The sequence below is a fragment of the Sciurus vulgaris genome (assembly GCF_902686455.1).
Source record: "Sciurus vulgaris genome assembly, chromosome: 7".
In the NCBI taxonomy this organism is placed as follows: Eukaryota; Metazoa; Chordata; class Mammalia; order Rodentia; family Sciuridae; genus Sciurus; species Sciurus vulgaris.
Window position 1 is genome coordinate 42,875,633 of NC_136467.1, and position 144,179 is coordinate 43,019,811.

Here is a 144,179-nt window from a genome sequence, read left to right on the forward strand (position 1 = left end):
TATCTCAGCGGTCCACTAATACCTGAACAATATGAGAAAACAAGGAAAGAAAATGCTGCAAACAAATCTAGATGTTACATCAATAAAACCCAATGACAGCATGGCAGAAAAAATGACAGAAAAGGAGTTCAGAATGTACATAATTAAAACGATCAGGGAAGCAAACGATGAGATGAAAGAGCAAATGCAGGCATTGAATGATCGCACCAATCGACAGTTAAAAGAGCAAATACAGGAAGCAAAATATCATTTCAATAAAGAGTTAGAGATATTGAAAAAAAACCAAACAGAAATTCTTGACATGAAGGAAACAATAAACCAAATTAAGAACTCCATAGAAAGTATATCCAGTAGGATAGAACACCTGGAAGACAGAACCTCAGACATTGAAGACAAAATATTTTACCTTGAAAACAAAGTTGAAGAAACAGAGAAGATGGTATGAAATCATGAACAGAATCTCCAAGAACTATGGGATATCATGAAAAGGCCAAATTTAAGAATTATTGGGATTGAGGAAGGCTTAGAGAAACAAACCAAAGGAATGAACAATCTATTCAATGAAATAATATCAGAAAATTTCCCAAATCTGATGAATGAAATGGAAAATCAAGTTCAAGAGGCTTATAGGACTCCAAATACACAAAATTACAACAGACCCACCCCAAGACACATTATAATGAAAATGCCTAACATACAAAATAAAGACAGAATTTTAAAGGCTGTGAGAGAAAAGAACCAAATTACATTCAGGGGGAAACCAATATGGATATCAGCAGATTTTTCAATCCAGACCCTAAAAGCTAGAAGGGCCTGGAACAACATTTTTCAAGCCCTGAAAGAAAATGGATGCCAACCAAGAATTTTATACCCAGCAAAACTTACCTTCAAATTTGACAATGAAATAAAATCCTTCCATGATAAACAAAAGCTAAAAGAATTTACAAAAAGGAAGCCAGCATTACAAAACATTCTCAGCACAATATTCCATGAGGAAGAGATGAAAAACAAAGAAGCAAATCAGCAAAGGGAGGAATTATCCTAAAGGAATTGTCAAATAAAGGAGGAGCCAAGTTGTGTCAAACAAATAAATAAACAAAATTTAAAAAATGAACCAAATGACTGGGAAACCAAATCATATCTCAATAATAACCCTGAATGTTAATGGCCTGAATTCATCAATCAAAAGACATAGACTGGCAGATTGGATTAAAAAGAAAGATCCAACAATATATTGCCTGCAAGAGACTCACCTCATAGAAAAAGATACCCATAGACTAAAAGTGAAAGGATGGGGAAAAACATACCATGCACATGGACTCAGCAAAAAAGCTGGAGTGTCCATCCTCATTTCCGATAATGTGGACTTCAAGCCAAAGTTAGTCAGAAGGGATAAAGAAGGTCATTTCATACTGCTTAAGGGAAGCATAAATCAGCAAGATATAACAATCATAAACATCTATGCCCCAAACAGTGGCTCATCCATGTATATCAAACAAACCTTTCTCAATTTCAGAAACCAATTAGACTATAACACAATAATACTAGGTGATTTTAACACGCCTCTCTCACCACTGGACAGATCTTCCAGACAAAAATTGAACAAAGAAACCATAGATCTCAATAACACAATCAATAATTTAGACTTAACGGACATTTATAGAATATACCATCCAACCAAGAGCGAATACACTTTCTTCTCAGCAGCACATGAATCCTTCTCTAAAATAGACCATATATTATGCCACAAAGCTAATGTTAGCAAATACAAGAAGATAGAGATACTACCATGTATTCTATCTGATCATAATGGATTGAAGTTAGAAATAAATGAAAGAGTAAAACACAGAAACTATTCCAACATCTGGAGATTAAACAATATGCTATTATATGATGAATGGATAACAGAAGATATTAGGAAGGAAATTAAAAAATTCTTAGAGGTAAATGAGAACAAAGAAACATCATATCAAAATCTCTGGGACACTATGAAAGCAGTACTTAGAGGGAAATTTATTTCATGGAGTGCATTTAATAAAAGAAGTAAAACTCAACAAATAAACGACCTAACACTACAGCTCAAAGCCCTAGAAAAAGAAGAACAGACCAGCACCAAAAGCAGTAGAAGACAGGAAATAGTTAAACTCAGAGCTGAAATCAATGAAATTGAAACAAAAGAAACAATACAAAAAATTGACAAAATAAATAGCTGGTTGTTTGAAAAAATACACAAAATTGATAAACCCTTAGCCACACTAACAAAGAGAAGACGAGAAAAAACCCAAATCACTAAAATTCGGAATGAACAAGGAAATATCACAACAGACACGAGTGAAATACAAAACATAATTAGAAGCTATTTTGAAAATCTATACTCCATCAAAACAGAAAACCTCGAAGACATCAACAGGTTTCTAGAGACATATGAATTGCCTAAACTAAATGAGGAGGACATACACAATTTAAATAGACCAATTTCAAGTACTGAAATAGAAGAAGTCATCAAAAGCCTACCAACAAAGAAAAGTCCGGGACCAGATGGGTTCTCAACCGAGTTCTACAAAACCTTTAAAGAAGAGCTCATTCCAATACTTCTCAAAGTATTCCATAAAATAGAAGAGGAGGGAACCCTCCCAAACTCATTCTATGAAGCCAATATCACCCTGATACCTAAACCAGACAGAGACTCATCAAGGAAAGAAAATTTCAGACCAATATCCTTAATGAACATTGATGCAAAAATTCTCAACAAAATTTTAGCAAATCGCATACAAAAACATATTAAAACGATAGTGCACCATGATCAAGTGGGTTTCATCCCAGGCATGCAAGGTTGGTTCAACATCAGGAAATCAATAAATGTCATTCACCATATCAATAGACTTAAAGTCAAGAATCACATGATTATTTCAATAGATGCAGAAAAAGCATTTGATAAAATTCAGCACCCCTTCATGCTCAAAACACTAGAAAAAATAGGGATAGTGGGAACATTCCTTAACATTATAAAGGCCATTTATGCTAAGCCCATGGCTAATATCATTCTAAATGGTGAAAAACTGAAAGCATTCCCCCTAAAAACTGGAACAAGACAGGGATGCTCTCTTTCACCACTTCTATTCAACATCGTTCTTGAGACTCTAGCCAGAGCAATTAGACAAACCAAAGGAATTAAAGGGATACGAATTGGAAAAGAAGAACTCAAACTATCCCTGTTCGCTGATGACATGATTATATATTTAGAGGAACCTGGACATTCCACCAGAAAACTCTTAGAACTCATAAGTGAATTCAGTAAAGTAGCAGGTTACAAGATCAATGCTCATAAATCCAACGCATTTTTATACATGTGATGAATCTTCAGAAGGAGAAATTAGGAAAACTACCCCATTCACAATAGCATCGAAAAAAATAAAATACTTGGGAATCAATCTCACAAAAGAGGTGAAAGACCTCTACAATGAGAACTATACAACACTAAAGAAAAAAATTAAAGAACACCATAGAAGATGGAAAGATCTTCCATGTTCTTGGATAGGAAGAATTAATATTGTCAAAATGGCCATACTACCTAAAGTGCTATACAAATTCAATGCAATTCCAATTAATATCCCAATGACGTACCTTACAGAAATAGAGCAAGCAATTCTGAAATTCATCTGGAAGAATAAGAAACCCAGAATAGCTAAAGCAATCCTTAGCAGGAAGAGTGAAACAGGGGGTATTGCAATACCAGATCTTCAACTCTACTACAAAGCAATAGTAACAAAAACGGCATGGTATTGGTACCAAAATAGAAAGGTAGATCAATGGTACAGAATAGAGGACACAGACACAAACCCAAATAAATACAATTTTCTCATACTAGACCAAGGGGCCAAAAATATGCAATGGAGAAAAGATAGCCTCTTCAACAAATGGTGCTGGGAGAATTGGAAATCCATATGCAATAGAATGAAACTAAACCCATATCTCTCACCATGCACGAAACTAAACTCAAAATGGATTAAGGACCTCAGAATCAGATCAGAGACCCTGCAGATTATAGAAGAAAAAGTAGGTCCAAATCTTCACCTTGTTGGTCTAGGATCAGACTTCCTTAACAGGACTCCCATAGCACAAGAAATAAAAGCTAGAATCAACCACTGGGATAGATTCAAACTAAAAAACTTTCTCTCGGCAAAGGAAACTATCAGCAATGCGAAGAAAGAGCCTACAGAGTGGGAGAATATCTTTACCATCATACTTCAGATAGAGCACTAATCTCCAGAATCTATAAAGAACTCAAAAAACTCTACTCCAAGAATTCAAATAATCCAGTCGACAAATGGGCTAAGGAAATGAATAGACACTTCACAGAAGATCTACAAGCAATCAACAAACATATGGAAAAATGTTCAACATCTCTAGTAATCAGAGAAATGCAAATCAAAACCACCCTAAGATTCCATCTCACCCCAATTAGAATGGCGATTATCAAGAATACGAGCAACAACAGGTGTTGGCGAGGATGTGGGGAGAAAGGTACACTCATACATTGCTGGTGGGGCTGCAAATTAGTGCAGCCACTCTGGAAAGCAGTGTGGAGATTCCTTAGAAAACTTGGAATGGACCCTCCATTTGACCCAGCTATCCCACTCCTTGGCCTATACCCAAAGGACTTAAAATCAGTATACTACAGAGATACAGCCACATCAATGTTCATAGCTGCTCAGTTCACAATAGCAGACTGTGGAACCAACCCAGATGCCCTTCAATTGATGAGTGAATAAATAAACTGTGGTATATATATACAATGGAATATTCCTCAGCCATAAAGAATGATAAAATTATGGCATTTGCAGGCAAATGGATGAAATTGGAGAATATCATGCTAAGTGAGATAAGCCAATCTCAAAAAGCCAAAGGAAGAATGATATCGCTATTAAGTGGATGATGACACATAATGGGGGGAGGGAAGGGTTAGTGTTAAGGTTAGAGTTAGGGTTAGGGAGGGGGGCAAGTATGAAGGAAAGAAGCTCTGTATAGAAGGAAAAGAGGGGTGGGAGGGGTGGGGGGAAGGAAAAAAATAACAGAATGAATCAAACAACATTACTCTATGTAAATTTATGATTACACAAATGGTATGCCTTTACGCCATGTACAAACAGAGAAACAACATGTATCCCATTTGTTTACAATAAAAAAAAAAGATATGATGGCAATCACAAATGATATGTGTAATGCTCACAGTGTTTGGTGCTTAAAATGTACTTTCTAAATGTTATCTATCATTAAGATAATCATGCTAAAATACTCTGTATTAAAGGAATTACACATTTATAGAAAAAATAAAAATTAAAAAAAAATAAAATACAGCATCCCTTCATGATCAAAACACTAGAGAAAATTGGGGTAGTGGGAACATTCCTTAACATTGTAAAGGCCATCTACGTTAAGCCCATGGCCAATATCATTCTAAATGGTGAAAAACTGAAAGCATTCCCCCTAAGAACTGGAACAAGGAGGGATGCCCTCTTTCACCACTTCTAGTCAACATCATCCTTGAGACTCTAGCCAGAGCTATTAGACAAACCAAAGAAATTATAGGGATACGAATTGGAAAAGAAGAACTCACACTATCCCTGTTAGCTGATGACATGATTATACATTTAGTGGAACCTGGAAATTCCACCAGAAAACTCTTAGTACTCATAAGTGAATTCAGTGAAGTAGCATGTTCCAAGATCAATGGTCATAAATCCAATGCATAAGTGGATTTTTTATACATAAGTGATGAATCTTCAGAAAGAGAAATTAGGAGAACTACCCCATTCACAACAGCCTCGAAAAAAATAAAATACTTGGGAATCAATCTCACAAAAGAGGTAAAAGACCTCTACAATGAGAACTACAGAACACTAAAGAAAGAAATTAAAGAAAACCTTAGAAGATGGAAAGATCTCCCATGTTCTTAGATAGGCAGAATTAATATTGTCAAAATGGCCATACTGCCAAAAGTGCTATACAGATTCAATGCAATTCCAATTAAAATCCCAATGATGTACCTTACAGAAATAGAGCAAGCAATTATAAAATTCATCTGGAAGAATAAGAAACCCAGAATAGCTCAAGCAATCCTCAGTAGAAACAGCGAAGCAGGGGGTATCACAATACCAGATCTTCAACTCTATTACAATGCAATAGTAACAAAAACGGCATGGTATTGGTACCAAAATAGACAGGTAGATCAATGGTACAGAATAGAGGACATGGACACAAACCCAAATAAATACAATTTTCTCATACTAGACAAAGGGGCCAAAAATATGCAATGGAGAAAAGATAGCCTCTTCAACAAATGGTGTTGGGAAAACTGGAAAACCATATGCAACAGAATGAAATTAAACCCCTATCTCTCACCCTGCACAAAACTCAACTCAAAATGGATCAAGGACCTTGAAATCAGACCAGAGACCCTGCAGATTATAGAAGAAAATGTAGGTCCAAACCTTCAACTTGTTGGCTTAGGATCAGACTTCCTTAACAGGATTCCTATAGCCCAAGAAATAAAAGCAAGAATCAACAACTGGGATAGATTCAAACTAAAAAGCTTTCTCTCAGCAAAGGAAACTATGAGTAATGTGAAGAGAGAGCCTACAGATTGGGAGAATATCTTTGCCACTCATACTTCAGATAGAGCGCTAATTTCCAGAATCTATAAAGAACTCAAAAAACTCTACATCAAGAATACAAATAATCCAATCAACAAATGGGCTAAGGAAATGAACAGACACTTCACAGAAGAAGATCTACAAGCAATCAACAGATATATGAAAAATGTTCAACATCTCTAGTAATAAGAGAAATGAAAATCAAAACTACCCTAAGATTTAATCTCACCCCAATTAGAATGGCGATTATCAAGAACACAAGCAACAATAGGGGTTGGCGAGGATGTGGGGAAAAAGGTACACTCATACATTGCTGGTGGGGTTGAAAGTTAGTGTAGCCACTCTGGAAAGCAGTGTGGAGATTCCTCAGAAAGCTTGGAATGGAACTATCATTTGACCCAGCTATCCCACTCTTTGGCCTATACCCAAAGGACTGAAAATCAGCATAGTACAGAGATACAGCCACATCAATGTTCATAGCTGCTCAATTCACCATAGCCAGATTGTGGAACCAACCTAGATGCCCTTCAGTTGATGAATGGATAAAGAAACTGTGGCATATATATACAATGGAATAGATAAAGAAACTGTGGCATATGTATACAATGGAATATTACTCCGCCATGAAGAATGATAAAATTATGGCATTTGCAGGCAAATGGATGAAATTGGAGAATATCATGCTAAGTGAGATAAGCCAATCTCAAAAAACTAAAGGACGAATGATCTCACTAATAAGCGGATGAGGACATATAATGGGGTGTGGGAGAGGGTAGCGTTAGGGTTAGGGTTAGGTTTAGGGTTAGGGATAAGGAGGGTGGTAGGAATGGAGGAAGGAAGGACTGTGTAAAAGGAAAAGAGGGGTTGGAGAGGTGGGGGAAGGGAAAAAAAACAGAATGAATCAAACAACATTGCCCTATGTAAATTTATGATTTTAATTTTAAAAAAATTTAAAAAAATAAAATACATAAATGAATAAACAATAGGTCATTAGTCTAGAAGTGGTGGAATGGGGGATAGAGTAGGGAAGGGAAGGGAGGGAAACTGCAAACTGACATGTAGAAAGTTAGATTCCATGTATATGTAATTACATCAAATTGAGCCCAACTTTTACGTACAAGTATAACACACAAATAAAAGAAAAAAAATGCACGTAAGATAGGTAAGTCTGACATGTGACTATGGAATCGCTGGTTTCCTTATTTTAGAGAAGCAATGAAGGGAAAGAGTGAGGACAATTTCAGAAAGGCACTCAGTAGAGATATATCAAGTTAAACTGAGTAAGTTAAAATGTCATGTGGGGATTCTGATAACATTTCCAGTCAATGCTGAGAAATGGTATTACTCATTTCTGGAGTGTACAATTGTGGAGACTGCACACAACTTGCCTTGTCTTTCTCCTCTCAGCTAGAAAACTAAAATAATAACAGAAAAAAATATGTTTTATATATGTATATGTACATATATAAATTTTTTGCAAGAGTACATATGCCACTATTGCTAATAATCAGTTTTATTCCTTCAAACTTTTAAAATGAACCCCCAAATCAGAGACTAAACTTGGATTTAGATTATTTTTCAATAATTTCAATCCACATATAAGGCAACTAAAGCTCTGAGGAATGAAAGAACACTATATTATAAAGAACCTGTGAATGGAAAGAACTGTTCTTCCTCTTTTGGATTTTCTCTTACACATGGTGACAGAACCACCCAGTCATTGGACCTCATTTTCTGCTACAGGCAAAGTGACTGATAAGGTATATCACTCAGTCCGTGCCCTGTGATGAAACAACCGCCACCTTACTATCTCTTGATGAATCGCCTGAACTTTCATTGCTATGGGAAGCAGATGCTCTCACTAGAAGAGTAAGACTGTTCATTTGTTAAGTTCCATCAGTGAGGACCAAGGAGCAGATCCAGGGCCATCTTGCAGGGAAAACTGGTAGGGGGATGATACCCAAGGAAGGCAGGCTGATGTCCAGAAGTGAGTAGGCATCTGTGAAGTGGACTCAGAACCTTGTAGAGGAGCATTCTTCTCAGAGTGCAGACCTCAGGACAAAGGGAGTCAAGCGTGTATTATTCTCCGCATACATTTTGTGTTATAATTTTGGAAAATCCCATTATGACAATAGTCATCAAAAACAAGCTCATTTCCATGCTTAGAGCAACCCCTAAAAAGACAGTGCAGTTCAGGGACGCCTGAAAAGGGAGGCATTCATAGAAGAGAAACAGGAGTGAAAGAGTGGAGAAAATCAGAGCTGAAGTCTGCCCCTGCTCCATAGCCTTCAAAGGGACTTTAATAGGAAACAACTCTGTCTCTAATTAAGCACACTCTCAGCTTCTTAACTTTTTAAGTGACCCATGCCACAGTTCCTTTGAGTGTAAAATGGGGACAATAATAATATCCACATCATGGGATTGTTATGAGAATTAAGAGTCAACATAGATAAAATTCTCAGAATAGTTTCTAGCACAGTAACCATTGTGGCATATAGTGACCACTTTTGCTGTCGCTATATGTGAGGGGATAATAGAGCTTAGTGGGGTTGAAAGCACAGATTTTGAAGCTAAGCCGCCTCACTTTGAAACTTGGCTTTGCCATTTACTAGAGTAACCTTGGGCAGGTACTTCTCTGGGCGTGTTTTGTAATGTATGAGGCTATTGTGAGAATTAAATAGACTAATAAACATAAAACACTGGGGGTAGTTTTTGATGTATATTAAGTGCTAGCTGTTATCATCTGTCCCTTCCCCTCACTACCTACACATTTGTGGCCTGTGACTAAGCAGGGAACTTCTTGTGCATGGAAAAGACCCCAGAGATACCAGAAGCCATGTCCAGAGTCTCCTACCAGCAGCGGTCCCTTGCCAAGACTACTTGGCAGTGACCCCTTGTGCATCAACTTTCCCACACAACATACAGTGAGATTTGTGGGAAAAAAATGTTCCTGATTTCCCTTCCTGACCTTGGAAGACTGGGAATAATAACTTAATTAACCTCCATTCTGTTTTTATGAGACCCATCCTTCTCCAAAGTGGAAGGGGAAACTGTAATGTAATAGAAGATCTTCTAAATTAAATCAAGAATAAAGCCACACATTCACATACCATTTACTTGGCTTAAGCTCTCAGGGACTTTTCAAAGCTTAAAAGTCACGAATGAAAATAACACTTTTAACTTGAAAGACATCAAAGGCCTATTTTGAATTGTTGGGATTTTGGAGAATTCAGAATTATTTGTAATTTGGCTTTAATGAATAAAACATTTGTACGTAGCTATCTTTTTTTTTTTTTTTTTTTTTTTTTTAAGGATCCAGTTGGCTCTGTTATATAGAAAAAGAAACACTTTGTTAAATAGAAGAAAAAGTTGTACCTCTTAGAGTCCTAATAAGATGTATTACAACACCCTCTTCTGGTACCTAAGAATATAGGGTATCCAAAAACAAAACAAACAAACAAAAAAACAATACCCAGGAACTAGAACACTTGCTATTTTAATTTCTTTTCTAGACTGTCTCTCAGAAAGACTGCAGTTGGTGGGGGGGGCTATTGTTTTGTTTTTGCAATAATCTTGCAAGCAGAGTTGGTAAAACACTCAAGCTAGAAACCTCGGGCCCTTGACTTAAATTGGTCTTTTGTGAATAAGAGATGTGGTGAGGGCACCACCTAGTGTTAGTTCAGGAATTCTCACACAGGAGCGTTGTCGACTATCTAGGAGGAAAATAACTTACCCAAAGGTACAGTCAATTTAGGTCAAATTTAAGTCAAAATCCTAGAACCCACATTTACATGAAAAAGCTCAATACTTTTTCTCCTATCGTTCTCACAATATAAGAGTATCAAAGAAAGGAAATATTTAAAAATCAAATGCCTTCCACTATTGAAAATCCAATTTAGTTGAAAATTTTATTATAAAACAGGATTATTTGAATGCCTACTATGTCTAAAGCACTGTGAGAGGTTTCATGGAGCTGCAAAATTCAATTCCATAGACACTCAAGTGCAGTAAGACTTTTGTTTCTTAATTTCTCGCTTCCTGAAGAATATCTAAGGTCAAAGTAGCCTACACTCCCCACCCCCCAGTTCAGTTGGCACTGCAGAAACGTCTCTGTCCCCGTCAGTACTGCCAAATAGTACTTCTCCCTAAAATATACCAACAGAGAACCAATGAGATTATCTTGTTTGTCTATAAGGCCCCATTTTCAAAATATTAAGAGTTAGTTCATGACATTACTTTTGTGGTTTTCTCTCCTGTAATTTGTATCTTGAATGTCCCCCAAAGGGCAACGATTGGAAGGAGACAGAACCTTTAAGAGATAGGGCCTAGTGGAGGGAAGCTAGGTCACTGGGGACATGCCCTTGAAGAAGGCAGTGGAACTCCAGCCCCTTCCTCTTTTTCGCTTCCCAGCTGCCATGACGTCCACTCTCCCATGTGCTCCACCATGATGTACTGTCACACCACAGACCCAAGGCAACAGGGCTAAGTACCCATGAACTGAAACCTCTGAAAGTGTGAGCCCAAATAAACCTTTCCTCCTTTTAAGTATATTTTCTCAGGTATTTTGTCTCAGTAACGAAAAACTGATGAACACACTCTCAAAATGTCAGTGTGCTCTTTTCATGATCACGGGCAGCTTCAGACCACAGGTGGAAGGAGTCAAGTTTAAATATAGCACTTATCTTTTTTTCTATCCAGACTTTCTTCCCTTACCTCTTCCAGATGCTGCCTCACACCCAAAATAGCCAATTTTCTATGCCTTCATGATCCTAAAAGTTAATGGCAAATTAAATGGTAATTGTCTTTGTTGTATAAAATCTTCTCTGGAATATATGAAATAGTGGATGAAAAAAATAAGCCCAAATAAATTCACTTGTGCTAAGATGTGGGCGCCTCTTGATGGCTCATGTGTTATTCTTCTCATATACAGTCTTTCAATTCTTAGGAACTCTAAGTAGAATTCAGACAAATTTAGTAAAACTAAACTGGTGAACTAGTGTTGGCAGGGACCACCAGTTGGTGCACTGAGAAGCAGTGCACATCTTGGCTACCAGATGTTCTGGATCATTGTTGCTATTTTCTCTGAGTTCTCAAGGCCACCCCCAGAATTCATTTTTCTATATAGATCAAATGAGAAACATGAATGAATTCTATATGATTATTTTTATGAAGCTTCAAAGGGATCTACTTGGTGCTTAGTAGTCAGTAATTACTCAAAGTTGGCTATAATAATTATTCCTGTTGATACGTGCTTAACAAGAAAGCCAGTAAGAATTTTTAACAGGTAATATCAATTCCTGCTTCAACCTTTGGTTGAGCCAATGTTTCTGTCTTCAAATAACTGCAGATTTTTGATGTTCCAAGAGTTGTCATTAATAACTCAAAAAAAAAAAAAGAAAAATAGAATCCACCGATAACCAGCCCGTTTTAGCCAAAGCCATGCTACTAATAGAAAGGAGAGTAGAGGAAGAGGAGCAAAATATGTCTGGGCGACAATGTGGTGAGCAGTGAACAGATCTAAGTTAATCTCCTAAAGTATCTATAATCCAATGTGTTCTGACAAATAATAATAGTTTTTTACTGTGTGTCAGACATTATTCATTATTATTTACCAGTATTCATTCATTTAATCCTTATAATAATTCACTGTTTTACACATTGAATAAATGGAAGTACAGAATAAAATAAAAACAGGGTCATGAGAGCAAATGGCAGAGCTAATACTTTGAAGTTGTCAGGTTCCATAGACAGGATAACAGATTAGAAAGCTTTGGAAGCATCTTTCTCTTACTCTATTCTCTCTCTCTCGCTCACTTACACCATCTGTTCAAGATGTCCAAGATGTCCAAGTGACTTGCACTAGCAAAAGGAAAGCTAATGCATTATTCTCTTTTCCAAGTTAGACACCTACCTCTATAGTCACTCACATTCATGAGGGTTCAAACCTTTCCTGCCCAGAGTACAAAAACATCTCAGGATTCACAATACAAAATGGGTTCCTTGTGTGTTCTTTTTCTTCCCTTGAACAGAGTTGTCAGATAGGCTCTTTATAGTTTTATTGTTCCTTTTTAGCCTGGTTATCTGACAGTATTATTATGACTTTCTACCTATTGGCTAAAGTGAGTGGCTTGTACAAAGATAATAGCAAAAATGGGCACAGAGACATTCTTTAATAAGTTCCAAGAATGTAGCTTTGTGTCTGCTTGCTACAGTAAACCACCCTAGTTTCCCCACAAATGGCTTGATTTTTTAATAATAAAATTATTGGTAGGTAAATTCAATTTCACTGTAAAGTACTCCTGGCATATTATTCTGCTTTGTCTGGACTCCTGAGGGTGGGGACAGAATCCTTCTGTTGGCAAATATTCCTTGTCAATAAATTGGTACCTTGGATAATGTGTATATATTATATTTAATTGCATATATATTATATATACACACACATGCACACATTGGATAAATATTACATATATGTATATAATTATTTTGTGAGAATTGTGTTGAATATGTGATTTTGGATATATCACCATTCAGAATATAGATCACTACCAGTAATAATGAGGAAGAACATCATCACTTCATTGTTGATCTTCTAAATGATAGAAAATACCATGTAACTCAAGAGCTATGTTCCTTTTTCTCCTTCTGCATAGCATGGAAAAATTTACTCATTTAATTACTGACTCAAAATTCTGTTTTGTCTCTTGAACCGTTATAAAACCCTAGGCAGGTGACTCATTGTTAGAGGGTAATGCTTGTCACCTGTCAACCGTTTCATAACCATGATCAAATTGGCATTAATGTGGCAATTACCATGAATTACCCATTTCCACCAGAATGTCTTCTCCCAGCACCAGGAATTGGGGAAGTTTGTGAAATCACAGAGGAAGACAGAAGACAGTCACATTAAGAAGCTCAACTGCCCATTACTGTCACTATCAGAGAGTAATGGCAAGATAACTGGAAAGCAAGAACGAGGATGATGGTGGTGATAGCCAGTGTTTACTGAATAATTTCTCTTTGCCAGTCATTATTCAATTGTTTTGCCATTTCATTTACTGCTTCCACCCACCACATAAAGTACACACTATTATTAATACCATTCCACAGAGGATACAACTGAGACTTAGAAAAATGATGGCAATTGCCCAAGATCACACAGCTAGTATATAGCAGAACTAGAATTCAAACGCGAGTGATCTGATTCCAAAATCTATGTGCTTCAAGTTTAACTCTACTCCAGGGTTTCTGAACCTCAGCACTACTGGCCCACGGCCAGGTAACTCCTCGCTGTGGGCTGCCCTGTAAGCTGTTGTATGCTTTGCTGCTCAGCAGAGTACCTGACCTCTCCCCACTAGGTGCCAGTAGCGCCTTCTCCCCTGCCTCCCTCCTCTAGCATAGCCAAGTCTCCAGATGTTGCCAAATGTCTGTCCTAGAGGGGACGTAACTCTCCCTACCCAAATTGAAAGCCATCGTTCTTCTCTCATCCTTTTTCCTACTGGAACTCAATCTCATGTCATTAACCTTCAGAAATACAACTTTAGTGGTTAAAATACATTTTAATGAATACTAAATGAGTGCAACACCTAAAATATTATATTTAAAAAATTTATATTAGAGAAGTTAAAACAATCAAATTCTTTGAAACTTATCCCTATGGAAAATATAACACATCAAGGTAAGATTTGTCATTCAAATAATAATCGAGAGGTGATTTATGCCATAAAGACTATTAACTTCATCCTTTAGAATGCATCACCATTTTCCACCCGGCTTGCTTCAGAGAATGTAAAATGAAGGAGACTTTTACTGGCAACAAATTTCTTTAATGAAAGAGTTTATTTTCTTAACATATACAGATTAAGTCCACAAACTATAATTGCATGCATTGTATCTGAAAATGAAAATAAATTAAGATCAAAATTTTTAAAAATCAGAGTTCTATTATTTTCATAAAATACTTAATAAATCAAAATTTACTAATGCTTTGGTTTGTTTTTCTTTTTTTTAAATATGTGCTTAAATATATGTTAAAAGCATGTGTTTTGCTATATCCACCTAGATTATTGACCAAATACTTAAGTGTTTACTGTTATTTTAAGCTACTTTAGAAAGATATCAAAAGTAAGATCTGCATTCCTGAGGAAATTTAGAAACAAAACATACACTAAAGCCCTAAGAATAAGAAAAGACAGTGTTAAGAGACTAGTAAAGGATTTAGTGTAATTCACATTAAAATAAAATACACACAGGTACATATACCACAGTTAAGGAAGATAGTGAAATTCATTTAATAGGCCTGTTCCATACAAACAATTTGTCACAAATTTTACATTCTAAGGATTCACATGAAAAATCACAGTGTGCACAGAATAGAAGCAAAATATCAGACAAAAACATTCTAGAAATGCTTATGATGTTAAACTTTTACAATATTTTCAAATCATTTTTTAAAGACTGGGGAAAATCTGGTATAATTTGATTAAAAATAAACATACTCTATCCATGTGATTTGTGACTATTATTCCTTCTCATTTCCAAAATATAATTTCCTACAAAGGCTACAAAATTTTAAAATAATAGTGTTTGGTTTGTACTTGTCAAGAAACCTTTCCTCTATCACCATAAAAATGGTATTAAACATATATCTGGCTAAATAAAAGAGGATGGTGAATTTTGTTGGGTTTATAGACAATGATATGTATTTAAGTGCTCATATATTCTTAACCTTTTCCTTGGGTGCAAATGTAAGTAACCTACCATTTAATAATCTACATTGGACATCATGGTTGCAATCCAAATGAATAATGCCACAACAAAATTACCTAATGACACATGTTACCACAGTTACCACCAGATCAAACACCTCAGGAAAACATAGTCACTAAGTCTTTCAACGTGCATAAATTCAGCACTCTTAGGAAATTATCGGCCTTCATTTTTCTTCATTTGGGGGATTTTCCAATTGGTCTTTGGTTGTTTCTTCATCTTTCTTTTTTTCATCTGGAAAAAAAAAGGTGATATATATATGTATACAATAAAATATATATAAAATATATATATTGAGTAATATAATACATATAAAATATTAAAGGTAATATATATATACATATATATATATATATCATTGGAATAAAACAGTTGGTTTTTCCTTTATCCAACCTAATAATTTTATACTTGATCAGCCCATATTTTGTTTCATATGAAACTGTATGAGAGAAGAGCAGTTTGGGGGATCTACTTTCTCCTAGTCAATTTTCTCTCCTAGTCTACAGTTATTAAGTGTCAGAAAGCCTTCTAAGGTATCATTACAATCTCTATTTACAAACAGTAAGCTCAAGTACAAACAGGTTAAATGACTGCCCGAAGTCACAGAGTTAGTAAGGGACAGAGTCACAACTTGGACCCAGGCCAAAGGGCTCCATGAGCCGTACCTTAACCACCTCCCCATATGGCATTTTACTTTCTCTAGGTTCTTCACATTTCTTACTCCCTTTGCATTTAGATGAGTCTACTTTCTACTTCTCGAGAAAATCAAAATGAAAGGCATCAGATAGGAGCTCCTGCAACCTACTGCCATTAAATGTCTAAAACCCTCTGTGATTTGGGCTTATTCTTCATGCTCTTCCCCTATTACAAGGAAAGATGTGCTTCTCAGCACTGGTTTTGTACTTTATCAGCACCCGGTGAAAACAGAAAATGCAGCAAACGTTCATGAAAAATTTCAACAGTGAGAGTAGAGGCTTGAACTACGATGGTAAGAGCAGTGCAGGTCTCTCAGGAGCCCAGGGTGGGGTATAACTGCCCAGCTACACACCTTTGAAGCTGGACCCCTGCTGCTCCTATCCAGGTCTAATGCCTTCATGATCCCAAACCCTGTCCACTTTTGCCTTATCCAGAAGTGGACTAGTGATCATCCCCTGCTTCCACCCACCACACCACCGCATGTCATCTGGCTTGCCCCTTCTCTGGCCCCTTTGTTTCCTCAAGTCACTACCATCTCAAACTAACAAAGAAAGTTGCCTTTTCAATTTCACTTCTTGCACATACTGTGTTCTCTTTCATCCTTTGAAATGTACAATCTTTTGCTGTTCCATCTGAAAATAAAAATAAGTCTCTACTAGTCTCTGCAAATTGGTTCTGCCAATGTTATCAGTGGCATCTTTGAAGATAAATTTGATGGACTCTATTCAGAACTTTGACTTCATGCATCAGATATTTACATATCATATGCGAAACATAAATTCTGCTCTCAGGGAACTTTTGGTGAATGATATGGACAATAAGCAAAATCGGTAAAATGTATATTATATGAGAAGTGAAAAGTGTTAATAAGCATATTAAAGCAGAGGTAGGAAATAGGAGCTTTCAAGAAGTCTTGGAGCCTGGAGGTTGCAGTTTTACATAGAATTAGCTGGGAGTGCTTCGCTGGGAAGGGAGATTTGAGTAAAAACTTGAGAAGGTGTGGCAGTGTACATATGGATAGCAGGGAGAAGAACATTCCAAGAGGAGAGAACGGTAATATCCAGCAGCAATATGCAGAAAGGAACTGCAAGTGGGACATTGTGAAGAATAAAAGATCAGCCCCCTGTTCCTGCTGATGGCCAGAATCACAGCCTGTAGGACAGAAGTCCTCTGTGTTTCTCCTTTGCTAGCAAAACAATAAACCTTCTTTTTCATTTTTATTAAAAAAAAAAAAAAGATCAGAAAATAGAGTCCAAGTGGTACCAGGAAGCTATATCTTGTAGGTGAAAAATGGCAGCTTTCTGGACCAATTTTGACAGTATTTGTAGAATATGAGAAAGAATGGAGAGAAAGATGATTCCAGTATTTTTTTTTTATTTTAGTAACTGGAATTATGAAATTACCACTAACTAAAAAGAGGAAGAACATCTTTCAGAAAGAATATCTGAAGTTTGCTCTTATACCCATTAAGTCTGAGATTTCTATTAGATATCTAAGCCCTGATGCCAACTAGACAGTTAGATAAATGAGAGTGTGAAGTTCAGAGGAGCTCCAGGCTAGAGATACAAATCTGAGTTATTGGAAAGATGACCATTATTCTCAAGAAACTGGATATTACAAGTGATAGAGCACTGATAGAAAAAAATGTCCAAAGACTGATTCTGGTAACTTCCAATCCATTAAGAGATAGAAGTGATGAAGAAAAAGAAGCCAAGGAGAGGCAGCCAGTGAGGCAGAAAGAAAAACAGGAGGGCAGAGTGTTCTCAAAGCCAAGGGAAAAAATGCAGTTCAGGGATGAAGCAATTATCAATCCTGATACACCTGCTAAAAGATTATGAAAGATGAAAACTAAGACTGGACCACTGATTTTAGCAGAGATGATGCCAATTATGAGCTTGAAATAGCAGTGGGGTGATGTAATCATTGTTAGGTCGGAAATTAGGCGATTGTAGGGGGCAAAGCTGAGCAGCTGGAACAAAGCGCAGCCCACCAAAAGGTGACCAGAAAGTTCGCAGCAAGGTGGATATAAAGTTCCACCATCCCTTCACACCCACCTGTCACTCAACAGGACCCCCTCCCATCCCAGTCTATAAAAACCCTGGGCATCCAGGGCCACGTGTGATTTTCTCCGGGTCCCTATACACCTGGGGGTCTGGGAATTTCACCCTAGAGCCAAATTCCAATAAAGCTTGCTTTGGCCACTTTCTGTCCCATTTTATTTGGCCGCTAACTGTGCCCGCCTGAGCTTACATTTGGTCCTGCTGCCCAGACCCGCCAAGCTTACAATCATATTAGGGTTAGAGAAAGGATGGGGCAAAGAAAATGTGGAGGCACAAAAGCAAACAGTCTTTCAAAGAATTTTGCTATAGACAAGGCCAAAAACAGGATAATAACTGCAAGAAGAATCAGGATTAAGAGAGAGTCTGAGTCTTGGCAGTCACGCTCACTTGCCTTCTGAATAAAATGTCAGGTGCTTAATAAGTATTCATTGAAAGAACTCAGGAAAACAGACATGTTAGGAAATGGCACTCTATGACAGTATGAAATACAAGTCATCAGATTATTTCTAGAATGATTTAAGGGACATTTGCCATCACTGGTTCTGAGCAAACTACTCACAAAGCATTACGGCTTTCTGAGAAAAACTGTCTGCTCTGTTAATATTCTTGTTCTAGAGAATATTGACTCTTCTCTACATCAAATAAGGAAACTATTATAGAAGTGATATTCTTGGTCATAGAGAACACAATTTTTCTCTAATTTGGTCCACTGAGTTGATGGTGATAGGAAGTCCCCTTAAGAAGTTCTCCTTCCATGAAATGAACTAGAAACTCAACACTGGTTAGATGCAGACTAGCAGGATATCTTCTGTTGACAATCTAGTATCTTGGTCAGATTATCAGCTAAAAATATGGAACATGGTTCCAAATGCCTCCTTTACCAGTCTCACTTTTTGCATCAAAATATGAAAGCAAATGCTTAGAAATATATTCAAAGATGATTGGAGATAAAAGGAAATACCAAACTACTCAAAGAGGCTATAATTGCTCTTAACTGTGTATTGTGATGTTAATGAAAGAAAAACCAGTAGTCAAACAAAACAGTTATTTTCCATGTAATATTATGCACTTTCAAGAATAGTTATTGTTACTTCTTTTCTTTCTGTAATTGTGAAATGCTTTTAACATATTCCTTCAACATAATTTCTCTGAGTGCTCAACATCAAACTCTCCATTTAAATCTGTTCCTGTCATTTCAAATGTGAATAAGCTTATTGAACCCTTGTTTCTCATTTTCTTGCTTATAATGAATAAGAACTTTTGGAAGAGTATGAAAATCTTGCTTCCTAAATTTTCTGCGTTGATTCTGTTCTCCAGAAGCCTGGCTTTGAAAAAATTTTTTCTTTTATATTTATGTAAGTGGTAATCTGTGTAATTTTATATGAAAATTATGTGCTGAATCCAATGTTGTAACTTTTAGGCATTTGAACTATTTACTGAGTTATGCTTTTAATTAAAATCGGTTAAGATAAATCAGAATTGTCCATTTTTTTCTATTTTTCTATTTTTATCCCTGTGTTCTACTCTTGTGTCAATTGCTTTTACCACTCCTTGTTAGATCATGAGTTACAGCACAATGCTTTTAGAGTACCTCACAGAACAATAATTCTGTAAGAAGCTTCTTCAAAGATGATCAAGGAAATGAGGTAAAGAAGGCTGCTTGTCCCATCCTTACAGCGTTAGAGGCACAAGAGCATGTTAAAATCTCTGCAATGAAGATTCACAGAAATACTTGTTTATATTTATTCTGAGAAGGATAAAAAGTCAATCATGTCTAAACCAGCAATTCTAAACTTACTTGATCACAGCATATGTTCTGCATGTGACATGTTAACATCCAGGAAAATTTCCATGAGAAAAGTTGATATAATGGGAAAGGTGAAGGCCTTAGAAACAGAGATTCTACCATCACGTAATTTTGTGAGCTTGGGTGAGACACCAAACGTGCTTAAAGTGTTAATCAACAGAGAAATGGATAAATAAAGTGTGGTGTGTTTATACAATGGAGTTCTATTCAATCAGAAAGAAGAATAAAATCATCTCATTTGCTAGTAAATGGATGGAACTGAGAACAAGCATCATGCTGAGTAAAATCAGACAGACTCAGAAAATCAAGGGTTGAATAATTTCTTTCATATGTAGAAACTAGAGAGAGAAAAAAAAGAAATTTAAAAAGGGGGAGGAAAGATCTCATGAAAATACAAGAGAGATCAGTAGAGTTGAGGTAGTGATCAAGATGAAGGAAGAAGGGAGGGAAAGGGGAAGAACAGGAAAAAAATTGACCAAATTGTACTATGCATGCATATACACATATATCACAATGAATTCCACTTTTTTGTGTAATTGAAATGCACCAATAATATATATATAATATATGTAATATATTATACTTATGAATATATGAGTAGAAGAATACAGAAAAGGGAACAGGAGCAAGGTGAGGAAAAGGGAAGCACTTGGGAATGAATTGGAACAAATTATGTCATGGACATATATGAATATGTATAATTATAATGCACTAATAAAAGCATAAAAGGGCAGACTTTCTAGGTTTCCTTCTTTTTACATTATTTTTCCACATGTACTGAAAGATAATCTACTCCTGTGAAAGATAATTTACTCCTGTGGGTAATTTCATTTGCACTTTCTCATCTATTATATAAAATATATTTTCACAATACATGGTGAAGTACTCAAGAATGTACATGAAATGGTTTTCTCTGGCCTACATATTGAATTTCTTACTCAATATGCCCATTTAGACTTGTCATAGGCATCTCTACCACATCTAGTTCATTAGCAAGTCTGCCTATAAACCTATTCCTTAACCCACCCACCTCTCTCCATTCTTTCTACCTATTTGAAGCCATCATCTCTCATTGGACTATGCAACAGTCTCTCCTGGAGTAAATGTTAACGAAATGCTTTCTACTACTCTAAGGATAAATTTAACCTGGGATTAATTTTCTAGCTCTGTTGCCCTGGAAACCATACTAAGGTATAATGTCAGCCTGGTTCTAAGCTTATGGTAAATATGACCCAAATGGTAAAATATGTCTGTACTAAGAAAATCTAGATATGAACTGTAAGTGCCTTGTAGGAAACCATAGTGCTGGGCTTCCCTGTGGACAATGACTCTTGTAAATGAGTGTGTCTAGCAGGGAAGCAGAGTGGTGTCCAAGGACTGGTAAAGAGTATTAGCTCAGAGGAGACACAGAGCTTCTAGTCCATTACCCCTCATCCACCTTGTCTCTTTGCAGCTGAGTTTTCACTTCATGAGGGGGAGACACAGAGAAGAATTCCCAGGTCTGCCATATGAATTGCTGTATGGGCTTCTGAATTAGAAGATTATGTGATACTTCACTGCTTCCCTGGTGAGTTTCTTTACCTGGACACCTCTGAGTGAAGCGTGCCAAATGTGTTCTTGCAAGTCTAAATGTTTAATTTGGCCTAAAATGATTTCCTAATGAGAATTGCTCCACTAATCCCACTATTTCAATTATTGCTTCCCTACAATCCATTTTCTACACAACGGAGTAAATATTTTAAAACACAAATGAGATTTCACTTCCCTGCTGGAAATCCTCCTACTCAAAATGAAAGTTTATTTCTTGACCCAGGTTTCTAAAATCCCACAAGATCTAGCCTTTGCTCATCTTTCCGAAGTCATCTTGTAGCACCTTCCCCTTCATGTGCTGCCCTCAAATCATGGTGTCTAGCCTCTCTTTCTTTCTTTCTTTCTTTCTTTCTTTCTTTCTTTCTTTCTTTCTTTCCATCCATCTTTTTAATATTTTTGAGTTGTCAATGGACCTTTATTTATTTAATTTATATGTAGTTCTAAGAATCAAACCCAGTGCCTCACACGTGTTAGACAAGCACTCTTCCACTTAGCTACAACCCCAGCCCAAGTCTTTATTTCTTCACAACATTCATTTTGTTCCATTCTAAGAACTTTTTACCAGAGGCTCCTTCTGCAGAGTGTCCTCTTACCTCCTGTCTTCTGGTGGCAGGATTATTCAGTTATTTGAAGTACAGAGTTGTTCTTCAGATTTCAGAGACAGTTTCCCTAATTTCTCCATCTCAAATGGTTACCTAGTAACTCTACCACACCCCCCTATTTTAGTTCTTTGACTCTTAACTTATATGTTTTTGATCATCATCTAAGTCTCCTGTTGGAATATAAGATGCAGGACAGCAGGACAGCCTAACTCACTTCTACACCTCCAGCTCTTAGAATGCCTAGCATGTAGTGGGCACTAAGCTGCATGATGGAGCAAATAAACAGTAAGGGTGGAGGTAAGAAAAGGCATTTTGAGACTTTCTAGTTTTCTGAGATGCCACCCTTTGTCACCTTGTGCTGATGTGTTATAAGGCAATATTTTCCTCCTATGAGGTTTATCAAATTTTAAGAGGTAGGTCACAATAGATAATGAAGTAGCCAAATTTCATGTTAATTTTATGCAGGATGCAAAAATATTTGACAGCCTAAATGTCCTTCTCCCTAAGCATATTTACTAAAAAACAAAAAAAAGAAGAAAAACAAAGAAAAGAAATAGGAACAAAAGAACATAGAACTGAGGGAAGCCTGAAGATCTTTCCTAGAATTCGTATTTTAAAAAGACTAAAATATTAATACCATAATATCTGAGGCAGACCCCAGCTTTCAGTTTTCATTAGCAATCCAAAACTGTTCACTTAAAAAATCCTTAACGATATTTGTGCTTAGTAAGAAAGAAGGTAGACCTTAAAAATACTTAATTTTATTTTCAGAAGACTAAACTCAGGAAGCAATATGAACTATATGTAAATGATAGTGAAAAAGACCCAAGATTTTCCTTTGCTTTGACAGCTCACTTTATTCTTAACTTGTTCTACTAGCTGAAAAATGATCACTTCTTATCCAAAGATTCACTTTAAAAAGTTTCAATCCTAACTGATAATAAACTTCTTCAGTACAAGGAGGACTGTAGAATACTATGGTGAAGCAGAAGCTTCCAGAATGACTGGCCAAAGAATGGGAGAAGGCAAATTATTTCATTTCTGAGTGCTTCTCAATCAATTTTGTGTGCTCCTTGAAGGTAGGATCATTTTTGTTCACCCTTATATTTCTGTTAGCTCTGTTTATGACCACACATATTCAATAAAGGAATAGCATATTATTTTCCCATAAATAGCTTTAGATAAAAAGATGAAATTGTCTGCTTAGAGAAAGCCTGAAAAATCTACTTAGCTTTAAACAAGACCTGAGAGGTTTTAGTAAACAAAAACAAAACAAAACAAGAAAGGGTACTTTTAACTAGTTGAAACAGAAAATGTTCCAGAAAAAAATGTTGATCAAATAGAAGTGCTGCTGATTTTATGAGGATTAAGAGCATTACCTTCTTTCACGGAGAGGGCCTCCAGTTTGAGGGGCAAATCGGAGGTTTCTCCAGTGGCAGCTGAACTCTGAATGTCTGGTAAGGCATTGCGGCGGCCTGTCCTTGCTGAAGATGCAAAATTGGTGACCACAGACTCCACATCAGTCATTTTTGATGAATCTGTTCTCATAGCAACATCTACAAATAAAATGAGTACATGAAGAAGATGATGAACCTGTTCAGAGAGCAATGTTCACCACAGTGGTCAAAAGGCATGGCTAGATCAAAAACACAATGGGCTGGAAGACCTAAGCGCTGCTTATGCTCTCAGCTATGTCTGCCACTTTGGCCCTGGAGCTTCCATTTGCTGAACAGAGCAGGAAGTCCTCTGCAGGAGCCAGATTACTATAAATAACTCCCAAACTGAATGAGCCACTTGGAGCATTAGGGTGCAGTAGAGCCTGCCTTTTGTTCTGCTTTTCTATGGATGGATCAGCCAAACCAGGGCTTGGAAGGAAATGAAACTGATTTGTTTGGCTGCTCTCAGAGAGACTCTGCCTGCCAGTATTTGCTTGTGGAGCTTGTTTAGGCTGAAACCAAATCACTATAATTGTGGGAATAAACAAAACAGGCTCTTTTCTTACTCTTTAGAAATAAGAAATTCTACTTTCTCTCAAAGGCTTTTTCCCACAGAGACCCATGTATTTCCATCTGTTCTGGTCTTGAAGCCAGTTTTCAATAGACTCATGTTTATGTTAGGGAGAGTTAGAGCCTATTTTACTTTGTCTTGCTTCAAGTGGACATGGTAATTGCTAGTACTTTTTTCAGCATCCATTATCTTCCTGGGAATTGTCTCTAAGAAAGAATTCTCAAGAGATCACTGAGAGTACAAGGAAGGAGGGAGCAGTCATGGCCCATTCTAAACTGACCCTCTTTCATAGAATGTTTTTCTAAAAAAAAAAGAAAAATTTCCTAAGAAGTTACTTTGAAATAGCACTTCAAAACAAAAAAGGATTTCTTATGAAATTATCACAAGTCACATTCTTAGCCAGGCACTGAGAGGATAGAGGTATGATAGAAGTTCCATCTTTAGGTTCAGTTGCAGAAGGTATGTGTAGAAAAGATTACATCAGCTCATAAAATGGCCTCGGGAGTTCAGCATTTGTGGAATTTAGGAATATGTGATTCCTAGCCTACACAGAGTAAGCCAATCTTTTTACAGTAGTTGGAAGGGAGTACTTCCCAAAGATCTATCTTCAGAAAATGCTGAAAACAAAGTGAAATAGTCATAAAACTTGATGCATTTTGTCCACAGCATGTAAGAAATGCATACTGAGCTTAGCATGATCCTCAAGAAGCCAGGAGTAGTCTGAAAATGGCCAAGAAAAGGGGCACTCCATTACTACTCTCGATGTTGTCCTCTTTTTACAAGGATCATCCTAGGTTTCCAGACACCATCTTGGAATGCATTAGACTTTGAGCTGCTTGCCAACAGTCTGGCATGAACAGATAGATTGGAGTAAGGTAAAGAGCACTAGACTGTAGGTCAAAAAGAATTTACTCCATTATATCCTTGCAAGGATAGTGGTCAGTCCATTTAATTTATACAAGTCACACTTTCTTTCCTATATATTAGGCATAACAATTGGCCTTTATGGTTCATAGATTCTGCTGAAGAGCTGACAAGATAATAGAAAGTTTTTGTAGCTCTAAGAATGTTTAACATGTTTGATTTTTGACAAGATTTTTGACAAGATTGTTTATATCTCATACCATTCTCTTTATTCTGCACCCTTGCTATGGATGCTATTTAATCCTAAACTAAGAATCTTCCTACTGGAGACCTTGACTTTTATTATCTATTATCTCATTTAAACCTCCCAATAATTCCATAAAGTAGTAAAATATAACCCTCACTTTGTGAATGTAGAAACTACAGCTCAGAGAAGTTAAATGGCTCACTTAAAGTTGCATAGTTGCCTATCTGGCATTAATGGGTAAAAATCCATTTTAATCCACTCTATAAGTAAAATAACGTGTATTGTCAAGAAATTATCTTCCCAAATTCTGTGCTATATGCAGCTAGTCACATGTATAACTATTTTAGATTTTGCTCTTCAATGACTTTTAAGTAGGAAAAAAATCCGTGGCCGTCTGTGTGTGTGTGTGTGTGTGTGTGTGTGTGTGTGTGTGTGTGTGTGTGTTTAATTTGGGGTGGATGGAGAGAAAAATAGAAAATAGAAAGGGAAGTTTCTAAATTACTACAATTTCTTTCTCTGTCCTTAATGTCTAATTACTTTGTGAGCCCCTGAAACCATGATACTTGAATTTCACTTTTCAGAAGCTGTAGAGAAGTGACTGACACTGGTTTTGAAGCAGACTCTATATTCAGGCCTCTACTCTTAGTCAACATCACACGGGAAGTCATGGCCTTAGCAAGTGTTTATCTATGTGAAGCATCTCCCTGTGTAACTCCAAACAAGGTAACCATGGTAGGCTTGAAAGACCACTGTCACAACTCCAAAACCTTAACACTGAAGACAGCAACGGATATAAAAATACTAAGATGCACTATTTTAAATATTTAAATACTTTACATGTGAAATTAAAAAGTAATTTCCTTCAGCAAGAAGAAAGTTAAAGGAATATTTATATCTCGTATTGAAAAAGAGCTTCTAATTCTCTTTGTATTTTGTATGTTGAATACACAAATCTCAATTTGTATAGCATGATTCTTAACTGGGCTCCTTAAATTTCTTAACAAAGAGGTTTATTAAAGCATTGAAAATAATCTGAAAGTCCATTAAGAAAGGAATGTGAATGAACTATATATGCTAAGCTATGGAATTTTATACAGCTATGTTAAAAAGAATGTGTTAGATCTACCTATGGAATTGTGCCCAGAATTAAAAAAAAAAAAAAAAAAATTTATAAAGAAATCTTTACAGTGTGAGAATAAAATGGGAGAAGAAATTAATATAATGTGATCTCAGTTTTGGACAAAGAATAAAAGTCCTATTTGTGAATGGTAAATAAAACAGGGGGATATTAACCAATTTCTTGTGCATTTTTATGAATCTTGACTTAAAATGAGCATGCGTTACTTTCGTAATATAAAAAGAATTAAGGTATTCACTGGGAAAAAAATTATGAGTAAACAGAAAACCTAGTACAGTGAGACTCTAACAAAATATTTTGATAATTTAAACCAACAATATAGCTTGTATGGGTGAAACTCTCTCCCTCCCCTTAATAGCCATCTTACTATGTGCTGTTATTTTCCTACACAAAACTGGTTGTGTATGCTTTCAAGTTTTTAAAGGCAAGCATACATACATACAATTTCTCTCTTCAAATGCTTTGTGACATTTAAAATATATAATCCATAGAAATATGAGGTAACATTACTAAAACAAAATGGAAGAGAGATTAACTTCCAGGCTCTCTTAATTTTCTGGGCTGAAAAGGGTAATCCTGCGTATACTTGCTAATGAAGGCAGCTGATTCACTAGCAACACTTCCTCCTTCCCTTTCACAGGATTAGCAGAGGAATCTGGATGAGTTCTGCTTTGTCAACTGTGGCTGCTTGCAGGAGCTGGAACACTTGGACACTTGGGGATTTCACAGAAGTCCTTGTATTCCCACAGCAAAGTAATGTAATCTACATTGCCTAGGACATGCTCCATCTGCATTGAAAACACAGGTTTCAAGATGCCTTAACAAAAGACCATTATACAGCCATAAATACACATATGCCAACCTCTTTGCAGTCTCTGAAATATGGAAAGTGCAAACCAGCACAGGTGAAGAGGACAAGATGTTCAAGCTAATTAAGTGCTGGATATACACGTATCCATGTGGACTGATGTGGATAAGGATATCAAATCACTAGTCATCTCCCAGTAGGCTCAAGAAAAGAAGTATGTCAGTATGTTGCAAGTCTAACTATAACAACAAATAGAAGTTTATGCAATTTCTTTCTCTCCCAACGGAGACAACCCATTTCCATAGCTCATACACAAACATTCTTTCCTCAAATTTCCTTACTTGAAGCCAAGACTGCAAAGCAGCAAGCCAGCAAGGAAGCGACTACCTTCATTTCTCATCTCTGGATTCATATCACTCACCCAATCTCCCACAGTGAAACAACTAGCTGTAATAAGACTACAAATAAACTTCTTACCAACTAAATTACTTCTCTTGCAGACTCTTTGGAAAAAAAAAAAAAAAGCTTAAAATAACAAAAAGAAAAAAAGAACACTTATTCTAGAAAGTCAGTGTTTTCCTTGGTCACAGGCAAAGAAAGACAGACAGACACTGGTTCAGATGATAACTACCAGGCCGATGGTATAGCTTAGTGGTAAAGCCCATGCTCAGCATGTGTAACGTTCTGTGTTCAATCGCAGCATCCAAAAAAGGAAAGAAAGAAGAAAGACGAGAGAAAGGAAGGAAGTAGGGGAGGGAGGAAGAGAAGAAAATCAGATGCCTTATCTGTATCTCTCCAGCTCTAATATCTTCATACCTTATGCTAGACGTGTTTTCTGCCTAAGGATCATTAGTTTGTATGATTTTCTGTTTCAGAACATCTACAACTCTTCTAAGCACAATGAAAGAACTAGAACAGTTGCACCTCTATGAGTCAAGAATATCAATATATTATTTATCCATCCAATCAACATTAATGGAACTCCTACTAAAGTATTACATGCAGAGCCCTATGCTTGACCCACAAATTACAAAGAAGAACCCACTATGTAGTGATATGAAATTTAATCTGCTCTTTGTTACCTTTCTTGACCTCAATTCCCGATTCCCAATCTTTGAAAATAAAGTAAAATGTTAACCCCTAAAATGTGAATCTTTAACATATATCCAATTCAACTAAGTAGCAGGACCATGTTAGGCTAAACAGAGCTCATAAGAAATACATATGTACATAAAAGTATTATTTTTAATTTAGAGACATAGCTCTTTAAGATTTCTCCACATATGGTATTTCTGTGCCTCTACTGTAAGCCAAAGGGAATTTTATATTTGCTGATAACACATATGTTTTTCCATGCTTAGGTTCTTGCTTGATGTCTACATAGGCAGATCCTCAACATACAATGTTGGCTACATTGAAGTAATTTTATCATAGATAATTTTTGACCACTTAAGACATATAAAATTCAAAATACAAGATCAAAATGTTTTTTTCATATTCTTCCAGAGGAAGTACTACACAATTGTGAATGCCTTTCCAGCACAAAGATACTCATATCAGCATGGGAGAACTTAGGATAATTATATGGACTGATAAGTATAAGGAGAAAGAAGATTAACTGCAATATACCATGTTGCCCCCTTGATTGTGTGTGTGATGGTGGTAGTAGGGAATTACTTTTAATTCATCATCCCATTTTTTTTTAGTTTCTTATTAGAAAGATGTACCCAATATATACTGTCCATAATTTCAGGGAGATAGTTTGTTATACAGCTTCCTCCAACCCTTTCAGCTTCCCAAAGGACCATTAACTTCTTACTGCAGGATTTCAAATTTGAAAGGACCATATGATTCAACATTCCAGAGGCAGATGCTTACTTAAGTGATGCATCAACATAATATAGCCAGTGGATTTCAAACAAAGTCTTTCCTAAATTCAGGAAGTACTCTTTCTGCTATGACCATTATTCTTTCTGTTCCTTTTCATAATAGATGAAAACATTTGTCCACAGGGAAAAAATAAAATTCACTGTACATCAAAATGTTTTCACAAAAAACAGATTTCCTTTTAAATAAACTTGTTTTCTCCCTCCATTATCAGGGATTGAACCCAAAACCTTGCACATTTAATACAGGATCCTGAGTGGAGTTTATGTGTGCATGCCTCTGTGTGTGCTATGTGTGATGGGTTGCATCCAGAATATAGTGATATTTTCACTTCTCTTTTTTAAAGAAGTGTAACTCTAAGTGGTTATAAACCGCAGCAGAGCATCCCTCTTACGTTACATAGTTTGGGCCTTTCACCTCTCACCTTTTTATTTCTATCTTTTCAAAGTGATCCAAAATGTGAGAATTTAGCATGGAATAGAAGGAACCATACTCATTATTTTTTCCCCATCTTATCTCAAACCCTGCCTATACTCCTTCATTTTCATTTATTTCACATTATTAAGTTCTATTTAGTGACTCAAATATTTTTGTGTTCTTTTTTATTGATGTACTAGGGCTTGCTGTAAGAAGTATCTGGGTTCAATTTAAAATACTTATTTAACACAAATTCTGCAAACAAAAATCACACCAGTTACCTTGGGATCTGGCACAGTGAGTCAGAAATTCTGATGCATCAACTGGTGATCTGTGAAGACTACACGCAAGGCAGCTCCACCACATGTGCAGAGGAGGGAGTGATTCATTCCGAAATAAAATAGAGAATGGAACTGGGTTTAATGGGGAATCTGGCATTTGAGTGGGTCTCAGAGCATAAACAAGCAAATTTCAATGAGAGGCTGCCCTCAGACTACCCATCTCTTGTCTTTTTCAACTGCTTCTGTACATGAAATAGTCCTAGATTTCAAAAGGGGCACAAAGACACTTCAAGAAAACAAAACTCCAGAACTGAGTTTGTACATGTGGGAAAATAATACAGTTTTGAAGTTCCTATATTCTTCCTTTCTTGTACACAAGAAACTTTCCTGTATAAGGCCTAAGAAGTTAGTTCCCTTTCTAATGAGAGAGGTGGTTTTAAAATGTCAAATGACTCTTGATGATATCAGTAGAAGGGAAAAAAGGGGAAGTTAATTCTGACCAACATGGTCACAGTAGAAAAGGTTTTACAATCCTTTGCCTACTATAAAGATAGAAACATAGTTGTTTCAAAAGTCAGTAAGGCTGTTAAATGAATAGCTGATACCTACCAATTACAGTAAACATAGTGAAAGTTCTTTTCATTATTAATATTCATAATATTGACTGAAAATCACTAAAGAATAAAATAAACAAGCATTATAATTTGTATGTGAGGTGTCCTGAAAAGCTCCTATACTACTGCATGAATATTCTGAGCTGAAATGATTAGAATGTGAGAGCTATAATCTAATCAATTTATCCTAGTTCGAATGGACTTACAGGGTGGTGAGGTGGAATATGGCTGGAGGAGATGGGTCACTTAGGACATTCCCTGGAAGGGTTCATTTTCCTTGTGTCTCCTTCCCCTTTCTCTTTCAGATTTTTGACCACCATAAGGTGATCAGCACTCCTTCGCTAAGACCTTCTACCCACCTTGGACCTCAAGCAATGGAGTTGGCCTATCATAGACTAATCCTCTGAAACCATGAACCAAAATAAAGAATTCCTCCTTAAAATTGTCCTTACCAGTTATTTTGGTTACAGTGATGAAAACTGATGTGATGATTAACACAAGAAATTGATACTGAGAAGGGGAGTTGTTGTGACTAAACTGATCATGTGGTTCAGAAGCCTGTAGAGATGGTTTGCAGGAAGAGTTTGGGAAAGTTTAGCAATGCAGAATGAAGAAAACTTAGAATTTTGTAAGCAGAGCTTAATGAATGATTCTGGCAGGAGCTGAGAAAACCAGAACTTGGACAGTAAAAACTATGCTTATGAGGTTTCAGAGGGAAATGAAGACTCTATCAGGAATTAGACTGGAGGCCATTTGTGTTAAAATCTGACAAAGTACTTCGTCTATGTTTTTCTCATGTCCTGAGATTTTGTGCGAGGTTGGTTCAAAAGTGATGGACTAATTAATCTGGTGGAGTAAATTTCAAAGAAGAACATCATTCAATCAGTAGCATGGATTTTGCTCTCAGCTTTTAGTTAGGTTTACTGTGAGAATTGAGAAAAGAAAGCAGAGCAGAATGAATTTAAAAACTTGCAGTTTGACCCAAAAAAGTGCATGTAAAACTGGAGCCAAGAAAGGTGTGAGTGACTATTAAAGAGATTAAAGCCACTAAAAAATGCTAAGTACTTTACACAGTGACAATAGGCAAGATGTCTTGAGGAATTCTCAATAATTTTCAAGACCACATTCATCGCAGGCTCAAAAGTGTAGAAGGGGAAACACCTTTGAAAAGAGATCCTGAGAACACCCTGCTTGCACAGAGGGGCCTAGAAAGTTGTTTCGCTATGGTGAGCCACACAAGGACACAGAGGCCACTGCAGTCATGATTCTATGGGGCCCACCTACTGCATGATTCTGCAAAAAGAGGATGCTCAAGTTAAGGGATTATGGAGACTTCCTCCAGGATTTCTAAGGAAGGCTTGGGAAGAAAGGCAAAGTATAGGAGAGTTACAATCTCTGGAGGCTGGCCCCAAGGGCTGTAAAGGTGAAGCCAAAGCTAGAATGGGGACCCCAGGGATAAAAAAATACCAGTAATGTGGACTGTTTGCTGAGGAAATTAGCTAGCTGCAGAAAGAAGCTGGCTGCAGAAAGAACCAGGCTAAAAGAGAAGTCATGTAGGCTGCAGATGGCAAGGCCAAAGGAGTGGGACTGCTCAAGCCCCTTGGAGAGCACATCATGCTACTGTGTGTACTAGATACTTGTTATGGTTTAAATATTAGGTATACCCAAAAGCTCACGTGTAAGACAATGCAAGAAAGTTCAGAGATGAAATGATTGGGCTATGAAAATTTAACCTAATCAGTGCGTTAATCCCCTGATAGGGATTAACTTGGTGGTAACTGTGTGCAAGTAGGGCGTGACTGGAGGAGGTGGGTCACTGAGGTCATGATCTAGAGGTTTATATTTTGTCTTGTGGTGAGGGGATCTGTTTCTCTCTCTCTCTCTCTCTCTCTCTCTCTCTCTCTCTCTCTCTCTTTCTGTTTCCTGGTGTGATATCCTGAACTGTTTTCCACTGCCACACTCATCCACCATGATATTTTACCTCATCTAGAGCCCAGAGCAATGGAGCTGGCTCTCTATGGACTGAGACCTCTGAAACCGTAAGTGCGCGCGCGCACACACACACACACACACACACACACAAACCCTGACTAAACCAATGCTACATAAAATAATGCTACATGTGAAATTAAGGAATCTGTTTGCCTTTGTATATTGGATATATGTAACTTGAGTTTGATTTTTATAGGGATTTAGAGTCAAGAGTTTGCCTTGAGTCTCAGACAAGACTTTGGACTTGGACTTTTGGGCATTGTTGGAACTGGTAAGACTGGATACTCTTGGAAATGAACTACATGCATTTTGCATTATGAGACAGACATGAGCTTTTGGGGGTCAAGGAAGGAATGTTATAGTTTGGATATGAGGCATCCCCCAAAACTCCTATGTTGATGCAGAAATGTTCAGGGGTGAAATTATTAGATTGTGAGAGTTATAATCTAATTGGTCCAATCTAGTTTGAATGAACTAACTTGTTGGTAACTGTAAGTAGGTAAAGAATGACCAAAGGACCAAAGGAGGTAAGTCACTGGGGCCATGCCTTGTAAGAATTCATCTTCCCTGGGCCTCCATCTTCTCTCTTTCTTTCTCTCTCTCTTTCTGCTTTCTAACTTCCATGAATCGAGCAATGCTCTTCCACCATGGCCTTCCACAGTGATGTTCCATCTCTCCTGAGGCTTACAGCAATGGAGTTGGCCCACTGTGGATTAAACCTCTAAAAACATGAGCCAAAATAAAGCTTTCTTCCTCCAAGTTGTCCATGCCAGGTATTTCGGTCACGGTGATGCAATGCTGACTCTCACAATAAATAAGACCATAAGTTCAATTATCAAATATTAAAATGGATTTAATAATTAATTTATTAAAATGGATTTAATAATAAATTAATTAATTTAATTAATAATTAAATGGATTTAAATTAATATTAAAATAGTTTTGGAGGCAGTCTGTAGACTAGTAGCAAACGCAATGTCTTTCAAGTGTGGGCAGCAAGCATTTTTTACCATTGGCAAAGCAGTAGTCAATGTAAAAACTCACGGCACCAACTCTTATGCCATCCAAGCATCTGACAGTTATACCATTTTGACACAGGTCATCTCTGGAAGGAATTCATAAACACTAAACTGAACAATTTGACATCCTGAAGTCAATACCACAATTAACCAGCTTTTCCTTGGACATATATACAATCCCCTGACATTCTAATAGGCCAGCTCCCTTAGTTATGAGATTCCCTTTTACCATTTTTATTCTCACCAAGGGGAGAAATTAAGCCCTTTATCCTCTAAACTGATTTTATTTGCCTGCAATTATTTTTGAGAGTGACACATCAATGACAAAAAAATTGTAGGGTAATTGTTCTTCAAATATAAAGGTATCTAAATTTTATTTAAGAATAATTTTATAACTTATATGTATATGTATTTGTCTTTGAAAGGAAAAATGGATCATGATATAAAATAACAGGGTTGTTATTTTATAAAATTTATAAAATTTATCTGTGTAAATGTTAACCATATCCATCAAATCAATTATTTCAAGAAGCTACAGATTTACTCCTCAAACTACTTTTGTGAGTCTATCAATACAATTCATTTTATATTCATATAATGACAGCTTTCTCAATAAGGCTTGCCTCAACTACCCTATTTAAAACTGTACCTCCTCAATTGAGCTCCTGATCCTCCTTACCTCTACTTTTCCCTAGTACTTGTTAGCTTCTAACATATATCCTAATTTATTTACAGTTACATTTATTGTTTATTTTTTGTCTCCCATCATTGCAATTCAAGTACCACAGAGCAGAGGTTTTGGCAGGTTGTTTCAATGATGTCTTCATAGCACTTAAAACCATGGCTTCCACTTAATAAGTACTACATATATATTTGCTTATTGAATGAAACAATTATCTTTCCATTTTTTTCTTTCCCAAATTTTTTTCTTTTTGCATATGACATTTATATATGTTCATTACTGAAAAAAATGACAATTCTGAAAAGCATAGAAAAGAAAAAAACAAACTGCCTCATACCTCATTAGCCAGTGATAGCACTATTGCATTTCTAGGACATATTCCTCCAGAATTTTTTTAGGGCTCACATGCACAAGCGTAGCATATGCATTTCCTGCATATAATTTGGTTAGAAGTTATATTGTATTTACTTGATAACATTTTATTACTTCTTAGAAATACAGGTCTTTAAAAATACAATCTTTTTAAGGCTAACATAGTGTTAAATTTCTAATCAAAGTTTTAAAATAAGAAATTTTCTTGGAAGTTAATATTTCAGAGTACATACCAACTATGTCAAATAAATATGGTCAAAAAGTGAAACACAATGGCAAAAGTAAGGGCCATGACTGAAAAATGAAATCATTCATAGATCTTTCCTTAATTATACCAAATAAAGGAAGTTGATTTATAGGTAAGATGCTTTGTAAAAAATACAAAATTTTAGAGTTTCAGTAACATCTCTACAACATCAATTTAAAGAAAAATTCTTTGGGATGTCTTCTAGTCCCTCTCTGAATGAATATAATTTTCATCTTCCTTTTTCCTTCCAACTGAGAAAAGCAGAAAATTATTTGAGTCTTTTCAAGCTCTGATTTGTTTTCTAAGTTCTCTCTGGTACTTTATTTTTTTCTTTACAGGAAAAGAAATCATTTTAGTGTTTCATCAAGCAAAAAATTCAATCAAAATCACAGTAGCAAAAATTTAAGAGTTGTTTTGAGGATTTTCTGGGTCACAGAGGCAAAAAAAAAAAAAGAAAGAAAGAAAGAAAAGAAATCCCAAACAAATAACAAATTATTTTAGACAGAAAAATCATCCCACCAAAGTATTTTTCTTCATCAAATTATGTATATGTATATTAACCTACAATTAAGATAATAGAAGTAAAACTATTTTAGTGGAGGTATTTAATTTGTACAAAAACTTTAATAAAAATATAATTTCTTTTTTCTTTAATATTATATGTGCAACAGAAAGGAGTTTATGAAAATTTATATCTAAAATATATTTTAAAACATTACAAATGAAAAAAGAAGTGTATGTGCATATATTAATTTAAAAAATATATATCAAGTAAAACATTGTAAGGGAAATATGCTGAAACCATTAATAGTTCTTTTGGGGTGGTATTCTATATAAATTATTCCTATTTTCCTTGTTCAGTTTTGTTGTTTTCTAAATTTTATATGAAGAAGATTTTTTTAATTCATTTTTATTGTAAACAAATGGGATACATCGTTTCTCTGTACATGAAGTAGAGGCATACTGTTTGTGTAATCATACATTTACCTATTTTTATAATGTAAAAAATCACAAAATTGTGTTGATCAATCAACACTGTTTTAAAGCAGTTTTAGAATTCTCTTATGTGACCCTGTTCTGTGAGGTAGTCATTAATATCTACATTTTAAAGATGAGGACACTGAGGATTATAGAAATGACCTGGCTTGGTTAAAACTAGCTAGTAAGTGACAGGGGCAAGACTAGAACCTATTCCATCCTCTTTAATTTCTCCCTCAGTTACACCTCACCAAATATTGATTGAGAAAAGACTGAGTCTTTATTTAACCAATTATTGTTAAGCCTCTACTATATTCTTTATTCAATGCAATATTCTGGGGAAATAGTAACAGAAAGACTAAACATTATGATACAAGCATAATATCTCATCTCCACTTGGAAAGTGTGTGTGAGTTAATTGTACAAATGACTACATGCAGCAATGGCTTCTTCACCAATGGGGTAAATAGGAAGCAAGAACAACCACTGATAATATGAACTATATGGCATTCCCAACCATGACCTAAGAGTACTTGGTCAGTTTTAATTAACTGGTTTTGGCTAACTAGTTCTTAGATATGGCAAAAGCTACCTGAAACAGAACTGCTAATTGCTGGGGTCTTGAATTAAGCCTGTTTGACACCATATGGTCTTTGTCGGCCATTTTCTTCTTTTTCCATACTACAAGGTTCTTATCTCCAAGATGAAAATTATTGATAACTATAGGTTCATCCTGTGTTTGGTGGATGGGGTCTGCAGCTCCTGAACATAAGGACGGCAAAAAACAAAACAAAACAAAAAAACACCTCAACCAGACAGAACTTTGCTTAGCAAAGTTCAGGCTACACTCGCAGGTGACTGTGTCTAGCCTGGTAACTATTACTGTATGCTTGGTGCAGTTATTCAGACATCATGCACCTATGGAATAGGCCCAGGGTTAGCCCTTTGCAAAGTCTGTGAAAAGGAAGGAAACCACCAATTTGTGGAGAATTAAGCATAGCAACCAGGATGCCATTGCTGTTTCATGCAAGGGTAGTGACCTTGTTGGTCTCCTGTACTGCTGCTTCCCTGGCTTTCATCTCTTAAACTTTCCTGACCCGCAAGGGCATCAAGGTGTACAATTCATGGTAGCTCAAGGTCCAGGTGCTGATGGGGGGGAAAAAAGAGTAGGGAGAAGAAAGAATATTTGGCACTCAACTGATCAGTTGCAACTTAACTATAAACCCCAAACCAATGTGCCTGGGCTTAGCGCTGCTGCTTCCTAGCACAACGAAGAGCTAGTCTTGCAGTCATGAACCCAGTATCTCCCATCCAATCACAGACAAATGACTTCTTTGGGTGTGGGCCTCAATCCCAGGGAGACGGACTTGCAGTCCCTGGAGAGGCAGCACTTTCAAGGGGGGAACCAAAATCCTGAACATTTCCCCATAACTACCCAGAAGGACTATTCCACAGGTGACTGTATAGAGACAGAAACTGAAATGTGCAAATTTACCTGGATAGAAACCCTAAATGTTCTCAGAGAATTTGTGTAGAGAATAAAGAAAAGAATACCCATGAGAAAGAAAGAGTGGGGCTGTGGTTAAGAGTGGTTCTGATCCATGGAGTTTGAGTTGTAGGCCTAGAATTCTTCCCATGCACCGTGTTGTTGAGTATGTCTGTTTTGCAACAAAGAACCTAACCTATAGGGTTAGAGGAAAACATGCATGGCACCTCTATAGCTCTTTGTGAAGGTGTTAATTCAAACTCAAGCCCAGCATCTCTCAACCATGTACATCAACCATTGTCATGGGTCATTGTCATTGTCCCTGAACTTGATGGTGTTGATCATCATCAAGTGATCTCTGGAGGAAGAAAATTATGAATATAATCAGGTAGAGAGGACTCTCCTCACCACTACCACTAAATATATCTAGTGACCAGCAGTAACAACAGTAAAAGTGAAAAAAGAAGATGAAAAATCCAGATGCAGGCAAAGGAAAACAACAGAAATGACCTAAAACAAAGTTTCACAATTTGACCCAACTGAAATCCAAAACTTACTGAAAGATCTTATATACCAAAGATAAAAGGGCACTGATTGGCTTTTTTGTCTCTATAACATTGCTTCTGAATTAATTTTATAAGTGCTGCGATGCACCAATTGGCAAACTATGATGGCTTTAACAAATAATAGGGCAAGAGTACATCTATACCTTGGGGAGCCTACAAAATTTAAACATGATATCACTCACAATTTTAGAAGAGTAACTAAAAATAAAACAGAGAATAAATTATTATCATATCAACCATCAGAACTATTGTCTTGCCTAAATTTCATATGCTAATAAAGCACTCTTTGCCCTAAAATATCCCATAGTGTGCATAGACATTCTGACTCAATGAAAAATAAATGAAAATTAAATTAAGTATTTGACACTGACAAATTCGCTTGACAAAATGAGAACATATGATCCCCTCCCCCACCCAAGTTAAAGTAATTAAAATGGTTCAATGTAATTTAAAACAGGGCCTTCAAGAATTGAACTTGTTATATAACTGCTTATGAGTGAAGTGGTGATTATCCCCAATGCTTGTCAACTTAACAGCCCAATTCAGACAATTGGACCTATTCTTAAACCTGGAAGAAATTAAAGGTACCACAGTGGATTGATTGCTGCAACCTTAATGCCATGGTCCTATACCACTAAGGATCCTGTACCTATAAACCCCATTATTGAATTGCTAACTCCATCCAATCAGCCACTTGCAAATATTTTGCTCCTAAAATTTTGGGTAATATGATCTGTTTAAAAAAATCACACAATACATCTTTACCAGGCTATGCACAGGATACTGCCTTTGGCAGCTCAGTCATTGTACACAATCATTATAGACAAAATCTTACCCACAGTTATTTTTCTCCAGGAGCACAGATATGATATCACATTGGTGACATCCCTTCTCCATGGAGATTTGTTTGGTACATTCATTAAGGATAAACAAATAATCACAAAGTAGCTCACAAAAAGCACATAGGTCATTATTTCACCCACAGGAAAAGGCCCTGCCACCTCTTTGTAAGAGTATCTTGGTAAACCAAGGACTATTCCATCCCTGACACAGTCAGAAAACAGTCATTGACCCTCTCAGAACCCACAAGGTGAATACGAGTTCAACATCTTTTTGGGTTCTAGAGGTAACATTCATTTGCAAATTTTAATCTAGTTAATGCTGTTACTGACAAGTTGTCCTATCTTGTAGAATCCCTCCAAGCAAATAGAAGAATCTGTTCAAATGGATAGCATTGAGCATCCCAGTTAGTACCTGTGTTTCAGCAACTTCATCTCATGCTTCTGGAGTGTATGGATGATCTAAGATAGTCTTAAGTTCCCATGAGCTTCTGATGCCAAAAATACACCTTTCCCCCATCCTCGAATTATACACCATTAAAGTGACAATTTCTGACCACATATTGGGGCTTTTCTGAGAATAAAGACTCTCATAGGCCTTAAGTACCACGACACTTACTATGCTTTAAGTCAGTGAGGCAGCACCCCTATGAACTTGGCATGGTTACTGATATCCCTTGCTACAGAGTGGAGCCAAATCTGGGCCTTTTTACATATTCTATCTGAAGGAGGTGATAGCTCCCTCTATGCTTAATGTCTTACCATAAACCATGATGCTGAAGGAAGTCCTTGATTACCTGAGGAGTCCCTTGGAATCAAGTGAATGAAAAGAAATGGTGATCATTTCCACCATCACACACAAAGGAGCTCAGTGGAGAGCTGCTGCTCTTCATCTCTTAGCAAGGATGTCTCTTAAAGGAGAGAACCCAACGGTTGGCAAAATTGGCTCTCTTCAAACATTCATCTTAGCACTAGATGCCATTGTCCAATTGACCTCTTCTTTACATTTTCACAAACTCTTAGGTTATTAAGAACACTGGGAATCTCTTGCTTCACAGACACTCAAAACATAAATGAAGTTAACAGATCTCTCTACATATGCTAAACCCATAATTCAAGACCTCAGCAGGACACTTCTTATCCTTTTGGAGTTAGAGACACTATTGATAGTGACCAAGGTACTCATTTCACTTCACAGAATACACAATGCTAAGATCTTGAAAAATATATTCAATGGAAACTTAACCTCCTCTCTAGGACTCAGGTATTCAGACACAAGAGGTGGCCTGTTTGAGAAAGATAATGCTTTTTGAAAAAACTCCTATTTAAACCACAGAGTGGGAACTACCCCCTTCCCCTGAGTATCACTATCGGCACAGCCATTGATTAGTGTACCCGGAGGATACCCACACTTTATATGTTTCTAAACTGCGTTTAAATGTCTACATGCAGACATTTTTAAAGGTTTTGTTCTTGATGATCACCTCAAGATATATTCCCTCTACTTCCTGGTCAAGTGGCTACTTTGCTTCCTTATAGTAATTCTTCTGCTAATCCCTAGAAGTCTCAGTTACCATAAAGATTTAAACTGACATCAACACATTAGGGGGTCAATTGTGAAGAATTGACCCAAAGTTAAGGCTTTAGTCTGCTAAAATGATCTGAAAAGGTTTATCCACAAGTTTCCTTCCCCATAGATAAGGTTCCCCAAACAGCCCTCCTTATCAAAGGGAACAGGCACAGTTTCTGCTTATCCTTGACTAGCAGATTTAGTTCTGCTGCCTACAAAATTATTTAAACAAGCCAATCATGTTCTTTCCTCTGTAATCAGGGCACCTCTTCCTTTTAGCATTACAAAGCCTGCCTCCTACAGCCCTGGCTGTTCCTCTGCTCCTGAGTGCAATTCCTATGTGGCGTCACATGATATGCAATGTCTTTCTTCCTCAGGTTGTCAATGTATGTGTGTGATAGTCAGCCTTTTATTGCTGTGACCAAAATACCTGACAAGAATAACTTAGGAGGAGGAAAAGTTTATTTGGGGCTCATGGTTTCAGAGGTTCAGTTCATTGGTTGACTGCCTCCATTGCCCTGGGTCTGAAGTAAGGCAGAACATCATGGTGGAAGTGTGTGGAGGAGAAAAACTGCTCACCTCACAACAGCCTGGAAGCAGAGAGAGAGAGAGAGGAAAGAGTACAGGCCATGCCGCCAGTGACCTACTTTCCTTCAGTCATGCACCACCTGCATACAGTTACCATCTAGCAATCCATTCAAATTATTAATCCAATAAATGAATTAATCCACTTATGAAGTTACAGCTCTCATAATCTGATCATTTCACCTCTGAATAGTCTTGCATGGCCAACACATGATGTACTCGGGGACATTAAAGATTTAAACCATAATAATGTGACTAATAATAAATTGCTGTCAATCTCATCTCTTCAACGTCAGGTTCAACTCTCCCTACCAAGATCCTGTATAGGAAATTATTAAAACACTTCCATTTTCTCTTGAAAAACTGTCTAAAATATAGAGGGTAGGGAGGGTAAGGCATCATCAGGTTCACATATGTCCTCTGTCCATGCTGATCCTCAATGGGTTGAAATTTGTCCCATTTCATCCATATGATATCCACAACTATTGTCTGAGGTATAAACCACAATCTCAGATAAAAACATATGCAGCTGTGTCCTCTGTTCCAGGCTAGGGTACTTGCAGTTCGAAGCCTATTTAAACCTCTCTGGGCCCTTCTGGGGGTTCATTAAGTCACTGATGTTCCTCTCTTGCACTCTTCTGGGGGCCTGGGAACTCTCAAACCCATCTGCCTAAGCATTTCTCTTCACCATTGCTCTCTACCTTTCTGGGGACATATACCATGTGGAGCTTCCTTAAGGTGCTCAAAGTTTTCCTGGGAATTAAACAGTAGTCTTCTCCACACATGAATTTCCTAACCCCTGTAAACTTTCTCTTGCTACCCCTTCCTGCTCACCCACTCAGCTAGAGTTCTGGGGACCTTCAAAAGACTCAGACAATGGCTAGCTTCTCAATGTATCTTGAATTCTCCCACTAGCTGGCTAATGATTCTTGTCCCTCCCAGAAACATGAAAACTGTTTGTCATCCTATACTTTCTTCTCACTCTAATCCTTGTTTTCAGTTCTCCAATCTCAGCTTTTCTTTCAAAAAGTCAGGCTGTTGTCAGAAATAATGTTGACTTTCAAGACTGTGGCTGTTGGTTTGCATTTTTAAAAGAATTGAAAACTTAGGTGATCTTTTGTTGCAGATTATGTGTACCATTTTTCAAAGAACAGTACCTACAGAAAGTATTCAGAAAGTGCAAAGGAGTAAAGAACTCAGTTGATAATTAAAAATATTATCAGCCATAAAAATTTAAACAGCTATTCCTGATTGAATCTTTTCTTTTTTTTTTTTTTTTTTTTTTTTGGTGGTGGTACTGGGGATTGAACACAAGGGTGCTCTACCTCTGAGTTACTCAGCCTTTTTTATGGTTTATTTCACTAAGTTGCTGAGTCTGACCTCAAACTTGTGATCCTCCTGCCACAATCTCCCAAGTAGCCAGGTTTACAGGTATACACTACCACACTCAGCTATAATTGAGCCTTTAGCTAGGCAGTTGCTTTATATACATTTGTAAGTTGTACATTGCTTTATTACATTGTTTTATTTAATCATTTCAACAAATGTCAGTGAGAAAGAGAAAAAAAAAAAAAACTAAATTGAGTTTTCCAGATTGTTTTAAAAAATGCCCTAAGTTAGGATTTAAACTATTATGCATGATTTTGAAACATGGACTTTTAATCATTTCGTTATATTACCTGCCTTCTAGAGATCTCATAAACTTAGAAGGGATTAAAATACAATAGAAATGCCTCCAGTTAGAAACAAAACACCTGCAACTCACCTAGTTCAGCCATTTGTCACACGCATGAATCACTTCAACAATAATGTTCTCCTTTGAACAACATATTCTTCATAGAGTTTTAAATTCAAAATATTATCTGAGCAATTCATCTGATGTGAAAACTTTTATTCATTTTTGGATTTTAAAAATGTAGGTCATGTGATTTGAATAATGTGCCTAATTTTGAATAAAATGTACTTTTGTTCTCTATATTTCTTATTAACTATTATATAATCTCTATATTAGTACATGCACACATTCAGATGACTTAAAATTCTTTCATGGAATAAAATGGAAGCAAACTCCTACCGCTGATGGTATAACCTTATCTATAACTTAATTATTATATTATTTTTAGGTGTGTTAGTTTTAAACGGTACCTTATCTTCCATGTCACAGTAATTGGCAGAACTCACTAAATATTGTAAAAGACCAATATGAACTTTTGTTTAATGATCCTAAGGTTTTCTAAAATTTAATTCTGGACTTCTTTTTGCTATATTTCACCTTTGTAGTTTTTTGTTACAATATGAAAATAAATTTTCTTTTTATGGAAAAAGCTTTTCTGGTTATAAAGGAAAGAAAGCATCAAAAAGCACAGCAAAGGAAACACACTATTAGATTCCCTGGGGTAACTAACAGATGACTGCATTCTACTTACCAGTCCTTTTAGCCATTTCTATATAGTAACACAAATCAATATGTAGCTTACTGGAAAATTCGCAACTTTCCCCTTGAAAGCTCTAATTAAGATTTGATGACCTTCTCCCAGTCATGCACACCTCAGCCTGAATATCCTTTCAGCTCAGTAGCTGTCAAATGATCAGGCACTTTGCTCTATCCATCTGCTCAAACAATGACCTCTTTCAATTTTTTTTTATAACCTTTGGATATTTTCCCTTTATAGCTTTGCTAACATAATCATATTACATCCTGACACCAGGCAGTGAAAATTAATTCCTCTTCTTTCTTATGTGCCATTCCACAAAGAACCAGATTTTTCACCTTAACACTTGATCAAATTCTGGAAAAGGGAAAACCAAAGGGGAAAAAAAATGAGGACTCTGGGAAAATTTCACCTTGTCTCTGTCAGCCTGGAGACTGACAGAGTGAATTTAGAGCAAATATCTGCTCTTCTTAAATTTTTTTAAAAAATGTGTGGAGTAGACATATATGAATATAGGAGGATAGGTAGGTAAAAAGTTTACTTATTGCAAACTAATCCTGTACCAGATGAACTAGGGCAGTGTTTCCCACACTTGTCTATTCACAAACCTCATCTGGGAAATCTGTTATCAGCACTAATTCCCAGTGCCTTCCTGAATGTAGTTTTGATTCAGTACATCTGACACCATATATATCACAAACATCATAGGTAGCTGTTGTCAACAAGTTTGAAAATAGCTGAGTTGAAAAAAAGATTAGGTCATGGACTCCTCCACCTTTCTTGAATAATGCACTGGAAAAAAATTTATAGATCATGTTTCATTAGGGTCCAATACCATGTTATCAGCCAAATGAACAGGTTACTTACTGATGCTTTTTAAAAAGTATAGCAATGCATATACTAAGCTTCAAAGGTCTATTCATCCAATTTCAAACTTTATTAAAACTTTCTTAAAATAAATTAAAAATTGAACAATATTGCAGAATTAACTATCTCTAGATGTCTTCTGTCAGGACATACATTGATGTCATACTCTGGGCTCTTCCACCTTCACTCTGATAACCAATCCTTTCAACACTAAACCAGTTTAATATCCTGTTCAATGAACAATTCTATGTGGGTGATTTGTCTTCCCACTGATGACCAGAACCTCCTAGAAGGCCAGAACAAACAGATCCTAAGGGTGGACAGTGGATAGTAGTGTCCAGTTACTACTTTCCAAATGAACTTCACATCACAGTGACATTGTGCTATATGTTCTTCATTTGCAAATCCTGCCTGTGCAGACAGAAAGATGCTGTTATCAAATCTGATAAATGAGCTTGGTTGGCATTTTAAGTACCGCCACATTCATACTCTAGGCAGCATGTATGAACCAAGAAAAAGCCTCCGAGCCATCCTGCCATTCTATTTCACATCAGATTTTTCACTGTTATCCTTTCATATTTGATTAAGGATACTGAAGAACGCTAGCACCGGAAAATTTCCCCATATCCATCCTAATTAAAATAACTTAGAAAAAAAGAAACACTAAAAAGCTACCTCCATAGCAATCTGAAAATTAGTGTTATTATAGATAATTCTCAATATTCTCCTAAGCAGGGGAAGGTAGGGAGGAAGGAAAGCTTGGCTGTATTAAAAATGGTGGAAAGAATTGCTCACCAAAGCTTGTTTGCCCTGAAGAGTTGCCCTGGATATTCTGAATACTATTGACTAAGATCTCAGTATCTCTCAAAAACATAAAAGATGAACCAAGGGAAAGGCATACTAAAGAAGAACTCCTCTGATTCAACTAATGTTTTTGGGGAGTATCATGTATACACGTTCACCTTCTGAATCAAAAATAAACAGAAACAATCTTCGGAAATGTGGTCAGTATAAAACAACTTTTTGTGGTAAGGTAAGAACTGAGAATGAATATGTGAAAACAGTGAAGAGGGGACCTGCATTCTCATCAGGAATCATTAGAGACAATTTCATTACAACTAGTCCAGCCTCTGATCAACTGCAATTATTATTCTTTCTCAGACTTTCCCAGACCAACTACCCTTTACCCCTTCATCATCTTCCTTCATCAAGCTTTTCTTGCTTGCCTCCCCAACTCCTGGTTCCTCCAGTGTCCTCTTCCTTGTCATTCTACCAATCCAGCTCTTGGAAAATCATTCATTTATTCATTGGTAGGTTATGCTCTACGTGTGGTTCATTACAAGGGAAACCCCAAAGTCTTAGGCCATAGAACCAAATCATCAATGGTGGCATTTTCACAAATTAGCTAAAGGAAAGGAGTGTTATTTTGGGAAAGGTGGTGGAAATAACTTCCTGAGTGATCAGAATTTTATCTTCTACCTTAAAGTTGGTCAGAGGATTAGAGTTAAATTTGTGTTCCCAGCACTATAAATTGTGTAATACTGGCAGATTCTTAACCTCTTTGACCTCATTTTCCCTGGTTTTTTTCATGTAAGTTTCCCTCAATAAACAAAATACCCTCTTATTTGCTGTTTGCACTGTAGGCAGGGGAAATAGATTTTAGGTTTTTTTTCTTTTTTTTTTTTTTTTTTCCCAGTAACTGGGTAGCTGCTACCTGTCATCTCATTGACTCCTCTTATCTCACACACAAAACTGGTTTAATCAAACCCACCTAAGTTTTCCAACCATTCTTCAGAAACAGCGGGAAACTGAAAAGGAAGGGAGTGATTAAAGTATATTCTAATTCACTTCTAAGCATCTGAAAGTCGCTTTGTTTCACTTTGAAGACCTTTGGACTTCAAAATCAAAGCTCAGAATATGTTTTAGTTGGAAATATATTTTAGCTAAAAATATATTTTATTTGCACCAAAAAGTGTGAACTTAACAACAAATCTAATTAGCATGTATATTTCTCTTGAACAAGTTCTGATGCAAGTTACAGTGTCACCAGTAGATTGCCCCTGGGTCTTTCAGTCTCAGAGTAGTTGACTCTTAAATCCCAAGCTACGTTCTCCACCCTAGAGTACTGAGGTTTCCGGAGACCCGAAGCCTTGCACATTGGGGTCTGCAGGACTGTGACAATAATCCTACCTCACATGGCACAGAGAGAGGAGCAGTCTGACATTTTCAGAAGCTTCTCATGCAAGCTGTGGAAATAATGAAAAACATGCAAATGTTCGAGGGTGCTTGTTTTGTTTGTGCGTACTTACCTGTGTTGCTTTCTCCAGCACATCCTCTGTAGTGCGTGGAGAGAAGGCAAAGGCGCCTACGTTTCGTTGACTTGACTAGTCTCTATAATAATTTAAAGTATTGTTAATTGCCATGACTAATATTCAATATCTGTTTCACAGTAAATTCTAAATCAGAGGACTTTATGTAGTCTGAAACATCATGTTTCTCTGATGTAATCTAAGATAAGCTATGCGGGTCATAGCAGAAATACTGAATATTCCTTTATCATTAGGCATTTGTTCAACTAAGGCCAAATACAATGGGCATTTTACTACTGTGTTTTTTCATGCTATAAATTCTTTTAAGTCTAAGATTCTTCTTTTGCCTTCTTTCTAAAAGGAAATGATCTTGCTAAGTGAAATAAGCCAATCCCCAAAAAGCAAAGGTCAGATGTTTTCTCTAATAAATAGAAGCAGACTAACAATAAGGGGTGGGGGGGATGGAAGTTCAGTGGAGTAGACAAAGGGGAATGAAGGGAAGAGAGGGGAGATGGAAAAAGGACAGTGGAATGAATCTGACATAACTTCCCTTTGTACATATATGAGTATACCACAGCGAATCTCACCATCATGTGTCATGAGTGGCAAATAAATTATTGCTTTGAACTCCATGGCCTTTGGACAGCTTGACTGCTGCTTCTGGGAATCTTCATATGAAGGTGTAGGAAGACATGCCCATTTGTAGGCAGACATTGTTAATGGGGCAGATTCCACGCCTGGTGAGGAATTTATAGGTTCCATAGCTTTGAATTCAGATGCCTGCTACCCTGGGGTGAAAGAAATACCAGTGTGGGCCAGCTCCCTAGAGGAGGAAGAATTACTGCACAAGTGGTAAGTCCCCAACCAGGTAAATTCCCCACAGCTTCTCACTTCTTGTTTACCTTGAAGAACCCCTCCTCACCATAAATTCCTTTGGTGTGTTTCACATAAAGCATTCGAGGACTTTTTCCCTTTGTTAGGATCAGACCCCTCAGGTTTCTTTTACCTGTCACGCCCCTGCTTCAAAAAATATTTTCATGAGCCTTTTGTTTTATTTTTTGATATTACTTTTTCAGACATTTTATTTCTACTTGGCCCACACCTCCAAGGGTTACTTATTCCATCCCCATGAGGGCCGTGGGTGGTAATCATGTACATCCACAAAAAATTAATTTATGAAAATAAGTACAGGTAAATGGCAGAAAGATCAATATTGGGAAGGGAGCAGGGAGAGGGAGAGGAAAGGGGAAGGAGAGGTACTGGGGTCTGAATTAGAACAGGATATAGTCTGTGCTTGTATAATTATGAGAAAATGAATTCTACTGTCATATATAACTAAAAAGAACTGATAAAAAATTTAAAAATAGAAAAGGTAGTGGTGGACACATGATCCAGCTCCTAATTTTATCACTGCCCATGACTTAGGAGAAAGCGACTCCTTATTTTGTGATTTAATGGAATTGATGCAAAGTCAAACTAATCAATGCTATTAAAGGTAGTCAGGAGAAAACAAAACAAAGCATGACCCACGAGTAACATTTTGACATCTGAAAATTTGGGAGTTAGAAAAAACATTAATCATCAGCTGGTTAATAAACAAGAACAAGCAATACTGATTTCTAAGATAAGGAAAAGAGACTAATGTTTTGACTGAACACCTAGTTAATTTCAGAATTTGGTCTAGACATTATGTTGCTGGACATCTGGGCCAGGCATCTATAAGATAATGATAACTTTCAGTTTTTTCAAGAATAAAGACCACTTTCCAACATTGATCACTTGTGCACAAGATGAGATTCCAGAGAGGCAAGACATGGTTGAAACCATCTTGCCTATAGAAGGTGTGCAGACATGAAACAAGGTAAGAAGATAAGCAAAGAACCAACCATCTGAGGACCCCTGTAGATAGGCATAGCTAACGAACTCTAGTAACAGTGACTTTGAATATTCAGTTCTAGGTTTCTCATTTCTATAACTATAATTCTCTTGTTATCCTCAAGACTTTGGTAAAGTCAAACTTTGGTTAAAGTTTAACCATCCTAGTGATATCTCTGCTTTGAGCAATAAAGAGAAACTCAAGATGATATAGACTAGAGTGAATTGTAGCAGCATTAGAAGACAGTCGAAAGTGGTGAGCAGAGAGACCAGAACAGTGGACCATATGATACAATAGGTAGCACTCAGGACCAATTATAGAACCTGAAGGTCTTAGGAAACATTAAATAAATATGAGTAATAATAATTTTTAAAAGATTATATCTTCTAATATGTATAGAAGCTATGACAATGTTCATTGAAATTTAATGACCAAATGACCTCTTAAATTTCAAGAATCTACATTTTTTGAGATATTCTGTTGGTTGATAAAATACATAACCAATGACAAATGCTTTTATGAAATAAGTACTTAAAGAAATTCTTATTTTTATAACAAGGATCTATATACATTTGGAAAATAGTAGCATATATGGGTATTGACATTTATTTAGACACAGATACATAGTTTTATGGAATTCTAGGATACCAGAATGTTGGCAATATTGGCCTGTATCATAAATCATGGCTCTGTGGTCTCCTATGACAACTGTCTCCTATGACAACTGTAATTTTAATCTCTCTTAAAACTTCCTCTGGTGATCTTTAGTTTCCCCTTCTTCCATTTAGAATTACAGACTATAATTTTTGTTGTTGTTGTTCAGTGCTTATTTAAGCTGTTCTTCTTAGTAGACTCTTACATATTGAAAGGCTAGACAACTATGATTATCAGCATTCAGCAGACAATCCCAGGGTGCCTCAGTTATATATCTGGAGAACAGAAGGTTCAAATGAGCCACACTAGAGTTTTTCCCACAGTCCAATCAGTTGTTCAGTACAAAATTCTGGGAACCAATTTTGAGCACCGAGCCCACCGCCACTTAAGTTATTCTTGAGGCCATATTTAAGCCTTGTTTGTTACTATTTGGAGTTGCATGGTTGAGAATCATTCTTGATGGAAAAAATGAAATATCACCTGTGATGGTTAATTTTAGGTATCAACTTGACTATGTTAAGGAATACCTAGAAAACCGGTAAAGTATTATTTTGGGATGTGTCTGTGAGAGTATTTCTAGAGGACATAAATATGCAAATCTGAGTAGGTTAGGTGGAGAAGATTTACACTTAATGTGGGCAGGTACCTCCTAATTAGTGGAGGTGGGGAACTGGAAAGAACAAAAAACACAGAAGGTGAATGTATTTCTCCATTCCCTAGAGGTGGGATATACTCTTCCTCTCCTGTCCTTGGACATCAGAATCCAAAACTCCCTGGCTTTTGGACTCCAGGACTTACACTAGCAAGAAGTGAAAATAGAACATTTCTTTTACTCCTGGGTTTTCATCGTTCAGCCCTAAATGAGAATTACACCATTAGGTCCTTGGTTTTGAGACCTTGAACTTGAACTAAGCCATGTGACTAGCATCCCAGGGTCCCAGTTTAGACCACTTTTCAAGGGACTTGTCAGTCTCCACAATTGCATAAGCCAAATACCCCAGTAAATTCTCTCCCATATATCTATATCTATTTCACTGGGTCTGTCTCTAGGATACTGAGCAGTATATCACTCCTGAAAATTCTGCCTTTTTTTCCAAAGGAGTTGGGATAGAAAAGCCTCATTTAATTAGCAAATACAATAAAGATGTGGCATTTAAAAACAAGGTATGACACATTTCCATCCTTCACTGGTACATTGAATTGTGATATATTGTTCTTTTATAGTTGCCATTTTCAAGTTTTAATTGTCTTGGTTTAATTAATTAAATCTAAAAAGGGCCGATTTGGTAATTGTCTTGGTAAATTAATTAAATAGAAAAAGGGCCAATTTGGTAACTCCTATGCTGTTTGAAATGGCTTCATTTATTGACCTCAGGAATGGAAAAGCAATTACAATATAATGCCAAGGGATATCCTATATCATTTGGGTACCAAAAGAAATATATCATCTATGACTGAAACTCAGTTTATTTTACAGGAGTGAAAGAAAGGTTCTATTTTTCAATTCTGAACAATAATTTACCAAACCAATGACCAAATATAAATTAGATAATATGAAACAACTTTCATTCATTCATGAATTTATTAATTCACATGAGAAATACCTATTGAGTGCCAATTTATGCCCAGCAAAAAAAAGTTTTATAATTTTTATTATGGAATTTAATGGGCAAAAAACTCAAAACAAAACAAAACAAAAATAGTTGACACAAATCCACATATGATTACAAACTGTGATAAATTTTAGATTAAAAATTATTAGGTGTTAAGTGTATGTCAGGATCTGACTCATTAATAGTATGAGTGAAATACAAAGGGATAAAATTAGTTGGAGTTGGTATAGAAGTAGCAAAATATTACATGCAGAGGAGAAAAGAACAACACATTTCAGAAACTGAAGGAAGACTAGAGCACAGATAAGAAGGGAGAGATGAAGGGGTAGATCAGTAGGGCCACATCACTCAAACTTGTTAAGGATTTGTCTATCCTCACACCAATGGTAAGTCACTGAAGAATTTTGATCAATAGTATAACAATCAAAATTGAGTATTAGAGAAGTCACTGTGTCTGTAGCAAATGGAAGAGATTGGGAAAGAGGAAAAGTAGATTGGAGAGATGGATCTGGAAGCACCACATCTATTTCAAATGAGATATGATGGTAATTTAGAAGGTAGGGTTTATGTATTCTATTTGACAATCTATTAAGTCTCAAGTTGTTTATGTTCTACAATTATTCTATTTTCACAGAATTATATGTGCCAGAGCTAAAGAGAAAGCAGAGTGATCTACATGTGCTTCTCAAAGACATAGACATGCCTAGTTTAGAAATCTGGTCTGAACCCGGGGTTCCACTATTTATTAGCGAGGAGAACTTATGTGTGATGCATAAACCTCAGCTTCCACGTCTTTGGAGTTCATATAATGCCTCTTGCAGTTGAGAAGATTAAGTGTGACAGTGTATGTGATATTCTCAGCATGTAGACAACCAGTTAATATTGAAGAGACCCAGGACAAGTCAGCTGATCTCACCCTCTTATTTTAGAGAACTCCATCTCCTTTTAGAAGATTGTTCCTTCTCCTGGATTTTCTTTCTCAGTAGAGAGCACAGACATGGGATTTTAGAAAAAGGCCCAGCTATGGACAAGGTAAAGCATCAAGAAGGCAGTAGAGAAGATGGAGACGCTGCAGGAACAAACTCCCTCTCCTGGAGACCATGACACTCCCTCAGTGGGCTTCCTGCTGACCTGGAGTTTGAAAGGAAGATTCTTCACCTTTAGACAACTGGACAGTTAGGAAAGCTGACTCACAGAGCACTCTGTATACGTACTCACCTGCTTACCTGCCCAGAAGCCTAAATCAGCACTAGAAAAACTGGTTTCACAGGTATTACCTTTTCCTGAAATGGCAGAATCAGCCACCCAATTGTGATAGAGATGAAGCTGAGTTTGGAACATAAATCCAATTGTTAATCCCAGTCTTGTTCTGTGACCTTAGACAAATCTTTGAATTTACTTTCCTCCTTTGTGAAATAAGAGAATTGAACTAGATGGTCTCCAAGAGTTCTTTCTGACTGAGAGAGTCTGCCATGTATGGACTTGACAACTGCATCTACATAAAGTGAGATGACTGTCAGACTCCTTAGTTTGTTCAATACAGACATCCACACCCATCCTTTACACTCCTGTAATCTGATCAGGACTAGCTGAAGCACACGCTACTTCTGATCATAGCATTATTTTTAAAAATTAGAGATGCAAAGAATCAATAATGCAGTATTTTGCCAATGTCAAAATTAGCAAGACAAATGTTTGAAAACATATAAGTTCCAAAGTCTTGCTCCAATCTGCAGAATCTCTACAGTGGAAACAAGAACTATTTACTTTTGTTTTTTATAAACCTTTTGTTTGATTTCATAATCAATTAGTCTGGGAATCATCCTTAAAGGAAAATTTATGTTTCTCAAAGGGGAGTCTGTAGACCACTTTCATGTGTATTATCTTGATGAAAATAGGAGGAAGTATGGCTAAGAAGCTGCATTTTAACAATTTGTTCAATGATTTTATAAATACTAACTTCAATCAAAAATAACATATATGCTTAACAATGAAATCATGACATGGATAAAACCTCAAGGTCTACAAAACTATACAGAAAAGATAGAATATTATGATTCTGTATAGATTTATTTCATTATTTATATTGTATTGTTTTATTATTTCACTTTATTCCCACAATAAGCCTGCGATATAACATTGTTTCCTTCATTTTGCTGACAAAATGAAGCATTAGAGAATTAGGTAACCAGGTCAAGATCACAAGATTAATAAATGGATGGAATATAACCAAAAACTAATGCCACATAGCTTGGAAGCAGCCTGTGTTGCTACAGAATGTGTGCTTAAGAGCTGAGTTCACCTTTTAATTAAACAATTTGCTGAGATCTTATCTGATGAAGCAAGTTAGAAAGATGTCTCAGTTCCTGTTGGTTGGTTTTATTAGCCAGTAATAAATGTTAGGATCATATAACAATCACAGATTAATGAAGATAAAATAACTATCAACTACTAAGCAACAAAGTTTAGGGGTTTCCTGGAATCGTAAAATGATCTAAGGCAGGCATCATTTTGAGTGAACAACTTTCAGACACAAATATTTACTGTGGAAAAGCCCAGAAGTGCTTTGTCCAGGATCTCAGGCAGCCAGTGAGGAGCCCACTCTGCAGAATTAAATTACAAGACTTTGATTTCCTGGTCTGTCTTTACACCATGGGTCTTATACCTTCTGCTCCTAAATTCAAACTGCTGATCATTTGCTTTAGTGAGATGATATGACTTCGTTGAACTAGAAGTGTTCTTTCAGGAACTAAAGTATAAAAATGCCATCATTATTAGACATATTGTAAGGAGAGGATTTTGATTTTCTCTTGTTGATGGCTCTAAATTCATCTATGAGATTAGCAAAAATGTGTGCTTCTCCTGAGCTCTTGGGAGGGGTCTCCCATATTCCCTATCGTGAACCAATCAGTTTGACCACAATTATAATCATGGCCCGTAACAGGCATTTTATAAATAAAATGAAACTAAATGGACTTTAGCTATGTGAGACCTAGCTTTATTTAAAAAAAAAAAAAATACTCACTATAAGTGTTAATAAAAAATAAAAAGTAGTCCAAAGTCATGTAACTTCTTAAAAGAATACAAATTCTTCCCTCTTCTGTGTTCACACTTTACCCTTTTTATCTTCCTTTTCACTGATGTAACAAACTTTCTAGAATATGCAGACACAGATGTTTCCACAAACGATAAAAAGATAACAGAAGTGACATCAAGGAAGAGAAATTGACAAAAAAAAAAAAAAAAAAAAATCATATATTCACTAGCTGTAAATAGATTTGACAAAGGATTTTTGATTGAGATTTCTTTTTGTTTTTTAAAGAATGACAGATTTATATATTTTGCATGCCAGTTCAAGATTGTATACCTATGTTTTGTCAAGTGTTTTGCTGAAGGTACTACTTCTTCCACAAAATCAATATCTAATTTCCTAAATAAAGAAGAAGGGATACTTACAAAAAACTCGTTAAAAAATATGCAGTTATTTCTGACACAGACTTAGGAAAAAAAATCTTTATGTCATGCAAATTTAAAAAACTACAAAAAATCAGAAAAAAATGATAGTTGTTTTTAAAAATTCAAATTTTAATATCTTAGTTGTGTGAGTTTCTAAAATAGAATTAAAACTGGTAAACATCAGACTTGCCTTACTTTCTTGGGGAAAGATGAACTTCCAATTTGATGATACAATTTTCTATTAAAACTCACAAGGGCTTCATGTTTAACACCCAAGATTACCAGTTACAACTGTCATGTAGAATAAATAATATATATACATAACTTATTTTCATAAGTTATGACAGATTTTATCAGCTACAAAACCCAGTGGATGAATACTACCAGGGCTCAATGAACTCAATGGCACACTGAAAAAAATCATCACATAAAACCAACCAATTATTACAGCAATATTACAGCAAAGATTTGTGACATGTGTACAGAAAAGAACACAATAAGAAAATACATGGCATGGCTATACCACGGACAGTTTGTAGAAATGCAATACAATTTCAGAAAATGACCTTAGAGAATCATTGGCACCTTTCACGAGTTTCCTGAGGCATTGTATGTATCATGCTTCCAGCACTTATATGTGGAGCATGTGGAAAGAATCTAACTATCTGGCTTCTAGAAATTAAAATAAACTACATACATACAATTCCTATTCACAGAATGGCCCTGCATGTGGGGCTTAGCACTTGATGAGGAAGGATGAAAAATAATAGGAGTATGAGCCATCAGTATTTGCATTAGCCACTCTCCAGAACAGGGCACCCTGTAAATTCCCTCCACCACTCTTCCACTAGGCTAGTTCAGTTTGCCATTCACTTTTCTTGACTATCAAGATGTCCTAAGTGATTTTTTTTTTTTTTTTTTTTTTTTTTTTTGGTATACATGCTCACTCCCTGCAAATCCATTCTTTATATGCATGTCAGGCGAAATTATTTCTAAGTAAATCTGCTCATGACCATTCTAGGATTAATTCCTCTCAGCCTTCCTATCACCTCAGGATCAAGTCCAAGGTCTTTTATGGTACAAGGTGCCCTCCGGGAGCTGGCTTCTGTCTACCTCTCCCTTTTCACTCATGCCCAACATTCACCAATCCCAAAGTTCTGAAGTTGTACCAAGCTAAAAGAACCCCTGTGCCTTGTTTACATTGATTTGTGGTGGAAGTCCTTGACTTAATCCCTCCCCACTCCTTACTAACACTTGTTCATCCATTCTGGGTCAACTTGGGCAGTCAGTTTTTCTATTCCCTTCAAGGAAGATAGGTTGTACCTCTGTACTCACTCTGGTATATCTCTCTGATTGCACTTATCACATGCATTATGAATTTCTATTTCCTGTCTACCTTCCTGCCTCATACTTTTTTTTTTTTAAAGCTTTTTGAGGGCATGGACAGTGACTCACTCATCTTATCCCTAGCACAGTGTTTTGCAGAAGGTAGGAGGAATGCAATAAATGATTTGTTGAATGTCGAGGTGCATGAGGTGCTTTTCATACTGCAGCTGTTTATCACTTTGGAGGAATTTTAATATCAAAAGCAGACATATTTTAAATTTGTTCCTATATTGAACTTCTGAAATGGTTTTACTCACTCTTAACCTGAGACTATTTCCCTTTTGTTGAGTCCTATATCTGAAGACCAAATTATAAGGAACTGAGATGAGAAAGAGAAAAGTAAATGAAGAAATGATCAAATGGAGGAAGGATTGAGTGTATAGAGGAAAGAGGGGTGGGAGGGGTGGGGGAAGGGAAATAAAACAGATTGAGACAAACACCATCACCCTATGTACATGTATGATTACACAAATGGTATGACTCTACTTCATGAACAACCAAAGAAGTTTTACCCCAGTTGTTTACAGTGAATCAAAATACATAAATTATTAAAAAAAAAAAACTAGGAACAGGAAAAAAAATGCTCATATAGGAAGTAGTAATAAAGTAAAAATGTCTAAAATTAAAAGTTTTATATAAAAATAAAAATATGAACTCCTAAAAAAACCAAGATCAAGAAAACAAACTTTAATGGTTCTAATTTTTTCAACTATTTGCTTTGCAAAGATCTAGTAGAAACTGCAAACAGTTCTCTATATACAGTCAATTAGATAAGCACTGCTATTTGAATTTCCTAAATGTGTTTTTAAAATCCTATAATTTTATACCCTTTCCATAATTAAATTTTTAATTTTATTTCATGATTTCTACCCATTTCTGCCATTAAAATCCTTCACATTAAAAACACTAAAAATTGGGAACTAGCAGAGATCTTAAATATCGTCTAGTTCAATAATTTCAAACTATATAAATATATTTTTAGCTGAAGAATATTTTCTTTTCAAACAAACTCTTTAGAAGCAAGTAAATGTACAAGACAGATACAATCAGGACTGCTCTGGGTACCACAGTCCTAGGCCCAGGATTCTACCCATTCTCCCTACCTCCCCAGGTGCTCATCCCAACCGGGGCTATAGTTTATGGACACACTGCTGTTTTAGTGATGAGGCTACCAGCCTGGATATGGAAGAAATGTAACCAAGTCAGACAGAATGCAATGAAGTAGCTTAAATTATTAACTTTGTTACTTGTCCTTCTTCACTTTGGGGCCCCTTCCTTGGTTTCAAGGACTAGTTTCCTTGAATATCCTGATCTAATCTCACCTGTCTATACATAAACAGGTAAGACTAAGGTCATTTTTTCTTCTAGGGTTTGGTAAAATAATAAATACTTATCTTCTCTACCAAAGTCGTAGTTTCTAACTTGGAAGTTTTAATTACTTAAGCAGCCAGGTCAATATGCAAACAACATGCTCAAAGAAGAAAGATTCATTGAACCTCTAACACAAAACATTGGGAAAGTTCAAAAATCATGACAAATACTATTTTAATGCAATATATTTTAAAAAATCAAAATTCGTGCAAAATAAATCTGTGATGAACAAACTATCAAATCTTAAATACACGTTTGACCCTGAACTTGTATAACAGACACATATCTCACCTTACTTAGCAACTTCTCTGAAAAATTAAGTGCAAATACAAAAATGATGACAGATTAGTTATATAAATTTCTAACTCTAACACCTAGGATTGTAAAGTGGAAATGTTGCTTGAAGGACAAGCCCAATCAAAGGCGTGTCCTTATTTAAAGACATTTACACACCAGTCTGGAGGACTGGGAATTAGGTTAAGTTGTTTGGGAACAAAAAAGCAACTCAACAATTATAATACATGAGTTATGATTTAATCAAAGCTTGCATTAGACTATTTTATAATATCAGTGAGCACTAAATTCAGTTGTTGCTGCTTCAATTTCCATTTATGTTTTATTTTTTAAAAGCAAATCACTGTTTTAAAGTGTCCAAAAACATGAAAGTTGAAATGTGTCAGGTGAACATCATTGAACTTCGTAAAACAAATTAACCACTTCAACTGTAAGACCTAGTTTTAAAAGGTTATTCTTAAGAAGATGTAAAATATTTAAACTTTTCAGCATGACAATGGTAAAAGCAATTATCAAAGAGCTGAATCATGGTGGCTCACATTCATGAGGATGTTTTCTATCCACATAACCCAAAAGAATGGGCTTAGGAAGAAATGACTTTGTCTGACACAGAGTAGGCACTTGACACACCTTTACTGAAAAATAAATTAATTAATAAAAGAATAAAAGTTGAAAAAAGGTTAGACCCATGTAAACTAGGACTGGATTATATTTGTAATTGTGAGCTACTGAGCAGTTTAACAAGGTTTAACAACAACAACAAGTGAATGTTTAAAAGAATGGATTGATTGACAGTAAGCAAATGGCAAATCTAGCTAAAAATCTTTAGAAGTAATCTTGGTAACGGGCAATAAAAATGCACCAAAGGGTTAAGATAGTAAAATTGGGGAAGACAGGGCGGATAATACTAATTGTCTGTCAATAGTTCCTTTTCCCTTCTATAGAGAGAGAGAGAGAGAGAGAGAGTTTAGCTGGGTATACAGTTAAGGATATCATCAAGCCTCCCATGCTGCTAGGTATGGTCATGCAAAAGGATTTTGTCATTAAACATGCATTATGAGCAGGAGTGATACTTTGTATTTATAGGTTACTTTCTGAAAGAAAGTGAAGTAGTCTCTCCCTCTCTCCCCTTTGTACAAACTAGACTGTCTCCATAAGGTGGCCAAAGAGAACACACTGGGAATGTCATGGCTGCAAGATAGAAGGATCCTGCATCTCTAACACTTTGAGCCTCTAAAAAGTCCTTTACCACATACCTGGACTGTAAATAAGACAGAACAAAACTTACAGTGTGTTTATTCTACTGCTATTTTAAAACTTTGTTATAATTGTCAAACCCATGTCTTACCTAGTACATATGAATACAAAAAAACACATCAAAATAAAAAATTTCATGGAATGTGTTTCTAAGCTACACTGAATGAAGGAGTGGGCTGAGCTGAAACACTCCGAAGATTTTATCTCTAGGGAACTAGGACAGAACCAACAACAAAATAACAGGTGAGGGGAAATTGGTGGAGTTCAGATGGTGGCAGAAGAACCAAGGCAAAATGTTTGTTAAACAACTGGAAATATGTGCCTGGAACTCAGACAAAGGGAAAAAATTGAAAATGGAAATTTTAGCAAATTTTGTATAAAACATAAAATTTAAAAAATGAGAAATAGAATATCAAACAGAGATCAGAGGGTGCTAAAAACTGAACAATGGGGTGTTCTCACACAGCTAAGAGGAAGCAGCAATAATCAACACAGGAAAAAAAAATAAGAATGTTATTTCATACGTAGGCGAGGGGAATGATTTAAAAAATGGAATAATAAGATTTAACTTTGACTCAAGCTGACAAACAAATTTAAAGGGAATTTGATGTGGTGTATAAACATCTTAAATCCATTTAAAGACTTCATGAAAAATTAAAGCAATCATTTCTTGAAATAGAAAAGCATTCATCAGGGTTCTGAAAAGTCAAGTTTCAATCATGTTTTAGCTTCTTTTTAAATTTCCAGAATTCCAAGAGCAAAAAGAACAAACAACAGGTACCTGGATCATTCTCTCTTTTTTAAATTCCCACAATAGAGGGAGAAATGAGGTAAAAACAAAGGGAAAAAGGAAGCAGAGGCACTTTGCTACTCACTCATCCTTTCTAGGAGGCTGAAGCTAACTCACAGAAATGACAAATCAAAACAAAATCCTCCTCCTCAACTTTCATTGTTTTAGCAGAGCTCAGTATTTCACACTTAAGCCTTGAAGCTGATAATACAATGTTTTCAACATGGATGCTTAAGAGGCAAGAATTTCAGAAGCCATGTAATTGTGAAATGCATTCCAATTGCTGAAAGGTCACCAGCATTTCCAAACATTCAGGCAACACTGCACCATGCCCTTCAAAGTCCACCTTTCTCACCTGGCCTGGACCTTCAATCAGAAACCCTTTTATTTTATTTTATTTTATTTTATTTTATTTATTTATTTTTATATATATTTTTTTCATGCAACTGGGGGTTGAACCCAAGAGCACTTTGCCACTGAGCCACACCCAAGCCCTTTTTATTTTTTATTTGAGATAAGGTCTTGCTAAGTGGCTTAGAGACTCACTAAATTGCCTCAGCCTCCAGACACACTGGGATTACAGGTGTACACTACCACACTTGGCCAGGAGGACTTTGTTTATGGAAGAGTCAGATCAAAGATTTCTGCTCTTTATTCTACTGTCTACTTCAGATTGATGAAAAACACCATATTTGCTTTTACTTGAAGATTATTTTCTTTCTCACTTTAGCCTGCAGAATGTACATTATAGCTGCCCAAGGTATGTAAAGGAAGATTCTAGAATTTTTTTCCACTGGATTTTCATTGAAATCAATCATACTAATATGTTTTGTATGAGAAATTGATATACCCTTTGTTTTGAAGAGAAATCTGTTGGTAATATCCTTTTCCTCTTCGTGTAGTGATTGCATTATCCATGGACTTTCTAATTGTTTGGGGATAGTTTTCATTACCACTGTTTTTAGTGTTATACTGCAGTTTCATAATCGGTCTTCTTTTAAGTTCTTAATTCTGGCTCACATTTTGGGATCCCACACTCCCTCACTTTTTTTACATAGAATTCAGACACTATTTGTTTTTATTCCAAATAGAAAGGACTGCCCTAAAATGACCTTTCCTGGATAAGTGTTACAAAATACCATAGCAAAGCTTGCTGTGCACCTTGTAGTTGTGTAGATTTCTGCTTGTTTTGAGTTGGCATGAGGAAAGGGTGTGTATTTGTCAGGAGTGGGAGCAGAAGTGGAGGTTAGGGTCTTGAGCTTCAAGATACTTAGCATTTGACATGTAAAACAGCCATCGATACTCTGTCCGTGTACCTCCACAGGTATGGCTTGTGTGGTTCCAGAGTTGGTGCTATACTATGACCTGAGACCACTCAGACCAACCAGGAAAGTTCCTCTTCTTACCCTCTTACCTTGTGTCACATAAACACAGCACAAAGGCAGAAAACACACATTTACTATAAATAACTCACTGCTTTTTATCATTTGTTTGCAAAACTTCCAAAAGATAGTAATTTTTAAATGTTTCCACCAATATTAAACTTCTTAGCCTACATGAGTTTCTTAACTATATCATAATCTTCAAATACCAGGAAATCAGCTTATAAACTTCATATGTGTTCCATAGACTTACAATATTTTTAAAATGTGTATCTGAGGTTCAAGAGGAAACTGTTAGGCATCATGGTTAATAAAATAATTTTATATTAATTATAAAATAATTGAAATATAATGTAAGTCTAACCCCAATATTGTTATATTCATACTAGAAGATTTACATCAGCCATCCAAATAAGCATTTATGCTCACAAAAGAATTTTGATGAAAACTATATTAGACATAAAAGTGAACACCCCAACTTGTTGGGAAAGAAGGGAGAAAGCGATTGCTGAGTTCCCATGATTTTCAAGATAGTTCAAACATTCTCACACTAAATACTCACAAAACTCCTCAACAATAAATATTAATACTATGGGATACCTGAGGGAGCCTGAGGGTCTAAGAGAGCCAGTGTCAAGCAGAGATAAGATTTGATCCCAGGTATTCCTGACACAAAGCCAAACTGACTTAATAGTAGTAATTTTCTAAGACAAACTGCAGGACCAGCAAAGAATAAATAAGGGAGAAAGTAACATTAATGGATTCTACTACAGAGGATTCTCTGGATAGGTCCCAAGTGTTTTCATGATTTTTTAATTGAATGTATCATTAGCATTATATTTGACACCAGATGCTCCATCTCTATCTTGATAAGATCAATAACATATTCAGAGAAGTCTGATTTGTTCTAAAAGCATGGAGATGTTTCAATTAAGGCAGCTTGCATCGATTAAGGCCATCTTGCATCGACTACCAGAGTAACAGGTGTTTTGATAGGCCCCTAGAAAATGCGTGGAAAGAGGAAAAGAGAAAAACAACACCAGAATGTATCTGCATTGAAAAATTATTTTTCAACTAGGTATTAAAATTTTGTGTCTTTTTGTATAAGTCAAGATTGGACCTAGTTGGAGGAAATAGGCTATGGGGAGGGGTTGGAAGGGTTTATCTTCTCCCTAGGCCCTCCTTCCGTCTCATTCTCTCTCTCTACTCCCTGTCTACCAGGAGCTGAAAAGCATTCTCTACTAAATGTTTTCACCATGTTCTGCTTTATCTCAGATCCAAAGCAATGGAGACAGCTGATCATGGACTGAAACTCTGAAACCATGAGCTAAAATAAATCTCTCATCTTCTAAGTTGTTCTTGCCAGGCATTTTGGTCACAGAGACATAAAGCTGAAAATACAATCACTAAAGTTCAAATCCCAAACTAAAAGATGTTTTCATACACTTTGTAAAAAGATGCATTTTTCCCCAGAGTGCTATTCACCACCAGGCACATTAAATTCTAAGCATTACATTAAATACATTTTCTTTCTAGAAAACGAATTAACGTATTTAAGTAGGCTTCACCTTAAAGCATTCAATTCAATTCAATTTTAAGGTGAAAAGGATATAAACAAGACCAAAAAGGAACAACAAAAGAAAAACTCAACACAAATATATTTAATGTCAAAATTCTCTCTTTCCCCAAATTTGAGAATGACTGCAAGACTCATACAAAGTGTTATTCACAACTGGCTGAATTTATACTTCCTGTAACAGCACCTTATTCATGTCAGGATTTATCTGGCTCTGAAAATGGCAGTTGCTGTGGTGATTCACTAAAACTAATTCTCTAAGTAGCTGCTGCTGCTGCTGCAAGCTGTGTTCCAGACATCAATCATTCTCTGATTGTCGCAGCTTGTTCAGACGCATCATCAGCCCAGTCTATTGATTTTGTTGGGTGTTGATCTCTTCATTGCACTGCAATGTTACTGTTGTCATACAACACTGCACTAGTTAAAATAACATCCTCTTGTAGATCTTCAAATATCAAAATAACCACATAATCCTGAAAATACACCCATATTGTGAAAGATGGTGAAAAGAGCATCCATCCTAAATGCAAAAGCAACGATTTTCAGTAAAATGATTCCATCCACCTCCACACTTCTCTGAGGGGTTAGTCTCAGTCAGTGACACTCTAGCAGTAAGAACAATACCAGATCTGGGATTATGGGACAAACCATGTTCTCCAGTATGACATGCTAAAGTCTTAACCCCCAGTATCTGTGAATGTGATCTTATTTGTTAGCAATCTTGGCAAATGTAAACAAGTTAAGATGAGGTCACAGGGGAGTAGGGTGGGCCCTTCACCCAATATGACTGGTGTCTTTATGAAAAGAGGGAAGGCAGTGTGAAGACACAGGCATATGGGGAAAACATCATGAGAAGAGATGGGAGTGGTCCATCTGCAAACAAAGGTATACCCAGAATTTATAGAAACTCAGAGGTAAGGAAGCTACTTCTCCCATAAGCATCATACCCTGCTAACACTGAATTTCAGACTCTGACCTCCAGAATTATGAAAAAGTAAATTTCTCTCATTTTATGCCACCAGTTTGCAGTACTTTAGGGACTTCTATTTGGGAACACTACAGACTATTAGCAGTTCCTACAGGACACAGGTATAAACTGAGTTGCTATTTCTTAGGATCAGGAAAATCAGAACCAAACTAACAGATTGTAGATTAAAGAGCACATAAAAAATAGCTTGGCATGAACCAAGTATCTATAGCAGTTTGTGTTTCCGGTGCTACAAGGTGTCATTTTATGATCTCTGGTAATTAACATATATCAAGCCATGATCACAGTTAATCATGCCCATCAATTCCATAACACTCAAAAGAACGAAGAGATGCTTTAAAATCATTAAAGTCCTATTTCCATGAAGATCTTCAAAGCAAATAAAATGCAGAGGAAAAGAGACAATCAAAAAAAAAAAAAAAAAAAAAAAAAAAAAAGGAAACAACAGAAATAGGCTAAGGAATTGAGCCATTAAACTAAACCTTCACAATTCTTTGCTCAAGCAAAGAATTCCCTTGGAAGGCAGCAAGACACAGCTGCTAGAACCAGACACCCCTTTAATCATGCCAGCTCCCCTACTGACAATCACTGTGTCTTTGGGCAAGTTATACCTTTTTTTAACTTCAGTTGACTCATTAGTAAGATGAGACTAATAACTCCACCAAACTCATAAAGAAAGCATTCAGTAATTGTCAGCAGTTATTACTAATTTCAAAGTTGGCCCAAGTTGCTACTTCACTCATGGAAGACATATTTCCCCAGGCCTCTGTTTTCTGTTTTTAAACCAGAAAGAAAGAAAAATACCAAACAGGTCATCTCTAAAAAATACCCGTAGTCCCATAAAATTACTTCCATAACCTCTCTTGGACTATGTAATCAGGCAGTTTTACTCTTTAAACTGTTGCATATTTTGTGAAGAATCTTTATCAAATGTTGTCATCCTGTTCTCCTGTTTGGCAAATAGAAGACACTCAATGCAGCAGTATCTTTTTGATCATTGAGTCTCTTATAGTTTTTGATGGTTATTGTTATGAATATCAATATTACTAAAATGATATTTCTACATTAAGCACTTTAGTAAACATATCAGAATAGACTTTTACAATGTCCACTGCATGTCCACAGTTCTCAATCTATCCCCTTATAATGCTGATTCTTTGGCTTCATCCTCCATGTGTGGAGTTTCAAATATCTAAAAAAGCTGTCTATGCCCTAAATCTTTTTTTCTCGAGCTAAAATAGATAGCAACTATATATAATTGATATTTTTGAAAACTTTTCCAAATTGTTACACTTTTGAACATTTTCATTTTTAAACCTAAATGTAGCTCTGTGGTAGAGCACTAGCCCAGCATGCATGACACTGGGTTCAATCCCCAGTATCAGAAAAAAAAAAAGAGGTTAAATTTCATGTTGTTGATTTTCTTTCATCAATCTGTCCTAGGATAAGTGAAGTGTCAAGTCTATCATGCATTACCCTTCTCAGCCTTGTGTCATTGCACAGTTGGCAGAAAGGCCTTCTAGTATTAAACAGAATTCTACCAAGGACAGCACTATGAAGAATGCCACTAGAGATCTTCCTCCACCTTGAAATAGGTCGAGTCAAGAAATAAGACAGGGCTCACAAATGATCTTGTATTTGAATACTTAATATGGTAAGGATGGCATTACTCCCCAAACTTAACCTGTGGGACTACAGTATCAAACATAAGCCCTGTCAATTATCCTTTAGTCTATAAAACATCGTGGGGAGAGGACTGCCTCCTCTTATTTCGATCAAGATTCTGTGCTTCAAGAAACAGAACTCTGTGTGTGTGTGTGTGTGTGTGTGTGTGTGTGTGTGTGTGTTGCTGGGGATCAAATCCAGGTCCCCCTGCATGCTAAGAAAGCACTCTACCATTAAGTTATAACCCTAACCCAGGAACAGGAACTTTTAGTATAAGTAATCACGTGCTTATTTAATTCTAAGATACATATAATAGTTTGGATCTTAAGTGTCCTCTAAAGACCCTGTTAAAGCATTAACAACACAAGTCTAACCATGCATTATCCTTCTCAGCCTTGTGTCATTGCACAGAGTGGCATTATAAAGGGGTGGTTGAAACTTTAAGAGGTGAAGTCTAGTGGGAGGTTCTAAATTATCTGGGACATGTTCTAGAAGGGAACAGTACAACCTGTCCCTTCCTCTTCCTTACTTTCTCACTTCCAAGCCATGAGGCAAGCAGGATTGCTTTGCTGTGTGCTCTCAGCCAAGATGTGCTGTCTCTCCACAGGCCCAAAAAAACACATCCCCAAGTGTTTGACTGCCAGGAACTATGCTAAAATCCACTGTGTACTTTGTGACTTTATCTGTCAGCAGCCTTACTGGATAGCAACCACTGTCATCTCCACTTTATACATGAGGACTAAGCTCAAACAGGCTAATACCAAGGTTGCCTATTAGAAATTTTAGAGATTTAAATCCATTTCTTCCTGATTGCAGATCTGAGCTTAATGGAAGCAGTAATAGTATAAAAAATACTACCAATGATATAAATATTAATAATGATGTTGAACAATTCCTGTGTGTTCCACATGGTTTTAAATCTTTATACATGTTAATTCATTGAATATAACAATCTTACCAATCAGACACTATTATCCTCAGTTTACAGATGAACATACAGAGTATATTATTCTGGCTCTCCTCCCTTCAAGTATTCCCAATTTTTAAACTTGTTGTTATTATTGCCTTCCTTGAGTAATACATCAAAGAATAAAGGTAGGCCTTATGAACTTCTCAAAAAGAAACTTCCAATCTCTGCTTTTGGTGGGTCCCTGACTAAGGCATAAACCTATAGTAAAAATAATTTCTAGAGTAACCAAAACATAATAGGCAATTAATGGTTAATTATTATCATAGTTCTCCTAACATTCTTTAGAAAGACATGATCATTCCCGTTTCAGTGATGAGAAAACAGACTGAGAGAGGTTGTGAAGCCATAAGCTTGGGTGTGTCAGGGTCAAGGTTGAAGATTCAGATCTTGAATCCAATCCAAGCACACTAACCTGGTGTCACTTGTACCATACAGGGGGGAAAAAAAACATGATATTCATAGGAGTCAGTATTCCCTGTGTTTTTAGGTGTCCTCTGGGGATCTCAGAACATACACCCACAGATAAACGGAACATACACCCACATACATACATACACAGATCTCAGAACATACACCCACATCATCCTAATTAGCATGATGTAAAGCATTGACTTGGGGCAACAGTAGAGAATTAGAATTTGTGTTTCTTTAAGGTTATCACACATACCACAACATATCTGATGTTTGGCAAACCCTCAATCTTTAGTCATGATCATTAAGACTCAAACAAGAACCACATGATTCTGGTGTCTGTAAAGCTGCACTGAGATAAATTTTATTGGTTTTATGAGGACATTGAAATGTAACTGAAAGCCAGTGGTTAAGCTGTATCAGTTCCTAATTTTTCAGCAATTAGAAACATACAGCTGAAAAAAGTGTTCAATATGAACAAATACATATAAGAAAGATTCCAAGTAACTCCTTCCCAGCTGCAAAGAAAAAGGAAGCAACAACGTAGATAACCCCAAACAAGAGACAATCCAAATATATCTGCAATCATTCACTCATAAAATCCCCTCGATATCAAATTCTATAAATTACACTAAAAACCAAAGCCAAATTGGCCCTCAAATATCTACTTAACATCAGTCAGTGGCCTCAATATAAAACAATTAATGACATGAACATAAATTGTGGCACTGGGTCAGGATGAATAGCTACATTTTGGGGGTAGATGATCACCAATATCTATTGCAAGCCAACTGAATAACCACTCTGGGGGAAAATTCACATTTCCAAGCATTTTGGTGACATGCATAAAAGCTCCTGATGAATATATAACCAAAAGCAATAATTTTAGACTTAAGTACTGTTGGATAAAGAGAAAGCAACAAGGAAAACCAGTTAAAAATGTTTATTATCATTCATCCGTTTAACAAATATTTATTGAACTAGAAGCTAGCTGGGTAGTATATAGCTGGAGTAGAACATAGAACATATAAAAGTAATCAAATGTATAGTGTACAACTTTGATGAAGGATACTAAGCAGAAAAATGTGTTATTAGAGCACAATGATAACTGAAGGAAGATTTAAATCTACACATGGCAAACATACCCAGTGTGCATAAAGTAAGCACAAGATCCTTGGTGATCTGGCCTTTGATGAAATGATTTTGTTTTATTTATATTCCAGTTCTGCTTTTACACACTTACACATCTGTAATTTAGGGATCCTCTTGTTTCTCTTCTGTTCCACACTCAAGACTTCCATCTCCTCTTTAACTCTTCTTGCCCCCTCATTCCATTCTTCCTACCTGGATTCCTGACTGACTGGTTACATGTCTAGAGCTGTAACTGAGTGGCCACCTGCACTATTGAGCCAGAGTAAAAAGGAACCAGGCAGTTGGTACCAATAAGGACAAATTCTTGGTAAAATTTATTTTTCTCAAATTCAAATACTGTATTAAATTTAAACAAGCAAATTTCATTGAATTCCCCATGAACTGATTTTTTCAGCTGTTTAGAAATATACTTCAAATCTTAGTATGCAGTTTATCTAAAACAAAGATGAAATTTATACAATTGTTACTGTTTTCAAATCTTTAAAAATATGCCTACAATACAATATTATTTTATGTAACACAGCCACTGTATCTGTTATTTAATGGAGACAAAGCTTATTTTGGTCATATTCTATGGTGCATAAAATGGCTTCATAACCAATTATTTTTATGTATAAATATTTGAGGTGCTAAGCCTGAGGATATCCTGCCAAAGAGAGAAAAAAATTCTCCTAAGCTTATCTAGACAAATAAAACTCACAATACCATGAAAGAAAGATAAATTATTCTAAAGGGGAGGAAAAAGAACTAAAATGCAAGACTTGTTATTGAGTTCAATTTACAATTTCAAAACCTAAAATTTTTAAGTTTACAAGCTCTGTAACTGTACAGAATATAAATGACTGTTTTCTTCTTAGTATTTTATAGATAAAGAAAACCAAAAATGAATATTTTCCTATGAACTCTCTTAATAAGCTAATTCCTTTTAAAAAGGAATATGCATTACAAATATTAAGGCTATCCACTAGCAATCTGCATCTTTTCCATGACACTTATTATGATTAGTAGATATATATTTATATGTTTCTTTGTGTTTCTTTTTTCTACTAGACAGTTAGTTATTTTCATCAAGGAAGTACCTTAATCCATTTGGGCTGCTATAACAGAATACCACAGACTTGGTGGTTTATAAATAACAAAAATGTATTTCTTACAGTTCCAGAGGCTGAAATGCCCATGACAGAGGCACTGGCAGATTTAGTATCTGGTGAGGGCCTGTTTCCTGGTTCATAAGCTGCTGCATTCTTGCTGTGTCTTCACACAGGGTCTCTTAAGAAAAGTACTAATTCCTAAGTCAACAAAGACCCAACCTCTTAAAACCATCACTTTGGGAATTAGAATTTCAACTCGAGATTTGGGAAGGTAGGACACAAACACTCAGTCTATATAGCAGGCAGGTAACATTTCCAATTTTGTTCCATATCCTCATGCCCCAGTAGGCCCTCAATGAATTTTACTGAATGAATGAATACTTGAGATGATAGACTGTGGTATTTCATTTTAAGAATTAGAAATCCCTGTAGAGAACTGAAACATGGTAGAGGAAATGTGGATGACAAAAGTAATTTAATTGTATAGACATTTTAGTGTTGTGAACAAAAAAGTAAGCTGACATGAAACATGCTTTTCTCCTACATGAAAAAGAATCCAAAAAATTTAGATTCAATATTTCTTTTCCCAATACTGAAGTTGTCAAAGGATATGAAAGTAAAAGAAATAAGCATCTAGTGTAATATGTTCCAATAGGTTGTGAGTATTTACCACAGAAAAATAAGGCAACTGATGACTGAGAATAAGGGTTACATTTGTTCTTAATGGTTGAGGATAGAACATCAAAATGCAGGTTATGTTCTTTTGTTTGTTTGTTTGCTGCTCTTTTTAGCAGATTATGTTTTCAAAAGCTGCAATCACATGATAAGGTTGGTTAACCTTGATGGCCTTCCACAGATATGGTTCAGAATCCTGAACATAGACATTCAATAAATGCCTATTATTAATATAAATAATATTCTAGAAGCAACTAGTAACCAATGTGAGTTTACTTTTAGAATGTAAGATATGGATCCACAGTTGAAAGGCTTGAGGAAACAGCAGGGGCAACACCTCTCCTCTCCACCATAAATGCTCTTTATTGACATATTTCTGATCAGAAAATGAAGCAAGGAAAATAACATTTTGTAAGTTTGTACCCCATAGGCACTTTACACATTCATGATCTTAGTCCAACATAATGATTTGATTATCTGAATTTTCTTTATGAGCAGTTGAGGATTAGAAAATTCAACTGACTTCTTAATAAAAATCCAAACCCTGGTCTGACTCCAAAACCTAAACTCCTGGCACTGGATCCTACTGCTAGAGCAGAACAAGATGATTAGGACTAGAAAATACTGGAAGAGGCAATAGAGAATTTGGTTGGTTTCAAACACCAAGATTATCTAGTCTAAAGTAAAACAGAGGTGATGTCCTGTTGTTCATGGATGGGGATAGAGGAAAAGCACCCGGTAAAAGAAGGAGCTGATTTTGTGGAAGCTCCCATCTCACCTCAATTCTTTTTTCTCAAATAACCCTTTTGGGTTAAGACAAATATATTTCAGAGAGTTTAACACAGAGGGTAAAAATACATATTTTGGAATTAGACTCCCCCTACATCACCCCTGAACTACCAGGCTTGAATTGTAAAATATCAGTAAAGTTGCTCTAGAAGTTTCCCATAAAACACCACAGCCATAGACTGCAATCTTGTCAAAGTAACTCATGTCTTGCTTCATGGCCACCAGAGCACATGCAAGAAAGAATGGCCTAATATACACTATTACTCCACATTGGCAGGTTACATGAGTTCTGCTAGAGCTGGTAGTCACCTGGAAAAAACAATTCAGGAAGCTTGTCACCTTGTTTCATGATGAGTAATCAAATGTTCCCTCAGGAATGTACTCCTTTCACTCAGCAGAGATATTACTCTAGTCACATGTCAACTTAATTTCTCTCTCTCTCTCTCTCTCTCTCTCTCTCTCTCTCTCTTGAGTACATTTTAAACAAACAACATACTAAGAAAGCTTAGCTATCTGGGAACCAACCTTCTGGAATTTTCAAATTCTAGAATGTTTCCTAACTAGCTAATGAAATTTAATTTCATTCCTGTTAGCAGAATCAACCCCCTTTACAGGCAGCAATAAATGAACACAATAGAAAAGACTCTTGGATGTACAGATCATGATGGATCAACTGTGTTATGAATGTTTTCAACAGTGTATCGGTTCAGAGAGATTAATAGCTTCAAACCACAGATAAGATGATTTTCTGGTCTGGATGAGAAAATTTGTTGAGAAAAGGTCATTTCAGTTACTGCTTTTTGCAAAACAACAAAGGAGGAGAAGGAGAAGAGGAGGAGAACAGCCATTATGGCTTCAATACTTCATTCTATTTTTAAGGAAAATGAAATGATTAAAAAGCAAACTATTACCTAGAAGCTATTCAAGAAGTCAAATCTGTATGTGTAATTAACCATAATTTTTCTAGGCATAATGTTTGCATCTCTCTGTATTTGTGATGAATTGTAGACTGATCCTTTGCAATAAATAACTCTATATATTTAGTGATGTGAGGTATTTTGATATATAACCCCTCAGTGGTAAAGGATAAGTTGTCGCATTTGGCTCCACCTGTAACCAAAAAGGAAGGACAACACCTAGTGGGCCTCTTTGGATTTTGGAAGCAACATACTCTTCATTTGGGTGTTCTACTTTGGCCTACTTAATGAGTGGTCCAAAAAGCTGCTCGTTTTGAATATATCCTAAATAAGATAAGACTCTGCAACAAGTTCAGGTTATAATGCAAGATGCTCTGCCATTTGGGGCATGTGATTCATCAGACCCGATAGAGCTTAAAGTGTCAGTAGCAGATAGGGATGTGGTTTGGAGACTTCGGTAGGCCCCTGTAGATGAATCATAATGAGAACCCTGAGGTTTTGGAACAAAGCCCTGTGTTTTAAGTCAGCTTTTTCCCAACTGAAACTAAAAGATCTGATCAGAACAATTTTAGGGAAGGAAAAGTTTATTTAGGGGCTCACAGTTTCAGAGGTCTCTATCCATAGGCAGCAGGCTCCCATTCCTCAGGGCCCCAGGTTAGGCTGAACATCATGGCAGAAGACTGTGGCAGAGGGAACCACCTCATAGGATGATCAGAAAGCAGGGAAACTCCAATTGCCAAATACAAATATATACCCTAAAGCCACACCCCCAAGGCCCACCTCCACCAGCCACACCCCCACCTGCCTCATTACCACTCAGCTAATCCCTTTAGGGTATTAAGTCACTGATTGGGTTAAGACTCATAACTCAAATCATTTCCCCTCTGAACCCTCTTGCATTGCCTCACACGTGAGCTTCTGGGGAATACTTGCCATCCAAACTACAACACGCTGATATCCTCTGCAGATAGTTACTTTCCTTTTGAAAAAGAGCTTTTGATTTGTTACTGGGTCTTAACAGAAGCTGAACATCTCACCATGGGCCATCTAGTTACCATGAAACCTGATCTACACATCATGAGCTAGTTATTCTCTGACTTGCTAACCCTTACAGTTGGGTACACACAGCAGTAAATCCAAAATTAAATAGAAGTGGTATATACAAGATTGGGTCCAAGAATCCCTGAAGACACAAATAATTTATATCAGGAAGTAGTACAAATGCCTGTGGTCTCCATTCCTGCCATATTACCTTCTCTCTACCAACTCAAACCTATGATCTCATTGGGAGTCCTCTAAAATCAGTTGACTGAAAAAGAGAAATGAGCCTGGTATACAGATGTTATGTATGATATTCAGGCACCACCTGAAAGTGAACAGCTATTGCACTAGAGCCCCTTTTTAAATACATCTCTGAAGGATATTAGTAAAGAAAAAAACCCCTCCAGTGGGAATAACTTCCAGTGGTGAAACTGGGTGTTAATTTTACTTGGTAGGAGAAATGACCAGAGGTATATGACCATTTAGACTCATGAACTATGGCTACCAGTTTAAAAGAATGTTCATCAATTTGGAAAGAACAGAATTAGAAAATTGGTGGCAAGAATTTCTAGAGAAGTATGTGGATGGACATCTCTGAATGAGAAAAATGAAGATATTTATTTCCCTTGTAAATACTAACCAAAATTTAATCTCAATAGAGGATAATTTTAATAATCAAGTGGAAGGATGAACCATTCTGTGGAAACTGTGCCTCTTTCCCCTGACACTCCTGTCCTTTTTCAGTAGATTCATGAATGGTGATGGTGGTGGTAATGAAGGAGGTTATAAATGGGCTCAGCAACATGGATTTCCACTAACCAAGGCCAACCTGGCTATAGCCATTGCCTGATCTGTTGGCAGAAGATGACAACGCTAAGTTCCTATATGGCATCTTTTCTTTGGGTGATTAGCCAGGTTACCTGGTGGCAGGTTAATTATATTGGATTGCTTTCATCATGTAAGATGTGGCACTTTATAATTACTGGGATACTCCAGATGCTTTAATCCACTATCAAGGTATTCCACACAGCATTGTTTCTGATCAAAGATCTTACTGCATAGCAAATGAGGTACATAAGTTCCCATTCAATGTTTTAACAATTCGCCATCACCCTGAAGCACATGAAGTGATAGAACAGTGAATGGCCTTGGCACAGTTATAGTGCTAGCTAAGTGGCAGTACCTTGTTTGACTCTGGAAACATTCTCCAGGAGGCTGTATATGCTCTAAATCTAAATCTGTGTATGCTCAATATATTATCCTCTTTCCCCCATAGTCAGTATTTATGGATCTAGGAATCAAGGGGCAGAAATGGGATAGATACCACTTACTATCCCCTAGAAAAATTTTGTGTCCCAGCTTCGTGATGTTATGCTTTACTGACCAAGGGATCTGAGCTTTAAAAGGAGGAATGCTTCCACTGGGAGACACAATAATGAATCCATTGAACTGTGAGTTAAACCTATCATCAGCCACTTTGGGCTCCTCCCCTCTGAATTAAGAGGCAAAAAAGGAAGATACTATATTAGCTGGCAGGACTGATTCTGATTATCAAGGGTAAATTGGGCTGAACTACTAATGGTGGTAAGGAAGAGTATGCCTGGAATATGAGATCCTTTAGAGCATCTGCTGTGCTTTGAAGATGGTTTGTCCTATGTGAAACTCATGATGGAGTTTAATCCCTACTGCCAGGTATTAAAAGGGCAGAAACTTAATCTGATTATGGTGTTTAGAAATAGGGCCTTTGAAAGGTGATTAAGATTAGATAATGTCATCCTAGTGAAGGCCCCATGAATGAATACTGGCAGCTTTATGAGAGAGAGGCTGAGAACAGAGGACACAGAAAAACACATACTCCCTCTCTCGTCATGTGACGTCCTGCACCACTTTGACATTCTGCCAACAAGAAGATCTTTGACCTTGAACCAGAACTGTCAGCCAAAATAAACCTCTTCTCTTTATATCTTACCCAGTCTGTGGCACTGTGTCATTAGCAACAGAAAACAAGACAGCATCTCTTATTACCACCACATTCTGTGACTAGTCAATGGAAAAAACACAATAATTCATGAAGGAATGAAGGTTTGGGTTACCCCACCACCAGCTGAGGTGCCTGCTTGAGAGTCAGGGGACTATGGATTGGTTACTAGAAGAAAGGAGTTAAAAATGTCAGCTCTGACTATGTGGCCAGTTCTAGACTCATGTACAGTAAGTTTTTAAGTGTTCTTATTTTGGTGTGTGTATGTGTGCCTAACTTAGATGTTCTTACTTCTTTTAAGCCCTTACCTTCTAAACCAACATATGTTCATAATAGCTAACTTTACATCATAGTATTTAAGTTGCATGGTGTCATGGAAAAGAATGAATGATATCATCAAATGACACTACATTCTCTTCTTGGGAAAGTGTGAATATGTTTTTGGTTGCAAAACATGCTTCGGGAGAGTTTTATCATTTTATATGGATGAATGACTTTTTCCATCATCCTTGATGTTCAATATCGTTTATGAAAATGTGTAGAAGTACAAAGTTGCCTAAAGGTGAACTTTGATGTGATGGTCAGTCTTTTGTGTCAACTTAGCTAGACTACCATCTAGGTATTGCTGTGAAGAAATTTTGTAGACTTGATAAACATTTGTAATCAGTTGACTTTAAGTAAGAAGATTATCCTCAATATTCTGGATGGGCCAGATCAAATTATCTGAAAGTCCTTAAGAGCAGACTGAGGTTTTTCTGAAGAAGATGAAATTCCACCTGTGGAGTAAGGTTTCAACTCTTGCCCTGACATTTCCAACCTGCCCTTTGTCAGCTTCCACAATCACTTAATCACAGTTCATTGCAATAAATTTTTAAATATATCCTCTATTCTGTTTCTCTGATGGAATGCTGATTGATATAATTATGTTCTGAGTGCATATAAAAGTAAAACATATTAAAATGCTTTTCAATAATTTTCATTAAAAAGTGATAGCTTTGTCTTTCATTGTGAGACCCAACAGTGTACCAGAAATACAGTATTTCTATGAAAAAGGTAGAAACTGAGATATGAAACTAAAACTCGATATGGTAAATAACTTGCACCAAAGCCACACAGAAGATCAGAATTTGAAACAAGAGATTTCATGACAGTCAAGTGTATCTTAATTACTTAAGTCAACATAAATGAATGCATAGTTTCTCTAGACTATATTCACCATTATAAAAACGATTGGGGAAAAAAACATATTTTCCTCTATTGAAAATAGTACTTGAAGAAACAATGATGAAGTTTTGAAACTTCATAATAACCTAGTAAAATAAAATTTTTAAAATATAGTCATCAGTCTTAAGATTTCATTAAAAATGCAAAGCATGAGAATGCTTGGATTTCATTTTATTTGAGTTTTTTTTTTTTTTTCTTTTATCACCAAAAAGTCCGTATTCATAAGGTCTGGGATCAACAACAGAAGATGTTAAGAGCTGAGATGAAGATATCAGAGATAACATCCAGTACTCTCCTCATCCTTGGAAGTAGAGGTTCTGGTTTGATGCAAAATATTCCCAAGTAAAATAACAAGGTTTGGTGGTCCCCCAAATAACAACAGCCAGGAAAGGGGACAGTTTACACTCATGTCACTGTAAGGAAATTAATTTCAGCAGTTTCCATACCATATTCTCTTTCATTCCAAGCAGACATCACCAGAAATAACCTCCTTTCTAATTCCTTCATTGTATATTCTTTTCTCAGAGACATGATTTTACCCTAAAGATAAATCAAAGAAGAGTAAAGAATAACATGTTCATATTTCATGTTTCACTTAACCTAGGTCACATATGAAGTTTCAACCACAGGGAATTCTGTATGATCTGAAGGTTACCGGAAGCTTTACCAGGAAAAAAAAAAAAAAAAAAAAAAAAGCAGAGCTAATCAATTATCTAAAAGTTGCCTTCTAATCTTCCTCATTAGTAATAAAGCATACTTTGGTGAAAAACATATCTGAGTTTTTCAATTTTTGAAATTGAAAAAAATATGCCTTTGCTAAGGAATGTAAAAGTCACTATCTATGAAGACCTGCCTGGCTCCAGCAAAGAGCCACAAGCTCCAAATCTGAGGGTGTCACAAGTTTTCACTAAGCAGTGGTCCCACATAGCAAAGACTGTTCCAATGCCCTGGACAGTACACTACCCTCTCCAAAATGGGCCTCTGTGTTCTATCCAATTTTCACAAGGTCAGGATTTAAAGCCCTTAGCCCCATCCTCGATCTTTGGGCCCCGCTCTCTGGGATCAGACTTCTTCATTTATCTGCCTGGATATTACCTGCTTCCGGACTCAATGTTACCATGTCCCACCCACCTGCTAGGACACCATCTGCTGTACCTTGCTGGTCCTCATGAACTCCAACCTCCTGGCTATCAGTACTGCCTCTGTTGCTATCAACATTCCTTCTAGATAATGAGCCCACTAACTTGGTTGGAATTTTTCCCATCAATTGAAGCAAATTCCAATTCCAATGGCCTCTTTCACCCTGGTGAGCAAATCCTGTCTTTAAAATAAAAAACTGATCTATCCCTCTACTACCAAGCTCTTCTTTTGAAAATGCTACAGTTCTTTGTCCTATTTTTAAATCAGAAAACATTCCAATTTAACAGGTTTCAAGCATCATTAAAACAGCCTGTGTATTTAACAGAGTTGTGGATGTGTGATAAGTCATGTACCAATCCGTACTAAAGAAATCGGATAAACAGTGGAATATTTTCACTGACAATAGAGAAGTGAAAAGCAGTAGCACAGTTTTCCAAAAATTTGCCATCCAATAGCATTTATAAATACAGAAATAGAAAAAGTAAATAAATAACATTAACTCTTTAGGAAGTTAAAAAAAACTGTCTATACAATTCAGAAACAAGTTTCAACCCAGGTAGAGGAGTTGGCACAGTATATACAACTATGATATTTATAAATATTTTGCCTGGCTTTTAGTTCTGCAAATATACCTTGATTTCAAAAAAATGAAAAAAAGAAATCATCAGAGTTGAACTATCTCACCATTAATGTTCTGCATAGAAACAAAACAATGTTTTAATCAGCATGTTTAATAAGTTAAAGATGTATGGATTATAGTGTCCCAGGCCAGAACAAACCATAGCCCTGAACCATTGCCTGACCCCTGTTTATAGGCTGCTGGCACTGAAGTGGATTGCACAATGGAAAAAGAAAAAGAAAAAAGAAAAAATTATGTACAGAAATGAAGTTAAAAAACAGCCTTAAAATGATGGATTTCTGTACTGGAAATATTCTGTGCAAACATCAAATCCAATGCAGTCAAATAATATTAAAATTTTATTAAACACTTACATAGGCAGTCTATTCTAAGTAATATACAAATAGCAATTGACTTTATTTTCTTAGTACCTCAGAGAGAAGTACTATTATCAGTTCCATTTTATGGATAAAGTACTAAGATAGAAAGGTTAGGTAATTTGCCTGAGACCATGTGGCTAATAAATAGCACAAGTGACTCAAACTTGGTAATCAGTGATTCATCCTATGCTCTGTGCTCTATCTCTGAATGAATCCTGGGACTTACCCAACCAGACACTGGCAAAGCTCAGTATAGAGACTTAAGTTTCAGTTTCAGACTCTTAACACAAAATCTTTTGTGCAGTTCAAACATTCACCTAATGTCAGAAAGACTATAAAATTCTATGTGGTGAGCTAATAAATCATCACAAATAAAAATAGCAAAAGAAATATAAAGTACTGTTGAAATTATAACTTTAGTGATATGTTTAAGTTATGATATGCATTTAAATAATAACAGACTACACACATGCACACTAACATATAGAATAATTTTAAATGAAGTGACTTATTTTGGGTTACTGCCTACTAGTTAACTCACAGAGTGGAACCATATTCTACATGATATATCAATAATGATATAATCACAAACCAAATAAAACTATAGAAGAGACTTCACAGATATGCAAACATGGGTGTATCTTTGAGAAAAATGTCCTTTGAGCCATACTTCAGCAATATACCCACATATAGAGAACTGATACATACTGAAAAATGAAATAATAATCAGTAGCTAAAATATTCATGATGTCTCCCAGCAGTTTGACAATATATCATCTGAGACAAATAATGATAATCAGCTCATTTGCTGCTTTGGACAATTATTTCATCTTTTCAGAAGTTATTATACCATGACATTTTAGGGCTGTGTTTAAAATAACCATATGTTATACTTTCCTACCAATGGATTTTTTAATGAGTGCTATTATAATGTCTATGTTGTTTACAAGGTAGGATAGTAGGTAAATATTAAATTAACCAAAAACTTTTGCGTTCTCAAGCATGGGTAAATCCAAGTTGTACAGCCTAAACTATTTTTAAAGAATACAAATTATCATATTTTGTTAAGAACATAATTAGTTGAAGTCTGATATTTAACACATGATAGATCTTTACTTTTAACCTATCATTTAACTTATATTGAGTACTTTAGTAATTAAATTTTTATTCCAGAAGGTAGTCAAGAATATTGATTTTATTTATCAATATATTTATTTATAAATATGTGAAAAGTGAGCAAAATTTAAAAATTGTTTTCCAGTCTTTTATTCTTAGATGTTGTACTAGTTTCAATATTTAAAGTAACCATTAAATGAGGAATTATTTGTTCTGACATCATGTGCCATAATGAAACAATAGCAATGTCACCTTACTTTAAAGAAAGTTTGAGACTGGCTTTTGTTAAAGAAAACTGCAGACCTGGGTTGGAGTTGCAAACTCCTGGTTTTCAGGTTGTGGTTTAATTAATGAGTCAGTTCTTTGTCTCCAATCCAACTTTGGCACACCCAAACCTCAAAGAGATGGATATGTCATATTCATTAACTCACCAGAAATCAAGACAACTGTGGGGCAAAACTATGCTGACAAGTAACTAGACAGAGGAGATAACTTCTGATTATCAGTGACACTTGGCTTGCCAAACTATACTCCCCTACCTATCGGAACAAATAGGACAGAGGGCTCCACCCAGTGAAAAGAGGCAGTAATTAAGCTTACCTGGTAAGAAAGAGGACAATCATAAGGAAAAAAAGAAAAATGACAGGTTAAAGCTATAACTGTAACCAGCCATTCTGAAGTCCAGATATCAGGTATTTTCATTTTCTTCTAATGGAAAGGGGCTTAAGAATTCATTATCTTATCTCCATTTGCTTTTTTAACACAAGCAGAAGCATGTCCAACAGAATAATGAACTAGAAAATGTTCTATGACGTATTCTGTGCAATTGTTTGGCTTTGAGACCTGGAATGGGTAGTTTAAGAACTGCCATTAATCTGATAGGTAACCCAGTGTTAAAAGAACTTTAGCTAAAATAAATTTAACAGCTCTTATTTGGACAAAGAATGATTCGTGAATCAGGCAGCACTCAAAACTGGAAGAGGTTTGGAGAGTTCTGCTCTGGCAGCCTGAGCAGTGGGGATGTATAGATTGAAAATGGAAGCAAAGTCAAGAAGTTACCTGACTGGTGAGAGCCAGTTGTTTGCCTTATTTTGATACGGTTCCACATAAAGTCCCTAGTTATATAACAACTGGGCTACTTGACTGGCTGTGATTGACTGAAGTTCAATTCAGAAGTAATGCTATAAGCCATGTCTCTAAGTTTAAAGTTTCAGGTAAGTTGCATAAAGGTTCTGGGTACAGAAATGATCCCAGGCAAATAGGCTCCTGTTTATTTTGCTTTAACTCCACAAATTAATTTCTCTTATAGCCCTTATAGTTTTTATCATATGCAGTCTGACCCTCCATTGTGGATGGCTTTAGAAAGTCTTATTCACATTCTTTTGACCTTCCATCCAGTTTAGCTTTTGATATTTCAAAAGGTTGTAGTATTGACAATACGTAAAGATATTAATTTAAAATGATGTTTTCTCCTATCTCCTCCAGCATCCTGTCATCCACGGGCCCTGTTTAGGAGTAAGGCAAGTCAGTAGATATGAGCAGCAAATGAAGTATTTCATTTACAAAGTGAGACACAAATTTCACAAGGGAGAACACAGTTAGAAATATATCTACACAGATTTCAGAAACATAATGTACAAATAAGAAAAATATTATTTATGCAAATTTAAAATACATAAGCCAAGACTAAATATTGGGGTAGTTCAATAAATATATGGGTGAAAATACAAAATGAATGGGAACAACATACACAAAGTCAGTGATGTTTCTAAGAGGAGATTTGACTAACTCTAGCACTTTAAAAAGGAAGAGTTTGAGCAAATTTTACACAATAAATGAGTCAATTCTGGGAAGTGGGGGTTGATTTTATTATTTGTTCTTTTGTGCATTAAATGTCTCAATATATAAATTATAGGTGTTCCTGGACTTGCAATGGGCTTACATTATGATAAGCTCATCTTAAATTGAAAATATCATAAGTTGAAAATGCATTTAACACACCTAACTTGCTGAACATCATAGCTTAGCAACACAGTTCACTGTAGAGTCTTGGTTATTTCCCCAGACAATTGTGAGGCTGTCTAGGAGTTTCAGCATACCGAGGCTACCTAGCACTGCCAGAGTATCATACTGCATAAGTTGCTATCCTGGGAAAAGATCAAAATTCAAAACTTTGAGTACAATTGCTACTGAATAAGTATTGCTTTCAGGCCATCATAAGGTGAAAAAATTGTAAGTCAACCATTTGTAATCACGGACTACCTGCGTACAAGTGAAGAACAAAACACAGACTACTGAAAACAAAAGGTAGAGCTAGGTCTAGGACAGGGAGCCTGGAGTGTTGAAATGGCTCATTTATTGTAGCTCATCAGGGTGTTCAAAGTCAACCACAGTTCACTGAGTTAACATTGTTACAATCACTAATTGTTTGATTTCACTCATGCTAACATAATCTGGCTGTAGCTCAATCATCTGAGTCCTTTTTGACTTCTTAATGGCTAATTCAAATATTCAGTGATTAATAACAACAACACATGAAACGGGAGTCGATTGCAACACAGGTACTTAGTAGCAACCAAAACTTAGCAACTTTCAAACTTGTCCCAGCTGCATGAGATTGCTCTCTTTCAACAGGTCATTGTCTGCATTCTCTTTTGATATGACAAACTGAGGTTGACAGTACACGTCCTACTATAATAAAAGTGCTAGAAACAGCTAAAAAATAAATCTTTCCAACAACTAAGAACAGACAAATAATAAGCAAATGATAACAAACTGAAGCAACTGGTCTGATAAGTTTCAAATGTTGGTATGTCTAGTATTTTCACTGTACATTTGAGAAAGATATTGGTTTTAGAATTCCCAGATAAGGCGAGAGGGATTTTCTATATTAATGGTTGTCTTTTTAACTTTCCGGATTGTTCAAAGCAGTCTGTTTCCCAAAACTCAACTCTAGCTCCTCATAGTAATTGTGCCATTTATTAGGTGCCCATTAAACGCTAAACATTTTTAATTCGTTCATTTACACTCATTATTTTATTCAATCCTCATCACAGTCTTGTGAGACATATATTGTTACTATCTCTAATTCTTTTATGTAGGAGTTAAGACTCAGAGATGAGGGATTTGGCTAAGGTCTAAGGGTTAAGTGACAAAGTTGGTAGACTTGACTCAAAAACAGTTTCAATATCCCTCATTACATTGTCTTTGGCTGAGTCCTTTCCAATCAATGGTTTCAATAACAGATCCTAGGACTTTTATGTTTGGACATGTGTTCATTACTCACCCTCCACTCCCAACTCCTCACCATCCCACATGTGAATTCCCTCTTCTGCAATCTTTCCTGGAGGTTCCAAGCTTATGGAACATCTGTTACTAGAGGAAGCTTGTTATAATTTCAGGCAGACTTTCTCCTTCGTTAGGCAAAAACGCTTCAGTTTCCATCCACTCAATCTAGTTTCACCCTCTTGACCACACACTACAGATTTCTTTCTCTAAGTGATATTTCTCTCCACACTGCAGCTAGCATGCCAACCCTAGGACTTTGTCAAAGAATACCCGCCCACTCCTGATATGAAGCACCTGGGGTCTCCTGGCAGCCTTCTGTAGGGCTGTCTCTAGTTCAGTTTTCCCATGCTGGTGGCTCTATATCACCATAGTGCCAGGCCTAGGAGAATGCAGTAAATGTCCAGGGAATATTTATTGGATGAGGGAATGAGAAAATGCATTTTAGACACTATGACTATTAATCACATTAATTGACAATTACATTCATCACTAAGAATTAGTGCTGAACTGTTAATAATGCCATTCTTCATCCCCCTCTCACTCCTGCCTCCTCTCTCTCTTTCTCTCTCTCTCTTCCATTTTTCCCTCACTCCACTTTACAAGTGTGTCTGTCTACTCTACTGTTGTGTTTGTTGGATATCTTGTTGTTTTATTCTGTGCCCCATTTCCCCCTCCAGAATCCACTGCTTACAAGCAGGTTTTGTTTGGGTTTTGTTTGGCTGTTTTTTTTTTTTTTTTTTTTTTTTTTTTTGACAGTCTTCAAAAAGTGACAGTCTGGCTTGCATGAAAATTAACAGGATTTATTTCTTTATCTTTAGGGTTGTACTTCTTGATTTTGTTACTCTTATTTAAAACAAAATGACTAAGCCTCTCTTTTTCTTTTGTTACCCATGGAGAAGAATAAAACACATTTATAGAGTTCTTTCGGCTATCTCCACACCCCTTTCTAGAGGTGGTCAAAAAATACATATACCAAGTATATATCTATGTAGAAATAAAGGTACATGTTTTAAAAACCAAAGTTTGTTTGGAGTCAGAGTTACATTACACTGTGTTCGTTCTTTCTTTCTTTTTTTTTCTTTCTTTCATATTCATACATTTCCAGGCACATCTCCTGAGCAGGCAGGATGGATCTGCCAGGGTTGTAACTTCACCAGCCCCTCAATGTCCTTACAGGAAGGACACTGGTGATGGCTTTTGGCCAAACTGCAGGATCAGGACCTATCTGGGGAGAAGCCTGTGTCAGGGAAAGCAAACGCTTCAGGGCTGATGAATAAAAGAGCTCAAATAACAAACTCAATCCCGGGACAATGGTTACCAGTAAAAGGTAGAGAAGGATGGCTGAATGTACAACATTGTGCAATTTCAACCCACAAACAAAAGTTCAATATAGATGGGGAAGATGAGAAGTCCATGTCAGCTAGAGACTGTTAGCAGAAACACATGATGCAGGATGGGTGCAAGGAGGAGGAAGAGCAGTGGCCAGAAACCAGTGGATTGGCCAGAAACACAGAGGACAGCATATAACCAGAAAGATGAGGAGGTTCATGGGCCCACAGGTTACTCTTTCCCATGAGATTGGGCTCAGAATCAGCAATTATAATAATAGGACACTGGACAGAAATTTACTATTTTGTTAGTGTGTGAATTGATTGTGATAGTATTGGCTGGTATAACTCGGCACAGTTTACATAAACCAAAACTATAAATATTTTTCATTGTTCATTGATCATTATAAACTTTCCTTTCACATCTGTTCTGAGGCCCCAGCATTGAAAGATCAAAGCTACTCTGGAGAGAAGTGAAGCAAACAATCTTTCTTGTACCATACTCTACAGTAAAACAAAGCAGAGGGGTTTTCAAGATGGCAGAAAAGAGGGTGTTTTCCTGGCTGCTCTGTGGTGTGAAACCAAAACAGCAGATAGCTTCTCAGCAAGGTAGGTGGGAATAAAAAGGGGGAGGGGGATTACTGGGAATTAATACTGAACCTTCAAAGCAAATTGGAGATTCAGGAGGTTGAATATAATAAAATAAGGCAAAAAAATCCCCAGCGCCACTGATGCTGCCAACTGGCAGAGGCACCAGCCAGATCAGTTCCCGGGCGAGCAGAGTGGAGGGATAAGGGATTAAAGGAGCCCACATTTTTAGGTCTGAGGCATGTCTGGGCACACAGAGATCAAAGACCAAAGAAACTGCCGATGAAACTAAAAACCATAATGCACAATATTCTTGTGTGAGAAAGATGCTGCATCTCTAGCTGCCTGGGGAGGACAGAGGAAGGAACCATTTTGCAGCCGTAGCTCAGGGACCAGCAGCTGGGGAAGCCAATTCCTAGCAAATGTGAGCTTGGCTAGAAACACAGGCCTGGCAAACCCACACTACACAAAATCAAGTGTGCCTAAGTGATCAGGAGAAAATCAAATGTGGAGAGGGGTTTATATGAAGGAATACTGGTCGTGGAAACCCACCATGCTCCCCTCTCCCTCTCCAATCTGGCCATTTGCACCCCCCCAAGGAATTTGAATGGGCGAGGGTGGGAGTGATTGTTTGGAGACTGAACTAAAAGATGAAAAAATGTGGGGTCTGCAAGTGATGGAGGGGACTAAAGATTGGCTCTTCCACCTCACAAATGGAACCCAGGGGAGATCCCCAGGGTTCAGTATTCAAGCATAGAATGGCAAATACTGGGTCCTGGAGGTGCGCTGATTAAAAATCTTCAGATCAATTGCCATTTAATGAAAAACTAGTGTGTAGGATCACACTAGTTGTGTCTCCTCTCTGTTTATACAGAGGTTTTAACATATCTCCAATCAAGTCTATCAATCTTCGAACATGAGTCCTGTATTTGATGCCATGTTAAAAAAGTTTACAAATTTATTCACCTATTTTCCTCTGGTTATATTTATTTTTTCTCCTTTTATTAAGGTTATTTATTTATTTGTTTATTATATAAAAATTTACATTTTTCCGAACATTAATTATTGTTGTAGTTCATTTAATGCTTAGCACTTTCTCCATCAACTGAAATCTTGTCTTTATTACACTTACTTTTATATGCTCTGATATGCTGAGGATTTTCAAACTAATTTACTTCTGCTAACTTTCCATTTTGGTGAAATAAACAAAAAAATAAAAGTACCACACTGTCTTAAATGCTATCTCAATTATAACTTTACAGTATGTTTTCATACTTAGAAAACAACAAGCTACTTTTTCATTGTTTTTGCAAAAATTGTTTTTCCCCAGACTGTCTATTCTTCCCTTTCACCAGATTCTCCCTGGAAATCTCTTAGGTGTTTTAAGCAAAATTGTATTAACTTTATAATTAATTTGGGGACACTAACATCTGTACATTTATTAGTCTCATCCTGAAATATATAAATTATCATTATTGCTAATCCCTTACTTTTTGTTCCCCAATATATCATCACTATTTTCTTCTTTTATTTCGTGCACATTTCCTGTATTTGTAGGTACCGAAAGTTTTCTTATAAATGGGATGTTTTTAAACATGCTTTCTATTTATTACTATTATGGAAAAGTCAATTGGTTTATATACACTTATCTTCAGTATTCCTATTTAAATGAAGTCATTACTCAAATGGATTTTCAGTTGTCTCCGGATTTTTACTAAAGAATATATTTTCAAGGAAAAAAATGTCATTTTTTTCTAATAAGTATGGCTTTTGGGAGTCGGCATAACAGTATTTAAGATTCATGGGTCAAATGACCTGAGTTCCAAATCAGCTCTGCTACTCTTTAGCTGTGTGACCTTGGCCAAGTTACTTAGCTTCTCTGGGCCTGAGCTTTCTATTGCAAAAAAATGATTAAATGAGTTTATACTTGTAAAGTATTTAGAACAGTTCCTAGCATATATAATGTAAATGAAGAAAATATTCTTTCTAGAATTTATAGAGTCACATAAACTATAGGTGATGAAATAGGTCATGCAGTAAGCTCCTAGAGTTTCTCTGTTTCCTTGGAATCAGTTTTTCTTTTTTTATTTTAATGGCCTCTCTACATTTCCTAAATTAGTATGTCGTATGAACACGTGCTATCTTAAAAAAAAACAAAAAAAGTTGCATTTTATCAAATGTCAATTGGGATCTATTAGAAAAATAAAAAGAATAGAGGTTTTATTCTCTGGTGTAGGTCTTTGAAATTATTTAATGGAGTTCCCACTACTGAGCCACTTTCACCTTCCTAGAACAAATACCTTTGTTGTATTATTTGATTTTACTGGTTTCTAATTCCTTTACTAACGTTTCACCGATCTTTTTGTGATACTTTTATTGTTTTTTTTGGATTTTTTGAGGAGTTTTTTTGTATTATGCTTTTTATTAAATGAATTTGAAAAATTTATCTCTGCCATAGAGTACATTGAGTATAGGGACAATGTGTCCTTATGACTGTATATTTTCATCGATCAACATAAATACCTGATGTAAACAAGATGCTTTATTCATTTAAACAGAGCATTTTGTCTCCTGCCAAAGCTTCCTACCCAAGCTGGTCAAGGACATAGGTTTAACCATGAGACAGAATTAGACTCAAATCCTAAATTCACCACCCACTAGCTAAATATGTGCATTTGGCAAAGTACACTTTTATCTCAGAGTAAATACATGCCTCCTTACCTTCCTCACACAGCTATCCTGAGAATTAAACAGGATTATGCTAGAAATCATTGTACACTCAGCCCACAATATTGACCTGGTTAATTATTTTATACATTAGTTTTCATTTTTCATTAATACAAAATTAATAGTTACAGTTCTTCTTGTTCTTTTTTCTTCATTTGGAGATTCTAATGGTTTATGTAATATAATATGTTTGATAAAATATTTGTATAAATTACTTGATTATAAAAAAAAAATTCAGTTAAGGCATCTGATTCTTAAATTTATTCTTAGACACATTGACCACTAAAAGTTTGGTATTACAGTAAAGATGCTCTGATGAGACATAGAAACGGACCCTTTACCAAGATCTGAGTGAAGTCACAGTGGGCTAACAGGAAAGGGGTATGCTGGTTTGAGAAAAATAGGCAAGGAGCCTGAACCACATGGGATGCAGCCATTCTGTCCTGTTCTCATAGGAACCAGAATGGGAGGAGAGTGCTGGAGCCTGCACTGTTCTCAGGATCTGTCATCTAAACTACAGTCGGGGAGCCAGTCTCTCACTCTGGGTAGAAAAACAAAGGTAGCACTACGGGATTAGCATGACCTCAGAGCAAATTCTACCAACCTGACAGAACTTTGGTGAAACAGTAATAAGACTGCAAAATGAATGTGGTCTACTTGTCAGAATATACCAAAGAGAGGTGTGTGTGTGTGTGTGTGTGTGTGTGTGTGTGTGTGTGTGTGTGGATTTTTTGAGGAGTTTTTTAGTATTATGCTTTTTATTAAATGAATTTGAAAAATTTATCTCTACCATAGAGTACATTGAGTATAGGGACAATGTGTCCTTATGACTGTATATTTTCATCAGTCAATATAAATACCCGATGTAAACAAGATGCTTTATTCATTTAAACAGAGCATTTTTGATACCTCATAAAGGAATTACTTTTAGGATTATGTCTACCAGTGTCAGTATAATCAAGAACATTTACTTGTACATACTGATTATAAATTTATTACTGTGGTCTCTGAGGAGAGTAGTTACAAGAAAGTAATGAGTTTATTAGAACTAAAGGTAAATCGTGAATTTCTCTCCAGTATAAAGTTTTTAAAACATTACTTCAATTGAACAGCTGCCTCTACTGAGAACAATTTAAATAGGGACAACTAAGATGGAAATATGAAACCAAGTTCAGTTTCTCTACTAATCTTCGGTCCATAGTTGACATAAGATAGAAATATGTGTCTTGGGTTTTCAGTATGTGTTATCTGCTATGAATTTGTTGATTAAACTCATTGATAGATTTTCTAAAATGAAAACCTCTTCTTTGCTGTCCTCTAGCTTTACCAAAGACATTTTCAGGGCCACTCTGAGTAGTAGGACTGATGGAACAAAAGGTGTACCCACCTCTATCGTTTCTGCCCAGAGTGGGCTCAATAACTTTTTGGTTTTCTGCTTCCCCCAGATTTCTCTTGATTGAGTCCCTTTTCAGTATAGCATGATCCCTGAAGAAAACAAAGTGGGAAAACAGGTTTATTAAGATAAACCTCTTCAGTTCCTTGTCTTACAGAAAAGAACAAGTGGTTCCTTGGGCTAAAACATCTAATTTAATGACCAAATGCCACACAATTCTAAGACAATATCTATTGTCATTTTTTCATCCTCATCCCAATTCTTTCCTACTTCTCTGAGAACAAAAGGTTCTTGACTAAGAGCTCCACACTTCCTTATAAATGAGGAATGTTTCTTTTTAATATTTTATTTCATTGAAACCCATCAACTGTATTCTGAACAAACTTGTAAACAGTAAACTTTCACAAATGTATGACTTAAAAAGTGCTATATCTCTGCAGCAGTTCAGCTTTGAATTTCAGTGCCAAGGAACAAGGACACTTTTTTCCTCAGTCACATGAAATAGTGATTACAATTCTTGGAGAAAAAGCAAACCCAACAAAATCCAGTGCACAACGATTGTCTCTGTATCAAGAGGTAACCTAGAAATTTGCAGCTGATTCACTTATATATTTTTGCTCTTCCTATTCTTTTAGACATTTCTATATTAAACGTCCCTGTTTTAAACCTAACAGTATGGAAAACAATCTAGTTATTTTCATTTCCATATATATTTTTTGTTTTGGTACCAAGGATTGAATCCAGAGACACTTAATCTCTGAGCCACATCCCAGGTTCATTTTTAATTTGTTTTGAGACAGGGTCTCTCTAAGTTGCTTAGACCCTTGCTAAGTTGCTGAGGCTGGCTTGGAACTTGTGATCCTCCTGCCTCAGCCTCCCGAGCTGCTGGGCTTATAGGCTTGTATCACTGTGCCTGCAATGTCTATATATACTTGTGATAGAGGTGGCTACAACTGATCACTGAGTAAATAAGGGCCCCTTTCACTCAGACAGTCTACATACTGGAGAAGATGCATAGTAAATACTTAGTTGTCTAAGATGAGAAAGCTGTAGGTTTTGTTTTTGTTGTTTTTGTTTGTTTCATTTTTTGGAGATCATCTGTTCATTTTCCCCCTAAATGCAGTGCTGGTAATGTTAATATTCCTCTGCTTGTATGTGCTGTCTAACTTTATTCAGAGCAGGAGGATCTAGTTTTAAATTATGTATATAGGAATTTGTGCTGTCACCAGTCTTCTCTCCCCTCTTTCTAACAAACCATCAAATTCTGCTCTCCAGGGGTATCGTGTTCATCCCATAGCCCACTCTTCCAGTTCCATTCACACGGCACCATCTAGTCTACTCTCCCCACCCATACCTTCCCCTATCCATCAATTCTTAGAGACTATGACATCTGTCACTATGCTCCCTGGTCTGAGACAGTCATCTTCCTATCCAGTTTCTGCAGGCCATTCACATAAGTACAGTAACTGAAATTTTAATTTGTATGAAATCCAAGAATTATGTATAGTGATATTTCCCTATAATTCTCAAATAAGATATCCTTTTTCCCATGTCAACAGCATTAGACACTCACTATTTCAAGTGTGCTTCTCACATTTTCTGTGGCTTTCAAGAGAGCCAATTTGAAAAAAAAAAACTCCTAAGGGCATGTATGTAACACAGGTGCAGGAACACTGAATAAGTGCAGGTTTCAATTCATTCATCAGCTTTTTTGAGGCCTCATCTCTTTTCCCATAGGTAAATGACAAAATCTTGCTCATGAAGTGGTCATGGTAATATTTATCCTGCCTCTCTCTCCAGGTTGCTCTGGGATTCAAAGATCACATATAATAAGTAATGAATATGTAGTTACTTCTCTCTTCTTGAAGAGCAGCAAAATAAAAACTTGCTTCTCTTGCTTAGTACCAGATTAAGCCTGAGAGCCTAGAAAGGCATCTGCTCATCACACAACAAAGTCTTACAATCCCTTTTAGGAATGTAATGTTTTAGCTTCCAAAGAAAAAGAATACCCAAAGCAGTATACTCCAATATATTTGAATTTCAAAGACACCCTGAATCTGAAAGGGAAAGAACAAACACCATAGATCTCACTCAAACATGGAATCGAAAAAAGTTGATCTTATGGAAATCAAGAGTAGAATGAGAGTTACTGGAGGTTAGGGAGAGTAGGGAAAGGCATAAGGACATGGGTGCAGTAAGTAGGGGAAATAAATTCTGGTGTCCTACTGCACAGAGGGTGGCCATACCTAACCATAATGTTTTCGGTATTTTTTAAAAGCTAGAAGAGAGAATTTGAAATGCTCTCACTACAAATGTTTCAGGTGGAGAGGCTAATTACCCTGCTTTGGCTATTATACAATGTATACTTATATCAAAACATCACATTGGACCCTATGAATATGTACAGTTCATTAAATGTCAATTCAATATAAAACTTCAAAAGGTGAAAAAAGAAAAGGGGGTTCAAACAGTAACAAGTTTAAATTTACTAAACTTTCATTTAACTAAAACAACCCAGATGTCATTTGTGGCATAAATATTAAGTCATCTCCTTAAAACCTCTAGAATATGGATTTCAGACATTACTGAACACTTTCACAGAGGAAATATGTACCTATTCTTGGTCACTGTGTTATAAGTTTTTAACTGAAGAAATGTAGAGTGTACAGAATAGGATGCTTGCTGTGCTTCTAAAGAGGTAATGAAAGATATCAACTCAAATGGCATTTCATACATAAATGGTACTATGACCTCAGCTCAAAGAAGTTTTCATTTTAGATTAAAAAACAAATGCTGCCAATCCATTTTTCCCTCCCATCAATTCTTGGCCCTTCATGAACATTCTAACCTGCTGGTTTCCAAGTAATTTTATATAGCTTTTGGGTGACGAATGGTTAAAATGGATGAAACTAATTGACCTCTCTCTTTATATCTCTCTACAGATTTTTTTCACTTGATAGTTAACCAACAGGGTATTAAAGATCATAAACTGAAAAAGAAAAAATAAGCCATATCTATGTAGCTTTAATTTTAGCAAGTTAATGTATTAAAATAGCTACTTTAATAGCAATTTGTTGTTGTTGTTGTTCTTGTATACATGATAGTAGAGTACAATTTGACATACTTATACAAACATGGAATACATCTTATTCTAATTAGGGTCCCAATCTTGTGGTGCAGAGATTCACTGTGGTGATTCATATATGTACATAGGAAAGTTATGTCAGATTCATTCCACTATCTTTTCCTATTCCTATTACTGTCTCCACTTTTTTAGTTGTAGAAAAATGCCTGCAACAAAACTTACCATTTTTAAAGATACAGTTCAGTATTGTTAGTATAAGTATATTCACATTATTGTGAAACTAATCTCCAGAACTTTTTTATCTTGCAAAACTGAAACTCTATACCCATTAAACAACCACCTCCATTTCCCCCTGCTCTCCGTCACCCCCTAGTAACCACCATTCTGCTTTCTGTTTTCAATGAGTTTGACTACTCTAGATATTTTATGTAGGTGGAATCATATAGTATTTGTCTTTTTGTGACTGGCTGATTTCATTTAGCATAATATCCTCAAAGTTTATCCATGCTGCAACATGTGTTAAAATTTAATTTTCAAAAGGTTGAATAATATCTTCAAAGTATATGACACATTTTGTTTAGCCATTCATCCATTAATGGACACTTGAGTTGCTTGCCTATTGCACTATTGTGAATAATGGTAGTGTTAACATAAAGCATACAAATATCTTTTGAAAACCCTGCTTTCAAATCTTTTGGATCTATGCCCAGAAGAGGACTTGCTGGATCATGTGATAATAGCACCATTTTTTAAAACTAAACTTTCTATTTTAGAATAATTTTAGATTTATGGGAAAAACTTGAAGATAGCAGAGAAAGGTTCTATATAATTTCACACCCAGCTTCCCCTACTATAAATATCTTACATTAGTATTGTACAGTTGTCACAGTTTGTGAATCAACATTATGTCAACTAAAATCTATACTTTATATTACCTTAGTTTTTGATGCTCTAGAATCTTATTCAGAAATACTGCATTACACCTAAACATCATGTCTCCTCCCACTGGACAGTTTTTAGACTTTCCTCATTTTTGATGACCTTGACAGTTTTGAGAGTACTGACCAGGTATTTTGTAAAATGTCCTTCACCTTCCTTATGATTAACCTGTGGTTGAGGGATTTCAGAAGGAAGACTACAGAGGATAGTGTATCAGATTAAGGGTACCATATCAAGTGCATCGTATCAAAGGTACCTAATATCAACATGATATCACTGTTGATGTTGACCTTACTGAAAAAGTATTCATCGGGATTCTCCACCGTAAAGTTGCTGTGTACCTACCCAACCCCTGCTGCTTTCCACTGTACTTTTTGGGAAGAAGTCACTATGTATAGCCCCAAACTAAGGAATAAAGAGTTATTTTCCACTTCATTGAGGGTGGAGTATTTATGTACTTATTTGAAATTCTGAATGAGAGATTTATTCCTTCTTTCCTATTTGTTTATTGGGTCTTTTATCTATAAAAGCATGAAATCACAGATATTTTATACTTTGGATTATAATCCAATAGTACATTACTATGTTATTCAAATTGTTCCATATTTGGCCATCAGGAACTCTTTCATTTGGCTCTTGAGTACTTTTTCTATTAATGCAACACATTGCATTGCAAATCATCACACAATATTTCAGTCTTGACCTACATTAGTATATAAGTAATACAGCAGAGGAATGATTTATCCAAGTACAATAGAAAGGGAGAGTATGATGAGGCATGTGTAAGGATGCTGGGTTTGTGCTACCTGATGTCCCCTTTCAGACCAGGTCCCTCATGTTCCCAGCTGATAAGAGTGTTGGTGGCTTATGGACCTCAAGCACTGCACTCAGACAAAAAGAGGTTATACACAGTTAATAGTCATCATGGGATGCAAAAAACTTGGCCTGTGCTGCTATCTCCACTTGGACTGATTCTAAGGATGCTTCCCAGCTGTTGAGCTCTTCATGGAATGAGCTTTCCCCTTTACCCATGACTGTTTCCTGGATACACAACTGACACTAGATACCCTCAAGTAAGAGACGTAAGGGAGGAATAAGCACAATGTACACAAGCAACTTTAAAAGAAATAATTTAAATTGTAAAAAATATAATTAATTAGATCAGTCTAGGTTGTAAAACAAAAATCTTAAAAACCAGGCAGAAATGGCTAAGATTGAATTTGTAAGCAATTAATTAAATCTGAGGATGTAGTCCAATAAAGCATGGCATATTCATAGGAAGAAATAGTATCTAATCAAAAGAAAACAAAAATTTCAGTAGCTAACATTTATGCTAGCTATGGATGTACAAGGAATATACATTATTTTATTAAACCTTCACTACCACTATTAATATCTCCACATAAATGATAAAAATAAAGTTCACAAATATTCATCAATTTGAATTATAGATATAGGAAGCTCATTGAGGGGATTCAACCTTTGCTCTGTATTAGTCTTCAGTTCTATGCTATTCAACTCACTGAGAAGTCTTAAAGAATATATAATAATGTGGCATGGAAAATTTATCGTGAAGTATTAAATGAAAGGACTGGATTGGATACATTTTATATAATCACAATTTTCTTTTTTAAAAGTACCTGTTAATCCCATATATAACAAAATATTAACAAGTTTTAAATAGAATAATTGTATGATTTTAATTCTTATTTTCTGTTCTGCAAATTAAATCATTTTATTTTATAATCAGAAAGAAATTAATGATATTTTATAAAAAGAAGCATTAGTTTCTAATGACTATGATCATGATACTGACTTAGATTGCTGGACAACTCTCTGCAAGACTGAAAGAGAATGAATGAAGGCCAGTAAGGATGTGTTGGGCCATGTGTTAAAATTTGTGACTTAAAGTTGGCAAATGAGAAAGATATCTAAAGAATATTTACCAGACTCAATTATTGACATGGGTGAAGGGGAAGAGTCAAATATTTGAAAGCACAGGATATTTGAAAGCACATCCAGAAATAATTAGTATTCAGGGATAATTAGCAATGAAAGCTGAAAGAGACATGATGAGTTCAAATTAAGACATTCAAGATCAGTGTGTCTGATTCCACCAAGAAGAGCTTTTCCAATAGGCAAATGCAAATATGCTCATTGATTGAATACAGGGAAGTAAATGAGGAAAAACTCTTAGAAAGAGATGTGTTTGAATGCATGCATTTCAACATGCCAATGAAAGTATAGAAATTAAGATCAGAAAGAGCAGAGCAGAGTGCTAGGAATAAAGTTTACAGATGTTAAAATTTGATGAGATGAATGTTAATCAGTTTGGAGAGTTGAAATTTTTCTTGCTATTGCACAGGTGCAATCAGGTAAAGAAAATTATACTTCAATGAAGTATAATAATTTGTATTTGCAAGTTATTGTCTCATGTTAGAAATCTGTAAGTTTGTTTACTCATTCATTCACAAAAAAGCAATACTTACTTAGTAACTTCTGTGCATAAAACCTTGTAGAAGATGTGATAAACTCTGCTAGTTTAGGCCTCATTGGCTAGCAAATACCCAAAGAATAGTACAATGAGGCCACATTAAAAAAAAATAATTCTGCTTCAGATCCTAGAGTGCACACATTTTCTTTTGCTTCCCCTAGCAGACACTTGGCCATCCTTAGAAGGCCCAAATGCTGCCTCTTTATGAAACTTTGGGAATTCCTGCAGCTAGCTTGGTCAAATCCTTACCCCTAATCACTTTTTCCATAATTCTCTGTTGCTTTGTATTACAACTGTCTGAACAATGCAACCCTGTGAGCAGTATTTTATTAATCTATCTCCAGGACTTAGACCATATACTGTAGGCATTTAGGAAGTGATTATTAAATGAAAAATTCATAATGAAAAGTTGTACCCCATTTGTGTGCAATGAATCAAAATGCAGTCTGTAAAATAAAAATAAATTTTTACAAATTCATACATCTTTACTTGCATTAGCAAAGGTATATCATAACTTTACAATGAAGAGGCTTTGCAAATGTGTTTTTTTTATATTCACTTGTTCTATGTAATTCCAAAAGGATAAATTTATGCAATCATAAAAATATGGAAAATTCAAGTATGTCACTTATGAGACTTCAAAAGAAAATTATTATTCTAATCAAATTTCTTTATTTACTCCTAAATTCCCTCTCATTGACCCTTGGTCTATTCACCTTTGTTTTTTTCCCCACTCAATATGACTGATTTCCACAATTGTAACGGGTATTAAATTAAACCTGGCAATTGCAACATTTTTAAAAGCTTGCATAGCTATCATATTACATAAAAAATTGCAAAATCTTGCCTCTTTCATTCATTCCTTCATATGCAAATATTATTGTCTACCATGTGGTAGATACCATAGAGGAAACATAGACCTATTTTAATCTATAGCTAGATTAGTTGATAAAAAATACACACAATGACCAAATTGCAAATTTTATCTAAGTGTCATACCTCTAAATTGCCTAAAAATAATTAAATTACTAAAAGCCTTAGTAGCTGAAGAATGAATTGAGAACAACTGATGAAAATTACTAAGAATCAGACATTCATGGTTCAGAAACATTTGTGGTTCAGAAACCAGTTAATACAAATCATTAAACATTTACTCTAAATCATGTGGAACGTGCATTATACAATACTTTTACATTGCAATTTGGTAAAGTCTTAAAAATGTCGAAAATCTTTAACCCTGAAATCCCACTGTGAAATTTTCTGACTCTTCAGGACCCCAGGATAGAACTCTTTTAGTTTGTAGTGGTTCTGTTGCTATTGGGAGAGAGAAAAGATAAAGGGATTTTTAACATTTAATAAATACTGTTCTGGGTCATGAATTTTGCTGAGCACTTTGCATTTTAATCATCACAATTAATCTACTAAATTTTGGACCTTTCTCAAAGCTTAGAGAAGTGTGATGTATCCCTAAGGTCATAATAAGGCCCCAAGCCAGGATTTCCAAGTTCAGCTCCATCTAACTCTAAAATCTAATTTTTTTTTTCTTTTTACGAAATGGCTCTTTCTTGGCGTTTATTATTTTGCTTCATATCTCAAGCTCTAAGACATATGGGTTGGTCATATAACTTGATGATAGAGTGCTTGCCCTAACCTGTTCAAGGCCCCAGGTTTGATCCCTAGTTCCATAATAAATAAGTAAATAAATTAAGAAAAGAAATATAAATTTTTTGAGAAGTGACTCCAAACAATTCATAACATTTATTTTCATGAGTTTGTCTTTTAACCACTTCTCCTTTCTTCATATCTCATACCAAGGAAAATGTACCTTCATGTCTCATACTACAAAGAAACAATTTAAGAATACTAAATACTTGCTGGATATACTTCATGTTTGTATAATTGGATGGATATAAGAAACATTGATTAAAAAAGCTTCCTGGAATAGAACACAAGCTCAAAGAATAAACTAAGCAAATCTACTCACCCAATGATTTTGTAGTCTTCACTCTCATATTCTCTCATCATTACAACTTAAAAAACAAGTATGTTATAGAGGAGAAATAATATGGTACCTAATGTATTATAATGATTAAGAGTATACATTCTGAGGACAACTTTCTGATTATAAATCTATACTGTGTACCTTTAACCAAGTTATTAACCTTTCCTTACCACCCTCAACTTCCCTATATGCAAAATAACCTTAATAATGGTATCAACACAGAGTGGTTAGGAGGTTTAAATAACAAACTGAATACCAGTACACAGAACAAACAATGCCTGAACATACTGTGTTTAACATGTTTTAGATTTATGAATACTCATATAAGAAAGAAAGAATGCTATTGCCAGTGTTATATGTGATAGAAACAGAAGTCACTTAGGAAAAGATTTCACTATTACTATTAATATAATACATCAGTAATACTCTAATCAAATGGCCTTAGATACATTGATGTGCAACTATGTATATGTATAAAATAAATTTCTGTGTGTGAGGCTTGAGAGAAATCTTTAAGTTATTTCCAAGTACCTATGAAAGAAGTAAGATAGGTCTCTTAGAGAGGACCAATGACAACAAAGAGGTTCATGTTGTTCTAATGTATAAAAAGTATTATGTCTTGACCTTAAAACAATATGCCTGGATCTTTTTTTTAAATTTTTTTTTATTGTAAACAAATGGGATACATGTTGTTTCTCTGTTTGTACATGGCGTAAAGGCATACCATTTGTGTAATCATAAATTTACATAGGTAATGTTGTTTGATTCATTCTGTTATTTTTCCCTTCCCCCCCACCCCCTCCCACCCCTCTTTTCCCTCTATACAGTCCTTCCTCCATTCTTGCCACCCTCCCTAACCCTAACTCTAACCCTAACACTAACCCCTCCCACCCCCCATTATGTGTCACATCCACTTATCAGCGAGATCATTCGTCCTTTGGTTTTTTGAGATTGGCTTATCTCACTTAGCATGATATTCTCCAATTTCATCCATTTGCCTGCAAATGCCATAATTTTATCATTCTTTATGGCTGAGTAATATTCCATTGTATATATATACCACAGTTTCTTTATTCACTCATCAATTGAAGGGCATCTGGGTTGGTTCCACAGTCTGGCTATTGTGAATTGAGCAGCTATGAACATTGATGTGGCTGTATCTCTGTAGTATGCTGATTTTAAGTCCTTTGGGTATAGGCCAAGGAGTGGGATAGCTGGGTCAAATGGAGGGTCCATTCCAAGTTTCTAAGGAATCTCCACACTGCTTTCCAGAGTGGCTGCACTAATTTGCAGCCCACCAGCAATGTATGAGTGTACCTTTCTCCCCACATCCTCGCCAACACCTGTTGTTGCTCGTATTCTTGATAATCGCCATTCTAATTGGGGTGAGATGGAATCTTAGGGTGGTTTTGATTTGAATATGCCTGGATCTTTAGGAGAAAAACTTTTAAATTCTAAAAGCAGATTTCCGCCCTTTTGAAAGGGCTAATTAGTTTCAAACTGCTAAATCATCTTTTAAAAAGTAATTTGTGTACTGTGCTAAATATTAAAAATAAAATAAGAAATGGTCCTGGTAAATTGCTATTTGGGGACTTTACTATACAGAAAGAAAATTTAAGGCAGTATGTCAAATATCAGTAGCAAATTCTTGTGTTGACATTGAATCAAACATTTTACCATGCAGGTCCACTTAACAGAATTGAATTAGTTTGCTTTTCTCAAACGTAAATATTTGCTTTGGCTAAATAATGTGCATAGGGAACATTATATATTCCATGCAGCATAGAAAAAAATTACATTTCATTGATTCAGAAAGCTTATCTTGCAACTAAGTCTGAAGGAGAGAGAAAGAAGAATGAAAGTGTTTGAAATGAGAAATTTAGCTGCCATCACTACCTGCCTTACTCCAAGTTCATGTTTAATTAAATTTACATCTGTAATTCCATAAATGGCTGCATGTTCATACAACATAAGTTATTGATTCTAAGGTCAGATACTTACTGCTAACAACTTTTTAACCTCTAAGGAGGCTTGGCCCCTGTCCAAGCTATGCAGCTTCTCCCACGGGGGTAGGCCCAAAACTACTGTCAAACTCCCTGGGGGATGACAGGACACTAAGGAGCCCCTGGTTGCTTAGCAACAACCCCTATGACTGCTCTGCAAGGACTGCTAGGCAACAGCTGTGTTTGACCCAGCTGTTCCCAAGTGCACTCCCAGCTCAATGGCTAGCAAGAGGGCCAGGTTCACAGGAGGCCAAGGGGCTCCTGCTCCCGTAAGTGACTAGTTACATAATCTGCATACATATTTCTCAGAATGCTCTTCAACTGTCACTAAATAAAAATCAGAGCAGAGCTAGTTCCTACCCTGAAGGGTATCCTTGGAAGTATCCTTGATTTAAACACTCTCCTTGGAGGTTTAAAGAAGGTGACAGAAAAACTAAAGCATCAGAATCAAAATCTGTGACCAAAAAATGTCTTAAGTTTAAAAAAAAAAAGGAAAAAGAATATCATGAAGTCACATTTATCAAATCACATTTAGAATATGACTTTCAAATCTTCATAATTTCAAAGAATTTTGTTATTTAGCTATTTTCTGTTCATAAGTGAAGAAGCAGGGAAAACCTAAGAGTTAAATCACCTCTTATGGAAAACCTGTAGCTAAGGTATTTGAACACATAACTATTTCAGTACAGAAATTTCTAAGAAGGTCCTTAAATTCTTAGCTACAATTAAACCCACATTTACATCTTCAGTCTCAACATTTTCATAGTTTCACATCCTAAAATTCAACAAATCTAAATTAATCATATTTTTTCCAGCCATAACTGATTTACACTTTAGAAGGCAACCACCCAATTAAGCAATCTATGAACTTACCCACTCAAAACATGAGTCAGGCCCTGCCCACATATCCCTTACCTCTGTGATAGGGGAAGAGGCATATGCTCAGAGGTACATGCACTGTCAGCTGGTACGTACCACAGCATAAATAAGATTCCATTACCCCCTTAATTCAAAACTTTCAATCAAGTCCAACCATATCTAGCATACTATGAAAGGCAATTCTGAATCTCTTTCTTGTCCAGCTTCCAGCCACATCTCTTGCTGCTATTCCACTGAGTACATACTTCATTGTGTTGACTTAATTATGTTTCTTAAATACATTATGCAAGTCTCATTTTTCCTCCCTGGACACTCTCCCCTTTGCCTGACAAACTAATGGTTATCTTTCAAGATCTGACAATAACACCACCTCCACCAAGCAACTGGCCCTGATTTTAAGATTACTTATCCTCTGAACATGCTCATACGTGATTCATATTGCTATGGTGACTTTAGTCACAATGTTTTCCAGTTATTTACCTACCCAATATTAATCCTCTGTCTCTTCAATGACTGGGACCTTGTTCTATAAAGCTGACCTCCTCGGGACCTGGCATATTCCATGACAGTAGGAAGGTGTTCATTTTATAATTTACTAATGGTTCTAAGCAAAATTAGAAAATATGAGGATTGTGCATCTTTTCATTTTTAACCTCTTCAACCTCCCAAGAGGTCGTTACCCAATATCAGAGATGGGAGATAAAGTAAGTCACCAAAAACTAAAAATTCAATCTTCTGACTATTGGGCTTGTTTTCTTATTTCTAAACTAAAATGAGTAATTATAGTTAAGTAATCAAATACCCCTAGAGTGATTCTAATTCATCCAGTAAGAAGGTTAAGAATAAGAATAATCAGATTTCCTGTCTTTTTTTTTTTTTTTTTTTTTTTTTTTTTTTTTTGATTCTGCGAATTTGAACCAAGGACCTTGCGTATGCAAGACAACAGCTCTTCCACTGAGCTGCATCCCCAGCCCATGTTCCTTATATTATAAGCATAACAACATGAAACTGAAGGGAGTTATGTGTTTAGGTAACCAAATCACCAAAGGCTGGTCTGGATCCATTCTGAACAGTAACTATTAAAGCAAATTTTGTATATCTAGTTCATGTAGGAATTTTTGGTGCAACTAAGATAGGGGCAATAATACAACAACCAATTTAGAGCTAACTAAAAACCAAGAAAAAGTTATCCTAATTTGAAAACCTCCTAAAAATTCACAATGTTTTACTCAACATCTGCCGCTCTCAAAATTCTAACTGAAATATTAAATTAAATGAGCAAATGATGCACAAAAGACTATGAATGTAGCAGCCAAACATAACATCACAAATTTACTCAACCTTTTCCTTTACCACCTCAAGAGATAGAGATACAAGTCCCCATTTTCATGTTTTTCTGGGACTTCTTAATTTCATGCGTATGTATAATCTTATTGCCAATTATTTTTATATTAGCAGTAATATGATTATCTAAAATAAACCAATCTACACACATTCTAATCAGTGGAAATCTGAATTAACAACCTGTTTATGTAGAGAAACTAAGGGAGAACTCATAGTCAATTATGAGTGTGTGCGAAGGTTGTGCTTCTTCAACCAGGAAGCTAGTACTGTGGGGAATATTGTACTATGCCTTAGAGTATTTGCAGGCAATTTTACTTGATAGTGTGAGTCTTAAAATATTATTTATGTACTAAGATAAAATAGACACATTATGGTGTAGAATACAAATATATATACAAATTCATAAGATTAATGTAAAATTCAAAAGAGATTTTGTCTCTTCTATGGAGAATTTTGCCTATAAATTTAATTATGTCTGTAGATTTCTGGGAATTCTTTGGTGAAGAAGAGCAAGAATCCCATTTTTGTGTGTGTACCTCCTCCCTACGTAATGTTAAGGGGTAGATTTCTTCTTAGATGTACACACATTCACACATACACACACACATACACACACACACACACACACACTCACACACATTGCCTTCGCTTTAGCCTATCATCACCACATATAAACTCAATGAGCTACCCCATTTAGATATATTATTTATTTTTAATTTCAGTTTAACCTTTAAGACTCTTTTTTTAAATTTCAAGACAAAAATCTTTATCTTTCTAATATTAGTCTTAAATCTGCAGGTCTAAGACTCATAGAACCTCACAGAACCAATCTAAACCCATGGCCATGATACTCGGAATTATAGGGAAAATTCTTAGTCTATTATAAACAGAAAATTCTTAGTCTATAAACATACCCGTGTTTATCCACATATCAACAACCTGCTAAAATAATTTTTGATTCATGAAGTACAATACTGATTATATGACTCCCCAAAACATTCAAAGATGACCACTAGCTATAAATTTGAACCCAAAGTCTTCACCCTGATGTTTAAAGCCTTCGACTACAGCTCCATCTATCTTTCTACCCTTATCTCCTACTAGCCTCTCAAATTCTACAAAGTTTTATCTAATTCTTTTCTGTTTTAGTACCTTTGCTCATTCTTCCTGCTCTCATTCAGAATGTTTTATCCACTTGTGTAAATTCTATCAGTCCTTCAAGACCCATTCTAATTACTACATCTTCTGTACCATTTTTTGGGTTAGCCTCAAAGTTTATCTTCCTCTTAAATCCCAACACTACTTCTTTCATGGAACCTTTACACTCTGCCTTGAAGGACAGTTGTGTGTTTCAGTTCAACTTACTGAAACAGATGAAATTCTAAGTACCTTATAAAAAAGATGAAGTCCCACTCATTCCTATATGTACTACACCATGGAAAGTAAATGCCTGCATCTAGGAGGATTCTTTTTCATAGGCATTTGTTTATGAGTTCAGCTAACTTTTCATCTTAAAGATGCATGCACTGACTTCCAGAATTTCTTTAAAACTTAAAGGACATCTGTAACCACCCTCAGAGAGTAATCTGAAAATGAATGGGTACATGTAGTATTAAAATATGAAATTATAGGCTTTATTTAGAAACATACAGGAACTTTTTTCAATGTGATGATTTCACAGGAAGAACTGAAATCATATTATTCATATTGGTAAAATCATGTTGAGAAAAAACTGAAATCTCAAGAAATTAAGAGACTTTCCCAGGGTCATATGAATAATTAAAAAACTAAGCTGGCTATACAATAAAGTTTCTAATTTCCAGTTTATTTTATTCATTTTTATTTCCAGCGTGATTTTCCCCCACTATTTTATTTCTTTAATTATTTATTTATTTTTAAATTTTTACAGACTACATTTTGATTCATTGTATACAAATGGGGTACATAATTTCAATTCTATGGTTGTACATGCTGCAATAATACCTCTGGTATAATCATACATGTACATAGGGTAATGATATTGGTCTCATTCCATTGTCTTTCCATCCCCCCACCCCTCCCCACCTCTCGATTCCCTCTACACAATCCAACGTTTTTTCCCCACTATTATTTTCCAAATTATAATAGTATCAAAAATGTTTTCTCAAATATTACCTGTAAAAAATAAATATATAAAGAGGAAAGATTCTCTTCTTTCGTGTTATTTTTCTTCAAAATATTTTGAATGTGGATAATTTAATTTATTCATTAGTGAATAAGAGGATTATACTGAACAAGATTTATTTATACAAAACTTATTTTGCAACTTAAACTACAAAGAATACAGACAGGAATCAGGATATTAAAATATACTGCTATTCAGTCAAAATAAATATTGTAAAAACATCTGCTAATGATGCTTACAGTTTTACACATAACACAGTCTAAAGGTTTAATCAGAGCCTGTTTATGCTTCTCTTTTTTTTAATCCATTTGTCACTAGTTTTCAGGTTAGTAGTAAATATCTTTTTCTGTTCAACACTACCCTTTGGAAAACCTTCCCTTCTCTCACTGTTTGATTTGATTGTTTCCAAAAATGATAAGAACCAGACCAGACAAATCAGCACTTCAACTGTCCCTAGTCACAGCGATTGTTTCAGAAGTGGTGTGACTCACATGTGCCTGGCAGGCTTATTACATTTTCCCAACCACAGCAATTGCTTCAAGGATGGGCTTATAATGCAAGTTGGTCCATTCTAGAATTTGCTCCAAAGTCACTGAGCATAGACACCCTTGACACTTTTTCTTTGAATTTGTACATGAGTATTTAGCTCTGGAATTGTCAGTAGCTATTGTCTCACAAACCAGAGCTTAAAAATGAAGCCAAGTAGAACAGTAGATTCAACAAGGAAAACATGTCTTTATAAAATAAACTCCAGATCAAGCTGTGACTAAAGACTAGGTATTTCAGTTACATAAATCTGATAATTTTCTCCATTCTCTTTATGCCCATTTGCTGTGCATTTCCTATCATGGGTTAACTATAATAACTATAATATTCCTAACAAATGTGCTTAACTGTCAGAGTTTCTCAGCATCCAAGAGCTTTAAAAAAGTGATGTAGAGAGAAAACAGTTAAGAGATAACATACTTGAGACAAAACAACAGCAAAAAGCTTAAAAATGAAGATGAATACAGATGACTTTGCCTTTTAAAAAATACTTAAAATTGCAAAACTTTCAAGAGTGTGTGGTCTTTATGTCAGTATCTTACTTCTAACAGCATCCTGGGAAACACCTTAGTCCCAGGAAAAACAGGATATTTAGCCATGCTAAGTTGAAATATAAAGATATTTGTATTGATTTGCATTAACAAGAAGAGAAGGGGTCACTGGGTCATGGAGGACTCAGGCAGGTGGTAGTAAGGCTGTGAGGTTGCTTTGGTTGGTAGGAAAGAAGATAGTAGAAGACTAGTCAGAAGTACACACAGTGAAGTTCCCCACTGACTTGTGCTAATAGAAATATGGAATCCACTGAAAAACATCTTACTCCAATCACTAAGAGCAAAGAGAATGAAAATAGTTGACTTAATGAAAATAGTCATCCTAATCAAACCAAAGGATAAGTGTGAATCCTTCAAAAAGGTAGAGATAATGGTCTACGGGGGACATGTGGAAGTATTGAGAGAATGTGACCCTCTCTCTACCTTGAGATTCATGAATTATGGAAAAATAAGCAGTCTCTGATATTCTTCTTGGTTCTAGGGGAAGTAGGATACTCCAGGAAGAGTTGAATGTCAGGGAAGGGGTGGGGGTGAATACATAGGGGAGTTTATTGTGACAGAGGGCATAATGCAATGTTTTTTTTTTTTTTAATTCATTCTGTTATTTTTCCCTTCCCCCCCACCCCTCCCACCCCTTTTTTCCCTCTATACAGTCCTTCCTTCCTCCCTTCTTACCACCCTCCTTATCCCTAACCCTACACCTAACCCTAACCCTAATGCTAACCCCTCCTACCCCCCCATTATATGTCCTCATCCGCTTATCAGCGAGATCATTCGTCCTTTAGTTTTTTGAGATTGGTTTATCTCACTTAGCATGATATCCTCCAATTTCATCCATTTGCCTGCAAATGCCATAATTTTATCATTCTTCATGGCTGAATAATATTCCATTGTGTATGTGTGTGTGTGTGTGTGTATATATATATATATATATATATATATACACCACATTTTCTTTATCCATTCATCAACTGAAGGGCATCTAGGTTGGTTCCACAATCTGGCTATAGTGAATTGAGCACCTATGAACATTGATGTGGCTGTATTTCTGTAGTATGCTGATTTTAAGTCCTTTGGGTATAGGCCAAGGAGTGGGATAGCTGGGTCAAATGGTGGTTCCATTCCAAGCTTTCTGAGGAATCTCCATACTGCTTTCCACAGTGGCTGCACTAATTTGCAGCCCCACCAGCAATGTATGAATGTACCTTTTTCCCCACATCCTCGCCAACACCTATTGTTGCTTGTGTTCTTGATAATCGCCATTCTAATTGGGGTGAGATGAAATCTTAGGGTACTTTTGATTTGCATTTCTCTTATTACTAGAGATGTTGAACATTTTTTCATATATCTGTTGATTGCTTGTACATCTTCTTCTGTGAAGTGTCCATTTCCTTAGCCCATTTGTTGATTGGATTATTTGTATTCTTGGTGTAGAGTTTTTTTGAGTTCTTTATAGATTCTGGAAATTAGCGCTCTATCTGAAGTATGAGTGGCAAAGATATTCTCCCACTCTGTAGGCTCTCTCTTCAAATTACTGATAGTTTCCTTTGCTGAGAGAAAGCTTTTTAGTTTGAATCTATCCCAGTTGTTGATTCTAGCTTTTATTTCTTGTGCTATGGGAGTCCTGTTAAGGAAGTCTGATCCTAAGCCAACGAGTTGAAGGTTTGGACCTACTTTATCTTCTGTAAAATGCAGGGTCTCTGGTCTGATTTCGAGGTCCTTGATCCATTTTGAGTTGAGTTTTGTGCAGGGCGAGAGATAGGGATTTAGTTTCATTCTGTTGCATATGGATTTCCAGTTTTCCCAGAACCATTTGTTGAAGAGGCTATCTTTTCTCCATAATGCAATGGTTTTGAAGGAAGAATTTAAAAGGAGGGATCGGGCCAGGGGACGAGGCAGAAAAATTGTAAACTAAAGTTTCAAGAGAAAAAGAAGGGAAAATGATTGGATAAATGATAAAAAGAGAGATTTGATTTATATATTCCAAAACTAATAATGTGGAAATTAAGGAAACTAGAAACTATAATAGGAGATGCAGATATTCTATTCCTTCTGGGACTGAAGTGGTAAAAGACATGTAAATCAAGGTAGCTTAGTGAGGGTGGAATCAGGTGCAAGAAAGGTGACAAGAAAGCATGTGGGTGGAATGTCTGTCACTATGGTCAGAAAGGTGAGATCCATGGCAGGTGAGAGGTTGAGGGGGCAGAGGATGCTATTTCAAATCAATGAAGAAAGAGTCAACTACAGAACAAATGGAGTTAAAAATAATAATAAATTTAGATCACTATTTTATTCCTTCCTAAAATAACTTTCAAGGGATCAAAATTTTAAAGAGAAATAAAAGACATCAAAAGTACTACAAGCAAATGTAGATTGACAATTTTGCAATTGGGAAAGGAATTCTAAAACTTCACAAAGTCAGAGATAATGTGAGAATAAATTGATAGATTTGACATTCATAATCAATTAAATATATACAAAGCAAAGCATCCTAAATAATTTGTGGTTGAAAAAAGAGAAGCTGATTAAAAATTACAGCATAACAGACAAGCAAAGTGCTGATATCCTAACAAATAAAAATGAGTTATTCATAAAAATCAATCCAAAATGTTCAATACACATATTACCTAACTCAAAATATTCAACCTACCAGTCAAAATAAAATGAAATATGTACTATTTTTCCCACCAATTTATAAATTTAATATTTTTAAACCTATATTGGTATGTTAGTAAAAAATGTTACTTTGAGGGTAAGTTGCAGACTTTCCAAAAATAAATTTTGCAAAATGTAATAAAAATCCTCAAAAAATTAATATCCTTTGACCAGGCAATCTTGTCTAAAAATGTATTCAAAGAAAATAATATAGGCACAAATTATATAAAATCATTAACAACATTATCTACTATGATATTGCTTATAAAGCTGAATGTGGTAATATTCTGCATATCTTAGAACAGGAGATTCATTAGATAGTTTAATAGAACACTATGCATCCCTTAAAGTCTGTAATTTACTGCACTCGGAAGATGATTTATTAAGTGGGAAACAGGGTATATGTTGTGATATAATTTTTTTTAAAAGCTACCTATATGCAAAAATTATTTTATAATTTTACTTCTAATTGGCAGACCAACAAAATAAAAGTAGATTTTATTCTTTTTCAAATATTATTCTAAAATTTCTGACTTCATTGCAATGTGTTTTATCACAGAAACACTTTCAAAATTTGAAAGTTTAAAAGTTTGTGATATTTTAAGTGACCAGTACTACTTGACTAGAATTTCACATCTATGATTCTTGGTGAAGAATTGAATTACAAACACATGCTACATGTAAACACTGCTGAAGTTTAAAGCAGTGTATTTTCATGGTTTAGGTAATTTTTTATTTTTATTTTCTTATTTCTGTGTTAAATCAATGACTACTACAGGCACAGTGAAATTAGAATGCAGCCTTTCAGCAAACTGGAAATGCAAGTTTTCTCATGCCCTTAATACCTAGAATTTATCTAGCTAAGAAGTGTTTTATAGGACACTTCATATAAAAGGAAAAGTATTATTACTTTTTTTTCTTTTCTTTTTTTTTTTCCCCCCCCAATCTGCTGGTGATGTGGAATCTGCCTGTAATTCCATTTATTCAGTAAGTTAAGTGAGATCGCTTAAGCCCAGGCGTTCAGGATCAACCTGGTTAACCTAGTGAGATCCACATCAATAAATTAATTCATTTATTAAATCTGCTGTTTCTACTCATTTTTACTCTGGCAGTGGCAATTGTAAGAGGAAAAAAGCAGGATACAAACCATGCATTGTTATTATAACTAAAGTTAAAATATATTCTTACAAATGTGCAAAAACTGGAAGATAGCCAGAACTGAAATGATCAACTTTGAATGTTAGAAATAAAAAATTTAGATATGTCTAATATTGGGATAGTTTTATGATTAAAAGTTAAGAAGTAAGCTAACAAATAAACCTTTAACTATCCTTGTATAAAATAATTTGAGATGTCCTCAGGTATAACCTAAACTATTGTCCTTAGACTTAACTTATATTTGTTATGGACTATATTGTGATAAAACCTACAACTGAATCAATTGACAGCAAGATGAATAATAATTTTTGACAGATAATATGAAATTTTTCAACAGTTGATACAAATTAAAACATTTTTAAAGAACTGGTAAGAATAAAAACCTAACAGTAAAAAAAGTTTTGTTTCCTGTAGTTTTTTTAGTTTAAAAAAAAAAAAAAGATATATTTTCCCTTTCAAGGAATTCAAAGCTAGAACTCCAAATGGACTTCTCAGAGTTGGAATAAACTATGCTAAGATTTACTTGGAGCTTGATATCATTTGGCAAAAATCCACAAACATCTTGTGGAACTGACCCAGATCTACCCTGTCGGAAGGGCACTCCTCACTTCCCCTGAAACTTTCTCCAGTCCTTCCCTGAAGGAATGAATAAAAACTAATGAATGATACTGGTCTCGTTTCCTCCTCATCAAATCTGTATAGGGTAAATGAATGGAAAACCTTAAATGATCTAGTTTTTTCAGAGGTGTAGGCCTTTGGCCATGGGAGTATACAGTAGATGTGCTGCCCAAGTTATCATGTTACTTTTTGCAATCATCTTTACAACTCATGCTGAGGATGAGAGCTGAGCATGTGCCACACTCCACTGTGGCTGTTAATAATATCCAATATAAGTGAATGAGCTGGGCGTTTTATTCAGTTTGAGTTACAATGATCAAATGACTGGGGATTTATGCACTAATCAAATTTGAGCCCTGATATTTTCTATTAAATGACTTTGGACACTCTCTTCACCTACTCATCTGGAAAACAGAGCCATAATACCAATACCACAAGTTGGAGAATAAATGAAACACATGAAAAAATACTTAGTTTGAGGCCTGGCAAGTTGCTTAGTAAATAGTAGTTAACCTTTTTTAAACATACACAGTAATTTCTATGGAAAGAATAAAATAACTACTCTTTCATTGAAAAATTTCAAACTTCTCTTCCAAATTGAAAAGCATACTATATGTATAGGATCTCCACTTTTGCCCTTAATCCAATTCCTCCTTTGGAAAACAGCTCTGTGAATTATCTATTCTGTACTACCAGCCTCTCCCCGACTAGTGAGTCCTTTATGGCAGCTAAAGAGAAAATCAAGGCTCTCCTTTAAACATTATGTAGAAGTTCATTTGATCCTGTATCCTGACCCTCTTCCCTACCCAACTTTCTCCTCCATCAGTACAATGCTGGATGAGTGCTCAACGCTAGTTGATCCCATTTCCTTGCTTTCCATTTCCTTCTTTCTCCTCCCAATCATAAAGCCATTTGTCAAATCAAAAGTTCTTTTAACTCTTGTCCTGCCATTTCCTTTTATGACTATGACCTGTTGATCATGTCACACATTTTGAAGCTCTACAACACACTGGTTGCTATGACAATGTTCTTTCTAGCTTCTTCTCTAGGGCTTCTAGTTCTCATTCTATGTGCTTACCATTGAAGGTGTCACCATTGTATTTACTTCATTCATGCCAATGTCAATTAAATCTAGATCTCCTGACTTTCTTATTCAATAGCCTCTTGAACATCTTCTGATTTGTCTTTCACTCATCATCCTCTTTGATATCTACTGTATTTGTTTCCTAATTTTGCTGTAACAAATTATCACAAAATAAGTGGCTAAATACAACAGAAATTTATTTTCACATAGTTCAGGAGACTAGCAATTCAAAACCAAGTTGTTAGCAGAGCTGATTCCTTCTTCTAAATGCAGAGGAAGAATCTCTTCCATGCCTCCTCATTCTTAGTTTCTGGTTGTAGACAGCGAACCTTGGCATCCTGTGATATAAAGTTGCATAACTCCCGTCTCTACCTCCATCGTCACAAGTTCATCTTCCTTCTATGTATCTCTCTCTTTGACTAAAAGCCCTCTTTATTCCAGTATGACCTCATCCTAACTGCATCTGCAGTGACCCTATTTCTAAGTAAGGTCACATTCTGAGGTTCTGGAAATGACACGAATTTGGGAGAGATAGAATATAGGACACCTCCCATTCTCATATTGCCATGTTCATAAGTAGTGCCAGCTTACAACCACAAACCAAGAATCTGAGAAATATTCTTCACTACCTCTTCTTCCCTATAACATCATATCCCAGATATCACTAAGCTTAATTATTTTCAGGTCCAGATATTTCTGGAATGTGAATATTCTTCATTCCTCATTCTGTTGCTCTAACTCACTCCTTAGAAACACTTGCTCGAACATCTAAACAGTCTGTTGAATATCCCTCAAAACTAACCTCTTGAGAAATGCAATAGCAAATGTATGGATATATACAGTATCATGGAATGGTTGAAAGAGAAATAGGGTGGGTTCTTTTTTTTTCTGATTTTCTAACTTTTCACTACTATGAAAAGTTCCACTTCTGTACTACAATGCCACAGAACTATGATGGATATCCTTCTTGAGGAATAGAGGAACTAAGAGGCAGAACAGCTTCTGTGGAAGCAGCAGCCTTTGTAACTTCTTTTGACTTGATAGATTCTTTACAAACCTTACAAATGTGACAAAATCCATCATGCCTATCATCTGGCTTTTTATTAGATTTCAAGGCCTCTTTGAGAAAACCAGAAAAAAGGAACTTATTTCAGCATTTTGAGATTTAATATTATACCTGACTCCAGAGGCTCTATGATAGAAGTACTTATTTTCATTTATAAAAATAAACAATATAATAAACCAATGTAATCACCCTTGTTTATACACACACACTGATCTTAAGAATGGTGTTTTCTTCTCAAGATGTGTTATTTCAGCCCGTCAAAATTAGTCTAGAAGTAAATTATTTTGTGATTACTAAAACATAAGCATGCTTGGGGAGACTACTAACTCTTTCCTGTCTTCTATGGTTTTAATCCTGAAGCTATCACACTGGGCCTCAGTATCCCCCTTTATTTCACTCCCCAAAATGCAAAACTGTAGTTACCAATGCTGAATCCCCCATGCCATGGAGATGAGCTTCCTCCTTCATCAGCATGGCAGATCTTAGGGCTTATAAGAAAGCCGAGACTATGGGAAGGAAGAGTCCAGGAAGGTGTCTGGCTCCGTTTTTACTGTTTGTGGATTCTTTTGTTGCTGTTCTTTCAAACAAGTGAACTCTCTTCTCCAACAAAGAACACAACCCTTGGACACAGTCATATCCTTAAGACTAGGAATGACTGGAGGACACAAATCCACTTTGCTCTGTAAAGTCTGCAGCATGAACCATACCTGGGAAGATGCATAAAACTGCTTTTTGCACTTGAGAACTGGAACAAAATAAACATTTCTTTTAAGTAAAAAGAAATATCTGATTTTTCAAAACAGTTGTGCTTTTCTTTATCCTTTTTTTCTTTACTTTTTTTTTTTTTTTTGTACCAGGAACTAGATCCAGGGGCACTTAACCACTGAGCCACATCCCAGCCCTTCTTATATTTTATTTTGAGATAGGGTCTCACTAAGTTATTTAAGGTCATGCTAAATTGCTGAGGCTTACAATCCTCCTGCCTCAGCCTCCCGAGCTGCTGGGATTACAGGGATGTGCCACCATGCCCGGCTTTAACCTATAATTCTTTTTATTGAATGTCTCTAACCATGATTTAACAAGTACATGGAACATACTAAAATATTTGAAACCAACAGGATTTAAAAGAGTGCATACTAATTGAAGAATTTTAAAACAGGAAAGCCAGAATCCTGGGTTTCTCCCTAATATGTGATTTTTGTAAATGTAATCACTGAATCTTGGTTCTTAGATGTCCATGTCTACCATTAGGATATATTTAGTTATAATTAGTAGAATATATATGGCATCATGTTAAGGAAGTTTTTTATCATAGGGTTTTTTGTTTGCTTTTGATGTTCAGAAGGAATGGTTTTTTTTTTTCCTAATTCAATCAAAATTTTGCATTCAAAGTATTTGCTGTCAAGCCATTCAGGGTCAATGTTCATCAACATCTTGAAATACAATTTTCAAATTGCTCTCATACTAATTTTCAATGGAAACTTAGTCTTGATTAAACCTGACTCACTCTTACTTAGCATTAAAAAAAACTTAAGCAAAAAATATTACTGAGAAACATAGCAACATTTTTTAAAAATTTGTTTGCTATACTTGAGCTCTAAATTTGAAAGGACGTGAACTGTTTTCTCTCAACTCCCTCTCGACATACATATAAAATCACATTTGATTCACTAAGAAGCCTTCATTCCTCTAGAACTTTCTACATTTTGTATATATATAATTTCTACCAAAAATCATTTTATGATGTTCTTTAAAGGTTAGACACAAGTCTAGTATACAACCAAGATATTCCACTCCTAAGTATCCATCCAAGAGAAATGAAAACCTATGATATAACAAAGACTTGCATGTGATGTGCATGATTCATAATAGCCCCACATAGGAAATATTACAAATTCCCATCAATTTTAAATAGCAAAACTATGGTCTATGCACACAATGAAAACTTACTTGGCAATAAAAACGAATGAAATATGGACACATACTACAATATAAATAAACCTCAAAAACATCATGCTAAGTGAATGAAGCCATAAACAAAAGAACATATATTATTCTATTTATATGAAATATTCAGAAAAGGCAGATCTGTAGAAACTTAAAGGAAATTAATGGTTGCCTAGAGCTAGGGGTAGAACAGTGACTATAAATAGGCATGAGCCATCTTAAAGTGATGAAAATATCCTACAACTAGATTTTGATGGTAGTTTTACAACTTGGATGTTGTTATAAAAATCATTGATAGGGGTAAGTGTCTCAAAATCATTTGCCTGTACAAATCATTGTATGATTTGTAAATTTGCAAATTATACCTCAAATTTGTAAAAAACAATTTGTAATGCAAACTGCAACTGTAATTATTAGGAAAATTAAGTTGATTGATTATCAATGTAAACATTGGTCAGCTTAAAACTGACCAATGAAGAGAAAAGAATCCTTTAACAGAAACAAAACTAGTCACAATTTTTAATATTCTGAATAACATGGTCTATTATTAATTTGATAATTTTATAGAAGATTAAAAAAATCAACTACTAAAAACTTTTCTCCAATTTTTTTTTTTTGTCTCAAAGTTACACTTTGATTCAAAATTGAACCATTTGTACTTCCTAGAACACATTCTTAGAAAGGAACTCTTTTAAGATACTGTCAGTAAGGGGCATTGAAAAATACTTAACAAACTCACAGGAAACAAGTTTTTTAATTTTTAAAAATTGTATACCACAGAAACAACATGTATCCCATTTGTTTACAATAAAAATAAATTTAAAAAAAGAATATCCAGAGACCCTAGGGAGTATTGATTTAATCCCCTATAAAATGCCAATTACCAACTAAACATCCATACGGGAGACTTGTTAAAGTATAGCTACACAATGGAATACTACGGATCCATATAAAAGAATTAAGAATTTCTCTGAGCACCAATATGGAAAAAATCTCCAGGCAATGTCAGGAATTGAGAAAAGTAAAGAACATGACCTGCATCTGCTTGTCAGTGAAACAACTCTGAAAGAATATCAAGAAATTAATGAAGCGACTCACCCCAGGGATGAGAGACAGTATAGACTGGGGACAGGAGTGGGAGGGAGATCAAAAACATCATGCTAAGTGAATGAAGCCATAAACAAAAGAACATATATTATTCTATTTATATGAAATATTCAGAAAACATTGGTCAGCTTAAAAAATGACCAATGAAGAGAAAAAAAAATCCTTTAACAGAAACAAAACTAGTCACAATTTTTAATACTCTGAATAACATAGTCTATTATTAATTTGATAATTTTATTGACGATTAAAAAAATCAACTACCCAAAATTTTTCTCCAATTTTTTTGTCTCAAAGTTACACTTTGATTCAAAATTGAATCATTTGTACTTCCTAGAACACCTTCTGGGAAAGGAACTCTTTTAAGATACTTAAAGAGATATAATTATTTTTTATTTTTATAAATTTTCAACTTTTAAGCATGTAGGTATCACATGAAAACACAGAAATTTAAAAGTAAAAACCGAAATTTAAAAATCAAAAAAAAATTGTATACCGACTGCATTTTGATTCATTGTACACAAATGGGGTACATCATTTCATTTCTATGGTTGTGCACCATATAGACTCATACCATTTGTGTAATCATAAAAAAAAAAAAAACCAAAGGAAACAAGCTTTTGAAAAATGCTGATCTAACTACCTTGATCCAGTACCTACTGGCCTGGTGTTCCAGTGCTTCCTGTGAGCTTTATGGTCATCAGTTTTTATTTTAATAATTCAAATTCTGTGCTTTTTTGAACATTAAATTCCAGGGAGACATTTTCAAACCTGTGGCAATGTCTGTAAGAAGGAAGGTATCTTATGAGAGAGGAAGTGGACAGATGGATTTTGAACCTAAAAGTATGCAGAGAAATGCAATACTTCAAGAGTAATTCTAAACTGGGCGTGGTGGTGCACACCTGTAATCCCAGCAACTAGGGAGACTGAGGCAGGAAAAATCACCAGTTCAAAGCCAGCCTCAGCAATTTAGCAAAGCCCTAAGCAACTTAGCAAGACCCTGTCCAGGTAAAATATTAAAAAGGGCTTGGCTCAGTGGTAAAGTGCCCATGGGTTTAATCTCTGGTTGGAGAAAAAAAAATGTAATTCTAATACATTTTCAATATCCAGCCATTGATGAGTGTGTTTTATATATATATATATATATATATATATTTTTTTTTTTCTTTTCTTAAATAAGTGAGTGAAGTGGTCATCAGCTTTGACAAGGACCTACACAGTCCCGCACAGACTCCAATTAACACCACTACCTTCAGGGACGAGGGTATTTCAGTGATTCCCTGGTGCCTGGCTCCTGCCTAGCGCTTCTCTGAAGGATGAGTTACGCAGGCTGCACTTTTAGGGACAAGTGCTACCAAGACCTGACGATCTATGGTCTCGACTTTAATTGGGAAGGGACTTGTGGACCCGGGAACTGGGTAAAACAGGGTCATCTGCCCTAAGAAGGCATCTTCAGGAACTTCAACAAAGGACCGAAGCAGCAGCAGCTTCCGGGAACCCAGGACCTCTGCCCCTTCCTCCCCTGCGACCACCTTGCACTCAGGTCCCTCTTCCGCTGCCGCCCGGGGTCTTAGAAGAAGGGGAAAATCCGAGCGCTACAGGGGACCCTTGAAGCCAGCCGGTTTACTCACCCACTTATTCTACCAAGAATGGACAGAAACCAGTAGGATAAGGTGACTTCGCTAAAGTCACACGGCTGGCTAGCCGCTGGCAGAGCCGGTTAGGACGCGTATCTCTGCTGACCCGGTGGCCACTGGCTGCCTGGGGCTTAGACAGCGCTGCCCAACTAAAACGACGTGGCATTGCTGGCGCAAGAGGGAAGGGCTCAGCAACTCGTAACAGGAGGTTACCAATACCCACCTTCAGTGCGAGTGAGCTAAAAGCAGATGACCAGACATCCCGGATTACGCCTGTTGACCTGAACAACTCCTTTCACTCTAAAAGTACCCTGGCTAGCAGTTCAAGATGTGGTCGACCTAGTAAGAGACCTCTGCTTTGATTTCCCCAAGCTGTTGCAGATCCGGCGGAAAATAAGAAAGTTGCACTTAGCATATCGCTTGCTCAGTCTCCCGGATTCCCTTTCTTCCACCTTTTCATTAGAGACACCGATTCCTGTTCCTGGTCCTCCAGGTACTTACCAGCCGCGCGCAGAGATGCCGGCGTTTCCTGGGCCAGGTCCTCTAGCGCTAGGGCTCTCCCAGGCTCTCTGCGACCAGTAGCTGCGACGCGGGCTCTAGCTCACTGCCGCCTCTTCAGTCCACCAGACTGTGGCCGCGTCTGAGTTGCTGGGCTAGGGAGCAGCCAGGCGGTGGCGGCGATTTGTGGGGCGGAGGGAGCGACCGGGTCCCGCCCCCCCGCAGCAAAGGAGGCTCTACTACCCGTGACCTGCCCTGGGAGCACAACTGGCTACCGCAGAGCTTCCCAGGGCAAGCGTGACAGTGGCTCTTCCCTGCTGGCAACTGCGGGAAAGCTCCTTTTCCTGCGTGCAAGCACGTTAACAGACGACTAACTAATCATCCACGATCGTCACAGAACTCGTGTCTTCCCCGCCTGCCACTCCCAGTTCCCCTGGGTGACTGGTGAGGCTCTGTAAGAATTTGTTGGCTATGATTGCGGAAATTTCGCACCTCTAGTTGCTCAGCTCACTGGCGCTACGTGCTGTTTTTGGTAGACTGATTTGTAAGCGCCCCTAGGGTTTGGGCCCCAGGTGCCATACTTTTGCCCTTTGCTCTAATCGTGGATTTTTGGAGAAGATAGAACTAGGACTGTGCATAGTTTTCTTATCTGCACCTGGAATCTGGGTCTTCGTGTTTATTAAGTTTTTATTGCCAGACTGGGAAGCAAAATAGAATGCGAGACTTTTTTTATGGAAAGAAACACGGGGTTCTATGCATATCCGATTTGGCGTTTAGGTTCTCACTAAAGAAAATAAAGTCCTTACTATTGTGGTCTCTTTTTGCCCTTTAAAAGCCTTAGGAAATGGATGACCATGCTGCTAATAAAATTAAGAAGTTCTCTCCTTGAGAAAGTGGTTTCTCATTGAAGTCCTGAGATCTCTAATAGCCTTAGAGTCGTAATTATTTTTCAGTCTTCTCAACATTATTAATCTGCTCATTCGCACTCTATGGCTTCCTGGAACTCAAGGCCTATGATACTTGACACTTCCTTAGTGAGTATTTACAAATTCCCCTTTTAGGCAAAGGCCATGTGAAACATGAAAATACGTAATTAGGAAAATATTCACTTAAAGTATAATTAGGTTATTTAAATTCTTTAGTATTCATAACCCCACAATGTAATAATAATTATCTCTATTTACAGATAATAAACTGAGGCTCAGTACGGTTAATTTGAATAGTGTGGAATAGTTTGGTAGAATCCAAACAGTTTCCAATTCAGGTCTTTCTGCCTTCAAAGTTAATGACATTCCTTAAGTTACACCCTGTTAATAAAGTTTATGATTTTTCTTAAGGGTGAAACAGGTACATTTTGTTTTCTAAGAATATAGTTTCTTGTGTAGTCATACATATATTAATAAGAGAGATTGGGATTTATTTTTATCTTTAGTATAACTTCAAAACTTATTATTTGGCATGTTTCTAAAGCCTAATTTTATTATATTATATAAAGCATATATTATTATCTAAGACAAATTATTCTAAAGCTTATTTATTTTAGGGATCTTGTGATAAAGAATGATGCTAAAATATTTGAACTTAAGTATTTATACTACCATGATTGGATATTTCTGTAACTATTTCTTATCCTCAAAAAATTTGTTTTGTAAAACCTGCAATTTGGATAAATATGATAAAATAATTAAACCTCACTGATATACTTTTAAACTACATATCTAAAATAATTAGAACCATTGGAAAATATGCCCAATGAGGGCTGTATCACAATACCTAGAATAGCAACTGTACAAAGTAGGTGCTTAGTAAGTAGTTTTCAAATGAATAAATATTAATATCATTTCTTCACTTAAGAAAAAATAATGACTTAGAAAACACTATTTATTACAATGTTTTTGTCTATTTAAAGTAGTTGAAAATTTTGGTGACCTCTCATTTCTACAATGAAAGTAAAGAGGTGATATAGTCAGGTAGATAATCTGTAGGTTTACACTAGCTGCTGCTGGGAATGGTAGACAAAACCTGAGCATAAATCCAAAGTGTTTTTGAATCCAGGAATTGGTGTTAGCAGTAGTTTCACACAATCATGTGTAATTATGTCAAGTGTATGATTTTCAATGCAGAAAGTTTAATTAATCCAACTTGGAATTGTGTCAAGTGACATGATGCAAAAATCAAAATAAGGAGAAAGTTTAGATGTTCTCTTTGAGTAGCTGAAGGATAGAACTATGAGATTGAGACTACGAAGAAAATAAATGAAGACAAAAGATAGAAGAAAAAATAAGAATGAAGGAACCTCAAATTTTGATCAAACATGAAATAGGAAGATAAGAGGTTGTAGTCAAGAGGCAAAATAGTTTTCTTTGAAGTTTTGGTAGTATAATGATAACATGCTTTAGGGAGGAGCTATGGGTGAGGTTGGGTGACAGAATAAAGATCAGAAAGTAGAGATTAAGATGTCCACATCGATGTGGAAGCCACTAACAATGTACTATTAAGTAAGGAAGGAGTGAGTAAGAACCAAAGACTTTCAAAAATGCAGCAGAATGATCTGGAATTGAGTGGATGGCTATGCAAATTTGGGGAAGAAGGTACCTATCTAGGGAGGAATAGCCTAAGTAAATGGAGGTATAAAAGGTGGTTATCAGTGCATTGCTGGGTAGCTGCAAGGTTGCCAACACTGCCTTCATACCCAACCTGTGACCCTGGGATATGGGACATTGGGCAGTCTTTTGAAGGAACAAGTAGGGTAAACTGTTCTCAGAAGAAAGCTGATTTTCGCCTAATGCCAGAATATGAAGAAAGTATTAGTGAATATTTATAAAGGTACTGGTATTTTTCAAAGTTGAATAAGAATTCTGCAAGGTCATAGTGCTTAGGTGTAGGAAACAAGGCCAGCTTCTTGGCCCTGAAACCTGTGTAGTTTCATAAAGCTCTGCTTAATGCTCTGCTATCCCTCCCTTGAAATACTTAATGTTTTAACAAAGAGACTAGCATTTTCATCTTGCATTGCGCTCTGAAGATTACATAACCAAAACTGTAAGGAAGAGTAAAGAAATGGAAGGATGGGTGAAGCATGAAGCAGCATAAACCCTCTGGGGATTAAAGTTTGGGAGAAACTAGATGTAGAGATTGTTTTTTGAGGGGAGAACAAGATTTTCAGGAAGAAGGGGTATGACAGTAAAGTTTCAAATGTGATCTGGGTTCCACTCCCTTCAGGGCCATGCTGGATATGATCTGCACAGGAAAAGTTGAAGGTAGTCACCAAGAGCTCACTCCATGTTTCTGTATTAGAATGAGTTAGTTTCCTGAATGACCATAAGAAAATATCACAAATGTGGTGACCTAAACCAGAAGAATTCTGTTATCTCACAGTTCAGGGAACTTTCATATTCATGTTTCTCTGTGCTTATCCATTTTTTTTTAAATTGTTTTTTTATTTTTACAGACTGCATTTTGATTCATTGTACACAAATGAGGTACAGCTTTTCATTTCTATGGTTGTGCACAATGTAGATTCATGCCATTCCTGTAATCACACGTGTACAAAGGGTAATGATGTCTGTCTCATTCCACCATTTTTCATACCCTCCCTTCTCCCTCTCATTTCCCTCTACATGTTTGTCCTTTATTGTCTTGTGTTCTCTTATTGTAAGGACACTTTTCATTGGCATTAGGGCCCACCCAGGTAATCCAGAATGATCTCACATGGAAATTCTTACCTTAATTACATATTCAAAAATACTTTTTCCAAATAAGGTCATATTCAAAAGTATTAGAAATTAAAATTTTGAGAAATCTTTTTAGAGACCACCATTCAATCCATTATAGCTAGGTCTGCTGAGGTCACAAGAGTAACTAGTTTTAGTGACACTGGCAGGTGATAGATTTTCAGGTCTATTTGGCAAACCAAGATATCTATAATAAAATGAAGTTTATTGATTCTGTCAATGCTTTCCAACAATCAAATTTAATATATATGAAATTCTGAAGGTTAAAACTGTCCAGAGAATTCTATATCCCTGAGAATTGTTATCTATTTTGGGGGTCAAAAGGCATTCAGGCAAAGAGTCATGTACCTGAGGCAGGGCCAAGTCTAGTTATAAGGAATTGAGGAAGTAGGATTCTCTGCTCCTTCTCTTCCCCCACCCTACATTCTAGATGGCATATGTGGTTCCTGGGACTAAAGGAGAGTCTACAGGTTGACTGTATTTCATATTTCATCTGACCCTAAAGATATGAAATTTAGAAGTGATAGAGTAGTGACCTTGTATGTCTATGATATCAAGGCTATACTAATTTCCAAAACCATGACTTATAGAGTACAATCTATATATCATAAAGAGGGGAGAAGAATATGTTGAAATCAAGACTAACTGTGCTACCCCATTCTCTTCCTCCAGCTACGTACTCTGAGAAATATCCTAGTGTAATGGCAGCCAAATGGAACTCATGTTAAAAAGCATAACTTTCTGGTCCTTTCTCCATTCAGCTAAAGACAGAACAGGTACTATAAATTCCACAAGTTTCCATGCATCATCTGCCCAGTGATGAACGTGAGAAGATTCTAAATTGTGGCAGGTGGGTAGTAGCATAATTGGACCGAGTTCAGGAGCAGATTATACGAGAATCCATTTTGGGTTGGTCTCTAAGGAAGTTGGCCTGAAACTAAGTTTGGACAACATAATGGCCTAAGGCTGAGGGGTTTGTTTGTGACCCTTCTCTTGCTGTATAGTAGAAAGAATGCTACTAACCCACATCCACTAAAGGAGAAGTTGGGCAATGAAAGGATTGGGAAATGAAACAAATGGCTTTTAGAAGATAAGAGAGTGTAGAATGCAAAGCAGAGGGAAAGGAAAAAGACATTTCTTTTCATTATATAAAATAGAAACTTCCTAAGACATTTTCCTGGTCAATGGGGCAACATTTTGGAGAATAACAGGGTATATGAAAAGAACACTGAAAACAGGAAATCTTGGGTTCCAATCCCAAATTGCAGTAACACTCATGGCTTTGTAACCTTAGTGAAGTCAGTTTTCTCATGGCTGAAGGGAAGATAAATGACTAAAGTATTATCCTGAACTAAAATTCTGCAAGTATCTGAATTGACTTTCTTATTAAATCTGAATTCAGCACAACATGTAGAACATTACCTATTCACTTGCATCTAATTATAATGCTTATCATTTTCCAACACAAATCCTCTTTTCTGAATAAGCTAAGAAACTTTCAATTCCATGTAACTTCCTTATTCCAATTTTCATCATCGATACAGGGGGATATGCTTATATTTACTACCTTCCACTTTTAAGTAATATCACTAAATTTCTCCAAACTACTATTCACAAATCATTTACTTTGGAAGGCTTATTGATGAACTTTTTCCATTTTTGTTCAATTCATTCAAACATGTTCCAAGTTACTGTCCAAACTTCATGCCTTTCCTTCACATGCTTAGAGAGTATAGCAATTTTAAACTATTTTAGGATGGCAGGTTATCTTACCAATAAAGAAAAACATTATTCTCTTAAGTTTTTGACATGCCCTTAAAACTTTTCATGTGAAATGTCTCTTCATTATACAGTGATTTTCATAATAGATCATTTATTGTGGCCCTGAATTCCACAATAACTATGGATAAGTACAAGGGATGTTGTATTATAAAATGAATCAAGTCTTTTTTTTTGATTCATGTAGACTCTAAATTAACCATACTCACACATCACTGTTGGAAATTGGGATTAGGTAGTCTCATAAAAAAGGGAAGCTTTATAGGATGTTCTTGGACATTTGAACTTGTAGGCTAAGCTCTTTTAAAAAACTTGTTAAAGTTTTAAGGGTAAACTTAACCCTATTGGTACAGATATTTGTTTCATTTTGGTTTTTGTTGGCAATTTCCCTTATATTGTTCAAGAGTCAGAAAAGCTGTAAAAATTAACTTTAGCCCATAAATCCAAAGCAAATAACTTAATTGAATGTATCTTTTTTTTAGTAAACATGAGATGTATGAGACTGCTGCCCACGTAACAGCACAAACTGTTTTACAGCAAACATTTTTTACGTGTAGAAGGAATACAGTAAAATAATAATAAAAAGTGTAATATGGTAAATACATAAACCAGTAATATTGCTGTGTGATATCATCACCAAGGATTACGTATTGTGCATAACTGTATGTGCTGTACTTTTTTACAACTGGAAGCACAGTAGGATGGTTTACACAGCATCATCACAGGCACATGGGTAATGGCTTCCTGTGGTGTTACAATGGCTATGATATCATCAGGTATTAGGAATTTTTAAGTTCTTAATTTAATCTTTTAAAAAATATTTTATTGATGTTGATAGATCTTTATTTTATTCATTTATTTGTATGTGGTGCTGAGAATCAAACTCAGTGCCTCACACGTGCTAGGCAAGTGCCACAACCCCAGCCCCTCCATTTAATCTTACTGGACCACCCTTGTCTAAGCAGCGCACCTTTGCCAAAGCATCATTAAATAGCACGTAACCATAGTTCTCAACTCAGGCTGAGCATTAAAATTAACTGGGATTGAGATGCTATAAAAATGCAAAGTCCTCACACTAGACCAATTAATAAGAATCTAGGATGGAGTTTAGAATGTATCTTAACAGTTGAAATATCTTTAGTAGTATTTCTTGGAATTTCTTGAATAAGATGCATCTTACCAGCAATTCTGCTCTTCAAAATTTTGACACTGTCAGTCCCCTTTTTGTGTCTTTTCTGCATTTCTCATTCCAAACAAAAAAGATTCTCCTGTGAGCCGTAAGTGGCTCTATAACCATACTGACAATATCAGTACCTTCTTGTGCAAAACTTTGGGATCAGCTGTGGGAAAGTGGAGCAGAGTAAATGACATTGTAGAAAAGAACTTTAGTGATGACAATGTCTGTGAACAAAATTCTCAATGGTTAGTATCATTCTGATATCTAGAAGTAGATATCTTCCTTTACAAAATAGACTTGAGTATTAGCCATTAATAGATCTGGATAAGGTAAAAGATTTCTCCCAAACATGAATAGATAAAGAAGAAAGAGGAATGTTTGTGAGGAGAAAAGGAGAATGACTACAACCACCTTGAAGATATACAAAGCAAGTCCCAGGCTTTTCTGATTAATTTAAAACTACTCAATTAAATTTTTTTTTTTTAGTAATAAGGAATATTGACAAAGAATTTCTAGATAACATGTTATTTTCCAAATATTTCATAGAAGTTGCTCTACTTTTTCTCGTGTACAAATGTGTTTTAATTATTTAGCTACTTTTGAGATTTTTTCTTTTTAGTAATGATTTTAATAATTTTATTATATTGTCTTTGGTATAGCTTTATTCATGTTTCATGTACTTGAGGCCTATTATGTTAGCTTTTTGTTGCTGTGACAGATCCTTAGACAAGCAAGTATTGTTTATTTTGGCTGTAGTTTTAGAAGTTTTAGCCAGTGCTCACTGGTCTCATTGCTTTGGTTCTATGGAAGCACTGTACATCATGGCAGGAGTACATGATAGAGAAGGTGTGTTCACCTCAAGACATCCAGGAGGCAAAGAGACAGAAAGAAGAGAGACCAGGGTCTCAATATTTCCTCAAGGACCCATTTCCAATTCACCTATCTACTACCCACTAGGCTCCACCTCCTAAAAGTTCTACCACCTCCAAATAGTGACATGGCTGGTGACAGAGCCTTTATTTAGCACATGAGCCTTTGGGAGACATTTAAGAGTCAAACTATAACTCCTATTGACCTTTTGACTTGGAAACATGCCAGCCATCCTTTCATGTAATTTTTATCCTTGCTTCCCTCTTTTGGCAATTCTAATCACACACATGCTTAGGCTACTTTGAAATTGTCCCATGGATCATTGATACCTGATTCATTTGTTTTGGCCTTTTTCTCTGTTTCATTTTTGATAACTCAATACTAAGCCTTCAAGCTCAATGATTTTTGTTTACTATGTAGTGTTTCATCTACTATTAATTCTATACAGGGCCTTCATCATCTCTGATATTATATTTTCCAAACTGAAAGTTGGATCTCAGTCTTTTTCATATCTCCTAAGTCTCTACTTAATATATTCAGTCTTTACTTTCACAGACATATGGGATATAATTGCAATAACTTTCATATTGTTCTTGTCTACTATTTCATTGTGTCAATGTAGGCTCTCTTTGTTTTCCTTTTCGGATGGATCATATTACCCTGCATACCTGCATACTAGGATTTTGATTGGATGCCAGATATTGTAATTTCTACCTCATTGAGTAGGTGATGGATACTTTTGTTTTCTTATTAGTATTTTTAAACGTCAGTCTTGGTCATAGTTAAGTTGCTTGGTAAGAGTTTATCCTTTTGAGGCTTTCTATTAAGTTTTTTAAGGTGGGATTTTAAGAAGTCATTAGGGCTTATTTTGCTCCTCTACTGAGGTAATAACTTTTGAGTACTCATGTAATATTTCTTGAATTATGAAGTTTTCCACTTTGACTGGTAGAAATGTTAACCACTCTCAGCTCTGTGTGACCTTTGCTAATTATTCCCTGAGTGCCTTCTGGTGATTCTTTCTCAGTCTCTAGTTTTCTCACATGTGTAAACTAATCTAAAGCTAACTACAGACTTGAGAGGATCTTCTGGCGATTTCAGTAGCTCTTTCTCTGTACAGATCCCTTTGCTAGAAAAACCCTTAGCTACCACCTGCAGTTGTTCTGCCTGCCCAGATGACCAGCACAATCTCGTTGAGTATGAGAGATAACCAGGCCCACCCTGGGCTCCTCGGCTCCCTGCCCTGTCACCTGGACACTCTTTAGATACTGATCTGAGGCAATCACAGTGCTCTCCTCATTATTTCCCTCTTTCTCACTATCCTGTGCTGTCTGATGCTCAATACCTGAAAACCATTGTCCCAATTATCTGTTTTTTAAATTATTCCAGGAAAGAAGGTAAATTCCATCTCTATAACTCCATCTTGACTAGAGCAAAAGTCCACATAATATTTATTTCCTTTTTAGTTTTTGTTTTCCTATAAATCCTTCTTCACAAGATACTTAGTAATAGTTCACTGCACAGAATGAACTGTTGATAAATGTTTTGGATGAATGAAATGAATCTTAAAGAAAAAGGGGAATTTACTTGCATTTTCCCAAAGGAAAACGTGGAGAGTTTCATGGATGACATAATTCTGAGATAAGTTCTATTTTCAGCTCTGTTTCTGATGATTTCTGTGGCCTTAACTTTTTATGTCTAGACTTTCATATAAAATGATAATGGATACCGAAATCCCTATCTAAAATTAAGTAGGTTTTACATTAGATTTGAACAAGGACAGTTTTGACCACAATTATATTTAAATTCTATCTATATTGCCTTTAAAACTCTAACATTTATGAGTATTAACTGATAAAGTATTCATTATCAACAAGGGGCTGAGTCAACCATGTGCTTGGAACATGATTGATAAAATTATCATCAATAGCAATATTGAGGCTATATCTCAAGGGAGAGAAATGAATAAATAATATTTCTCAGTTCAATACTGGTATCTTCTTAGCTTTTACATTAACTTAATGTTATGGTTTGGATATGGAATGTCCCCCAAAGTCTTATGTGTTGAAGGCTTAGTCCCCAATGCAGCAATGTTCAAATGTGGAGATTTTGGAATATGATTGGCTCATGAGAGCTCTGACCTCTTCAGTGCATTAATCCATGAATAGCTGAAAGGACTACTGGGAGGTGGTGGAAATAGTAGATAGGAGGGGCATGGTTGGAGGAACTAGGTCACTGGGTACATGCCCTTGAGACTTGTCTATTGTCCCTGACTCTTTCTCCTTTCTCTCTTTCTTTCTCTGCTCTCTGGCCTTGTTGAACTGATTCCACCATAATGTTCTACCTCACCTCAGGTCCATAGCATGGAGTCAGCCAAAATAAATGAAACCACAAGCCAAAATAAATCTTTCTTCCTTTTAAGATGAAAAGTTGACTAAAGCACTTAACGACTTAATACAGGTCCTTCTCCATTCCCTAAAAAAATTTCTACAATATTTATTTATTAACAACTTATGCAAATTTCTGCTGTAAAAAATGTAAAAGCACATAAAACTGCTGCAGCCAACTCTTTTCCCACCCTATCCCTAGTTCATATTAAACTAACTGGGACACCCAAAATAAGGAAGTTAAATAGCTCAGATACACATTACGCTGGTACCCCACATCTTTATCCTCACTATTTAGTCTCTGAAAAATCCTAAGAGAAAGTGACTTCCAAATACTCATAGATTTCAAACTAAGAATATTAGCCAAACCCAGTACTAAATATTAGAGTTACATACATTATGAGATTTCCAAACAGGTAAAATTTGATACCATCAAGGAGTTTGCTAGAAACATAAGATCTCAGACCCCATTCCAGTATTGCAAAATCACAACCCACATTTAACAAGATCTCCAAATGATCGTGTAACACTTAAGTTTGAGAAGCACTTTGTATTTGCATCCTTAACTCAGTAGTTAATCTCTTGAGGTTTTACTCAGGATAAACTGTTCTTCCACTCTAAGAAAGGCAATTCCTTTCATCACTGAGGAGTAATCCTAGCATTGACGTTAATCTGATTTCTGTGATGACAAATACATTTTACAGGAAAAGTTTCAAGTGCGTGAGAAAGGTGTTGTAGAAAACAAGGATACCTCTTTCCTGAAAATCGGTCCGAGATCTCTTGATTCTGAATTATCAGACATTGCATATGACTATACAGTATTAAACAAGATTCTTTTAATGATTATAATTTTCCAGAATTTATTCAAGTCCTTAGTTTACACTAAGACCAGTTTTCTTTGTTCTGTCAAAAAGGTTTAATAAAATTATTCAAAATCCCAATCATAATAGTAGAAATTTTGACCTAGAAGGAGTGTTAGAAACTGTTTAGTCAAAACATATCCTGTTGCATTTAAAAGGAAGTGATTTGTAAAAAACCATGAAACTCATTATTAATTCTCTTTACAAATGATACCCTGCTGGATTTCCAAAGAAATTTCATTATTACAAGAGACAAATCTATAAAATAAGATTACTAAATTAAATTTATTTTTTAAATGATAAGGGAAGTAAAATAAATATATCAATCACTGGCTATGCTTATGGAGACTGAACTATAAATTTGGTTCTTCAAGTTGGGTGCAGAAACCCTGCTATTCAGGAGGCTAAGGCAGGAGGATTGCTTGAGTCCAGGAGTTTGAGGCCAATCTGGGCAACATAGCGAAATACTGTATCACAAAAATATAAATAAACAAAAAGTCACAAATTTGGTTCTTTGTTAAATGCAAAACAGAGAAATTAAGGTAAGGAGGGAAAAGAAAACAAATTATGCAGCAAATTAACATTTTCAATACTATATATAGACTCCAAGGTGGGGATATTAATTACCAAATATTTCATTTTTCTTTTTAAAACCTTATATGCAGAAAATCAGTTTGAATCAGACATTTTTAAAGGACTATATTTCTACAGCCAATAACAGATTATTAAATTTGGTTCTGTGGTTCACTGTCATTCTAACTTACGTAGCTATTGAATAAAGTCTAATATACAAGACAAATTCCACTGGTGACATGACTGAAACTGGTAAGAGCAAAAATATGGTTTAATTATTTTTTTAAAAATAAGAAGCAAAACAGAATACTGGGTTCTCAGAATTCAACTACCATCCTCACAATTGGCTTTAATAAATTAAAACTCATGGGGATTTATGATTGGGAAGAGAGACTTTCCCAATTATAGAATTATTTAACAAAGAGAAACAGGAGCTTGTGGAGTTTCCTGACTTAAAGATAACTTTAAGAAGTAGACAAACCATAATCTGCCTTGGTGGCTGAGATCCACATTTTTTTTTAAGCAAACTTTTGAAAGATACTCCTGTAACAGGCAGGGCACACAACTATGCAATAAGTTTGCGTTATCAGATACTCTATACTTTTACCTGTCTCAATCTCCTTTTCCCAAATCTTTGTCAGTGGAAGTCAGTGAGTAGAGGACAGCCTTGTAGACAGCATACTGAGCGAATTTCCCCACCCTTCTGTCACCTTTACTTCTAGGCTTTCTCTGGCCATAATCTGTTCTGCTTCATTCCCTCGTTAGACCAAGAAAAATATCTGATTGTTTTGCCATTACCTACAAGTGTTCGCTGTGGAAATTAAACCCTCATCTCTTTAATGTTTGTCTATACTTCTTTTGTAGAACAATAATATTTCTATTATATTTCTATTTATATACTTCCATTGAAGGCAGAACCAAAACAAAAAAAATCACTGTTCTCTAGCTTAATGAACACTTACTGAGTTAAATATTTTTCATTCATTTCCTTATTCTTTACTTTCTAAAAAAATATCTTTAACAAAAGAGTAAACTGAGGCACATATAGGTTAAATAAATTATCCAAGATCTCAAAACCTATAAATACAGAACTAAGTTTCAAAACGTACTTAGGTCTAAGCCCTAGCCTGTGATCTTAACCTCCACACTACTTGACTTCTTATAAATAAACCTCACAAAGTCTCACTGTGAATTATATTTAGTGTAAAATAACTATTCTTGAAGCTCTTCTTCCTATAAATATGGTTTCATTTTAAGATGATGTTTGCTAGCAGCAGACTCAGAGTTCAGAAAGATAAGTGTTTTTAATCAAATATCACTGATGCTTACCAATAATATCATATTTCTGTATATTTATTTTTCCCCCAAAACATATGTTTCAATATATCCTTTTTAAAATGAATCTTTTCTGATTTGCAATATGATCAAACCACCTTTGAAAGCCACCTTCTTCAACATTTAGTCCCACTACCTTATAAGTGACTATCTCTATCACAATTTGACATTTTTATTTCCTTCCCTTTGTTAATGCTTTTACATACAGATCACAGGAATGCAGAAATACCATTTAACATTTTTTCATAGCTATGTGTTTTACACACTGATATTTTGCAACTTTCATTTTTTATTATTCAATGTCTTGGGATTCTGCCATTATTGCCAAATATAGTTCTGACTCATTCTTTTTAGCTGTTTCATAGTATTTCATAGAATAAGATATTAAGGTTTACTTAGACATTCCTCTTGGAAACATTTAGGTTCTTTTCAGAATTTTATGATACAAGCATTTCTTTAGTGAACATTCCTTTTTATGAATCCTTATATACTTAACATGTAACTGAAGATGAGACTTGAGAAGTGGAATTTCTGAACTGTACATCTTAGCCTAAAAGATTTTTCTGTGCTAGGGAATTTTAATAGGGTCATAAAGGCTCAGCAACTACAGTAAAAACCTCCTCAATCTTGAAGTTGAGAGGTATAAATATCATCATTTTAGCAACAGTTATATTTTCTGATTCAAAACACACTGCAGCAGGAGTCCAAAGAAACTGGCACCCTGTCTCCTGCTAATTAGAAGTCATGCAGTCTCTCCAGATTCCAAGTTCTCACCTGCAATATTAGGAAACAAGTCTAGATAATTTCTTAGAAATGCTCCAGATCTGCATACTATATTGCCGTCCTCCAGATATTCACCCACTGAACATAAATACACAAGGCATATGTAAGAACTACAATGTGGGTTTGGGAGTGTACTCAGTGATAGAGCACTTGCCTAGCATATTCCTTCTCCAGCACAATGGGGAGGAGGAATCTGCAATGTTTCCACAAGGACTTAATATGAAATAATACCGCAGGTGGGGAGGCAATGTATTAACAGATATCATTTAAAGAAATATAGGTAGGCTGCAAAAATGCATGCTTCCAAAGCTAAAAGCACAAAAAATAAGCACATCACTTAGTTTGCTTTTATTTGTCTCAATAAAGAAGCCACTTATTTTACCTTCAGCTGAAAACAATGAATACTGTATGAGAATGAAGTCATTATTCCCTCCCAGTACCCCTACTCAAGTGGGGGCAGAAGAAAATTGATTTTAATAGGTGCTTATATATTTCTCATGACCCCAAGGTAGTAAAGGCCTGAAGACTCTGTACTAAACGTTGGAGTTTTTCTTCTTCAGATTCCTAGCTGCCCAAGTTCAGTCTCAAGTCCTATCTGCTAGACTCTTCACCTGAATGCAAGCTCCCTCATTTGCTACATCATGTACTCTAAGTAGTGCACATATTTGCTGTATAAAGAAGGGGTTGCCTAAGGGGTTGGTGGCTAAAGACTTTGTCAAAAAGAGATATTTGAATTTAATAGTCACTGAAAAGCAAACAGAAAGTTTAGCCGTTTTCCTCTAGCTTTTAAAAATTCCTTTTCTTTAGCACTAAACACATACATCTCTTCACTTATTTGAGATTTCTTTGAAGTTATAATAGCTTCAAAGGCCAAAGGACTATGTGGGGATACAAAAAATGAATCAAAACACAAATATAAAAGAATTCATAACATGATACTACTATCAGTTGAAAAAGTATATAAAGTCTGGGGATATAAAAGGAGAACGACACAACAGTGTCAGGACTACATTTAGCAATGTATAGTGCAAAAAACCTAACCAGGACAGAACCATAAATAGGTTCCTGTTGAACAATGTCAACCTTGGTTCAGTAGATCATAGTTTACTTTCAATTTAGACAACGTCTACCCACACAGGTAGAAAAGTGAAGCAGTTGTTCAGTAGATGATTTCAAAGTATGATTTAATGAAACCAATATCAATTTGTCTAAGTTAATTCAGTTCAGAGAATATTTATCATACACCAATCATTCTTTTAGCAACTAGGGGCACAAACATGGCAAAACATGATCACTATCAAAAAGAAGTCCCCTTTCATTGGCGGTATTTCTAAGGTCTCAATCTCAAAACCAAATCAGTTTTAGAGTGTGTCATCTTCATTTTTAAAATTTTGTTTATTTTTTAGTACTAGGGATTGAACCCAGAGGTGCTTTACCACTGAGTCATATCCCCAGCACTTTTAAAAAATGTTTTTATTTTGAGACTGGGTCTCACTATGTTCCTTAGGGCCTCACTAAGTTACTGAGTCTAGCCTTGAACTTGTGATTCTCCTGTCTCAGCCTCTCAAGTCACTGGGATTACAGGTGTGTGGCACTGCACCTTGCTAGAGTGTGTCCTCTTTAAACAACAAGAACAAGAACAACAACAACAAAAAGAGGTGGGGAGAAGTCCAATTAGAGATACAAGGATTCAACATGATTAACACAGGAAGTAATAACAGCTCCACAAACGTTAGGAATGATCAGATAATGCAAGAAAATATATTCTTGCCCAATCTTAATGATTTTGTAACAGAATTCTTGGGTATAGCAGGATAGTAGCAAGAGAAGAACCCTGGACTGACAGGAAACAGTTTATTGTTCTTTCATTAACTTGCAATGTTTATACACATAATTTAATTTCATTTTTATACATCTAACTTTCTCTGACTGTGAGAGAGGGAAATAAAGCACCTGACAGTCCCCTTCAGCTTTAGCCCAATGATCGATTCAACTACTAGAATAGTAGCATGTAAAGAGGTCAGTTCTACAAAGGCCATGTGAAGTTGAGAGGTGTCTACTTATTCAGCAAACCCTCTCCTATTCTGTGTATACTTTGCCGTACTGTAAGGGATAAATACTCTTCTATAAATCATAATAGTTGGTGAATAGAATGCTTCATGAATCCAATGTTTTGGGATAATAGTAAATTAATCAGACAACTCATATTTGGTTTCAACTTCTATTTTTAAATACTTTCTTAATTGATTGAGGTCACTTTTCTGAGATTAAAAATTAATGGAGTTGAGGCTGAGATTGTGGCTCAATGGTAGAGCATTCGCCTTGCATGTGTGAGACACTGAGTTTGACTCTCAGCACCACATAAAAATAAATAAAAAACAAAGGTCCATCAACAACTAAAAAAAATATTTTAAAAAATAATGGAGTTAATATAGTTTGTTCTTTTGTTATGTTTATTCTTAAAGCCATATTTAAGCCTCTATGACATAAATTTAATAGTATCTGAGATTGATATTTTTACTTAATCCTTGCATCTTTCTTATACTGATTCCACCCATTGTTAATCAGAACATCACAGGCCCCTAACTTGCTCCTACACTATTTAGTTAATGAATTTACATTTGGAAAATTAGGATATCTGATCAGAATTCTATCTGTGGTTGAGTTAATCTAGGATTTATTGTAATTCCCAATAACAGTTTCACTCTTGTATTGGCATATTTAACCTCTGGTTTATAATTGTAAATTTTACTTCAACTTATTTATTTGATGTTCCCATGAGATAGGAGAAAAAGTATACTTGCTTTGAAAAATCTGTAACAATCCTGAAACTATTCTGAAATTTTGTTCAATAATTGAAAGTTTCTTACATTCTTCCCTTTCTTAATGTTTTTCTAATTAATGATGTGTAATATCTTAAATGTAAAATTAGGTTCACTCAGACACACACACTCTCAAGACCTTCCTTAATTCCTCTGTGACTTCCCAAGTTAGAACCTCACATTAAAGACTAATGCTTCAGCTTTTCATTCAGGTGAAACTACCAAAAAGGATACCACCCAGGAAAAGAGAGGAAGGCTGACAAGCTGTATACTTAGCCTCTCCACCTTGTTCTCTTTGGTCTCAGAGACCTTTAAAGAATTATTGACCTCTCAAGTCAAGAAATAACAACTTAAGTCTATAAAAATTAATTAATAATCCAGAATGAGTAATTGTTATTGTTATTAATATCATCATCATTATGACTCATGATGTCCATTAGAGTTGGTATTTTTGCCTAGAAGAAAACTAAAAGAACACATTAGGATTGACATTGCACCATGCATGTGTGTTGAGTTTGAGTGAATTTTCTTAAAATAAATGATGGGAAGAAGGTGTGGAACTAAGGTAGTATTTTACAGTAATAGCAACAAAGATTTAATGGAACTTGGTAAGCAAAAGAAGTAATGCTTGGTAATGCTAAAGAGGTATTTCAGAAAGTCATTTGTGAATAATTGTATCCTGCAAGATGAATTATGGGTCTCACCTTTAGTATGTGTCATTTTGGGTTAATATCAATGTCCTTATTAGAAAAAAAATTTCAAAAAAAAAAAAAAAGAAAAAATTTTCAATTTTAAGAACAATCAAATATTGCTATTAAGAATGTGTAAATCCTCTGAGATTTCATCTCATTCCTATTTCATATCATATCTCATTGATAACAGCAATTATCAAAAATACAAATAACAATAAATGTTGGCGAGGATGTGGGGGAAAAGATACACTCATATATTGCTGGTGGGACTATAAATTGGTGCAACCCCTCTGGAAAACATTATGGAGATTCCTCAGAAAACTTGGAATGGACCCACCATTTGACCCATTATCCCTACAGTGACTCCACCACATCAGTGTTTATAGCAGCTCTATTCACAATAGCCAAGCTATGGAAGCAACCTAGGTGCCTTACAACAGATGAATGGATAAAGAAAATGTGGTATATATACACAATGGACTATTACTCAGCCATAAAGAAGAATGAAAATATGGCATTTCCTGTAAATGGATAGAATTGGAGACTATTGTGCTAAGTGAAATAAGCCAATCCCTATAAAAACCAAAGGATGAATGTATGTCCAATGTGTGGATGCTAACACACAAGTTGGGAGAGGGTAGGAAAGAATAGAAGTACTTTGGACTAGACAAAGGGGAATGAAGGAAAGGGAGAGGGGATGGGAATCGGACCTACTTTACTGTGTTCGTATATGAATACATGAACAGTATTGCTCCACATCATGTACAACCATAAGAATAGGAAGTTATACTCCATGTATGCATATTATGTCAAAATACTTTCTACTGTCATGTATAACTGAAAAGAACAAATAAGAAAAAAGAATGTGTAAGTTCTTCCATAGAAGTACTTTGGCATGCTCGTCTCATCATTTACTATCTGCATAATGTAGAAGATACTACTAATATTTCTGTTTTCAGACCAGTAATAAAATATTTCTTAAACATTCTGCAAATAAAATTATTAAATAAGTCTATTAACTTGTTCCAAATAATCTTTATGAAATATGTTTGATTTCCACAGTATATTATATATGAACTCAAAACACAAACTGACATAATCAACCTATTTGAAATAGTAAAAAAGAAAAAAGACTCTCCTAATGAACATGTTTTTCATCTTGATAAGATGATTATATATCTCTTCACATTACTTGTTATTTATCAATCCTCAGTAGATCAATATGAGAATAGGAAAATAAGACACAACTTGCATAACCAAAGACAACAAAATGAAGAATATTGTGTCAATATTTCTAATTTTTCATTCAATATTTCCTTAGTGACTACTGTGTTTTAGGTCTTGAGATACATAAAGACCAAAGCAGACAAAAGTCCTTGACCTTGTAGAGACTATTCTAGGCTCTTCGTAAAGATATTACAGTTGCATTTAATAAAATGACAGTATGGTCATCAGTCCCTTTATCACAAGTACTACTAAGGAATCACCATGCTATGAAACCATTCATAGCCACAAAGAAAGTGACTATTGTCATAGTAACATAGGATAAGAAAGATGTCTGATGACATATCTTTTGATCTAGCCCACTCCAGCAGAAAATACTACCCCTCACTTCAACCAATTTTATGGTTATATTTATAAGCATTAATATGAGTGGCTTTTAAGAAAAAACAGATTTCGTATTCAGAATCTTACTAGTAGCATAATCTGGTATAAGAATGTCCTTTATTCTTTGGAATCATTCTCTGTTATTCATATCTGGATGAATGCCACAAGCCAACAACTGGGTGGGTTATTACTTAGCACATATTCCTCCCTTACACTCTCTTATTCACATCTCTTTTTTGATGACAAACAGGAGAAATAAAAGAAAGTCCTGTAGTGAGATAAAGTTCTGCCTGGTGAAGAATAAATACTTAATTATGAGGAGACACATGCATCTGCTAAAGGATGACCTGGGTAATTCCAAGACTTTAGATTTTTCTTGGGATATAACTGTTAACATGTTAATTCTATGAACAAGTTCAGAGTCCTCTCAGCTATCAAAAGTTACAAATGATTTTTGGTGCACTATTAAATATATACCATACAAGGTATGTTCAAAGTGGCAAAAGATCATCTTTGCACTCAAAAAGTATGTGTGTGTATGTGTGTGAGTGTGTGTGTGTGTGTGTGTGTGTGTGCGTGTAAGAGGAGAAGGGCATAAATACAAAATATACATAGTATTTTCATATCCTACACCTGCATATTCTCCCACCCTCAATATCCCACCCTCTATTCACACCACTCTTGCCTGTGGAGATAGAAAACTAGAAAAAAATTTATTTGTGTCATACAGAAAAACAGCAAGCACAAGAAACCTATCCTCATAGTTCAAACAAGTAATATCTGAGACATCTGGCACAATTAAGATTTGCAGCAACTCCTGCCCACAAAGGAGATTAAGATATAATGAGGAAGAAAAACAGAAAAAATACAACAAAGGCAAATATGCATAAACAACTCATGGAATTAAAAAAGAAAGCACACTAAAAGAAGGCTTATGTTTATATAAGAGAGAAAATGAATTTGTTTTAAACCTTTAATCTCACTCCTTGGAATTTTAAATTTGCCAGTTTTCATTTATATGGCAAAGTATTTAAATTTACCATAGTCTTGCAATCTCTCATTCCAAACGTATTTAGGTCCTTTATGAGACTTTCTGACCAAGTCATTTGCATTACTTCTTTATTTCTTTTTAGCTTTTCATGCATAACAATGCCTTTTTTAATAATTTGCAATCATAAATCAAGATGGAAAAGAAAATCTTACATTGTTAAAGAAATATTATAATGAAAACAACTTGAGATTACTAATAGTGGGGGAAGAAATTCTCAAACAAAAATCAGCATTTCCAAGGAGACCCTAAACTGCAATGCCAAGATGTGAGTCTACTCTACCCTCTGTATAGAAAATGATATGATTATAATGGTTTAATTCTTCCAAATAACAGTATGATGCAGTAATTAAATATTTATTTTCACAAAATTAATAGGGCTTCTTGAAGAGTGTGTTGATATCCTGGTTGTGCAATAACTGAAGGTCCTTGCTCTGCTAGGACTTGAGATATATCTCAAGCTTGTGATTGATGGAGGATTCTGAGCATCTGGCAAACTAGAGTCTCATATAGAATCAAAGCTATCCAACCTCACGGTAGCCCAGACAACAAGAATAGATGATGATTGCTTCTCCATCAACTGCAGCCCACATGTTTTCTAGAGGGTGCAGAAAAAGCAAATTTACCATAGACTCTGTCAGACAATATATTCAGCACAATGCAATAGGAATAAACAAACCTTTTTTTTTTTAACTTATCCATTAACTTTTCATTTTGGAGGCTTGCTAAAACAGATTCAGTCCAGAATAAAAGATAAAAAAGTAGGTGTGCTTGGAACCAATAAGATAGGAGACCAAATGATACACTCTGCTGCCTGTGGTATATATGGCATATAGCTGTGATACAGAAAATTACTAGTACCAGTGGTGGAGCTGCTCAAAAAGCATGGTGCTCAGGGAGGCCTGGCAGTGAGAGGCTGGGGAAATTCTTCTCCAAAAATGATTCACGTTAGTACCATACTAAGAAAGAAGTCAGTTAATTTTTAAAGAAGAAAAGAGAAGTATAATAGGAAGAACTTATTTCTAATTCACTTAATGAATATCATACTGATGGCAATAGGTTTCAAAATTACTTTTATTTCATAGAACACATGAAAGCACATAACACAATTACATGCACAAATCATTTCCTAGAGCTCTAAATTTCCCATCAAGATCAATTTTTACAGCCTGTTTTCTTTAATTCATAATTAAGGATTGTAGGAAAATACTCTCCCATCCCGAACTTGAATCATTTTAGCCTAAGGAAGAGTCTTCAAGAAAATTATTTTGTTGCTTAAATTTAACTGTGCTCCCATGGAACTTTCTATTTATTTTCAACGCAGGGTGGTAGGGGGAAACAAATTTTAAAAACATTTGTATACTGAACAGTTTTACTATAGATTAAAGATAAAATAGTGATTAAATAATTTCAGTATAAATTCACCGAAATTATTTTACTCTAAAATTTAAAATAAAACACAATGGAGTTTTATTCAGCCATAAAGAAAAGTGAAATTATGTCATTTTCAGGAAAATGAATGGAATTAGAGACCATTATATTAAGACAAAGAAGCCAAACTCAGAAGATCAAGGGTCCTATATTTTTCCCCACATATGGAAGCTAGAAAGGAAAAAGGAAAAGAAAGATGTGTGTGTGTGTGGCGGGGGTGGGGGGTGCCTCAGGAAAATCAAAGGGAAATAAGTAGGGGAAAGGAATCAGGGTTGTGAGGAGGGGAGGGAAGTAGGAAGTGTTGGGGAGGGATATTGGTCAAATTATATTGTTACATTGTGTAGGTGCAAATATGAAACAATAAATCCCACCATCATGTACAACTATAATGTACCAATAAAAATTGTAGAAGGAGGAAAGAAAATAAGAGATGCGTTAATTTTACCAACAAGAAAGCACTTTATTTATTTTTTACTTCTGCTATGTTGGGGATTGAACCCAGCCAGTGTTCTACCAATGAGCTACATCCCCGACTCTAGAATGCATGTTAGAAATTTGTTTTTAACAATCTCAAAAGATGAGTGTATTATTTTCTACACACAATGTCTTCTTTATACCTTATCTCCCTAAATGAGAAGCAGCTGATTATATTTAACTTGTGCCATTTATTTGATGTGGCTTCTTGCCTGAGAATAAATCAGATTTCCCCAAGTTGAACCATGAACAGGTTGCTGCTTTATCTGCAGTAATAATATTTACCATTTGAAACCAATCTTAATACACAGGGCCTAGAAAAAATAATACAGAATAATTTTTATTTTGTTGTCTAGTACTTTCATTAGAAATGGACACATCTCAAATTTTAAAATTCAAATGAATGCTCAAATATATTATATCTTTGTAGATAATATTTTATTTTGTTATTAATGATTAATTAGTACCCCATTCAGCTTAATTAACATTTACTGAGTGTCCAATACAATGTGAAGGTCCATAAAGATGAGTGAGTAATACACAAATCACTATTCTGGAAAAGGCTTTAAATGTATAAAAATAAAAATACAAATGACTTAACACTACAGCTCAAAGTCCTAGAAAAAGAAGAGCAGACCAACACCAAAAGTAGTAGAAGACAGGAAATACTTAAAATCAGAGCCAAAATCAACGAAATTGAAACAAAAGGAACAATTGGAAAAATTAACAAAATAGTTGGTTCTTTGAAAAAATAAACAAAATTGATAAACCCTTAGCCACACTAACAAAGAGAAAAGAGGGAGAAAACTCAAATTACTAAAATTTGGAATGAACAAGGAAATATTACAACAGACACGAGTGAAATACAAAACATAATTAGAAGCTATTTTGAAAATCTATACTCCAACGAAACAGAAAACCTCGAAGACATCAACAAGTTTCTAGAGACATATGAATTACCTAAACTGAACGAGGAGGACATACACAACTTAAATAAATCAATTTCAAGCAATGAAATAGAAGAGGTCATCAAAAGCCTACCAACAAAGAAAAGTCCGGGACCAGATGGGTTCTCAGCCGAGTTCTACAAAACCTTTAAAGAAGAGCTCATTCCAATACTCCTCAAAGTATTCCATGAAATAGAAGATGAGGGAACCCTCCCAAACTCATTCTATGAAGCCAATATCACCCTGATACCTAAACCAGACAGAGACACATAGAGGAAAGAAAATTTCAGACCAATATCTTTAATGAACATCGACGCAAAAGTTCTCAACAAAATTTTAGCAAATCGCATACAAAAATATATTAAAAAGATAGTACACCACAATCAAGTGGGTTTTATCCCAGGGATGCAAGGTTGGTTCAACATCTGGAAATCAATAAATGTCATTCACCATATCAACAGACTTAAAGTTAAGAATCACATGATTATTTCAATAGATGCAGAAAAAGCATTCAATAAAATACAGCATCCCTTCATGCTCAAAACACTAGAAAAAATTGGGGTAGTGGGAACATTCCTTAACATTGTAAAGGCCATCTATGCTAAGCCCATGGCCAATATCATTCTAAATGGTGAAAAACTGAAAGCATTCCCCCTAAGAACTGGAACAAGGCAGGGATGCCCTCTTTCACCACTTCTATTCAACATTGTTCTTGAGACTCTAGCCAGAGCAATTAGACAAACCAAAGAAATTAAAGAGATACGAATTGGAAAAGAGGAACTCAAACTATCCCTGTTCACTGATGACATGATTATATATTTAGAGGAACCTGGAAATTCCACCAGAAAACTCTTAGAACTCATAAGTGAATTCAGTAAGGTAGCAGGTTACAAGGGCAATGCTCATAAATCCAATGCATTTTTATACATAAGTGATGAATCTTCAGAAAGAGAAATTAGGAAAACTACCCCATTCACAATAGCATCAAAAAAAAATAAAATACTTGGGAATCAATCTCACAAAAGAGGTGAAAGACCTCTACAATGAGAACTACAGAACACTAAAGAAAGAAATTAAAGAAAACCTTAGAAGATGGAAAGATCTCCCATGTTCTTGGATAGGCAGAATTAATATTGTCAAAATGGCCATACTACCAAAAGTGCTATGCAAATTCAATGCAATTCCAATTAAAATCCCAATGATGTACCTTACAGAAATAGAGCAAGCAATTATGAAATTCATCTGGAAGAATAAGAAACCCAGAATAGCTAAAACAATCCTCAGTAGAAAGAGTGAAGCAGGGGGTATCGCAATACCAGATCTTCGACTCTATTACAAAGCAATAGTAACAAAAACGGCATGGTATTGGCACCAAAATAGAAAGGTAGATCAATGGTACAGAATAGAGGACATGGACACAAACCCAAATAAATACAATTTTCTCATACTAGACAAAGGTGCCAAAAATATGCAATGGAGAAAAGATAACCTCTTCAACAAATGGTTCTGGGAAAACTGGAAATCCATATGCAACAGAATGAAATTAAACCCCTATCTCTCACCCTGCACAAAACTCAACTCAAAATGGATCAAGTACCTCGGAATCAGACCAGAGACCCTGCAGATTATAGAAGAAAAAGTAGGTCCAAACCTTCAACTTGTTGGCTTAGGATCAGACTTCCTTAACAGGACTCCCATAGCACAAGAAATAAAAGCAAGAATCAACAACTGGGATAGATTCAAACTAAGAAGCTTTCTCTCAGCAAAGGAAACTATCAGTAATGTGAAGAGAGAGCCTACAGAGTGGGAGAATATCTTTGCCACTCATACTTCAGATAGAGCACTAATTTCCAGAATCTATAAAGAACTCAAAAAACTCTACACCAAGAATACAAATAATCCAATCAATAAGTGGGCTAAGGAAATGAACAGACACTTCACAGAAGATCTACAAGCAATCAACAGATATATGAAAAAATGTCCAACATCTCTAGTAATAAGAGAAATGCAAATCAAAACTACCCTAAGATTTCATCTCACCCCAATTAGAATGGCGATCATCAAGAACACAAGCAACAATAGGTATTGGTGAGGATGTGGGGAAAAAGGTACACTCATACATTGCTGGTGGGGTTGCAAATTAGTGCAGCCACTCTGGAAAGCAGTATGGAGATTCCTCAGAAAGCTTGGAATGGAACCACCATTTGACCCAGCTATCCCACTCCTTGGCCTATACCCAAAGGACTTAAAATCAGCATACTACAGAGATACAGCCACATCAATGTTCATAGGTGCTCAATTCACCATAGCCAGATTGTGGAACCAACCTAGATGCCCTTCAGTTGATGAATGGATAAAGAAACTGTGGCATATGTATACAATGGAATATTACTCTGCCATGAAGAATGATAAAATTATGGCATTTGCAGGCAAATGGATGAAACTGGAGAATATCATGCTAAGTGAGATAAGCCAATCTCAAAAAACTAAAGGACAAATGATCTCACTGATAAGCGGATGAGGACATATAATGGGGGGTAGGAGGGATTAGCGTTAGGGTTAGGGTTAGGTTTAGGGTTAGGGACAAGGAGGGTGGTAAGAATGGAGGAAGGATGGACTGTATAGAGGGAAAAGAGGGGTGGGAGGGGTGGGGGGGAAGGGAAAAATAACAGAATGAATCAAACAACACTGCCCTATGTAAATTTATGATTTTTAATTTAAAAAAATACTTCATATGTTCTTGTAATAGAAGATAAGGAAGTATCATAGAAATAAAAAAATATGATCAGAGTTCAATGAGGAAAAAGCCCCAAAGAATTTGGTGTCCCAGGAATGTTCCTAACAGAGGGATTTGAAATATATCATAAAGAATAGGCATGTGGAACAGAGAGGGAAGGGAAGATCGCCCAAACAGAGAGAATACAAGCACAAAGTTAGGAAGATGGAAAAGCCTGGGCTGTATCAGGGCTTCAGTGAAGAGTCCAATTTTATTACAGTGTGGGAAAAATGAAGGGAAGTGATTAGAAATAAACCCAGAAAAGTAGGTGTCAGGTAAATTATCACAGGCTAGACTGCCTGACTCTATTCTGTAGTAATGAGGAGGCATGGAAAGTTTTTGAGCAAGGTGGATGATATAATCAGATCTGGACATCAGAAAGTTAACATCAACATGTACCATGCGAGAGAGGAGTCAATAGGCTCTACTAAGCTCAGGTAGGAATTAATAGAGAACAGGATTAGGGTAGTAACTGTGGAAATGAGAAGAGAGAAAGATGAATTAGAGACAACTTGGCAAAAAATTGAATGCAGGAAATGAAAATGTTCAGATAACAGTTTGGCATCTAGATGATTAGAAAATTAGCATTAGAATTCATCACTATAGATAAGTCCAGAGGAAAACTATTTTTGCACAGGAAATTAATGAGCTCCTTTTTAAACAAGTAGAATTCAAAATGCTATTAATAAGAAAGGAAGAAAGAGAGACCAAAAGATAATGCTTTGTGGGGGATTTTTTCCAGGTAAATAGCAGAATTACCTCTTTCTAGCATCTTATGATGCTAACTCATTTGCCAAATCCTGGGAAAATGTTTTCATTGAACTCTGATTTTATTTTTGGCCATAGTTCTCTGTCCTTATTTTACAGATGTGGAAACTAGGCTCAAAAGGGGCCAAATGGCTAGAAAGTAATGGAATTAAGATTAGACTATTTTCTATTCTGACTCCTAGCACAGTGTTCTTGATGACAGTGATGAATTGTGTTTTCTTTCCCAGCACTTGTATAATAACTGAATTCCTTTTATATTTTCAAGAACTACTTCATCTTTTTTTCGTCATGGATAGGTGTTGGATCCAAGCCTGTCTGGATGTGTTGAATGCACAGTGATAGGTACAGGGCTAGGCATGTGACCCAAATTAGGACAACAAATGTTAGCCCAAACTTTTGCTGGGAATTTTGGAAAAGGGACAATATCTAATGTGGGGGGTTTCCACAATCCACATGGATGAGGGGAAGAGTTTCTGTCAGAGGATGACAGTGCCAATGATCAATTAATTACTAATAAACTTATTTAATCAATAAACACAAAAGAGCCAATAATGGAAGGGGGTGTGGCGGATTGGGCCATACCATATCTGGCCCCCAACAACATAGAGAATCCTACTTTCACCTTTATTTATAGTTGCGTAGATAAAGGGGGCCAAGACCAGGAGGACTTCTTCTGTGAGGAACAGGATGGGATGGAGTTAGGAAAGTCATTTGCTTAGGGAGTTAGCATATCCTCAGATGGTGATCCACGTCATACAGGGCTGCTTCCTCCCTGGCAGTCTGAAACAGTCTCCCATGACTTCCAGTTCCTGGGAGTCAGACCTCTGTATCTCATGACTACGTCAAGTCTGATTCTCTAGACATGGATGTCTCCCCACAATCTAACCCTTATTTACTGCTCTTATAACAAATGTCTGATGTTGGGTATATATATATATATATATATATATACACACCCATATTTATATATATTCTTATTCATCTCACAGTTCTTGAGATTCAAGAGTGGGGCTCCAGCATGGACTTGGTTCTGGTAAGGACCTCATGTCCATATCACAATACAGCAGATGGTGTCATAGTGGGAGTGTGCAAGAAGGAAAGACAGGAGGCCAGAGAGATTAGGGGCCAGGCTCACTCTCTTTATAATAACCCACCTGCCTGAAGAAGATGTTAGTTAGGACATTTCAGGTGAAAATGACAGAAACTCAATCTGATTATCTTAATCAAAACACAGTGGAAAGAACTATCCTTGTCATGCCACCTAGAGATATGGAAAAGATTAATTATCACCCCCAGCTCCAACCAACTGTTCTATACTACCATAAACCTTCAAGCTAAGAGCTAAAATATGGGTAGAACTTTGAGGGCTAATGCTAAAAAAGAGAAAACACAGACTTTCTAGAGATAATAACTCAATATAATCTCAGGTTCCAGTGACTAGTCTATGTCATTAGTCAAATGCAAATTAACTGAACTCCAAGATTTTAAGAAAGTTTTCCTTCCAGTTAAACCCCAAACCTGGCAAGCAAATTCTTGGAGGTACTGAGTTCCTAAGCATGCTGTACTCTACCAAAACTTCATACATAGGAAGTAGTTGTTAACAGAGAAAGGGGTCCTTCCCAATGTCAATATCAAATGTGGTCCCAAGAAGAAAATTATCAAATAAACTCCTTCATAATACAGATTGGCTGGCCAAGTTACCTATCCTTCCAGGATAGGAAGAACTTTTAGTCCCTAATAAGTGCAACCACTGTTTCATAATTCTTCTCACTTTTCCCACTTAAAAATTAAAAGTTTATTAAAATTTTACTTTATTTCTTCCATCGTGGTCTGTTTTTTTGTATGTGGTTAAACAAATATACTCCCTAGTCATAAATTAAGAAGAACCTTAAGAAGTTATATCCTCAACTAGCAGAAAGGTACAAAGGAAAGATCCTGATCTAGAGGCATACAGTAATATATAAAATATATTTGTATTTTATAGAGAAGAAGTGAAGGTAAGTTTTTGCTGTATATGAAATATTTGCATTATATTACACAGGAATAATATATGTGTCAAGATAAATGTGGAGTTGTATAGATTAAAAGTGTATGTGTTTGCTGAACAATAATGGAAATATATTTTTCCCTACCGAGCATTCTAAAAACAGAATCCTTCTTTTCCTTATGGACTTTTCCATTTTGGATACATGAGGTTTGGATGTACTGCCCTTGTTCTTAGGGCATATTCTGACCTTACCTTTAATCAATAGTGTTTACTGCTTAGGATGTGGGCACATGATCCAACGTACATCAACCAAGCATTCTTACTCCACTGGCATTAGTAAGCTTCTAGACAATAAGCCTGGAATGCCAATACTTATTTTTGTTACCAATTACAGAGCTTCTGAGAATGAAACCAGAAAAGAAGGCAGAGCTGAGAGGTTTGAAGAGAGAGATTTTGTGTGAGCCTCTAAATTCAACCACGCTTAAAGCCATAAACAGAGCACATATATATTAGCTCTTTGAGTCAATGAATTTGCTTTTCTACTTCCATAAGTTCAAGATGTGTTTCTGAAACTTAGAGTCTTAATAGATACAAATATATTTCTGGTCTTATCCTCCATTTCAATAATTCAAACTTTTAATTTCTAAGTCTTTCCATTAGAGAATATTAACTTTCCCAGGAAAAGAAAGCTTTCACAGAAAATTTCCTAATTCCTTAAAATTTACTTAGACATCATCTTAATATTATGAATATTTCCAAGAAAATAAAGAATTTAGAAACATGTTTGATCCAAGAAGTAGGGTCATTATGATTTATACATAATACTGGATATATTGTAGGA

At 35.8% G+C, this 144,179-nt stretch overlaps 1 protein-coding gene across 2 annotated transcripts; it reads right to left on the minus strand.

Annotated features, from left to right (window-relative positions):
• Positions 1 to 14,464: 14,464 nt before the first annotated feature.
• On the minus strand, positions 14,465 to 115,669 carry PKIB (cAMP-dependent protein kinase inhibitor beta). Of its 2 annotated transcripts, XM_079146271.1 has the most exons (4): positions 115,297 to 115,667; positions 87,514 to 87,611; positions 23,557 to 23,733; positions 14,465 to 15,656 (listed from the first exon to the last, which is right to left on the minus strand). In XM_079146271.1, the coding sequence occupies exons 3-4, from the start codon at positions 23,723 to 23,725 to the stop codon at positions 15,589 to 15,591; spliced, it is 237 nt and encodes a 78-aa protein (XP_079002397.1). In that variant the 5' UTR covers positions 23,726 to 23,733; positions 87,514 to 87,611; positions 115,297 to 115,667; the 3' UTR covers positions 14,465 to 15,588. The 2 variants fall into 2 exon arrangements, with proteins under 2 accessions (XP_079002397.1, XP_079002398.1); XM_079146272.1 differs by lacking the exon at positions 87,514 to 87,611 and having other exon boundaries at positions 115,297 to 115,669.
• Positions 115,670 to 144,179: the final 28,510 nt, after the last annotated feature.

Coding starts and splice junctions, on each gene's coding strand:
- PKIB (XM_079146272.1), bottom strand. CDS start 23,725: ATGAGAACAGATTCATCAAAAATGACTGATGTGGAGTCTGTGGTCACC. Junction 15,657..23,556: donor GGCCCTCTCCGTGAAAGAAG/GTAATGCTCTTA, acceptor TTTTTTTTCCAG/ATGAAAAAAAGAAAGATGAA.